The following is a 143,193-nucleotide window of genomic DNA, read 5'->3' as shown; positions in this document are numbered from 1 at the left end:
AGTGTGGTATATGACATGGCATGGGCGGCCTTTCGAGCCCTTCTGTGCGTTGATGACGCAATTTTTAATCACTTTGAGTTTTGAAAAATCATGACGGCATTTGCAACAGTCCTTCACCAAGATGTTGCAGGGAATAGCGACAAATGGACGTTCAAGAGTTTGTGTGAGACTTTTATTTCAGGTCAGCAGGCATGACAGGTCAAATTCACAAAATCATTTTGTGCTGCAAACTACTTAAGCAAACGTATATTTATGGCAGTACATATCTTTCAAAATTTGTGCCTTTTTCAACCCAAAGATCTCACTCAGTCATACTTAATTTTCTGTTCAGGAAAGCTTGAGTGGCAGCTTGTTATTCAGCTGTCTCAAAACGTATCACGCATAGAAAAGCGCATAATACCACCTGCACGCATGTGCGCAATGGATGAGAACAATTAAAGTCTAATTTTTTTTTCGATATTTGGTCCGAACCTTTTAAACGGACTGACCGCTGTGATCAGAGCCCAGGCTGAGCAGCGCTTGCTGCGTTGAGTTCAGGCCCCCATCGCAGGAACGTGAAACTCTGAATGAACGCCAGAATTTGGCGGCGAAAGTATAGTGTACTACAATGCTCGACCGGTCCGTCCTGCTGTCTGACGTCACCTGACCTTTAGCGCGGCAGCTGCCACCGGCCGCAATCCGTCTCAGTCAATGGCGAAAAGCGAGCGCAGAGATCGACTTGAACCCACCGTGCCACTGGTGAGTGGATCAGAGCGAAGGCCAGCACCAACTGAGCTATCGGTACGGATATCAACTGGCGACCCGTAAACTCGCGCGGTGGTTACACAATAGGAGAATGCAATGTCTCCCCCCCCCCCCCCCCCACACACACACGCAGGGCGGCACCGGGCATTCCGTCGCGTACGCTTGAGTTTTCCTCAGTGCGCCGGGCGTTCCAGTAGCGTTCAGCATTTAGCAGTACTGAAGTGAACAACACTGAAAACGTTAGCCTTGAGCTATAAAGCCAGCAGCTTTGCTTGGTATGAATCTGTGCGAAGGCGCAGTTTATTCAGCAATCTGTTTTGCACACAGATGGTGTCCTCTGACCGGAAATGACAACTTTGAAAACAAACAGTACGCCGTTGGCGCCTGGCCGACCTCGATCCTAAAGTCTGATCCCCCCCCTCTTCTCTCTCTCTCTCTCTCTCTCCTCTCTTCTCTCTCTCTCTCTCCTCTCTCTCTCTCTCCTCTCTCTCTCTTCTCTCTCTCTCTCTCTCTCTCTCTTTCTCTCTCTCTCTCTCTCTTCCTCTCTCTCTCTCTCTCTCTCTCTCTCTCTCTCTCTCTCTCTCTCTCTCTCTCTCTCTCTCTCTCTCTCTCTCTCTCTCTCTCTCTCTCTCTCTCTCTCTCTCTCTCTCTCTCTCTCCTCTCTCTCTCTCTCTCTCTCTCTCTCTCTCTCTCTCTCTCTCTCTCTCTCTCTCTCTCTTCTCTCTCTCTCTCTCTCTCTCTCTCTCTCTCTCTCTCTCTCTCTCTCTCTCTCTCTCTCTCTCCTCTCTCTCTCTCTCTCTCTCTCTCTCTCTCTCTCTCTCTCTCTCTCTCTCTCTCTCTCTCTCTCTCTCTCTCTCTCTCTCTCTCTCTCTCTCTCTCTCTCTCTCTCTCTCTCTCTCTCTCTCTCTCTCTCCTCTCTCTCTCTCTCTCTCTCTCTCTCTCTCTCTCTCTCTCTCTCTCTCTCTCTCTCTCTCTCTCTCTCCTCTCTCTCTCTCTCTCTCTCTCTCTCTCTCTCTCTCCTCTCTCTCTCTCTCTCTCTCTCTCTCTCTCTTCTCTCTCTCTCTCTCTCTCTCTCTCTCTCTCTCTCTCTCTCTCTCTCATCTCTCTCTCTCTCTCTCTTCTCTCTCTATTCTCTCTTTCTTCTTCTTCTTCTCGCTCTCTATCTCTCTCTCTCTTCCCCTTTTGCAAAAAGTATGTTATCATTAAAAGCGGAGAGGAGAGGAGAGGGAGAACGTCGCCTCGTCTTCTACACTTGCCACATATCACCAACTTTGCAATGGTTGTATGAACACCGCGTCCGCGAAGGGAGTGAGAGCGCCGCCAAGTCAGGCCAGAAGGACTGTGCACGGCCAGGGCGTGGCGGCATGATGTAAAACTGAAAACTGCCGACATGGCTGGACCTCTCTCTCTCCTTGCAGTTTGCCCGTTCAATATTGTTGTTACAATTAATGCGTTCCTGGCGAGCCTTCCGACCAAACAGATGGGATCAAGCCAATGACGTTCTGTCCCGCACGGCCTCGGCACATCGTAGACTGCACTGGCCGCTCGGGGTCCGGCGGCGCAGCTTCGCAAACAAATTTGGGGGGGGGGGTGCATTGAACGAGGCGAAATGGCCAAACTGCCGCAGAATTACACCAAAAACGGGTTTTCTCCAAATTTGGCTCGCTTGCTTCTCAAGGTTGGGAATGGGACCCCCTGGAAAGTTATGGAATAGGAAACTATACCTTTGCAGAATTCGAGCGCATAACTGAGTCACGCCTGTCACTCAGCATCAGAGCGATCTTATTTCACGCACTGCACGCGTGTGTGACGGTCGCTCCGCGGCAGCGCGTGACCGTCCTTCCCGTACGCGGCGAGAAGGTCGCTGACAGGCGGGGTTCTGCGTTCTGACTCGGTTGCGTCCGGCGTGGCCGGGGCGTCGACGCCGCGGCGCTGGCGGCGCGTGTGCGACAGACGGCGACCGTTCTCAGGGGCGCTGCGGCGAGTGAGACGCGCGCAGTTGCTACTCGCTCGGCGATCGGTCGTCGCGATAACGCCTGTCCGTGCTGCAACGTCCGTGTAGCCCGCTGTTGCACGTGTTGCACGCATTGCAGCGCCGTGCGCGGCCCGGCAGGCGACGCTGCCTGCCATTGGTCGCTTGACGCCGAGTCGTGGTGTCGACGTGCTGCGATGCTGGCAGTGACAAATGACCCCGGCGCCATCGCCAGCACGGGCGGCCGCGAGAGCACGGCAGCGCCATCTATTGGACGATTTGTCGTCACCGAAGGGTCCGCGCAAGAGCGACTTCTTGCCCTGTTGACATGGGCAACTGGGGAAATTCGATTCTAGATCGGAACGGATAATGCAATGGCGAGCCTCTCGCCGTGGTGCGTTTACATGGGTGAGGCCGGCTTTACGTCGGATTAACAGTCGGTAGCTCGAACCTGCGTACTTCGAATCGAGGAGCGGATTATGAACGAAAACTGCGTTGTTGAGACGAGCTGTGCTGCCGGTAGTTTGCGTTTAAATGATGAATGTGAGAAGCCGTGGTGGGCGTAAGACGGCTTTGAGCGCGAGGATGAAGATGGACTCTGTTGAAACAAGGGCCTGTGCGGAACTCATAGGCTTATAAGCCGCCGGAAAAAGCACAAGCCACAGCACTTAAAGCACGAAAATCGCCTGGTCAGCATTGCCAAATGTGCACTATAATTTTGGTCTTATATGCATATTTTAATATTGGACATGACATACGCCAACATCGAGAATGGCAAGACGCGAGGTCACAGGGATTTGCACAAGAAAGGAAAAACTGATTTTCGAATATTCCAGCGCATATTTCAGTTAAAAACAGCGTCTTTCATCACAGGTATGCGATCAGAATAGCCAGCAGTGAACTAAATAAAACCATAAGCCACTCCATGACAATGGCAGGGATGACGTCCAACTAACATGCATTAGACCATTTGTGCATGGCAAAGGCTCCAGACAGTGCAAGCAATGCTACTGCCTCCAATCTGCAATGTAGATAATGGATTGCTGTTTTAACTGGTGTTTTTTGGATTGCATTTAACATACACCTAGAGCCTGTAACACGAGAATACTTGTCATGTAGGGGCGTGGAGGAACTGAGCAGTCTTCTATATTGGCCAATTACACTAAAAACTAACTGTCCTGATCGGATGGACCACCCAGCACCATGTCACCTAATCCGCCCATCCCCAGGACGTATCACCCATCCCCACGCTATTGCATTAATGAACAGCTTGCAACAACGAGCTAAGCCACTAAAATAACTCCTGAATGACACACAGCCAGTGGCAAAAACTGTGGTTGGAAATTGTTACTGGCTCTTAGTGAAAGTATGAAGTGCCTGGAGTGCAACAAGTTTTGCTATAAGGGTGGCTGTAACCCGTCCAATGCAGCAACAGTAGCTGAGCGCAGAATCCCCATTCAGAATTGCCATGGAGTGGCCAGTAATAATGCAGATATTTGCTTTCTTGACATACCAGGGACGAAATACTGCTTTGATGTCATTGCAGCCAGCAGCATTGGGTTGGTAAAGATTGATGGCTAACTGACGCAAACAGCCGTATTTGCATAGCTCAAAGGCCACGATATGTAAACCAGCCAGAAAACTGCGTCATGACGAAGGCAATTTTAGCTCAAGATTCATAACAAATTATGTATTATGACAAAAGCTAAGTAACCTACATCACGGCGTGCAAAGACATGCCTTGAAAAAAGGCACCGAGGTAGCACATCTGCTCACAAAAACAGGTAATGTTATGCACCACAGATATGTTGTCCATGCTGATCATGCTTTTGCGTTATGTATTACATAATTCGCATACTGTACTCTTCACTTACTCACCCACTTCACCCGCTCCTTACCTTCTCTTCTGTATGTAATAAATAAACCTTGATTTAGCAGAGTACTGATTACAGCTATTCTAATCTACTATTCACATTTGCTTACCTGATGTTTACAAATCCTCACTACATAATTCTGGTCTGATCATAAAAACATTTCACATTTCGAGCTGACTGCGGTAACATATTTACTGACACTCGTCATATAATTCAGAAACCATTGAACTACCTGCCTCACCCACATCGTACTGACAAGCAGCCAACAACCTGATTACATCAATGGCAAATGTTTGAGCCCCTGCTTCCCTGCTGCCTGATCATAATTGGTCTACCACTGTCCTGCATTATGGCGCAACTTCACATGTTTTTAGGGGTCAATTTCATCCAGTATTGAGCACATCCCTCCATCAAACAGCTTGTCAACCAAAGGTTAAAGGCACTGGAAGAATGTCCGCAAAAAACCCTAGGGCCTTATTTACCATTGGGGCGTTTACTGCATTAGATAAATTTATCATTATTCAAATATTTCAAACGCAATCCCAAAACCAACGATGCAAGCACAAGTCAAAGCTAAAAAAACAATGTGAGCACATTTCAAAGCTAAAATAAACAATTTTTTTGGAATTATAAAGCCTGCCCCAAACGTAAATTTATCTAACCTCGAGGCAGAAAGATAACACCGAACAGAGCTGATGGCTACTTCCTGAGTAGGTCAGCCGCATAGCAAGCGTAAATTACATGAGCATTTCTGTGTCGTTTGCCATCCAAGGCCCTCACTAGTTCAGGTGTTTGTATCAGCATAGTATTAATTTTGCCTTCTTCCCAGTGTTTTCTTTTTGTTTTCCATCTTGGACTTCAATTGTCTTGAGCAATGAGCCAAAACTCTTGAAAAGGACAGCACTAAACAGAACTGAAATAGCCATGAACAGAAATGCTTGCTCCAGGCAATTTCAGTTGTATGAGCCATTTTCGGTGAGCGTGCTTTTGTCATCTTTGAGCACCGATAATTTGACGGAAATCACTTCCTGGACGGGTACTCCTCCCCCCGAAAAGGATTTCAGCCGGCGCATGATTTGAATTGTCGAACGGCGCGTGAGTGTATGCATGGGCCGGAAAGTTCGGATCGAGGACGGGTTCCGGCTTAGTTTGAATTACAGGGGCCCATGTAAGCGGCGTATCTGACGTCAGCGTGCCGTACTCAGTCATCGGCTTTTGACTCTAAACTACGCTGGCGGACATTTTGGCATGACTCAGAAGTACAAATTTGTGTTGTATGCATTAACCTGGATTCATTTATCTCTGTTGGAGTGATCTAGTTTCCTATTTTCTCGCAGGCGACCTGGCACCCACGATGCTGAAATGACTGAACGAACTACCCACCAGTCAGTCAGTCAGATGGTCAGTCAGACAGGAAGTCATGAGCTTGTTTTCAGTTGTTTAGTTATTAGTCTACACACTTTCATCGTCTTTTCCCAACTTTGCACGCTTTTTTAACGGCCAAACTAATCATCTCAGCAAACTGCCTGCTACATCCTAACCAGTCACAGATACTGAATTTAGCCAATCAGCCACATTCTTGACATCCTTCCTGGAACCGGCCCCAATGTGAAGGATGGCAATTTAAAATAGCAATGAAGGAATCCGATTAATGGCCGGTAGCAGCCTAACTTTTTCATTATTTTGCCTGATTCGAAAATATGATATCTTACACGAAAGCATGCATGCTATCTTACGTACATGGTGCATCGATCAATGCTGATCAAAATCGTACTTTGCAATGCCTTTTAGTATATCTCCAGGCAACCCATTCGTTCTCACACATCTAGCAACTAATTCCAAATGCATCTTGGCGCTTCAATTTCCAGGATCTCATGTTAACATCCAGACACCGTAACAATATCCAAGTAATTGACCCTTTACAAGTTTTCTGGGTCAGCACCCATTTATCGATATCGTGACCAATGGTCTTTATCCCATAACCGCTCATAGTCCATCGGAGTCCCACGACAAGTCAAGGGGTACACTATCGCATCGACTTGTGTCCCCTTGTGTTTGTGGATCCTAAGTACTTATTCAGGCCTCTGGGCCTCTTAGCAAGTTTCGAAGGACTTAGTCGCTCATGTGACTCCTTTTGGGTACCTCAGGAGCCTTTGATAACTTTGCGGAACTGCATAACATCTGCATAACTGCATAACATCATGTTTTTTGTCTCCAGATCCGTGACCGACACAGTATCCGACCATTGGCCCGGGCCTTCTCCTACGAAATCTATCGACTTGCAGATAGTAACGATGTTATAGGCCACCTGACAACCATGGGGGCTCTATTTGAACAGCCCATGGCCATTCCGAGCCTCCAGCTCTATCAGGAGCCGTTTTGTGCCTCTGATCTCTTTAAAGCCTCAAGTTTAGGCCATTTATTTTTGTTCTCGGTCACTGGGTTTTGTGGAAGATTCCGTGACCTTTCGAATACTTTTGAAAGCCGTCACAAGCCTGTATGTGTGATGGCACTGGTGACTTATGCGGAAGGATTCCTGGCGCGAGTTGTCTTTTTGGCGCGCGCGTTTTTGCCAAGAGAGGAAAGCAGGGCTCCCTAACTAATCCCGCACAAATACCGGCTTGTAACCTTAAATAAGTCCTAAATATATCCTAAATAAGTCCAGCGGCCACCTTAGGGAGGGGAAGCACGGGAAAAACACGCATATGCAATTTTTCTTCGATAGGCTAAGCAATACAGAAAATATGGTCAACAAGGACCGTCCTTCAACATTGCAATTTATTGCATATATGTGGGGGAAAGCTCGTGAGAAAAAGCTTGGTTGTGTTGAGTGCCGGGTCGTTACCTTGTCCGGCATTATTTGTACATACCACGGCACTATGAAGAGTCCAGTGGCAAATCAGCTTCGGCCAGATGTTCGTACCCAATGGCAATTTAATCACGAAGTCCAGAACAAGATCGCCCAAGCCAGGATCATTGTGGCCTAGCAGTGTTTGGACGGTGTGGGGGAAACGGTGTGTTAACAAGCAACTCGTGACATTGCGATGTTTCCGACTAACAGCAACACATCCAACCAATACGTGTTCTACCGTAAACCAGACATTACAAGTCTCGCAGACCGGTGGTGCAGAGCGAACGAATTGGTGACTGTGGGTGAGACGAGTATGACCACATCTCGAACGAGCGCAAAGTGTGATGTTGGCAACAAGATGGCGCTCTGACGCGGAGCTGCAAGACGTTCTTCAATGTTTAGTTCCAGGTCCAGGACTTGTAATAGATGTGCCGGCGATAGATCAAATGATCATGCAACTGCTCCATAAGAAATACCGTTTCAATGTTCAATGCCACTAGAACAAACAGCTCTCCAGATTGTCAGGCAACGTCCATACCTCTGTTTTGGGCCCTCGTGATGGTCAAGGGCCTCCTAGATTATGGCACCTAGCTCGCCAACGTTCTCAAGGTGGCCCAAGTGGTCAGCGTCACCGTTATTGGAAACACTCCCGTGACTACTGTCACAGATTTTCCAGACTTTCAGAGCCCCACAGACCTCCAGTGGTCAGGAAGCGGCCAGTGACTTCGGACTGTGGTCTCTGTAGCGCGTGAGGACTTCCAAGGCGTCCAGAGAGCTCCGAGATGAACAGAGTGCTCCGGGACGGCGGTCCTTGACGGCGGTCCGGGACGGCGGTCCATGCGGTGCTAAGAGGTCTCCATTTGAGCGACTAGTGGTCCCAAGATCTTCAGAGGACGCTGGTGTGTTAAATGCTCGTAGAATGGTCCCGAGACGCCCAACTTCCACGAGAGGGCCACGAGACGGCTTGGGACTGCATGGGGTGTAAAAGCCGAGTGGTTAGCGCCTTCAGCTCCCACATGTGGGGCTCGGGTTCGAACTCCGGTCGCGCGATGACCTCTGAGAGCTAATAAGGTCTCTGCTGCTCGGGCTTCTCTGCAAGTTGTAAAGCTTTGTTGCCTCAGGATTTTGACGTGCGTCGAGTCTGGGCTTCTCAAGAGTAGTAAACTGCTGCGTTGGAGTCAATCACATTTCAACGTGTCAGTGGTTGTTGAAGGTTAAAAGGAGTGTTCCACATTTCTGTGGCGTTTGGCGCTTCATAGGCGTTTTTTTAACTGAAATAGCAGCCTTGAAGATCATTGGAGCAGTTCACAGTCCCGGCCTTCTTAGAACCTAAACCGCCCTAGCTTCTGAGCTATACGCCCGCGAAGATGGGGGGACTTGTTTGGGGAGAGTATTTCAAGATCACCTTGGCATTCATAACATCATTATAGTGCCGTTCAAACTCTGTCATTCCATAGGCCATGCGGTGATCAAGGCAAATATGGATATAACTGCCGAGTCGTTCATGCCTCGCAAATGAACACAATTCGTTCGTGAGCATGATTTCCAGATATCACGGTCGTCAATTGGCTCCCAATCAATGTTGTGCAAGGTACGAGGATGTGATTAAACAATGACATTTTGAGGAGTATATTTATCAAACAGAGAAAATGTGTTGTGCAAGGCAGTCTTTTCTACTTAAATGCATACTAATAGTTAACTGAGCATGTTTGATCATATCTGATGCCTGCTTTAACATCTTCAAATGAGAAACGTTTTCTTTAACACAACGTAATGGTACAGATTACAGAGGCAGCTTAACGCAGCTGGCACGACCGAAGTATAACATGTCAAGGCTGTTTGGAATCCCCCCCCCCCCCATTAACTGGAAAGATAGCTAAATGGATGAAACACCCGTTTGGAAATACAGTCTTTTACCCCACGAGAGCTACGAGACGAAATTAACTTAGAATTGCCTAGCTCAAATACAATAAATAAGGGGTTTGAGATTCTATCGTGCTCATGATATCCACACCAACATTTTAGTATCATTTGGCTCCAGGTTAGAAGTTTGGCAGTAACTGGAACACATTCCAGCACTCACTGTACAAACGGTGCAATAAATATTCGGTAAATCGTACCTGCCTTATTTCCAAAGCACATGCTAATGTGTCATCACTTTTAGATCGTATAGGTCCCTTTTGCTGCTGCCACATGCATTTTGAGCAGCATCACCGACTTCTAGAAAACCATATTCATGCTTTGCTTTACGATGGTTATAAATGTTGTTATAACTGCACGGGTTTGATAGTTTGACACATGTATTTGCACACAACAACCGAAGAGACGTGATAGTGCATGCCGGCAGGGAAGAGTATTTCATGCTTTTGAAAAATATGGTACACAATTTTAATTAAAGGCATAAAATATATATTTCAATGTATTTAAGCAACACCAAAGAATCTTACCCGACCGCAGGTCGTGAAGATCACGTTGTCAGCCACAGTTTGGCTCTGAACTACTTTGTAACTGTTATTGTTCAAGACGTGAAATGCTCATTATCGCAGAGCTATCGTTTGAATTTTTCTGCAGTGCGCTCTTACAAATAATGAAGAAAGACGTCATGAATAAGTCATTGCTCTTACATGCCGCTGTGAATTTAATCAGTTAATTCCATTTATGTCGATTTGCATATTCTAGCTTCATTATAAAAGCTAAAACGCAATCGCCAGCCTTCCAGCACATTTTTTTCCTTGGCGTAAGTTGCCTCAGGGCTAAAATTAAGATAACGGACGCTATATGCGCCAGAACGGTCTGCTGCGGCTGGCTGGCTCACCGTGCCGCCCCCCCCCCCCCCCCCTCCCTCCTCCTCCCCACTTCACAGCGGGCGAACCCTCTCTCGCCCGCCGGCCGCCGGAGCGTTCATAATCCGACGGCAATAATCACAGCGGGCGAACATCAGTCAACAGCGGCGCGGACAGATGCCGCTCCCGGCCGCGCCTCTGCGCCGCAACTGAAGCAGAAACATATGAACCGCGTCGCATTCGCTCACAGGCCATCGGCCGCCTCTAATTTGGCCAGCGTGCGGCATTCGACACGCCGTGGACACGAGGGGAGCTCGTGAGAGTGGTCTCAGCAGTGCCTCCCCGCCCGATGGAGAGTGATGAATAGCTGCATGTTGGGGAGAGTAAGAATGGAGCGGAAGGGCTTTTAGAGTGCACCGTATACTAGCATGCGGCTGCGCAACGCATATGGCGTGGCATTACTGCCCTCTTATGGTGGGAGATATTCGCGACACATGAAGCTCCGGGCACGGTTCGCGAATTTTGTAAAAGGGGTGGGTGATCCACCCCAGCCCTAAAAGAGTTAGGTTGGAAAATGGTAGACTTTTTAAAATCTCCGATCTAGCTTTATTTGTATTGCGAGCTCCACCGCTTCCTTTGTCATGCAGAGACACTCCACAAAACGGTCTATGAGAATTATTTTGGACACGATTATCCCTAGTACTTTGTAAGGTTACATTTGATGCTCTGCATCAAGAAATCCGACACCGCCAAATGTCATCAAACGTGTGTGGTTCTTCGTAACATTTTTGAGGTAGAAAAACCGCATATGGTTGCTAAAAAGCATCACTCTATTCATTTCGCCCTCACCATTTGGCTGGGGCTTGAAAGTCTTGATTCGGATGTTTGGGGAGGAAAATGCCTGGTACCGCCTCAGCATGATATTGAGCCTATGACGTGAGTCTCTCATTTATGATTATCAGCAGTAGCTGTTTTCCAATAGCTGGCTCATAAGAATACATGAGTATTGCATACAACACCCTTCAGACCTGCATTTAACTTCTGCACTCCGTACTATTGTGTTACACTTTCGCACTCGGGCTAAATCATTGCACCCCGTACTCAGCATTATAGTATTGCATCCATGTACATCACGTATGCTGCATGACATGCTATGTGTGCAAATGCATAGCTGTTGCATTACGTAGTGCATGGTATTCATACATCTGTGAGGGTGACCGGCATGCCATACTTTGTTGATATAATGGTGTCACAAAATTTTCGTCCAAGACTACCCATCTTTGATAAGAGGGCATAATTTCTAAACGTGCAAATTATATTTCTAACAGTGTGCTTTCACCATTCTTCTAGATATACTTGAGCATTATCAGCTGGGTTCTTTTCCCAAGGTTGGGCCTAAATAGAAATGACACTGTTGATTGACCTAAGACTGAAAATAAATAAGAATACCATTCTTAAGTAGTCCGCAATGCATTGTTTTAATATTACTGTGTCATATGCACATCCTGGGCGGATGGTGGTTACATCTATCCTGGATTACAAGCTGGATGGTAATCCAGAGTCCACTTCAAATCCAGAGGGCTGTGCAAATGAGCTGCATAACTGAAAGCTTAAATAGATTGGACATGACGGCCTTTTGAACCTAGGTCAAAGCGTGCGTGCATGATATAGAAACAGTGTTGCATGAAATACTGATATTTAGACTTTGAAGTCAACTAAAAGCTTATTACATCAATGCAATAGTGTTGTACTAGTATGGTCATCAGCGCACTACTATACATTGCTAGTGCATCAGTGTGTCAGATATAAGGCCTGGTACCGCAAGGGGCAGAAGTAGACCCAATTTTCTATTATTCAGCCCTTCTATACACCTCCCAAACCCTGCAGGAGTTTGGGTGAAAACGGGAGATTCGGTATGACTGCGTGTATATGTGGACAACTGTAGTAATTTTGTATCTGTCCTATCTCTCCCCCTCCCCCAACAAACTGGTTTTGCAGAAATGAGACTCCAGACAGCAGGTGTCATCATTACGTACATTGTACTAGCCTGACGCGGGAGGACGAGGGGAACATGGCGACAAGGATTGCAAAACATAGTTTATTAAACCTTCCTTTCCAAAACTCAGCCGGATCCATGAATCTGCATCTGTCTCCACTACAGCTGGGACGTGCCTTCCTTTATAAGCACATAATAAGTAGCAGAGTGCATTCAAGCGGAATATTAGGTAAACATTGAATAAGCCAGCAACTTTGTTCCTAGTTCAGGTATCCACTTGCCTTTTGTTTTTTATCGCGATGCAGCCGATTGAATGCCAAAGTTTGTTCAACTTCACCTGGAATCGAAGAAGCCTAAAATATAGCAGAGCTGTTGATTTACAGGCATTCAAAGCACCAATACATGTCGTCATAAGTCATCTAAACGGGGGGGGGGGGAGCGGTGATGAGTGACGCAGGCTCTGTCCTCCCCCCCCCCCTCCCCGCCTCATTGGCTCAGGATTATTTATATTTTAGCACGATAGATGGCTCCTAACGTGAAACTAAAAAACAGCGTACACTTTCGGTTGGACATTGCAGTGAGACCATCGCTATAGAGCTGGCATATCCAAACAAGTCGGCACACAGACATAAATGACGCTGCACAGAACAAGCCAGCTGGAGTCAGTTCCCTGTCAACACGGCACACAGGGGTACATACAGCCCTTGGATTCCGCTGGAACGACGCAAGACTTCGAACAAAAGTCGTCCAGCGGGCGTTCGCCATGGACACGCCGTCTTAACCGCTTTACGATGGGTAACACGGGAGGCAGGGTGTCATAACGCTGAAACACGTGGAGGCAGGCCGGCGTTGCAGGGGGAGGTGGAGGGGCAGACGTCGGGCGGGGTCTGGTGTCGGGAGGGAGGCAGGGCGTCATAACGCTGAAACACGCGGAGGCAGGCCGGCGTTGCAGGGGGAGGTGGAGGGGCAGACGGCGGGTGGGGTCTGGTGTCGGGAGGGAGGCAGAGCGTCATAACGCTGAAACACACGAAGGCAGGCCGGCGTTGCAGGGGGAGGTGGAGGGCAAACGTCGGACGGAGTCCAGTGTCACGAGGCAGGCAGCATCAGGACAGCCAGTGTCGTCAAGCACGGGAGCGGGTCGGACCACCACAGTGGCCGATGCCCGGGAGTAAGAGGTCAGGACAGAAGCACACAGTTGGCTTGGTGCAAGACGCGACGGCGTATCAGGTACACACAACGTCGGCCGGCAGGGAGACGCCCGTTTCAGCTCCACGGTAGGCGGGGGCAGCTCGCCCGATGCGTCCGCACGGAAGTCTCAACTCCACGGCCCGGCGCGCTGCTCGACGAAGCAAAGCCACCGAGTAGAGCCAACGGTGTTAGCAGCAGCGGTCATCACGTGTTCTTCGCGTGGAGGAGGCAAGCATGGCACATGTAAGCCAGTCCCACCGACTCCGACCGAAGGAAGGCTTGGTCAGCGAGGGCCGTGTTGGTTGGCGCCGCCACATGGTGAGCGTCATGATCACCAGAGCTCTCGGGGCTTGGACGTCCCGGGCTTCAAACACGGCGGCGGCAAAGCGGCGGGCACATACGCTGGTTGCGCCTCTCCAACACCACACATGCGACAGCAACGTAGTGTCACTAGGCTGGGGCTCGGCTCGGAGTCCTGTCGTCTGAAACATGTGGAGGAGTAAATATTAGGCTCAATTTCAAAACTGGTTGGAAACTGGCAAATGTCATAGCAAAAGATGGCTGTCATATTGTCGTAGCAAGAGCGCCAAGGAGGATTACACCACTTTGGCCAAATTCTTGCGCAAAATTATTGTGCTGAATTCAGCCAAATGAACATCCAGCACACTACAAGCACAACATGACTATTTGAAACTGAACTGTGCGCAACATATGACTCAATGCTATTTTTATAGCATTTTACTCCAGATGCGCACTAAAACAATATTGTATAACAGCCATCCTTTGTAAAAAATATGCTACATATTAAAAGAACAACAGGATTATAGTGCAACTAACCAATGTCATGTGAACAAACCACCAATGGATAGTTAGAATATTAGTCACTTAACTCAAAGAAAATATATTTAAATGATGGGCCAATGGTAGATCTGGGGACAGCCTGCCTTCAGTCTGAAAGCTTTCATCGAAGAGCCATATTACAAAATATCAAGGATTGGTGCCACATTAAATCCGTGAGGTAGCCTGTTCTTACCCATAGGCTTTGGTTTAGATGCTCGCCGTCATGGGTTAGAACGGGTCGGATCTGGACTAAGATGTAGATCTGATTTGGAAGCTGCGCAAATAACATTTTGATAACAAATCTGGCAATATGTACTCAGACCGTGGTTTTTTAACTGGCAGATGGGATGGGCACACGCATCCACATCTTTTGAAAAGTGACGCTTTTGGTGCTCCCCGGCTCCCCACACTCCAGCTGAAATAAAATGCTCCAGGACCTGCAACTAGGTAAAATGCAAACTTTTTCACGCAAAACTTCATACTTAAGTAGGTTTGTGCTGGAGGAAAAAATTACGCACTTTGCCCAATCAGACGTCCAGAATACGAAATATGCTTGAGTACAAAAAAAATGCTAGCTTTTGCGACACTTCGCAAAAGCGTACAGACCATTGAAAGCACCGACTCATTCAAGGGCATAGCTTGCACGAAATGAATGGAGGTGGCTGAACAATGAGAACTGACTAAACCTAACACTGAAAATTATGCCAACGGAGCTCCTCCGCAGATTTGGCCCGATCTGTCCCCAAAGTCTGGGAGCGGAAGGTACAGTTCGGCGGAAGTAGGGGGCTGCAACCCCCTCAGCTGAATAGTAAACTACACCCCTTGACCTCATGGACTCCTGTTCCACATGCGACCCACCTGAATCCACCCAATGACTTCACCTGACTTCAGCTAACTCCATCTTTCGTCAGGTGGCCTTGCAGTGAATCACAAAAATAGCATTCCACTCAACTGGCAGATCGCAGTCAAGTGCAAGACGGTAAAGCATTGCCGAAAGTGACCTACATCTCCGAGGCAACTGTAAAAATGTCATCGTCAGAACTCAGAACTCAGACCAGTCACTACACATGTATTTCTTTCTGTTTGTTGCACCTGCGCAGCTTTCTTGCAGGCGAAGCGCAGGTAAGAACGGTGTTTTCGTGATGCGTGCATCATATGAATAGGCAAACAGTTAGCTTGCTGTTTACTTATCGAAAGTAACATTGATGTCCTCAAATATTCAGCGCAAGCTTTCTTTCAACCAATCTTGATGTCTCACAATATGCCTGAACCTGTGTTCCTAAGATCGCTCCGTCGACATATTAGATTTAGAGAGTACGGAAATCAATTCCAGCCCTCAGCTTCGTCGAAACCGTAGTCCCGTGGTAAGCGGGAAAAGGGCAAACTATGAAACATTGCTTATATCTACCAGGTTCGCTGTAAGGAACATGAAGTCCAGATGGTTCGAAACGAATGCACAGGATAGAGATCAGGAGCTGCGTGAGCATTTTGAGCTTAAAGTTTTCCGAATGTAAGTCAGTGGAAATCGTTGCAACCCACTTCCCCCGCCTGTTTTTTTTTTTTGTTAATGCTCAGACTTTCGGAAAGCCTACGGTCAAACAAGCAAACAAGCTCGCGGTGAGGCGCTCTTGCGGCGTGGTGAGGCGCTCTTGCAGCGTGGTGAGGCGCTCTTGCGGCGTGGTGAGGCGCTCTTGCAACGTGGTGAGGCGCTCTTGCAGCGTGGTGAGGCGCTCTTGCTGCGTGGTGAGGTGCTCCTGCGGCGTGGTGAGGCGCTCTTGCAACGTGGTGAGGCGCTCTTGCAACGTGGTGAGGAGCTCTTGCAACGTAGGACATGCGACGTGATAACAGGCGTGAATGCAATAACTGCTTAGTTGATGCCAAAGCGTCAGTGAATGGAACCGACCAATGGTTACTGAGCGATCCTACCTATAGGTTCCCTTTTCGTGAGTGTAGCATAATGTAGCAATGTTAAGCGTTCGCGCACATTTCTGCTTTCAAGATTGCTTGAAAATGAGGATTTTTCAGCGCAAGCTTATAAAAGTGGTAAGCAATGGTGACACCATTCCCCAAAGCTTAACATTGCGACCTGACCATGCATTTGTATGAAGACTGCTTTCACAAATCAGTTTGGTCAAATGTAAATCGCCTTACTACCTCTGCTTGGCGCAGCCATGGCCAGCCACTACAGAACCATGTCATGGGATCCTTCACCAGGAAAGGTGGGTGATAACAAAATGGAACAGGTGCAATGTTGAAGGTAACTCAGCCCTTAGAGGGAATGCTCCACTGTTTGAAGATATTAAAGCTAGCACAAGTTATGGTAAAACAAGCTCACTTATAACTCTTTGTATGCTTTAAGCGGAAAAGCCTACTCTAGGCAGCAGCATTTATCTATTTAGTAAATGTGCCCCTCAATACGTCATGGTTTGAATCATCGTACGTTGTGCAACATCAAATGATGAGCCAAATGATGGTCGTCACATCTGGAAATCGTGCTCACGAACACCAGATATGAACAACTCGATAATTACATTTTAATTGGCCGCATGGCCGATGGAATGGCAGGATTTAAAAAACGTTGTTGTGACGTCATGAGTACCTGGATTTTCCTGTCTGCACATCTGCAGAAAAGTATGCACATCTTTACTGGTGTGTAGCTCAGAAACTACTGGGGGTTCAAGCCTAAGGCTTTTAAGAAGCGTAGGGCTGTGAACTCTGCGTGTGCGAATTGTGTAAACTGTGAACTGTGTAAACTATTTCAGCTCAAAACCCCGTACCAATGTTCCAATTCAAGGGAAGGGATTCAACATTCCAATTCAAGGGAGCACTATTCTCTTTATAGAACACTCTGTTTTAAGCGAGTGTTCTCCCCTTGAACAGAAAGTATGCCTGTATAACAGGGTGTGCGTAAAGGGAGGGTGAAGCACCCTCTCTCCCCTCACACTCCCCTCTAGCTTCTGGGCTACCGTCCGTGAATGCGTGCAGAGTATTTCGGCGAGACTATTTCAGGGTCACCCAGTCATCCATGACGCCATGCTAGTGTCAGTTAAATCCCTGTCATTCCATTCACCACACGGCGATCAATGCCAAGAAAAAATGCAATTGTTGAATCGTTCATATCTGGCGTTTCTGAGCACGATTTTAAGCTAAACCGACCGTCAGTTGGTCCTCAACCGATGTTGTGACATGTACGATGACAAAATCAGACCATGCCGCATTGAAGAGCATTTTACTTAACAGGGAAATTGTATCGTCGAAAACAATATTTTTTGCTTAAAAGTACACCAATAGCTATGAGTGAGATGATTTCATCACATGTAATGCTTGCTTCAACATCTCAAAATGTGGAGCATTCCCCTTACGCAACGGGCAATTTCGTCTCACTCGCGGACGATGGATTTTTAACGAGCTTTCGAGGTTGCGCATCACTTTGTCGTGGAAGGTTTCGTCACAAGGCTCTAAAACGTTTTGGGAGTTGAGCTTCACTCCATCGAATACATTTACTGATTCCTCAATGTGATTTAAACTGATGGCGCGCTGCTGGGCTTCACCGCACATCAGCAACTGAAGAACATAAAACACCAGCCGTGGACAAATCGTCAAGATGTCATGGAGATGGTAGCAATCTGATCGACATGGGTTTTACACCTGATCAAGCAGGCATCTGCGAGTTTGACCAGCCAAGATCCGTCTCTTCGATATCGTGACGTCACGCGGTGGACGACAGTAACATGACAGGTGAAAAGGCCTGCCATTGTGTCTGGGGACTTAGGCAAGCAGAGACACGCAATGGAAGATGATTGCTGGATTGCCCTTTGGCTGATTTGGGGCTTGGCCACGCTTGGCCCTTACAGGAGTCACGAAACCGATGTATCGGAAATCATTTACGTTAAATGCAGTATTGGACAAAGTATCTCGAGAAAGACAGGTATCTTTTGAGCGGACTTCGTCATTCTGTTCTTGGATAAACGCATGTGGGGCTGCCATGACCCCATCTCTCTCGGCTTAATGGAGACGGGCTCCCGAGGGAGCGGCGGTAGACGCTCGGTGAAGAGCGGCGGCTGGATATTGCTGAGCTCGTTTATTGTTTTGTGGACAGGACGTTGATCTACACCATGTACCGCCTACACCACTGGGCAAGCAAGTGTGCAAGGAACAAGTTAAACAGCCCGCATGCAGACGGCTTCAGAATGTTGCGACGCATTTTTGTAAAGGACTGTGCTACACTTGCTAATGCGACCCGAATTGTGATTACCATCAGTGACTGCAGATATATAAGCGTGAGTGGCTGAGCCAGGACGGGCTGCAGCTGCACCAATGAAGGTTATATCAGCCGAACAATATGCGTTGAACCAAGGTGGAATGATTCTCTTGAAAAATTACGGGAGCCAAAGTCGGAATCGAGCTAACTGCATCAGTTCGAATAACCTATAAGCCATGTTAAGAAGCATGTGAAAAAGCTGAAACCTTTTTCTCTAAAATGTGCTTTATCGACACGGAGCAGATAAAAAGCTGTGATATTTGCTAGCTGGTTATCAACTTGAATGCCCAAAGCACACCTTTTATATTCTTTTGCAGAGTCTTATCTCCTAAGCTGTTTTCACTGGGATTATTTCGTTGCAAATGCTGCGTGAGATTAAGTCCCTGCCCTTGAGTCAGAATCGAAATCTATTCAAAGTTGGTCATGCTTCTCTGAGTCAGCGTCGGAACTTATCCAATGCACTGTTAGCTAGAGTCGGAAATTCCGCTGAAGCAGTGCCAAGAGCTGGTCTTTTGAGCATGGGATACTGACTCGACCTTGCAATAACTATTTCATCACGCGGTGTCATAGTTCTATTAAAATTCCCAACTCTAAAGGTCAAGTTGAATCGGTCACAGAAGTGATTCGCTTGGTGCCAATTGTCCAAAAGGCTGCTGCTCTCCAGCTCCTTCGTCCCGGGCCATCATAGCGGTAATAAGCTCCTGACCGCCGACACATTTTGCGGGCCAGAAGATCGCGGATACGGTCGACCCTCCCATGTGAGCACACGCGTGTCGTCGGTCAGCCGCGCCCCGCCGGCGCTGAGTCAGCTGATGACAAACTGTCTGCGTCAGCTGAACATGAACCACCGCGACGAACGCTGTGACCGATGGTCATACATGCACTGTTCCGGACCTGCTGAGTGTGAGGCCGCTTAGTCCTTGCCGACTGCGGCTTATCAAGCCATGCAATCAGCAGAAAATGAGCGGGTGTAAAACATATTAGAAGGGAGTGAGTATGACTGTGCAAGCTGCAAGTCTCCAGGTTTCAGTGGGAGCGAAAAGTGAGTGTCACTAGAAGTACTGCCATTTTTTAGCCCGCGGGCCCAAAAGCGGGGACTTCTGGCTACATTGCGGGAATTGGCGTTAATTCTGCATATTAAATTCTTCTTTCTGCGTTTTCTTAACAGCAAACTTACTTAACACTGCTCCGAACTATCTAGCAATTGTTGGTAACAAAGGGTGATGGAAAAAGCCGTTTGTTTGAAAAAATGATGAGATATACAGGTTAATTTCATTACTGAATTTTCCAGCTATGTATTGCATGCCATTTTATGAACAGAAAATCCATAACAGGCTGCAACTTCAAGAACCGACTAGCATAGCTTAATAAGCGTCTATCCTACAGTGAACACACCGGCTTGACTTTTCATTTTTAGCGGATTAAAGTTCAACACAAAAGCAAGGACCAATCAGAAATAACCCCACGTTAGTTAGCCTATGCCATACATGCAGTTTCCTATTTATTTGATGGGATCCAGCTTCAGGAACAGGCTCCAGCTCCAGCAAGAAACAACAGCAAAACAAGTTAACCCATATTTCCCTGCTCAGCCCACCTAAAGCATATTTGGCAGGACTACACTACTGCATTTTTTCATGTCATTTGCCAAACAAATCTCAGGTCACACGGAACACATGTCACATGCAAACACACAACGGTCTGAGCCGCATTCATGAGTGCAACCACAAATGGCATGTGCAAACAGCAAACACCACCCGAATGCCTGGGTTGGATTGAAAACGTGGCCCTGCATTGCAGTTCCAAAACATGCGAATCGATAATCGAAAACTAGTCTAGTTACCCGCAGCTCAGGCCTCAACGCCCGCTCTGTAACTTTATATAGCAATGTTTTCTTCTACATGCATGCAGCCATGCGGTATTTATCCATGAGGAAAACCACAGGAAAGCACTGATTTCCAAACTATTCCTGCAATTCCAGCAAAGTTTTAAAATAACCGCATCTAAGGACGAGTCGGCTGTTCAAGCGGCTCGGGTGTACAAGATGCCCTTCACGTGGTGTACGGAGGAACTCGTATTTGCTATTCACGTGTGATGAGGTCACCAGCTGTCCGGGTGAAACTTGATGACATTTATGGCGCGTTCATTTGTCACCAAATACTACGCTTGCTTTCTGTTAGGTGCCACGTGGCATGACGATGCCGAGGTTGGTCAGGATTCCGTGTACGCCCGACTGAATGCATTCGGATTATAAATCCAGCATGAAAAGAACAAATTTGTAGTCCACGTGCAGTTTACGCACCTCTAAGCCTGGTTATTGGACGCAGGCAAGCGTAATCAGCCATCATTCAGGTACCCGCTGCTGTCTGTGGAACTGGCAATGCTGTTATTGCCGTGCCTATTGGCGATGGGTAATGCTGTCCCTTGGTATTCCTTCCATGACAGATATTTATGTGTGAGCCTGTCCATTTTTAGTATTTCATTGCTTCCTTGTGAAATTAACCACTTGACCACATTTATAGATTTAGTTGCAAATTAAAAATCGTTCCTCGTGGTTTGGCGGAGATCGATTTTGTCAATATGCACTTTTCGTGACATTAAAATACGCTGCGGAAAATTTTAACTCCTTACCTAGTTCCACCAACATGCTTCAAAACAACAAAAGCCCTGATAAAATAGGCAGAATTAATCATGTCTCGTGCTCTATATTCACACGCCGCACAAGCCAGTGGCTGCGGCTGCTCAGCGAGTAACTGCTCGCTGTCCCAACGGCTCTTGCCGGCCTGATCCGACCTAACGACGGCCTTTCGCGTACCGTTGTTACACTACAAAGAGACGCCGACGCCCAGCAGAGTGGTGGGGTGTGAACTTGCATCCTGCTGTATACTTTGTTTTGGAAGGCACGGCTTACCGTTATGGCGTCTTCAAGATATTGGAACTTGAGTCCTGGTTTGGTCGCGCTAAAATTTTTGAAAAGTGGTTCTTTAAGTCGGAGGTCTCGGAGAACCCTGTTCTGGTCGCGCAACCTTGCTCTGGTCGCGTCACAATTTTTGAAAAACGATTTTAGACTTCGGAGGCCGCAGAGAATCTCATAAAACCCGCTCTCCGCGGTATGAGGAAAAGGTACTCCACTCGCAATCCAGCGGTCATGGACACGAGTCCCAGAGCGGACACATTGTTTAGCCTGAGCGGTAAGGAAAGGTCAGCTAAACTCTCAGTCTGGTCCGTGTCCCCGTACCATAGCATTATATGTCACTGAAACCCCTCTACGCTCCTGGCTAGCAAAAGCCCGGGGGCCAAATTATCCGCTAAGCAGGAAAGGCCTTTGTTGGATGGTGGGTTCAGCGCGAGGCTGGTTCAGCGCACATGCAACACGGGGTATGCTGCCGATCTAAATCCACATTATTCGATCAGTCAAAATAAACGATAAAATAGTAAAGCTTGCTAGAAACGCTGTCAGACATCGATCGATCTGTCTTAGAATGCACTACTGATAATCGATAAGCAGGCGGTTACTGGTCAGCTTTCCCCATTTGATACGCTTATTCATGATGGTGGACACGATGGATTGCTGTAATCTGAAGGTATTGACATTGAGATCACCGTAACGACATTTCAGAACTGCCTCAGCCGTGCATATCTTCTCCCGTGCACCGCCTAGACCAGAGGTGGAATTCTGGTAAAAACAAAAAATTGGTGCGGATGCCGATTATATTTTTGCACTCATTCATTTGAGACATAGTCATAAACACACTGCCAAAGCTTCGAAAAATCTGGAAGGCAGCTGCATCCAACATTAATAAATCAGGTCCATTCAAAAAAGTTTCTTAACTTATTTTCCCTGGGACGAATGGAAATTTCTCATTCTACAAACGGCGTACCACGCGCATGTTTTTTTTCGTAAACCTAGCTTCTTTACAGGCAGGACGCTGGCCTACCAAAATCTTGTTTTAGGCGAAAAGTTCAGAAAGTTGGGGCATATTTTCAAACTAAGTTGAGGGGCTATGCGGGAAAAATCCCTAAGCCTACCGGCAAAATTTGCTAAAGGCGAATTCTCCTCGAAGTTAGCCCACTTTTCTGAAATCTGGGAGGCTGGTGTCCCCCCCCCCCCCTTGACTGAATAAGAGGTTTCACTGCTGTCGTTTGACACTTTTAGTAAGGCATCCATTTGCCGGGAGTCACTTATCTCGTTACCCTGCCAAAAGCTGAAAAATTTGGCTCCGTTTACTTCACCCCGTGTGAGCCGAAGTGTTTTTTTATGGACTCAGTTGGTGCTGGGATCATCTCTCAGTAATTTTGGGCTCCTTGGGACATTTTTCTCGTGCACCCCTATTGATTATGTATAACAAATCAGATATTGCTGATGTGCCGGGCGTACCAAGAGCATACCAAGTAATGAACACCATGTGAATGGGGTAGTCGGCGTGCCCAAAAGACCAAATCACCATCACGAATATACCACATAAGACGTCTGAAGGCGAATGAGTGCATGACAGTGGTACTTTGCTCTGGATGTGCGAGTCTCTACAACAATGAGGCCAGGTACGAGGCACGACAGGGGCAACATTGCAGTTATCCGGGATATGTTGGGGGCTAAAAAGCAGTTTCAGGGACTAACGGTTTTACGTCCGTTCCAACGAGAATAAGGCAGGGCTAGTATTTTGACGATTTAATCCTTTTGCGGCATAGCTCAGACTGAAGCCTGTACCAACATGCCTGAGGGATCCCATCCTACTCCAAGCTGATATCCACCAGTTAGAGTACTTCCACCCCACAGTTTTCCGTCAGCCCCTGCCGCCGCCGCCCGGCACACACCGGCGGCCGCCAGCTGAGCGCGGCTCCAGTGACGTCACGCGCGAGTCGGCCGGCCGCGCGCGCTGCCACTGACCGGGCGCCAGCGCGCGCGGCCGGCGCCAGTCGGCGTCTCGCCGGCGCGCCGATCGATCGCGGCGGCAGTAGGCGGAGCTTGTGCCGGTCACGTGATACCAGGGGCGGAGCCAATGCGCGGGGAAATGGCGGCGGCGCAGAGCGGCGCCGGCCGGCCGGCGAGCACCTGGTACCGCGTGCGGGCGCGAGGCGGCACGGGGCCATGGGGGACCGCTCGCAGGGTGAGTCCCGGGCGCGGGTCAGCCGGTGACCCGACTCCGCCCCTTCCGGGTCAGCCGGCGCGGCCGCGCGCCGCGCCGGCCCCCGACGCATGCACCGGCCGTCTGTAATGGAAACCTTTTAGTCGCTATCGTCTTTATCATGTTTCCGATACGCGGCAAGTTTTCCTGAATTGTGGTTTCTAATGACGTGTGTCAGCGGAGGGGCGCGGGCGGGCGGGTTTAGTGGTGCAGCGTGACGCCTGTGGCGGTGCTCCTCAGCCGCGGACCGGCCGTGCAGTCATGGCCGACAGTTGTCACCGCCGGCTTGCGGTCGGCTGCTTGCTGCAAGCTCCGGCCGGTCGGCAGTGGGGGCGCCGCGGCGTGCATGGCAGGGCGGATGGCCGCCGCTGTCCCGTGCAGAGTGGCGGGCTGTGCATGTGAGGCGTGCTGCCGAGGGGGTGCGCCGGCTGTGGCGGCGGCGGCTCCTGGTCCTGCTGGGACCCGCTCGAGTGCTCCTGGTCCGGCCGCGGTCCGCTCGAGTGCTCCTGGTCCGGCCGCAGTCCGCTCGAGTGCTCCTGGTCCGGCTGCGGTTCGCTCGGGTGCTCCTGGTCTGGTTACGGTGCGCTCGGGTTCTCCTGGTCCGGCCGCGGTCCGCTCGGGTGCTCGTGGTCCAGCCATGGTGTGCTCGGGTTCTCCTGGTCCGGCCACGGTCCGCAGGGGTCCTCCTGGTCCTGACCACGGTGCGCTTCGAGCGCTCCTGGTCCGACCACAGTGCCCTCGGGTGCTTCCGGTCCGGCCACGGTCCACAGGGGTGCTCCTGGTCCGGCCATAGTCCGTCAGGAAGCTCCCGGTTCAGCTGCGGTCCACAGGGGTGCTCCTGGTCCGGCCGTGGTCCGTCAGGGAGCTCCCGGTTCAGCTGCGGTCCGCAGGGGTGCTCCTGGTCCGGCCATGGTCCGTCAGGGAGCTCCCGGTTCAGCTGCGGTCCGCAGGGGTGCTCCTGGTCCGGCCGTGGTCCGTCAGGGAGCTCCCGGTTCAGCTGCGGTCCGCACAGGCCCGGTCCCCGGTCTGCCGGCGCTGCTTCGGCTTCAGGTGCAAATCCGGACCCGCGGCCGCCACCAGGGCTCATTAGTGGCTGCTTAGAGTCAGCCAAACCGCGAGATGGGCCGATTTCCACCGCGGGTCGGCCTTCAGGTGGTGTTTGTGGGGTGTACTCGACTGCCGTTCCGTGTAAACCCAGGCTTCCCGCCACCTCAGTTTGTAGGCGTGTGTGTCTCTTCTCCACGTGCACAAACAGCGCCCTGCACAGCGACGCTGTCCTCCACTTGTTACAACATAGGCTGTTACGACATCTGCCGCAGTGGAGACTGGCATGAGCGGAGAGTGTAGCGTGACAGGTGCAACAACATCCGCGTCATTTATTGAATTTAGTTAAAGCTTGACATTTCACCATGAAAGTTTCACGTTTGAGCCGCCTTTTTGCGCATTGTTTTCCTTTGCGGATCGCACTTTTTTGTTTGTATGTGTGGGTTTGCGTTCAGGGCATCTGCTAAGCATAGTTTGTGACGCGTATCCTGAGCCTACCAACCAGGTGTTCCGTTCAGATGTACGGTTAATTTTGCTTCCACTTAGTCAGGCTTGAGGAGAGTTTTGATTGTTGCGTATGTTGCGGCACGGCCGCCTTTGGCCTGAGTTGACCCTTGTTGGTCAGTTACCAGCTGGCCTTTCCACGTCAGTTGAGCAAAAACGCGCCCACTCCGAGACTGGTACCTAGTGCCGTTGGAATACAAGCCCAACATCTTTTCCCTAAACACTTTGACTAAATAATCGCAAGGTATATATCGCGTGTACGCGTATGTGTACAATGGGGGGGGGGGGGCGCTTGCTGACGTAGCCATAAAAGAAGTACTGATCATTCGATCGTTCTCCTATTTCTCCATTGAGAGCCTACCCAGACGAGAAGAAACCCTCCATCGCTGGTTTCAAGGCCATTTTAAAGGTGACGAGCAGTTGTAGCCTTAGTTGCTACGCGACTGGCTTGCACTGCATGGTGCAGCGCCACGCCAACGAAGATTCTGTAACACCACTACCAAGCTATTTAGCTTACTGTGTGACCCATGCCTAAGCTCAGAAAAGGCAACAGGTTTAGCACAACCTCACATCTTACTTATTGTTCTCTCTTGAAATCAGGAGGCTTCTTGCTGATAAATTTGATTAAATGCTCCTTGGTCACAACAAACAAGAGCAAAATGCGCTATATTTTGTTGCCAGTGTAAATCTGTTTTGCAGAAATCACGGCCATGCTGCTGGCCAAAAGAATGGACATGCTGTAGTGAGACACGAATCCTATGAGACGCGAAGGTGAACATCCTCAATCCATGCACTGTTTTGTGTACCTTTGGTACATACGTTTAATGTCCATCGATTAACTAGTGTTGGCATACATTTGTCGAGTGCTTGTCTTGATAATCAATAGCAATGGGCAACTGGAAAACCTTGCCCCCCCCCCCCCCCCCTGCAAAGGATCAACATTACTTGTGATTAGTAAGCTGTTAGTATGACAAAGGGTGTGAAACAGAAGTAGGCATTTGTGAGATACTTTACTAGCTTAGATGCTTGTGAGATTGTCCTAAGTAGCTCCTTTAAGCCCTCGGACTTTGTTGCGACCTTAGGAAATCCGCGTTATTTCGGCACGTTTGGGAGGGACTTGCTTCACCACCCCCAGGCAACTACAGTACCTCTCAGCCGCACGGTACCCTCTGGAGCCCGCAGTGCATCCTTGACGAAGGATATGACAACTATAGCGCACTATATTGGTGGGAACGATAGAGTAAGATGCTTGTGTTGGCAGCATTTTGGCTGGGTCATTGAAGGTGATCATGCGCAATATACGGCTGCAATATTCAGCAAAATATTCAATCTCTGCTTTCATATCGGAATCGGCCCAAAAGCGCTCTGTGAAATACGTGCGAGCAAACGGAAGCGCGCAATGAAGTGGCCGGATATGGGGGCGGGGGGGGGGGGGTAAGCTTTTCCCAGGGGCGGTTGTTCAAGTTCGACACACGCGGTATTGGATATTCCGTATATCCGTCCTGCGCCCCAGCGTGCAATAACCAGCCCATTGTACAACAGCACTTGTGTCGAACGCAGGCAAACTTTTACATTACACCGACGCGATCTGAAAAGTTGTGCGAAGTCTTCCCGATATGAAACTATGCCACCAGCTACGGTGAATGCGACAGCAGCGGGACATCTCAGTGTCGGCGCTTGTTTTAAATTGTCGGGAGTAGTGGTGAACTGTTGAGTCCACAGCCTGTGTCAGGTTAAAGTTTCACGCTGCGGATATTTTGTGGGAGTCATGGTCTACAGCGAGGTCTGTAACAATGGTGGGACATGCTTATGTCTGGTGAGAGTTACTGGCAGGAGCTCATCTTATTCAGACCACTGAGAGTTTGAGACCCTTCCAGGCGCTTTAGAGTGATGAATGCCACTGACGTTGGTAACCCCCATTTGCTTATGTGCCACCTCCATGTATGGTTATGAGCACTTCTTGTAAGGAAGTACTTCACACGGCATGTGCTACTGCAGTGATGTATATTGCCGAATGTTAGTTGAAGGTGTAGCGCACGAAGGGCTGTAGTTCAAATCACGCCCAATTACTCTCGTTTGAAAAAGGCATGTTCAGTTTTCTTTGATAATTTGACATGCATATCGGAGCACAGCCGGTGGTTAAAAAATGAGCGACAGATGCGTTGACAGCTGCTATGTGCAACTGCAAATTTCTTGCTGTCAGGACATAAGGACATGACAACGGTAATTGCACTTCACGAAATCCATTGTATGAGTCTGTTTCAAGTTGAATGCTCCCGTTTTTTACTGAGGGCTTATCGCACAGTAACCTCCCGGGCTTCAGGTACAGAAAGGGACAAGTCACTGAACCCAACTTCCAACAGGCCGAGTGCAGTATAGTTGAACTTTTACAAGCATGCGTAAAACCAACGATCGCTGCTGGAAGAAGTGCTTAAAAATGGCGCCACCAATGTCACAAACCATCCAGATATGAACAGTAAGACAAAAACATATGCCCCACGCATTTCAATAATTATATTTCAAGTGGATTGAAAAGGCCAAATAATGCAAGGAAGTATGAGCCTCAGGCTTCCAACAACCCGTTGATGTCAGGATGTGAAATAAGTAGGCATTGTAAGTTGGCATGCTCCAAACTTTTTTCAAGCGTAACAAGCTATTGGTAGCCTGGTATTAGGAGCTCCCTTTTTTATTCGTCCTGTTTCAGCCATCTACAATAGCATCAGCGCTTTGTGAATAAAAGCCCTTCTACTTCTAGCAATGTCAACCATCCATCATTCCACCTACCCTCCCAGACTACAACTGCATAGCGCCTTTACTGTAGTTCCAGATATGCTTGGCCTTGGAGCATCGAAAGGAACACTGCACGCGTGCGCAAATGCCCACCGATAAATGTCCCTGAATTGAACAAAACCTCCCGCAAAACACCACCATGTACTAAAATCCCCAGCTCCGGAACCGTGCATCCTCATCACAAGTGGTCCTACATGCCGTCTCAGTGGGCTCTCTGCGGGCTGGTCGTGATGTCCAGGGGTGCCGGCCCTCTCACCATGCACACCGTGATGGTGATGCGCGATTTTTGAGAATGTTCTGTCGTTCGTTGCGCGTGACAAAATCGAATATAGGGCCCGCACCCTGCCCTCCACGCGGTCTATGTTGGCTGCTGCGCCGGTAGACCATCCATCGCCGGTAGACGCTGTGGACCATCTGCCGCGTGGCGGTGATTCAGGTGCGGTCGGAATACTGTCCAGGGAGTGACGGTGATTCAGGTGCGGTCGGAATACTGTCCAGGGAGTGACAGTGATTCAGGTGCGGTCGGAACACTGTCCAGGGAGTGACGGCGATTCAGGTGCGGTCAGAACAGTGACCAGGGAGTGACGGTGATTCAGGTGCGGTCGGAATACTGTCCAGGGACTGGCGGTGATGCAGATGCGGTCTGAACACCGTCTGAGGAGTGACGGTGATTCAGGTGCGGTCGGAACACTGTCCAGGGAGTGACGGTGATTCAGGTGCGGTCGGAATACTGTCCAGGGAGTGACGGTGATTCAGGTGCGGTCGGAATACTGTCCAGGGAGTGGCGGTGATTCAGGTGCGGTCGAAACACTGCCCAGGGAGTGACAGTGACTCAGGTGCGGTCGGAACACTGTCCGGGGTGCTTTTCAGCCCCTTAAAATCGCGACGGGTCTGCTGACCTGACCGATCTATCTCGAAAGCCGCTAAAAGACAAGAGCTTTGCCGGAACAGGGTCGCTGTCGCTCTAAGAGACGGTGCCAAGACACTGCGGGCGGACTGGGCTTTTCTGCCAGTTTGCGAAGTCCGAACGCGCCGATTCTGATCTGCCTCATCGGTCCTCGGACTTTTATACCTCTGGTCGACAGTAAGAGGTGATGTGACATTACGGTGTGCGCAGTCTAATGTACCTAAGCTATTCAGTGAATTTGCGGAGAGCATAATGCATATAGATAAGACAGCACTGATAGCCTTATTCTTCTTCCTCATAGAATAACCAGGAGAATCAAAAGACAGATGCATTGATATTTCGACTTCATACCTTTATCAAAAGAATATCAGAAGTGATATCCCCGCCGATGTTCTTTTCGATAAAGGCATGTAGCCGAAATATCAATGCATGTATCTCTCCATTCTCCTGGTTATTCTGCTAGGAATGGGGTTATTAGTACTGTCTTGTGTACAGCCTATATACAATGACAAAAAGCATGAGACATAAATTGCTATAATATGTATATAGCCAGAGGCAAAAAGGGGAAATGGGAATAATCGGCACGCTGTCTCAGGCTGCAAATGATGGGATGAAAATGTTTGGTGTTGTTTGTGTTTTTTGTTTGTGAAGTTGCAAATGTTTGCACGGTTTTGAAGTTGTCATGTATCAGTGTTCTATTACTTATACATCTGTTCCTCAGTGCGTTTGCCATTTTCGTCAAAGTGACGTGAATGGTAGGTCAGTAGTTCGATGGCTAAATGACCAATGCAGGATGGCTTCCTGCCCCTGTGTGCAATGCGCCATTCTCAGACCAATCCTAGCTCCTGGTAAGCGCGGGGCTCCATTGCCGAGTCCACTTTGTCGGCATTAAAGTTTCATAAACATTTAACATCCCGTGTGGTTGCCCTCGTTTGCTTAAAACGAAACATACCAATGTGCGGGAACATAACCCTAACATGGGGCACCCCCAGAGGTCACTGCCTGATCCGGCGCCGAACACGTGTCTGGGACAAGCTTCCCGAAAGCGGCCGGATACAACCAGAAATACATCATGATTACACGCTCTGTTCCGAACCTGAACCAGACAAGCTGTCGATGAAACACCATGCTGTGGGTGGGGCTACCGTTCACGGGTGTCTGCCGAGCTCTCGGCCGCCTGTGACTCTCCCAGATAGCAGGCGTGCCCCCTCCCCCGCCCACCTGAGTCGGGCGCCGGCGGAGACACTTGTTGACCCCGGGCGCGCTTCGCCGGCTCAAGTTCACCATTGATTTTTAGCAGCCGTTTGCACCTGCACCGCAGCTGGGCGCGACAGGCGCTGCCGAGCCCAACACCGCCAGCTGAAATATGGCCGGCACGCCTGCGTGCTGATGAGCCCGGGCAATTAACGGAGCCGCGGCCCCGCTGAGGACAGACGGTGCGCCACCGTGTCATTAGGATCAGCGCCGTCAAAAACAGCCGTTTCGCGGGTATACACACGTAAGCACACACGAGGCGCGTGTCTTGTCCGGCAGCCACCTTCGTCGGCTTTGGTGGGGTGTGCGGGGCGTGGAAGTGATTAAATTGTTTTGAAGAGGCTCGGATGATGCCCCCACTTATTGTGGACAGCCCAGGAAATCGCACCTGGTATGTGCCGAGTTAACGGGAGGACGCAACTGTCCGCGGGCTTCGTCGTTCACGGTTTCGATTTGGCTTAATAGTTACATGACTTTGTTTGCGTTTAGCTTGCGGTGAGCCGTTAGTCGGCGAGATATTACGAAGTGCCTAGCTGTTTTTGGGGTCGTAAACGGCCGGTGGTTTAATTGTTATCCCACGCCGTTTTCACTCGAAATTAATTACTCACTTCCCTTGGCGTGCGCGCCTTATCATACTGATGCATCTCCCTGGCCGGCAGCCATGAAAGAGGCTAGTTTCCTGTGACGGGCGTCATGCCTCTGTGTTTGATGTCGTGAATAGGCGCGGAGGGCTGGTCGGCCGGCGCCGGCTGACATACCGTTTCCGGCGGTCGCTTCTACCGGGCGAAGCGCGCGGCCGGCGGCGGCCCCGGGCGGCTACGCTCGGACGCCGAGCTGCCGCCGGGGCCGCGTCACGGCCCGCCGGGCCCCTGTCAGCGGCTGCAGGCAGCCCGACTGCTGGAGCTGCACGGCTCGGTGGGAGCGGAGCAGCCGAGCTGCTCCCGGTCCCGCCCGCGGCGGCGGCTGGGCGCGGCGGCCGGGCGATGCTCCCTGCGGATCGTGCCGCTGTCGGGCCACGGCTCGGTGGGAGCGGGGGAGCCGAGCTGCTCCCGCTCCCGCCCACGGCGGCGGCTGGGCGCGGCGGCCGGGCGAGGCTCCCTGCGGATCGTGCCGCTGTCGGGCCACGGCTCGGTGGGAGCGGGGGAGCCGAGCTGCTCCCGCTCCCGCCCACGGCGGCGGCTGGAGAAGGCGCCGGGCGCTCCCATCTGTCCTGGCAGTGGAGCGGGGGCATCCCTCCCCCCACAAGCATGCAAATAGCCCGACTGAACTGAGCTCTGCACTGTCATGGATGGCGTGGTCGCTGGCTCCAATATCCATACGGTAAGCCAGTTGTCCAGATAGGGGTTCTGATTTCAGCGTATGTTTCGCAAAAAATACACGAAGGCAGCTGAGACGGGCATGAAAGTGCCCAAATGCCGCGCTGTCTTATCTCAAACCCTCCGAACAGGATCGTAAACAAACACTTGAATAATTTATTGCAAGCCACAACACAGCTTCAGCTGTTCAGGACTGCATTCCAGGAGTTGCACCGCCTGATGTCTGGCACATGACTAGCTGGCAGCGACAGCACCGCCAGCAGAACAGGGCGATCTCGAAGGGCGACCTGTCATTTCGAGTGAGCCGTGGTCGAACACAGGTCTCCATTCCGAAGGCTCTCGCAGGCCCGCCGGTGGCACCGACCAGTCGGCCCGAGCGGACATATCGCGATGTACGCCGCACCCGCCGCAAAACAATCGGCTCTGGTCGAAAAACTGTTTTAAATATACACAAATCGGGCGCTGATAGCGCCATCCCGGCGGCCTGGGAACGGCGCCCGCTGCTGGTGCCCGTCCCAGCAGCGCTCGACGCTGACAGTCTGTTTGGATTCGCCGCGCGTCCGGCCGTGAAGAAGTGGCGGCTATGGTGCGGATCGGCCGGACTCCGGACCTGACGCCGGCCGCGCAAAAACTGACGCCCCGCCGCTAAACGCAGAACAGCTGTAGCAGACGAGATACCCGACATGTGCCAGGTGGAATCAGACAAGATAAGATTCTATCTCCTGTCCGCCCCTGCCCGGGGCCCTCTCACGCGGCCGCCGTCCCCCTCCGACGACGCCGCTTCCTTTCAGCGGATTAGCGTGGCTGCGATATCGAAACAAGGAGCGGAGGGAGCGCTGAGCCACGAGGCAGCTGGCGGCGGTGGCGCGCCGCCCAACTGGGTGGGCAAACATCTCGCAAGTGTGCAAAAACAGCCGGGGGCTGGAGAAATCGAGACGAATCACGTTAGTTATGTTAGGATTGTCACCATTTTTGTAACATCTATTGCACATCTTCAGCGGAGGTATGCGTTTTGTCAACTGTGGCAAGCATGCGGTGGAAATGTGTTACTATGCACACGCAAGAGGACCAGAAAAGGCCAAAAGCTTATCATGCAAAGCGCACATAAGGTCATGGAATGAAGACACATAAGCACAACCTACGAGATCCATTTGATTTCTGAACTGAAGATCTTTCCCGATGTTTAGAATCCCTATGATGCTCTTTCAGCGACACATTCACATTGACATCATGTTAAACGTGCGCCTAGAGATATGCGTTTCCATTTTACGCAGTTTCTTGCGACCTTTGGCCATACGTCGAGCATTTGATGATACGCGGTGGCAGAATTTAATTCCCTTTTCTAGAATTCCCTTTCCACGATTTCCGCGTCGTGGGCTGCTATTTCTCTAGGGTTTCAAGCAGTTTCTGTTGTATAGTTAGCTACGCCGGCTTGCGGGCAGCCAGACGGATCAATAGAAAGACGTTACCACCGCCACCTCAATGACCTCACCCCAACCTCATTATTCGTCCCATCCCCTGTCGACCAACGAAACTCTACACCTGACTCACACGGTTGTACGTGAAGCGTGTCTTGCAAGGTTGTAGGGCTGTTAGACAATCCAGTGCGAGTGGTCACAACAGTCAAACTCCTTACAAAGTTGGCCAACGCAAACGCGAGCTTGCGCCCACGCGGTATCGCTGTCCCGCCCCCAGCCCCGTCCGGAGTCCCTGCGCCGTCCCCAGTCCCATCCGGAGCCTCTGCGCCGTCCCCAGTCCCATCCGGAGCCCCTGCACCGTCCCCAGTCCCATCCGGAGGACTAACTGACCCAGACCCGCTTGCGTCTCCCCAGGCAAGAAGACGTCGCAGTGCGCGGGCTGCGGCGGCGCCATCCACGACCAGTACATCCTGCGCGTGTCACCCGACCTCGAGTGGCACGCCGCCTGCCTGCGCTGCGCAGAGTGCAACCAGTTCCTCGATGAGACGTGCACGTGCTTCGTGCGTGATAGCAAGACGTACTGCAAGAGCGACTACGTCAGGTGAGCGCACCTCGACTGTGCGAGGCGATGTGAGGGAGGGGGGGGGGGGGGAGGACCGGCGCTGTTCTACGGACCCTAGGCTGCGGAGGGCCAGAAAGGAAAACGGCTGGCCGGTGTCGTTAGTGGTAGCCGCTGCTGTGCCAGACCAAGCATTTGATAACGCCAGAGATATCCCACAAGTAGTGCCACCCCAGTATGATCTACGGCTCTCTTCTGCCATCACGCTCACGCCGGTCAAAACTTCCGGTGTTCACTCCTTCAGTTTCATATCTAGCCTCTGAATACTATTTCCGATTCGTTCAATATTAGTGTGCGTGACGCGACTTTTTCTTGGAATTCTGTCATACGAAGCTGATGTGTAACAGCGAGGGCAACGACCATTAATATTCTGCTCCATTGGATGTCTCGACCAATGACCATTTTTCAATACCGGTATGCATCCATGACAACTCAATGAGGGCACCGTGAAATTCATGGCTTAATTTCAGCCATTCGTAACAGCAAAACATCTCTGCCTTAGCACCTATTTCGAGTGATGTGTGACAACCGGTAAATGCTGAGTAAGGCTCAAATCGGAGCGAATGTAAATTTTGAATTTGCGCACAAAGGAACGGACTTACGACGGTTTTCTGTCATGAGAGTATACCGCACTTACTTCACATAAAGCGTACTCAGTTTTTTATAGGAACCAGATGTGTGTAGTTAATATCAAAGCAAAGCAAACCTACACCTGCACTGACATTGGCCTTACACATAACCTACTTTGCTCGGGAATGTAGGGCTATGAAATATTGATGTCTAATCCTCCGTCCAGACAATAAGGCCTTATCACTTGAAGACGGTCCCTGCACTCATTCTTATCTCTCTGGACCTGGCTGCTATAATTTAAGACAGTGCTTTGCCGGTGTTTGAGCTTTCCGTTCCATGCTCCGGGGCGTTTCGTTGAACTGCTGATTTCTGTCGGGCCGGCAGCGATAGAGCGCTATCAGAGGGACCAATCCGTCCAAACAAGCGGCCCGGCTGACCACGGCCGCTACAAAAAGCCAGCTCGCGGCACAATCACCGCCACAATTATGTCCGGCATTAATGTTTGATGGCCCCCGCTGAAGCAGCGTTTCGACTGGGACCGGCAGGTGGAACCCCCCTCCCCTCTCCCCCACCCTCCTGTGCCCTTCGACACCCATGCCGACGGACGCACGCGACCGCATTGTACCACGCCACCTCAGTGCGGGCGCAAAAAGGCGTGTTTGACGGCTGTCCGTCAGTTGTGTCCGGCTGCGAGTCACTTCCGGTCACACGCGAAAGGACCGTGGTGAGCACTGACCAGTGCCGTCACCCCAGTCCAACGATCCGTGTGGTCGCCGCTAGTCCACGGCCATGCCCAGTCTTCTGAACCATGCGGCCACCCCCCAGTCCACGGCTACCCCAGTCCGCCGAACCATACGGTCACCCCCCAGTCCACCGAGCCATGTGGCCACCCCAGTCCACGGCAACCCCCAGTCCACCGAACCATGCGGTCACCTCCAGTCCACTGAACCATGCGGTCACTCTAGTCCACGGCCACCCCCAGTCCACCGATCCGTGCGGTCCCTGGTGCTGGATCTTCCCTGACAACTGAGCAATAGAGTGACGGAAAGCAACGAGCTTCCTCGCGCCGAGTAGCACCGAAAGTCCGGCTTGGCTGGCTGCCGGCCTGCCCTCTGGCTGTCCGGTCGGAGTAGCACCGAGAGTCTGACTTGGTTGGCTGCCGGCCTGCCGTCTGGCTGCTGGGTCGGAGTAGATCCGGCACCAAGTTGGGGGATACCCATTTTCTGTAAAGGTGCCAGTCGGCTCATTTTTGGAGTGTAGATGGGTCGTATATCCTTTTTGCTCCCTGTGTTAAACATTTACCCAACCCGATCTTGCTCTTCCTTGGGCGGCGATATTTGTATTTGATATAAACATTGGTAAGAGTCGGTTTGCGATACATGTCCGTCCATGACGATAGTGTTATTCTGTCCGGTGACAGGGTCGTCGAGAAAGGGAAGTCATCCTTCATTTTCAATTTTGAGGGTGACATTGACTGAAGGCCCGAGATGGAGTCAACGTCATCAAATAAGTCGTTGAAGGCGTCGCGCCCATGCTCCCAGGTGGCAGAGGTGTCGGCCCCGTATCAAGGCGTGACGCCCATGCTCCTAGGTGGCAGAGATGTCGGCCCCGCATCAAGGCGTGACGCCCATACTCCTAGGTGGCAGAGATGTCGGCCCCATATCAAGGCGTGACACCCATGCTCCCAGGTGGCAGGGATGTCGGCCCCATATCAAGGCGTGACGCCCATGCTCCCAGGTGGCAGAGACGTCGGCCCCGTACCTTTTCCATACATCCGGTCCCAATGGAACCGTCCACTGCGCCAGATCTTCCAAAACCGCTATGCACACGTTCACGAAAACCATAGACAGGGAAAGACCAGCTGTGTTACGTTCCGTCTGCACGTAAAACTTGACTTCCCGCAGGAAGCAAGTGTGATGCATTCTTGATGTACAGCTTGATGAGGCACTCGATTGAGACAATGGTCAGAAATGTTCATTCTGGCAGCGTGTGGTCATTTATGGGTTTGTCACAGATCACAAATATTGTCTCTTCGACAGGAACCTTAGTAAACAAGCACGTGACGTCAACAAATGTCAGTAATACGATAAAGCCGTAAGTCCTCGTTGCAGATAGCCAGAGGCGGATTTTTTTCTTCAAATCTCTGACGCGGCATGGTATAATTGTGCAACAATTATTTATACATGATGCATGTTGCGTCCTTCGATTTTACGCTCAGAAGCAATGGACGTGGAGAGGGAAGGTGAGTGGGCAAGCACTTCCAAATATGCTATAAGTTCCAATCATACAGCCATTGTTGCTGTTGGCTAACATACCGCAGATCACGCAGACAGCGCTACTGCCCAACCAGGGCGCCGCGGACCATCACGAACAGCGCTACTGCCCAATCAGGGCGCCGCGGACCATCACAGACAGCGCTACTGCCCAATCAGGGCGCCGCGGACCATCACGGACAGCGCTACTGCCCAACCAGGGCGCCGCGGACCATCACGAACAGCGCTACTGCCCAACCAGGGCGCCGCGGACCATCACGGGCAGCGTGACTGCCCAACCAGGACGCCGCGGACCATCACGGACAGCGCTACTGCCCAATCAGAGCACCGCGGACCATCACGGACAGCGTGACTACCCAACCGGGGCACCGCGGACCATCACAAGCAGCACTACCGCCCGACCAGGGCACCGCGGACCATCACAGGCAGAGTTGGCGTCCAGCTACGGAGGCGCCAATGTTCATCGACAGCATTACGGTGCCGGGTTCCTCGATAGCCCCCACTTCACGCCGCCAAGAGCACCAGGCATTGCCGCCGAGGACCGTAGGACCCGCGGACCAGGCCGGCTTGGAGCCTAAACGTACGATACTTAGGGGCTAATGTCACATTTTGTAAAATCCAAAAGAGAGTGCTACCGCTCGCTCCTCTCTTCACTCGCCACCATCGGTACTGCCAGACGGTGTAATGGTTCATTCGGCGCCTTGCAGTGGTACCGCGGCACAGCTGATGTTCACACCACGCCCCTTCCTCCTCTCCCTTTCACTGTTCGCCCGGGTTCAGGTTTGGGCGGTGGTTCTCAAGAGCTGAATAACGTAAGGCGAGTCCACCCAGTCCGGCCAGACACTCACACGTAGGTTTCGTGATGCTGGGGACATGTCAGCGAGAGCGACAAGTCTGGCGCCGCGTACAATCACACGTGTCACACGCCCACGCCTGGGGATCGGACCTCCATGCAGATGTGTAAGCTTTTAGCCAGTGGGTACTATCATCTGTGTGGGAGGGATTTTTAGATGGCGTATTTGGTTTGTTGCGGCGGGAGTGATATCTGCATGCTGCATACTCTCATGGTAAAGATGCAGCATTGTTGCAGGCGGGTCTTGCTCAGGGAAGGTGCCAAATCTGACTTGCATGAAAAAGATCAATACCACGAAAAGTCATGGGACCCAACGGTACACTTGTTCTCTGACAATCAAACGACTCTTTGATGTAAGCTCAACAACGGCGTTTTATGCATCTTGCGCCATCATGTTCACGGGCAATGTTTTACCCTTAAGAGTGCCAGAAAAGAGCGAAACAGCATAGGCTGGACGCAGGCATGCTATTTGTTTTCGTCAAAACGTGCTAGAAAAGTTTCGTCAAAAGGTGCGTCATGATTTCCAACCGGAACACGCGGTGTCGTTGCGTCATGCTGCGCTCAGCATCAGTCAACCAATGACCGACCAACGGCGGCGGCTCCTGCCAGGGCGTTGCGCGTTGGCAATGACATTTCGGTCAGGTGACACGCCTTTTGTCCCTGCAGTCTGACACTGTGCATTCCGGTAGAAAACCGCAGTCGGGCTCAAGTAGTGGTACGTTTTATGCATTAGCGAGTTGATGGCCGCAATTATCTCTTTGTGGACTATAATGCGAGCCTGCTTTCTTATCTCTTTGCCTAGGTTCTGGCATGATAAGATTAGAACTATCGTGTTGCCGACAAAGCTGTGTTCGACTCCCACTCTGAGTTAGCTCAGGAATCAGCCAGAATTGTATTGATTCAGAGTGGACTGTACATATATATATATATATATATATATATATATATATATATATATATATATATATATATGCATGCTATATGGCTGACACAATAAAGTGACCAGCATGCGATTGAGGCTGGGAATTGCATAGGCAAAGTGCTCACCACTCACCGCCTTATAAAATGAACTTTCTGCAGTATGCATCTCTTACATGTCAATAATCGTTCTTATTGTGGCTAACAATGCGTTGAATGTCTCCGGTCATTTAGCGTCGAAATGACCCACACCGTTTTCCGCGAGAGCAATGAAACCAGCCCATTGTAATTACTGCTCAACTTATAAGCTGAATAAGGTGGAGAGATGCAAAAAACAAGGAGTAAAACAAGCAAGCAGCGCCAACTTCCCTCGAGTCGACTTGGAAATAATTGACAGCAATTCTCGCGGTTCAGAGCCAGTGCACATACCATCTGTTTTTAGACAGCCGGAGCCAGCTATAGAGTTCACTTCAATCTGCCAAAGTTCGCTGGGTGAGGGTAGTAATTAGCTCTTTAAATGAGGTCAAAGTCGGTCAACTATGCCCAACTGGATTCAAACAGAAGTCTGGTCGTCGATGCGGAAGGCTTACTTGAAAAGTTCATTTGGAAGGTTTAACTCGAGAGGGCTTCTTTAATACTTTTTGTTGTCTCAAAACGTTGAGAACGTCGAAAACTCTCTTACGAACACTGTTGCGGACGCAGACAGAGAAACAAACACTCATGAAACTTCCTTCTCCGCGGCGCGGAAAAGGGTCAGTTTTCCCAGGTATGCGAGGGCAACGCACCTGACCGAGCTGAAAGGTCTGGGAGGGAGATGAGCAGCCGAGCCCTGGCCATCTTACTTGTAAACCTCGTGCAGAGGCGGCACGATTCCTTTAAACACGTTATTGGCCAGTGGTCTGGTCAATAACATTTTGGGTAGAGCGCATAGGCGTCAGAGCGGAAGACAGGCTTGTGTCAGGAACTTTTTTCATCTCATGAGACGTTTTTGGATATAAGCGGGGCATTTGTACACGTCCGGGGACCCCGTCAATCCGAGGAAGTCTGGAGTCTGGAATCAGAACTTATGTTTCATCTCAGCGCTTCGGAGTCCCTGATAATTCCCACAAGGTTCAAGCAACATTCCTTCAATGGAAGAGACCTTTGCGAAAATTGCAGTCCTGTCAGGAGAACAAGGACTCTCTTCGCGGCTCCAGTGCTGGTCACATCGGTCGTCCCGTGGGCTCATTATGCTCCAGGTCTCATCACCATCCGCTCCGCCGGGAAAGCACGGGCCCCCTACATCAAGGACTCCTGTTTCACGCAGGAGGCGAGGAGTTCAGTTATAACATTTCCCGCAGGAGGGGAGTGAAACCTATCTGACCTTCCCTGGATGCTTCTCTGACGCTCATAAAAATTGTGTGGTGTCCTGCAGCTCTGTCGTCAGCCCTGGACCCCACGCGAGGTGCACGACGAGATGCCAGTTAGCCGTCAGTTCATTCGGTAGAACTACCTTCTGGACTTATAAATATGTATGCTGGGTTGTAATGAAGAAGACGATAACGAGCCAGGGCCATTTGCCATTCACATGAGCGTGGCGACAGTTTGCAATCGCAACAAATGTTAATGCTTGCGTGCAACACTGTAATCAATCCAGCCTTTTCGCTGCATAAATTGCTACCCTACGGATGCTCCCTGCGTTTCATTCACGTGCGTTGCTTCAAGCAGTCGGGTAGGGTCCCGACTTGATATCGCATCTTTAGCTTGCAGATTTCCCGGAACAGGCCGGTGCTGATTAGGGACTACGCTCTTGTATCTAGTTGTCTTAAATTAAAGATGTCGCGATAATTTTCTCATTTGACTGTGGCGAATATAATTAGTGCAGTACTGCCGGACGATAATGACTCCGACGACAGCAATTCGGCAGACAATGAGAAATCAATATGACCAACTTTGACTTTGCGGTCGTAGGGCGCCGCATACGGCTAAAAGCAAAGTTTGAGCCTGTAATTCTAGAGGGATGTTCCTTTGGAGCGTGCGTGGCTCAGTCAAAACAAGAACGAGCGAAATCACAGGCGCCAAAACAGGAGGCCGATGTTGTGCTTACTTGATGACAGTTTCAGTCGTCAACACGTTTTTACACCAGCTGTTTTCTAGCCGTAGCACTTGCGAACAGCCAACACACCGTATAGACACATCCAGGCCAACGATTCTCCGTCTCTGGGCCTGCGTACTATATTTCACGGGGCCTACTTTCTTTTCGAGGGCGGAGCACTTAGGAGCCGGTGTCTTACGCGCAGTGTTTACGGTCACACGGTGCCGGGGGCACATCGTAAAAGCCTTCCACTCCAGGCTAATGCCAGTATGCAGTCCGGTTTTAGACAGCACTGGCTGCAGCTGAGTGCAGCGCTGAACAACGACTTTGTTGCATGAGCGCGTCGCTATTGCATATAGCCCTTTCCTGAAAATAAAGAAATCTTAAAAAATAGACCTGGTGCATTTTTTCACCCTGCAAGAGATTCTGAGTTGCGCTGGCTTTCGTATTCGGAGATCACAGTTTAATGGACGAGCGTTCTGTAAATTGCCACCGTTTCACAACTTTTACCTTAAATAAAATTGATAAAATCAGTTTTGTGAACTGCGACATTTAGCCCAAAATACACGTTTTTTGCTAACCCTAACGGCAGGACAGTCGCCCCACTAGGAGCCACTAATCAGAACAATGCATATTACCGCCTTTGGCATAATGACCTCCTCAATTGGATCCCTTACCGGATGTGAGCAGTGATCACCGTAAGATTGACTGGCCGGCCTCAGTCATTGGTACAAGAGGCGAACGTGCGGTCAGAATGGCTCCAGACGCACAGGGACAGCAATGCAAACCAATATTAGATGACGCTGGTTGCACTGCTAGCATCGTGAAATATCAGTTGAAAATTGCAATAATCTGATACAATAGAATAAGTTAGTTCAGAATTATGTTTGTATGCTTTATGGACTAGTTTATTACAATACGATCTTAAGGCTTTTCGGCTGCAGACATTTGAACAGAATTCTTGAAGTTCCCGGTGCACATCATGACGCGGTCTTCACGAAGTGCCACGACTTCAGTTGTCATCAGACTTGTACTTGACGCTGGGAGAAATCGGAGTCGATTCCGAAACTAAACAAATTTTCCTTGAGTCAACGTAAAATTTATTTCCTTGCCAATGATGTGACCCCCAGTTGAATTTGGGTCGACTTTGTTGGGCTGCAGTCAGGGATAAGTTGGCTTTGATTGGTGCGTGCTGAGCGACGTGCATTCTTGTTCCAGGGGAATATTCAAGAGGAGAGGGGGGGTGGGGGAGGGGGGGGAGACACCGAGGACACGTGAAATTTGCGTCCTCGGTATGAAATTATGACAGAGTATGGTTACTGTATGAAATCAGGAGAAATTTCATACCATCCTTATGAAATTCCACATATATATTTTACCTTATATGACTTATCTATTTGAGCAAAATAGATGATGAAAAACTGTACACACTTAAGAAATAGTTGGAGCAAAAGCATGCAAAATCGTTATAAGTCTCATAACAAAAAAGCACGCCTGGGGCGCAATGAAACGTGCTTTAAGCAACAAAAAGACTCGCGTTGTCCTCCATTGCTAAAACCTACACACACCCCTGTTCTGATATCTGGTATCTGGTATTTGGGTGGTTTGGCAGTCACATAATCGTCCAGAGGTCAAGAGGCCGCTTTAGAATAGATCCCTAGTCCTCCATGTGAAAGTCTGGGCATCCTCCCAACCACGTTTTTCATCGCCCCTGTCCTTGAAGCGCAGCACTTGTTGCCATCTCTGTCCAGTGACGAGCCTCCTTTCCCGCAGGCTGTTCGGGACCAAGTGCGAAAAGTGCGGCGACGGCTTCCGGAAAACGGACTTTGTGATGCGCGCCAAGGACAAAATATACCACATAGACTGTTTTCGTTGCGCTCTGTGCGACCGCCAGCTCGTTCCCGGCGACGAGTTCGCGCTAACGGACGAGGGACTCTTCTGCAAGGACGACCACCAGTCGGAGAAACTGTGCGAGAACAACAACAATAACACCAAGTTGTCTGCGCTGGAGCCCAAACAGGAGGCGACCACGCCGAAGTCGTCAGGTAGGCGCCACTGCCCGGCACAATGTCACGTGCAAATTGCCGCTTTTTGTGTGCGGGCCGCCGTAAAAACGGCGGGAATGTTGCGCGGCATGCGGGCCGCCCGTAGAAGGCGAGTTCAAGGGATGTCCGCGGGCTGGTGCGTGGGGCGCGCGGCGCCTGGCTTGACGGCTGTTCCGCAGTGTTCGTGTCCAGGGCGGGGCTCGACGCATTCGCCATCGATCTGTTCGGCGCTGCAGCAGCGGTGCCACCTGACACCGGCAGGCCGGACAATAACGCCGTTCTGCCCTGGTGCCTCTCCAAGCCGACCTCTCAGTTTTAAAACAGATTACGCCTCATTCTGTATGGGGACGGAGATCAGTGGGCAGGGGCCGACACCAGGCGTCGGAAGGGGGGAGGGGGGCGTATTTCATTAGGGGCGCGCCTTTCAATAACGCGCGCCGCGCCTCCAGATTAGCCGGGTGTAGGATGCGCGTGCTCTGCCGGGGTGTCCACAGAGAGGCCGGGCCCCGCTCGCGGATAGTATCTGCGGGGGGAGCTGGGCCAACATATTGAGATAACAACGATAAGCACGGAGGTGTATTGGATTATTGTCGGTAACCGGCTGGGGCGGCGCGGCCCCCGGGGAGCGTGGCCGCCCTATCGCCGCCCATCGCCCCCAGACAAGTGCACGCCGGCCGGCGGGCGTGATAGAGCATGCTGTGATAGTCTCCGGCTGATGGCCGCCACGCGCGCCGCCGCCACACCGCCGCGCTTATAAACACAGCACTCGAACGCGCCAATTGCGCGGGCGTCGCGCGCTATTATCCGGCGCGGGAGCCCCGCCGAGACCCGAGGGCGACGCTGGAGCCCTGCCAAGGGCCCGCGGCGACACGAGAGCCCCGTCGAAGTCCCGCCAGGCCCGGGCGGCGCCGCGCGTCGCGTGCGCGGACTGGCGCGCCGTTTAGCGGTGTCGTGAGGCCGCCTATTTAGGCCGACTCACGGCCAGGTAATTGGGAGGCGCTGTTGACCGCCGGCCGAGAGTGGGGCCGGCGGCGTCGCCAGATGGTGCGCTGCCGCTAGTTCAACGTCCGGCGATTGGCGGAGATTTGGGCGTGCTCTGGCGCGGCGGCGGCGTCATCTGGCGCGGGGCGGGCCGGCGCTGCGCCGACCTGTCATTAGGCAGTCCAGCCGGCCACTCACCGGCCGGCGCCGGCTCGTCTCGGGCGCGCCAAAAATGTATTTGTCTCGGCAGCCATCGGCCAATCAGCGACGGCGTAGCAGGCCCCGGCCGGGACTGCGTCCACAAGACACACATTGGTCGGGGCCTCTGTCCACGCAGGGGGCCTTGGGCTGGCCTTCGTCCACGCGGCCCGCCCCGGCCAGGCCTCTATACACGCAGTGAGCCTCGGCAGGGTCGTTTTCTACGCAGTGGGTCCTGGTCGGGGCCTCCATCCAAGTAGCGGGCCCCAGTAGGGCCTCCGTCCATGGACGCCCGCCGCTGGCCGGTGCGGCGGCAGCCGAGCATGGTTTTTGCTGGTTACATTAGGTGATTTTTTGCCGACTGGGACTGCTGATTCGGTGCCGGTTGGGGCTTGGGTGGGAGGCACTCAAGTCGTCGCTCGTCAGGGCTGATGGAGCAGAGATAACCCGTGGCACGTGATTATACATTGATCCAGACAGCGAGACTCGTGTCTGTCTCGGGGCTGGTGTGGTGGGTGGGGCCGGATTGGTCAGCCAGGCTGTCAGGATTGCTCCCGTGGAGACGGGTCTTAACACCAAGTGGGCGTGCGGCTCGACGGACCGTGTCTCAGTCCGGTGCTCCAAACTCATGCATCATTTGAACGCAACTCTGGCCTGCGCTTCAAATAGTTACGTGAGATCAAAATGAGCCCAAATACATGAAACCGACAAGCGCTACAGATATAAAAAAGCTGATCGAGCGCATCCAGGTGGTCTAATCACCAACACAAAAGTTGTCTCTTACACGATGTCTATGTAACGACATGTAATGTCTGTCTATGCACGACAAGCTCATGAAGAGCTGCTGGCTATGTGAAGCACCACCTGAGACACGTCGGAATTGCTGTGATAGGTAAAACCCAGCCGCCTTGGTCATCCGGTGCATTCATAGCGCATAACAAGCATTACGCTATGAGAAGTTCTGAGAGTCAGCTGATCTTCCCACCGCCAAGTTTAGACTTGCTGAAAGTCACTTCTTTTTTCCCGGATTAGTCAGGATATAGGGGGCATCGGCCATGCAACTGTCATTAATTCTTGCTCATCATGAATGTCAACATTCGCCGGCGTTGAGCATAAGGGCAATGGTGGTGTGGAATATTTCACAATGCTTGCGGAGTCGCGCAACGAAAACTGTAAACCAACGCTCTCCACGCAGCGCCGGTAGGTGTCGTGTTCAAGTCCAGAAACATGCGGCGAGCACACTCCCCGAATGCATGGAAAGCTCTTCGGCGGGGAGTGAAGCTGACACACTGTTACCCAGGGGAGCAAAGCTGACACACTGTCGCCCAGAGCCGGCGCCGATCCGGAGCAGAAGAGCGGTGCGCCCAGTCGGCGGGCCACCCGCCCCGCGGCAGGCCCCGCAGCCGCCGGCAGCGACGGCGCGGCCGGCCACCGCTGACCCAGGGCCGACGCTGGCGCCGCCGGCACCGCGCCGCTCCGAAGTCCGCGCGCCGCACCTCCGCCACGCACCTGGCGGAATCCGACCTATGCCTTCCTCACACAGGCAGGTGCCGGCCGGCGATTGCGGTGTTTGGCCGGCGGCGCGTCCCAAAGGCTGCGCCGTCCGGCCGGCCGCTATCTCCGCCGAGCACACAGCGGCGGCGCTTCGTGCACGGATGAGCCGGCCGGCTATCGGCATCAAGCAGGGCCGCCCGCGATCTGTGCAAACACCGCGCCTCTATCATCCGTGCCTCCTGGTCGGCGCGCGGTCAAAGGGCGGCCCTGGCGGAAGAGGTGTGGGCGGGAGCAGGGCGGGGGGGGGTCGACCTCCGGTCAGTCGGAGATGACCGGGAACGTCCCGGGGCCGGGCTGGAGGGCGGGGTGCGGGGCTCAGTGATCTGTCAATGGGTGTCGGGTCGCGAACAGGCCATCGCCGTTTCGGTCGTCGTCCGGCACCTGTCGCACTGAGGGAGCGGTTGGTTCCGCTGCTGCGGCGCCGACCTGCGACCGTTTGCAGGGTTGTGTAATGATATGAGTGTTAATGCTAGCTTGCAAAGCTCATCAGCCTGAGTTTTCGCCGATTTCGCCACAGCGCTAGCTTTTTTTCAATTGCTTGTACCAATATGCCTTTGTTTTGGATCTCGGTCTAGTTTCGGAGAGATCGTGGTCTATTTTCGGGAAGATCTCGGTACATTCTCGTGGAAATGTTGGTGCATTCTTGGAGGAGGTCCTGATCCATTCCGGGGAAGGTCTTGGCACATCCTCGGGGAGACTTTGGCCTGTTCCTGGAGGAGATCTCGGTTCATTCTCGTGGGAGATCGTTGTTCTGCACTGGCTCCCACGTGTCATGGTTTCCGGCGCACGAGACTGAAGCCTGGTCCGGAGCGCCCCGTCCCCCCCCCCCCCCACCTGCCCGCTCACGCGTTGCGATGCGATTGCCTGGTACTTGGGTAGGTGGCAGCCCCAAGACAGTCTCCCTAAACCCCGGCACAGAATCCTTAAATCCTTATGCATGCTTTATTTGTCATCCTGAGCTGAATTGGGATGAAGTGCAATGAATCGCCTCTGACAACTATGGGACGAATTGATAGGATCAGTCTAGGATAATGAAGGCTTACCAATACTTTTGCTTTGTTTTGTCAGATTGAATGATAATCTGAAGCTGTTAAAAAAGCTAAAGGTGGGCGGATTTTATTTTAAAGCGCTGGATCGGTTTGGGATAGATTATGAGTTACACCATAAAACACACACCTGTAGATCGACTAATAAAGTCAAATGACATGCACCAAACGCAAACATTTTAAATCTGGAAGAGCGTACCCACGCTCTGCATCACATCCCGGCACCTACCGCATAACAAAAACATAAGGTCAACGGACGCCGACACGGCTGACTATACCCTTATAAGCTGACTATATCCTTATAAGCTGACTATATCCTTATAAGCTGACTATATCCTTATAAGCTGACTATATCCTTATAAGCTGACTATATCCTTGAAAGTTCCCAAATTTAGGCTATCGTAGTGGTGATGTTATGGCAAATCTGCATGGCTAGATCATTGGTATAGGCGTCTATTTAAAGACGTAATAACGCATGCGGTAAAAATGACGCGTTAGATCGCGTTTATGTGATTGTTGATGTTTGACCACAAACTATGGTCTCACCTTTCTATTATCGGAGCAATAGTTAGTTTCATTCCTCCTTCTGGACAAGAGGGCTTTTAACCTGCAAGCAATACCAGGAAATAATACCGAATTTTGACGGTACCACCTGGCGTACTATAGAATTCCCTTCCCCTCCTCCCCTCTCCCCGGTCATCGAACTTAGGTGGACAATATTGAATAAACCCCTAAAACCACTAGGGATCCCTTTAAAAATTTGTTCCCTCTCACGAAACTCCTCACTGTGCGCCCCCCCCCCCCCCCCTCTCAATGCGGGTGTGGTCTCCCCTTCACGCGCGGCTCTCCCGCGCCGAGCTGGTGACGTCACATTTCTGCAGCAGCTGACACCGCGCGCCGCCAGCCGGCCGCGATAACTGACCTAGCGCAGTCAGCGGCGCCGGGCTTTTAGGCTGATTTGGCGCCGCGCCGGCCGCGTCCTGGCGCGCCCGGCCCGGGGCCATGTGTCGGTGGCGGTGTGCCGTTGAGACGCGTCACGCCGGGCCCGCGTGTGGGCAGCGGTACATTAGGGAGAGAGGCGCCTGGGCGGCGCGGAACGGATCCAGAACGTGCCGTCCACAATGAATGACTTCCGGACGCGTGGTCTGTCGCCTCGGGGGTCGCCGTGGCGTGGAGAGGGTGTGCTGGTGGTCCCGTTGAACAGCCGCGCCCCTGACCAGGGTTTTCTGTTCGCGTTCCTCGCTTCCGCAGAGCACGCCGGACATTTGCACGTACGTATCTCATCCAAAAACGGTTGTTTTCGACAGACTCGATCCCCCTAACGATACATTCCCTTTCTATCACTTAAACGCATCCCCACCAACGCCACTGCGTCTCGCCGCGCCCCTCCGCGCGCTCCGCACGGCTGGTCGCGCGGCCGCGGCGTTACCCGCCGTGCAACACGGCGCGCCCCGCTGCCGGCGGAGCGGGGGAGCGCCCCCCCCCCCCGAACTCGCGTGCCCGCCGGTAGTTGGGGCCGCCGCCGGCCGCTGTCTGTGGACGGTGTCTCCCAGCGGCGGCTCGGGGCGTGGCAGCTATTGGTTATTGCCGCCGCCCCGTGGCGCCGTGCCACGAGCCGGCCCGTGCGTGCCACGGGCGGCGCGGCGCACGTGCCGGCCGGCCGCGCCCGGCGCCACGACCGCGCCCCGGAACAGCTCCAATCTGTGCCGCGCACGGCGTTCACACGGCCTGCAGGGGTGCACGGCCGACGCCCGTTGAGCGCCGGGCTAATAGCCGTATTGGCGCTGGTGTCCACCACGTAATACTGAATCTGCGACAAGCGAATTCCAGACGAGTCTTACCGGACGTAGGTGCGTTAAGATTCGATAACTGCTGGTGGGGCAGAACTGATGTTTAATCCATTTCATAACATATCGCTCGAACTTTTCAATGGTAGTTAACTTTTTCTGTGGGAGGGATGTCAGAAGCCACTGCCTCTGCTCGAGTGGTCGGGTCTGCACCCTTAAGATCTACAGACACGCCCGACTGGACGATCACAAGTCCTGTTTTCCTTCTGTTGTCCCATCCGCGATGTTCACCCACGCGCGTGACTTGATCACCGCCGCCGCCGCCGGGCAGGCGCGAGAGGGCCGCCCGAGGCCACTGTTGTCCCTCTGGCGACCCGCCGCTGTCCCTCTGCTGGTCTCGCCGGGACCGCCCGAGACCACTGTTGTCCCTCTGGCGACCCGCCGCTGTCCCTCTGCTGGTCTCGCCGGGACCGCCCGAGACCACTGTTGTCCCTCTGGCGACCCGCCGTTGTCCCTCTGCTGGCCTCACGGGACCGCCCGAGGCCACTGTTGTCCCTCTGCTGGTCTCACGGGACCGCCCGAGGCCACTGTTGTCCCTCTGGCGACCCACCGCTGTCCCTCTGCTGGTCTCGCCGGGACCACCCGAGGCCACTGTTGTCCCTCTGGCGACCCACCGCTGTCCCTCTGCTGGCCTCACGGGACCACTATCAGCGAATGGGAGATTATGTCCCCTCGCGTGACGCAGCTCTGTTGCTCTCGTTACCCACCTGAGGAGCTTCCCTGGTAGGAAACACCCTCCCCCTCCCCCGCTATCGCTAGTATCATGGGAGAGTGACATGTCCTACCGACCGCTCCTACAGCTCAACGAAGTGATCTTGGAGACATTTGCGCATGCATTTCAGTCCATCGCGTGCTGTACTGACAGCGGCGCACTGACATGCGGATGCGGTTGACCGCAGCCCCCCCCCCCCCCCACCCCACCCGATAGTGGTTACGCGCGGATCCCTCCCATCGTCTACCGACGTCGCCGCCGCCGCACCCGTCACCTTTGACAGCACCCATCCGACCTGTTTGATATTTCCGCGGTGTAGACATGCGGCGACCGTATGTAAATCGGCCTGTTATATTTCATTTATTGGACACTAATAGGGCGGGCCGGGCCGGACCGGCGGCAGCGCGGCGCCAGCCCCGCGCCTGCGATGAATCGGGATTAGCCACACTAAACGCCAATCGGTCGGCGCATCGGCCGGGGCTCGGCCAGCCCGGCCGCCGCCGCGTGCATACCAATCGGCCCGGCACGCCGCCGCCGCCGCCGCCGCCGCCGCGTCACCGAAACGGCATCCCCAGGCGGCAGCGCCGTCTCGCGGGGGGGGGGCTGTCAAAACCGGGGGGGGGGGAGGGAGCACCGGATGGATTGTTGGGTGGACGGCAGGTCGGGTGGTTTTCGGCTGTCTACCAGCTGATGTGGTCGTCAGCAACGCGCAACCGTGCGCTTTGTCATTATGCTTGGGATCGAAGCTCTCGTGGGACAGCGAAGTGAACGTCGGTGTCCTTTCTTGCTTTGCACGGACATCGTCTTGTTTCCACCTATCTAAAATCACATCCATTTAAATATCATCAAATAATCATTCCCACGAGAGCAGGCCAGAACCCTGAAACCCATACCCCTGCGCAGAAAACGGGGACGTGGGAGTGTTAGCGGCCAGTTTACCATTCCGTGCCACAGCCGGGACAGCTCACCTGGCAGGTCGCGCATAGGCACGCGCCGCCCGTACTGCACAGAGCGGAGGGCCGCCCTGGGGCGAGTGCGGCACCTTCGCCGCCGGACGGCACAGCGGCCTGCGCTGGGACGAGGGGGGACCCTGGGGCGGGCACCAGGCGCTCCCAGAAGCCTGCGCTCGAACGAGGGAGGACTCCGGGGAGGGCGCCGGACGCCCCCGAAGGCCCAGCTCGGTATAATGGAGCACTGCGAGAGCGGCTGGACCCGGCCAGCCCGCCGTCCCGGAAGCGGCCCTCTGCCGATGTCAGCCCCCCTCCCCCCCCCCCACCTCGCGGCCGGCGGGGGGACGCCGGACGTCAGATGCGGCCGCGCGTTGCCTGGCGGTCCCGCTGTCAGCGGGCGCCGCCGGGTGTTTGTTTTGGGCGATGTGCCGGGGAGAGCGGGCCACCTGTGAACGCCCCGGGACGCACCCGCCAGCTCATCTGGGTAATGGCCTGATCAGCGATCAGCTGGCCAGAGGCCCAATTAGCCCGGCCGTGTGACGTCACCACGGCCGCGTGACGGGCGCGTGGCTAATTAGATGCCCGAATAATTTATCATAATGAGATACAAAATGAGTCTCGCGGGAGAGGGGCGGCTAGGGCCGCGTTCAGGCAGGCAGTTTGGGGAGCAGCACCCAGCAGTCGACGGGCCCCGCTGCAGGCTAGGGGCGGCAGCGGACAGGCAGGCCCCCTGACGTTACCGTGCGGCACGAGGGAGGGCTGAAGGCGGCTCGCCCCCGGCCGGACCTCGCTGGCGGCGCCCCTGCGACAGGTGGCGACGGCTCTTCATGCGGCGAGGCCCTGGTCAGGCTAATAAAGCCGGCCGAATTACTGATCAGTTTTATGCATGGCCGGCGTTACGGGCGGCCCATGCGCCGCCCGCCAGCCGCGACTTTAAATAATATCGCGTGTCAAAACTTCTGGCCGCCTATATTTCAGTGAGCGCGGCGAGATCGATGGGTGCGTGGCTGGCGCCGGATTAGGCTGCAGCGGTCAGCTGTCGGCCGGCCGGCGGCGCGCGCCGAGACGCGAGCGTGACGCACGAGCTGTCCTCCCCGGACGGCGCGACGTCGGCCGGTGAAATCAGCCCCAGGGGAGCGGCGCCGCCGCCCGCCGCACGACAATTAACCGCCGGCTCCAGCATGTCGCCGCTTGACGGGAAATGCCGCCGCGCGACCGTGGGACCGCGCGCGCCGACCCGGGCTCCGGCCCGCCGCTGGAATCATGTTTAAGCAATGTGGCGCCGGTACGTCCAGTGCGTGACTGGATGTGGCTGCGCCGCTGGTCGCCGGGCGGCGCGGACGCGCTGTCACCGGTGAAGGCGACGTCTGCGGTCGCCGGCGCGATGCGGAGTTGGGCGCTCGTGCGCGCCGGGAGCGGGCACACCCCATCTCCGGCCGGATGTCGGCCCGCGAGCCGCCACGGCGCGTCTTGGTGGCGTGCGCGTCCGGGTCGGCGGGCTGCGTTTTCGCGACCTGTCCTTGGTCTACATGCATAAGGCGGTCGGCTGGCAATACATGGCGCCACGTTTATGGAGATGATACGGCAGCTGCCGTCCTGGCCGGGTCGGCGCCTCAACGCCCAAGTCGTGTATGGTCGGATGTAATCATTTAGACCAGGGCCCATTCGATCCTCGGTAGTTGGCATAGTGTGCAAATGGGACATCGTCACGAACTGCAGGTTGCAGTGCACGGCTGGCACTGGGGAATCCATGTTTGATGGGCTTGCTAGCAAAATATCTGGGACTTCTAGCTGGCTACCACACAAGTGCACTGGAGGATTGGTTTTCTACAAATGGAGTCTCCCTCAAAACATTCACGTAGCATACAAGTGGAATTAAAAAAGGTTATAGTTAATACCAAATACCAAATTTTGGTTAAGTTTAACAGCCTACTTGGATTTTTGGGGATGCCATGTTTATGTCCAGATGCGTTTTTTAGCTTCACCGGCTGTTAAAATCGTTCCAAGGCTGCTCCTCAGCTTCCAGGGCATGATTGTGGAGGACGGGTGTACTTCGAAACAGAACTTCTGACAACTAACATGACATGCAGCGCAGCCACCATATCTTTCCCTAAGTATCCGTAGCCTTTTTAAGCTAGGGCATGAAGTCTTACTTGAACCCTCCGCGTACCCACGTACTGCTCACACCGCCGCGGGCCTTCCCCTGAGGCCTCAGTGTACCAGTGTCTCCTCACAGCGCCGCGGGCCTTCCCCTGAGGCCGCAGTGTACCAGTGTCTCCTCACACCGCCGCGGGCCTTCCCCTGAGGCCGCAGTGTACCAGTGTCTCCTCACAGCGCCGCGGGCCTTCCCCTGAGGCCGCAGTGTACCAGTGTCTCCTCACAGCGCCGCGGGCCTTCCCCTGAGGCCTCAGTGTACCAGTGTCTCCTCACAGCGCCGCGGGCCTTCCCCTGAGGCCGCAGTGTACCAGCGTCTCCTCACACCGCCGCGGGCCTTCCCCTGAGGCCGCAGTGTACCAGTGTCTCCTCACAGCGCCGCGGGCCTTCCCCTGAGGCCGCAGTGTACCAGTGTCTCCTCACACCGCCGCGGGCCTTCCCCTGAGGCCTCAGTGTACCAGTGTCTCCTCACAGCGCCGCGGGCCTTCCCCTGAGGCCGCAGTGTACCAGTGTCTCCTCACAGCGCCGCGGGCCTTCCCCTGAGGCCTCAGTGTACCAGTGTCTCCTCACAGCGCCGCGGGCCTTCCCCTGAGGCCTCAGTGTACCAGTGTCTCCTCACAGCGCCGCGGGCCTTCCCCTGAGGCCGCAGTGTACCAGTGTCTCCTCACACCGCCGCGGGCCTTCCCCTGAGGCCTCAGTGTACCAGTGTCTCCTCACAGCGCCGCGGGTCTTCCCCTGAGGCCGCAGTGTACCAGTGTCTCCTCACAGCGCCGCGGGCCTTCCCCTGAGGCCGCAGTGTACCAGTGTCTCCTCACACCGCTGCGCGTCTCCCCTCCCCCGCCATGCGGTGCGCTGGCAGAGGGGCCTCGGTAACGCCGCTTCCCAGTGACGTCATGCTTGTGGGCCGCTGATGACGTCACTGGGATGTTTTGTTCTGAGGCTGTCCATCAGCGGGAACTGACCCGCCAGCTGAGGAGAGATCCGTGGATGGAAAACTGGAGTCGGCTGCCGCACGCATTGACGTGTAACTTAGGGGCCCTTTGATGAGCAGCTTGGTAGGGGCCGTTGGTGCAGAAACAGGCAGATGTGTAAGGGGCCCTGTGATGTGGTTGTCCGTCAGGGATATGTTGCAACGTTTAAGCTTTCGTTATCAATTTTTCACTGGCATAGAGAGCCGCCGTGAAGACATAATCTCTTCCAACGTACGTCATCGGGCAAAGGCTAGAGGATCTCCCCTTTTGTTCTTCGCTCATGCTGCACTTTCGACAACAGCCGTGGTTCGTGTGCAAACAGAGCAATATCAGTGTGCTATGCTCATTACAAAACTACGCTGACCTCCGGATTTGTTGGCGGTTTCAATTGCATTTCCCACGGCTGATCGTCCAACGCCCATTAACGTAGCAAGCTTTTGCCCTTGTATTTCAAGATCGGCTGATTCTTGTCGAACTCTGCTCCGGCGGGAGGATTCCCTTGTAACTAGGGGTTATCTAGCCCTCGCAAGCACGCACGGCGGTTCACTATGTGTGCGTTCGATTAAACCAGCTGTCATAGCTAAGGCAGCAGTATTAATTAGCCTTATTCCTCGGAAAAAACAGGGGAATGGAGATATAGTTATATATGTGGAGACATAGGTATATCTCCACAAGTGTAGTATGTTAAGTATATCTCCATATATATAGTACGTATAGCTCCACTTTATAATACTTCCTTTATGAGCTGTAGGCGAGAATCTTGCCCTCAGCCTATGTGCTGATAAAACGACACAAATAATATACGCTTCGTAATCTCACTTAGAATATTGCACTCATCAGCTATCAGCTATCATAGCGCCTACGGCTGTGACGTGCAATCTTTGCCGCCCGATCATTTTCATCGTTCGCCGACATTCGGACACCAACAATCCTACGTGAGGTCATGTAGTTTATGCCATAATGTTTTTTTTTGTTTTTGTCACTCTTGGTCGCTGCAAGACAGCTGTGGTGCGGTAGGTCAAATGGTTGTAAGCAGAAGCAAACGAGGACAGGTGCGGAATGTCGTGAAACAAATATATGTCAACACATTGGTTCTACCGTTAGAAACGGAAATCACAAAATGCGGTCTTTCGCAAACGGTGGGTGAGAATATGCCCTCAGCCTACGTGCTAATAAAACGACACAAATCATCTACGCTTCGTAATCTCACTTTGAATCTTGCACTAATCGAGCGCACGACTGGTCTCAACATACGTCACGCGGCGGCTTGACCGACGGCCCTCCACCGGCGCAGCGCCGGCACTGACCCCTGCCCTCACACGTGGGCCGGCACTGCCGCCCGCAGCGGCGCCTCAGATCCGCGCACATCAGAGGCGCCGCCGGCGTCGCGTCCAGTCAAATCGGCAGCATCACGTGCCAAGCGTCGGCGGCCGCCGCCGGCCGGCCGACGCCGTGTGTTCCCGACGGCCGATACGGTCAGCTGGCGCGGTCCTGACGCCCTACACGGCCCGCGCGAGCTGTCGCATGACTCAGGCCGCGTCACCGCGGCATCAGACCGGGCTACTTGATACGCACGATCGGGTTGCCGCCCGCTGGGCGTGCAGTACAGGCCCACCGCACCGCAGGATCGCGGCTCTGGTGTCATCGCTGGCCGCTGCTGGTGGCCGGGCCAGAGCAGCTCTTTCCGCTTCGGGCTGCTCTGGGCGGTCTTTGGTGCTTGACGGAATCACTCACCAGTGTCGGCGCGCGAGGACATCACTGATGCAGCTTGTTGTCCGGTGTGTGGTGTTCTGGCGTGAGTATAGGCACACCACACAATGCATTAAGAGGCCTCGTGGGTATGGGTAAACATTCAGAACGTGCCGAATTTGTTGAGAGCGATATTTATTTTCGCGTTGGAGTAGTTGTATCTGAAATATCGTTGATGAATATTAGTATCTGACGGCCTGTCTTCTCGTAAATCTGTATGCGTGTGGTCGTTCAAACCGCTGCCGGCATGTTAACAGTGGAGCATCCCTTCGTGTATGAGTTCCTCACGGTTTCCCTCTTCCACTCTGCGCAAATCAGCCGGTTTGAGCGCATGTGCGTAGATGATTGCGCATATCCTATTTACACACATGCACTGTACCGGCTCCCCTCCTGCACGCATCCCCGGACTCGTCTGTGTTTCCCGCAGTCCACACCCCTTCATTCGCCAGTCCCTCACCGCGTCCCCGTCCCCCACAGACCCGTCTCCCTGTGGGTGTCAGTCCCTCAGTCATCCCCTCACCCCTCCTCCACAGTCCAGTCTACCCTTCATATAGACATAAGCCCCCGACCACGTCTCTGACTCTCGCCAGCCCCGTCCCCCGCTTTGCATGAGTCCGTCGCCGTGTCTCCGCTCTTCCGCAACACCGGCTATCTTCATGTATCAGCCCCGGTCCTGAAGCTGTCTCGCTATGCTGCAGTATACGCTGTCCATATATCACGTCACGGAGATGGTGGCCCTGCATTTGTGACACCAGCTCGTTCGTGGTCTTTCCAGATATTGCCGACTCCCAGTCGTCACGCTTCTGTTCTTCCACAGCTCCGTCTCCCTCAGTCCCTTCTCCTTGGATGTGACTCTGTTCCCCAGAAGCTCTGTTTCCCTTTATGCATCAGTCTCTGCCTGTGTCTCAGTTTCCCCTCGACTCTGTCCCCCGAACTGCCGCTGTTTGGGGTGCCATGGGGAGGATGTTCCAACGCGTGAGACACCGTATCGTTCAGCATAACTTGCGCGCACGTGTGCGAGATTAGTACAATCACCACTGGAGATCTCATTCACCGCTCACCCATCGCTGTGGCCGCTCTCCGGCAATGCCGCCTGCCCTCTCCTCATGTAAGGTCCGTGACCGTGTTTCTGCGTCTCCGCAGTGCCGTCTCCCTCCATCCACCAGCCAAGCTCTCACGGCGTCTCTGCGTCTCCGCAGTGCCATCCCCCTCCGCTGACAGCACGGACGTGCCCAGCTCCGGCAAACGGGAACGCAAAACGGGCGACAGCAAGACGACGCGTGTGCGGACCGTGCTGAACGAGAAGCAGCTCCACACGCTGCGCACGTGCTACAACGCCAACCCGCGGCCCGACGCCCTGATGAAGGAGCAGCTGGTGGAGATGACCGGGCTGAGCCCGCGGGTCATCCGAGTCTGGTTCCAGAATAAGCGCTGCAAGGACAAGAAGCGCGAGATTTACCTCAAGCAGATGCAGGAGCAAGGCAAGGTCAGTCCACGGCGGGCGAACCGCCCCGGCGCGGCAAGCCGCAGCGATTGTCCCAGCTTGCTGGGCACTGCGTCAATCGACACGGGCTTCGTACATATTTGCACCATTCATGCAGTCAGCACTGGGGTTTGTGAGCGGATTGGTCTCAGGATGCGTTAGTCTCCTGATTAGGCTCAGGTGCATTGGGCGTTGCCGCACTCAGGTTGGGCCGTTTGACAGGGAGCCGTAGGTACGGTCGTAAAGTCGAAGCTAGGTGAGATCTGCAGGTAAGATCGTAATTTGTAGGTGAGTGCTTTTAGCGCCACAAGAATTTGACGGCGTGGCGCTTTTATGTTGACATCCTGCGCGTATCAACGTCAAATAATTAACAGGTTATTTAACAACGCGTTCTGTTCGGCCTCCTAACTACAGCTCTGACTTCAACTGCATTGAGAACACGCGCCAATTGAACGCCACATTTTGACAGAACCAGGCATCAAATTACTACTATCAGAAACCACTGGAAACTTCCAGGTGAAAGTTATCCCTGACAGTGCATCTAGCGATCCACTTGGCGAACCCAACGAAACGCAACGGTTTGGGTTCTTGCTCACGGCAAAATGAAACATTGGGATGGTTTTTGAGTCTCCATAACTGAACGAAATGGCAAACTTTAGTTTTGCCTTGCCCAGGTTTTGTGTAGATCGGCCTGGTCGCAAGCGTACGCTTGCGACTTGAAACTTCGTCGCTTTTTGTCCTTTTTTTACCCCTCCCCCTTCTTTCGGCATATGCACAAGTCATCTTTATTTCTTGATGTTACTAATCTCCCGAATCCCCGACCTCTCTACCCTCTTTCCTTTTCTTTCTCCCTCTCGTACTGCCACTCTTTCTCTCTGGTTATCTCCCTCTTGCTGACCTTCCTACCAGATCCAGGTACTACAACCAGCAGTAGCAGTAAAGCCATAACCGAGCACACCCTTTCGCGCGGTGCTCGCATACGATGCAAGCCAAGTCCAGTAGCGGGCCCATTAACTCGTAAAGAGCCGCAGCTAGATTGCATCGATTGTGTAGGGGTCAGGCGTCAGGGCCGGTATCACGGACACAAGTTGAACGATGACCCCCTTTGTGCCGTCGCTTAATCGACGGCTAATTAAAATATGAATTGTTCATATTAAATCTCAATGTCCGACTGTACCCGGGCATTGTTTCTGCGTCGCGACGGGCGAGGGATCCTGTCACACGACGCCGGACATAATACGACGAGGGTGGCCCGTGCACTGCGACGGTGTCCTGGACGTGACATGCAATACGGGACAAATTAGCCACACACGCGCAGCGGGTTATCGCCGTTTTCATTACCGCAGCTGCATTTGTCGGCCGTGCAAGGGCCGCCGCTGCGGGGTGGCAGGCGGGACCGCGCGGCGTTAGTGAAGGGTCCGCGCTGTTATCCGCGATCGACGCCGCTATCTGGACTTAACAATGGTGTACCGGGTCTTCGCCGGACGCGTGAAGCGTTAGCACGCGGCGCGTTTCCGAGCGGTGCGTGGAAACGCGTGGCATAGTGTGGCGCCGCGTCGGCCACCGTCCCATCTGAGCACGGGTGTTTCCAGCCAGGCGGCCGCTAACACCCCACACGCACTCACGCCGGAGCACGCGCTCGAACGCGGCGCCTCGCGCGCGTCGCGCCCTGCCTGTCGGCGCGATGATTTGTTGCCGTTCGGTCTCCGGTGCGCAGGTGCAAACGACAGATGCTCCCAATTCGCGCGCCCGTGCGGCGAGGAGCAGAACGCGGCCGCCGCCACTCCCCCGAGGCCGACGGTCGTGACGTCACCCGAGACGGCCGCGTGACGTCACGGGGCCGTCGGCGCCGATCCTGGCGCGTCGCCGGGCGCGCGCCGCGCTCCGCGCCGTAACTCAGGACAGGGGGACAGCGGCCGACCGCGCGCCTTTGAGGAGGCGACCGCGCCACCTCGTAAAGCGCTCATGCTGCCGCTCATGGAGGGAGGTGCGCAGCGGCGATGGTAGCCGTTAGCCGCTGGCGCCGGCCGTTACGGCGTCGGGCGGTGTGTGTTGCTGCGCGGCCGCCTTTGTGGCTGGCGCCGGTATAAAGATATACGTCGCGATTAGCGCTTGATAGCTGGCCGGTCCGGTGGCGCCGTTTTTGTGGCGGGAGGCGGCTGTCGGCGCGCGGGAGGCGCTCGTCGCTGTCCGGTGGCGCGCGGAGGCGCTCGTCGCTGTCCGGCGGCGCGCGGAGGCGCTCGTCGCTGTCTGGCGCCGCGCGGGAGGCGCTCATCGCCTTCGGCGGCGCGCGGTGGCCGTCACGGCGAATTGGTACATTCGTCACGGGCACCGTCACGCCCCGTCCGCCTGCATGTGTCACAGCGGCGCTAGGAGCCGCTGCGACTCTTTGTCGCCAGGTGGCAGCAGCTGTACGCGGGGTTTGGTGTGAAACGGACACGGGAACGTAGTTGTACCGTAGTCGAGACAATAAGCAGACGTGATTCCCAACTTGATGACAATGCTTTATTATTTTTTTCCCATTGACTAAACCATTGCGAAGCTTTGACCGTTCGGCTTCAATCGGTTTACTTCTCCCACCTCAGAGATGACAAGCACGCGCCTGTTGTGTGTGGGTGTGTGTACGCGGGCGCGGCAGCAGACACCGGCTCTAGTACTCCAACACCACCGCTCCTGACTCAGTGCCGGCCGCCAGGACCACGATATTTACGTGTAAAACAGCTAACCGCCCATTCGTTACGCACACACCGTGTGCTTAACGCATAGGCGGTTGGCTGTTTCCATGCATCGGGAAAAAACGGCCGACTGCCGAATTCTTAATGAAAATTGGGTCACGTTCCCGCTCCCCTCCCCCTCCTCCGTCCAGACGGCTATGTAGAACACAGCCAGCACGGCAGCCCACCTGATCCGCGATACGCAGCAACAGTTATCGGCCGGTTGGGGCGGCGGCGGTGCCAGCTTGGGTGGCGGTGCCGGCTGGGGCGGCGGTGCCAGCTTAGGCGGCGGTGCCGGCTTGGGTGGCGGTGCCGGCTGGGGCGGCGGTGCCAGCTTAGGCGGCGGTGCCGGCTTGGGTGGCGGTGCCGTCTGGGGCGGCGGTGCCGGCTGGGGCGGCGGTGCCGGCTGGGGCGGCGGTGCCGTCTGGGCGGCGGTGCCGTCCTGGGGCGGCGGTGCCGGCTGGGGCGGGCGGTGCCGTCTGGGGCGGCGGTGCCGGCTGGGGCGGCGGTGCGCTGGGGGCGGCGGTGCCGGCTGGGCGGCGGTGCCGTCTGGGGGCGGCGGTGCCGTCTGGGGCGGCGGTGCCGGCTGGGCGGGCGGTGCCGTCTGGGGCGGCGTGCGGCTGGGGGGCGGCGGTGCCAGCTTAGGCGGCGGTGCGTCTGGATGGCGGCGGTGCCGGCTTGGGCGGCGGTGCCCGGCTTGGTGGCGGGTGCCGGCTGGGGCGGCGGGTGCCAGCTTAGGCGGCGGTGCCGGCTGGGGCGGCGGTGCCGGCTGGGGCGGCGGTGCCGGCTTGGGCGGCGGTGCCGGCTTGGGCGGCGGTGCCAGCTTGGGCGGCGGTGCCGTCTGGGGCGGCGGTGCCGGCTGGGGCGGCGGTGCCGGCTTGGGTGGCGGTGCCGGCTGGGGCGGCGGTGCCGGCTGGGGCGGCGGGCTGCAGTTGTTGAGCGACCAGTGCTCAAATGCTTGGTGCTCAATGTTCATTTATTTACTCAGTCCAGTGTCCAGTGCTCAGCGGCTGGCTGCCCAGCGTTCGACTGTTGCCCGTCCAGTGTTGAGCTGTTGGTCGTCCAGTGTTCTAAGCTGTTGACGTGGCCCTGAGCGACACGCGCTAACTAGCGACGCTGTCGCCGCGCTTAGCGCCGCGGGCGTCTCCGCCGCAGGTTTATTTTTGCGGCGCCGCATTAATTGATGTCTCTCTCCGCGGCGGCACCATTGTTTACGCTACAATGTCCGACTGTTTGTTGACGCAGAGGTGTTATGACACCCTCGGGCACCTCTGGCGCTCCTCGCTCGCCCACAACCCCTGCCCCGCCCCGTTCTCGCACCAGCGGGAGCCGCCCTCCCGCCCCAGCGGCACCTGATGGGGGGCGAGGGGGGGGGGGGGCGGCCGACTCCGTCTCATGCCGTCTGAGCTCACCGCCGGCGGACGCCGCTCCCCGCCGCGACCGCGACCGCGACTGTCGGTCAGACCTCCGACCGTCTCCTGTCGGTCCAGATGAGCCGACCGTCTCCTGTCGGCCAGACCTCCGACCGTCTCCTGTCGGCCAGACCTCCGACCGTCTCCTGTCGGCCCAGGCCTCCGGCTGTCTCCTGTCGGCCCAGACCTCCGACCGTCTCCTGTCGGCCCAGACCTCCGACCGTCTCCTGTCGGCCCAGAAGAGCCGAGGTGGCCGACAGAGACCGCCTCCAACACAGACTGCCAAATGCAGCTGGTGCGTCGGTCATCTACATTTACAGTGTATTTCTAGGTCTGGCTCATGTATTAGACATCAGATTATGACAAAGAACTGGTACGCGTTGTGATGATTCCGGCTTTTATACTGCTGCGTGCTTGCGTCTGATTATCAGCTTCAATCGAATCACAGGCTTAGTGATACGATGCAGGGAAAAATTAAATGGGTGTTTGCAGAGGGGAGCTGGCTATTGATCAAACAGAATGGTTTGTGGAACACTTCCCACCGGCATCCGTGTGTAACCGACATCAGCTGCTGCCCTCCAGAAGAGGCGGCTGACTGAGTGCTGGCTGAGCCTTTAATCCAAGTTACGGTCAGCCACCTCTCCGCATGGGATGCAAACTGACCGGCGGTGACCTCTCGCATGCCTTCCAGCTGGTGCTGCCCGATCTGCAGCCGCAGTCGGCTGCTAAATCCGGCGGGTGGAGAGCGGCGCGTGCGTCGATTTAATAGGATCGCGTGTCCCGACCGACATAGGTGCACGGGTGCATGGGCAGGCACGCACACGCGGCGAGCCTCCACTATTGTCTTACGAGACACGCAAGTGTCTGCTCTGGATGACGTCACCGTCTGCTAACTTGGTGTTCTGAAGAGACAATGCTCTCTGACATGTTCACTTCTTTCAATATTTGCTCACGTCTGCTTGAGTCACGACTTTTTCTGAAATGTCAGCCCGCATCCCGACGCGACCCGACCAGATGGGGATCCAGCCCGCATCCCGACGCGACCCGACCAGATGGGGATCCAACTCGCATCCCGACACGACCCGACCAGCTGGGGATCCAGCCCGCATCCCGACGCGACCCGACCAGATAGGGATCCAGCCCGCAAAAGCCCACAGTGTTACAATGTTAGCTCCGCATGAGCTCGCTGATATTAAGTCCAGTTGAATCTGCATGTTGCCTTTTTCTTAATCTAATATGTGTGCATGAAATATACATGACAAATGTTATAGCAGCGTTATCTAATGCACACCATTATTTGTCTAGTACCAGTGGTGCTGCTTAGAGAATTGATAGACACCTGCACTATGAACCTTGCACAGTACCAAAGTACAGCTTAAACACTGTGATGCCAGCTTTCAATTACAAATCAGAAGGATGGTGTGGGATCTGAAGTGGTTCCCTACCAAAATGCACCAGCGATTTCACCCTTGTAGCTCATCTCAGCAAACAAGAAGCAAGGTCTGCTAAGACTGTCTGCATCAGCTATCGCCTTTACATCGAAAAAAGAGTAAATAAAAGCCAGATATTTCAAATCGTGGGAAGTCTCTTCATCCCATTACACTGTACACGAGCACCCATAATATAATCTGTTTGCCTCACAGCATTGAAATGCGTGACAATAGCCGCGATGTCATTCCCGGATTGAAGAAAAAAGGCAGGCTCTAAAGCGATGCTTGCTGTCCGCAAGTGGATACATCACAAAATCGCACGGAATAAATATCGGACGGCAGCTTGAAACCGACACACATTTTCCTCTTGCTACTATCCATTTTCTATGCCAGGACGACGTTCACAGTGCCATTTTTGATCCGAAGTACGAGGATAACAATAACATTTTATCCAATATATCACTCAAGTGACATCATTCAGACTTGGCCATGCCACAAAACAGTTGTGAGAACAAAATCAAATGTTCATAACTGTATTGTGTGTGACACTCTGCTTTTGAAGGCTTTTAAAACTCATGAGCTATTAAGAAGGTCATTCTTTTGCTGTTTGTATTGTTAACCCTTGCCAACCGACCAGGTCTGGCCCAAACTCGGCCAAAAGCCAGCGGGCTGTTACCGGGTCCGATGTGCCGTCTCTAGTCTCTCTAGTCTTACGTCTTGAGTCTGGAGCCCGTATCCAGATCGGCACAATGCACGTGTGATATGCACCTCCCACCCTTTTCACAATGGGGGCTCGTCTGGACCGTGCCTCGATGCTTTGGGCCATTGCGCCGGCTCTGCCGCGTCTATCAGGTCTAGACCTGACCAGAGTGCATACCTTGTGCTATACAGCCTCAGCCTGACCGGCAGGTCACAACGGACCCCTTAACCCGGACGCAGCGGTCGGGGTGGGCTCGCCTTTCCCGGGCTTGTGGAGGACTCCTGTCCCGAATCTGTGGGTACCCCTGTCCCGGGTCTGCAGGGACCCCTGTCCCGGGTCTGCAGGGACCCCTGTCCGGGGTCTGCGGAGACGTCCGACCGAGGTTCACGTCGGGCCGACGGGCCGGCCAGGCCTCCGATCGATGCCGGTCTCGCGGCTCCGATGTCTCGGCTGTCACAGAGTTCCGCCTCGGCGTCCACCCTTCACTTCCGTCCTTCCTTCCTTCCTTCCTTCCGGCCCACTCTCGCCCGGCGCGCGCGGTCGGCTCCCTCCCCCGCCGCGGTGGCGGAGGGGAGGGGACGTCAAGGACGCGCGACAGTCGGAGGCGCGTGCCCCAGGCTATCTCAAGAGTCTTCGCGATGTCTATCAATAATCAGGAGGCGTTTTTGCCCTCGCTCTTAAAGAAATATGGACACTTCGCTCTGTGAAGGATCCAATCGCGGCACTTGTTCGTTTTTGCTGGCTTCGTATCTTTTGCGCCGGTGGCGTCACAGGAACAGATCACTTTGTTAGGAGTGTGGCAGCGCACTGCAGAAGCCATTTCCAACACGCGAGCAGGGCGATTATGTGTTGCAAAATATGGGCTGGACACATCAGGGAGAGACCAAATTAGATTTTCGATTGGCGGGCTCGCATGCCCCGGGGCGATAGACGGCGTCGGTGGGGTCGGCTGGGACCGGTCATTGACAATAACCGGGACACGTGCGCCGCCACGTTTTGCTATTCGTTGTCTGTGAACTAAGCGCTCACGCTGGTTGCCCTAGAATGACTGGTAGCACCATTTATTGCATGCATTTTTAACGTCCGGCCGTGCAAGGGCTATTTAGCGCTCCGTTCCCTTTCTGAATCAACAAGATCGCGAGTGGAAAACGAGCCATTTAGCTCTGAATGTACAGGTGCATTTGGTTTTGTTTGACAATTGCCGTAGGAATGACCCGAACATGATCCAAGGTTTTGTGTTCGCAATGTGCTGTCAAATGAGCTTACTCAAATACGCTACCGTGGTATAGAGCGTTTGCAACAAAATTCCCAAGCAAAGATAGTTGGGTTTCGCTAGCTTCCAAACTTCGTTTTACCCTGAAGAATATAATAACGTCCCAATGACTCCAGAAATGAGCATTCCGGTGTGCTCCACTTCCTACAGAGGCGCGAACCCAAGTGCTTGTAATTACAAATACGCCTGCTGGTAGACTTGGCAGTTCCACACGCATGATGTTGCATTTGGCGAAAACAGCAAAGAATAGAGTCCTTTAATACTTCGCCTTCCCTAATGAAGGCAAGCTGGACGTCAGTCCAGCTCGCCTGTGGCCACATGGCCACGTCCAGCAGTAGTTTTACTGCTGTCGTGCTATCTTTGCACCATAACATGCGGAATGTTTTGCAAGGTTGATTTTTAGATCGGAAGTCTTGTTGGATTTAGCTTGTTGCGAAGATCCGACCCCAACATATCCTTAGAGTAGTCCCAGTTCAGCAGACGACTGTTTACCAAGGGATGTTAACGTATCACGCAGTTCCGTAGTGCGGCCGCCTCTGCTCTAGCCTGAATGGCTTAGCCGCTTGGCAAATGACCGTCAATGAGCCGCAAGAGTGGAGTTTTTGAAGCCAACACACATGCGGACCTCACATTGGTCAGGGCGCCGGACGCTCCACCAGCTGAGCTTCAGGGGTGGCTGAAATCAAACCTGCCTTGCATCCGATCCACCCTGCTCTCAATCCCTTCGCACGGTATGCACTCCCTTCTAAGTTTTTCGGCGTCGGACTTATGTAGAAATAGTCTAAAAGATAGATATATGTATAAAAGCTATGAATATATATATATATATATATATATATATATATATATGTATGTGTGTATACAGATACACTTAAGAATGCCTGCGTATTTACTTAGACCGTCGCTAACAAAGAATAATCCCACGCTTGGACGGATATCTGGTTTTATGCTGCTCAACATGCTCACGACAGTAATGATTACTTTTCTGATGTTGATGCAGTTATGCATGCACAACAGATGCATAGCCCATTTGCATTCTCTATTACGCTTCAGAATATTAAGGTGAAGTAGGTCAATTTATGTTGGCTAGCCACATGCATGAATGCAGCTAGCGTTGTGGGGACACCGCCAACAACCACGCTGGCCACGGAAATTATTTTGTTTCTGTTGTGACTTGGCAATGCGTGAACTTTCGTTGAGTGGTATCTGGTTGTACTTCTACTACCATACCACAGACAGTGAGGGCCTACCCTCGTAAGCCTACATTCGCAGGCCTCCCTCTTCAGATGTCTCCACTGCAGCACAGGCCGCGGAGGCCCGCCCCGCAGACATGCCCGGGGATGTGTAGTTCAGGCCGAGGAGGCCCACCCGGCAGACACCCGAGGATGTCTCCACTGTAGCTCAGGCCGCGGAGCTCCGCCCCACAGACATGCGGAGATGTCTCCACTGTAGCTCAGGCCGCGGAGGCCCACCCCGCCTTCCTCTTCTGGTTGGTTGCCACTTGCTGTTTTCTTGGGTGCGTCCTCCATAACTTCGGCTCCTTGCCTGTTATACCAGTCCAAACTCCTCGCACTTCCTCTCTGCAGCCTCTTTATAACACCGAAAAGAAGGCTCCTAAAAGAAGGTTCCAAAGCCGTCACCCCTCAATGACCTAGTTCGTCTTAAGGATTATTGATCGGCTCACCGCAGTGTTCCTGCAGCCTCTGCAGCCGACGGTCCGACCTCCTCTTCAGCTGCTCCGTGTCGGTGTTGTGCGGCGGAGAGTCATCACATAGGCTGGGCTGCTCCTCCACAGTGAATACCGCTGGGAAGGCCTCTTCTTTCAGGCCGTCGTTGTGACACTGCTCTGCCAGTGTGGTTGCCAGCTCCGACAGCATGGTCTTCAGCAGGAGCAGGCTTTTTCGTGCTTCAGCGCGGAGTCGACGGCGAACTGCAGCACAGCCTCGCCATTACTGCTCTTCACCCCCGGCGAAAACGTCCTTGAAAACAGGGATCACAACGAGGAATGGCTTTTCCATGGCGATAAATATGCTGTCTACGCTATTCTTTTGCAGGCCTTCCCACAGTGCCTAATGTCGCTCTGCTCAGTCTTCTGGTGGAGCCTTTTTAGGCACGGATGATTGCCACTGAGGCGACACGCTCCCGTTAAAGCTGTTGTTGAATTTAGAAGGAGATTTAGTTGCACTCCTGTCCTTCCCGTAAAGAAAAGATAATGTTCAGAAAAAAACAGTTAAGAACAACCTTTAATCTGCTCATCCGTAATCACTTCGCTTCTACCAAGCTGCATTCAAAACAATCCGGCTGATGTGCCGACACTATTGGAAATAACCGCCGGCGGCGTCCCTGAAGACCGAGGCAGCGACACATGGATCTCGTCGCACTGTGCCAGCGTGCCCATCAGGCCGTCGATGCGGCATCCGTCACTGGCCGGGCCTGTGGAACGGGTTCGATTCCCAGCCAGCCGGCCGCAGTCCCACCACCGGCGCCGATCACGGTGGGCGCACCCGCGCGCGCTGAAGCCTATACCGGGGAGTGATCAATACGGCTGTAAGTTTTACAACATCGACACTAAAAACGCCGCACCGAGTTTTATGGCGCTCATTATAAGACAACTTTGCTCAATAATAAATTCATTTTACTTTCTGGCTAATTAGGTGGGCGCGGGCGGCGGCGGCGCGGCCGGCCGGCCGCTGCCGTGCCGGGGCCACATAACGGGCGGCACGGCCGCCTCGTGACCACGACCGCGCCGGCTGCCCGGCAGGCCGGCCCGCCGGCCGCCGTGCATTAGGCAAATTATCTCGGTGTCGAGCATCGATTGCAGCTCGACACCGGCCGGCGGCGGCGCAGCGGCCGGGAGCGACGCTGGGACACGGGACCGCGCGACACGGAACGTCGCGGCAGTGAGACAGCGGGACAGGGTGCGGGGAGGCGGGACGGCAGGACGGCTGGACGGCGGGACAGTGGGACAGTGGGGCATGACGCGGGGAAGCGGACAGCAGAACGGCTGGACGGTGGGACAGCGGCTCATGCCACGGCCAGAGACGGCTGGGACACCGGTCAGTGGTGATGGGACTAGACGGCGACTGGGATGCGGGACGGCTGGGACACCGGGCGGTGGTGATGGGACTGGACGGGGACTGGGATGCGGGACGGCTGGGACACCGGGCGGTGGTGACGGGACTGGACGGGGACTCGGACGCGGGACGGCCGGGACACCGGGCAGGGGTGACGGGACTGGACGGGGACTGGGATGCGGGACGGCTGAGACGCGGATCGATGGCGGGACAGCTCGGGGGGAGGGGGAGCGATTAACAATCGGAACACCAAACAGGAACGGAATGGCTCGGGCTTAGGACTGGAAATGGGTGCGGCGAGCGCGCGAAATGACTGGACGGTTTGCGAGTGATGCGTCAACAGCATGCCAATTCAAGTATTCACTAGTCCACATGTTGGTGAAGTGATGCGTGATAGCTGTTCACGAATTCACGTAATTGTACCCGCTGTGCCGAAGCTAGCGGTAATCGCTCTTCCTGTTAATGACAGGCATTAAGCCAAGTTTTGCCCTTATGTTTTTTTAACTGGTTAACTTACCATAGCTTCTTGGAAGCTAGTCGGTAATTACTCTTTATGCTCTCCATTAGGGAATGCGCCAGGTGGGTATGACCATGCTTCAGCCAGACTTTTCCCCCTTTGGGACGTCCATTTCTCCGAACTGTTGAGAATTTGGGTAGAATTTTCTGCAACTTAATCCCCTTAACCCCCTTGGCTTAGTGTGTGTATGTGGGTGGGGGGGGGGGGGGGAGCACGCCCCCTGACCCCCTTGGCTGTGTCCTTGGGTATCCTCGCCTACATCTCTAGGGCCACTTATATAGACATTTTCCCTCGGCACTTTTTCAAGTGGTGTACTTTGCGTGAAATGGACTGAAAGAAATCGCATAAAATGGAAGTGAAATGGCTTGGACTAATGTCGTGTGAACTTTTCTGCTTTTACGAAATCTTGCTTGGAATTTGTGCAGAAGTGGTGTGGACTTATAGAGATACTAAATGAGATGAGCACGCATCAACAATGGAATCCCTGTGTCATACACATAACTGGTGAAAACATGGCAAGTTCTGGCCAGCTGTTGCTGACCCACTGCAGGCAAGATACCGCCTCTTGGAACTCATGCGCCACAAGATATTAGTGAAAAGAAACACTGAAATCCTGTTGAGATGAGCACTCAGGCGTGCAGGCTGTGGCTTTTAAATCTTCGCAGAATTGCAATGTAAAAAGTAGCGATAAGCTCTGCGTCCGAAGCCCGGGCCGTGAAACCGACATCTGTAGGCGGTCGTCAGGCGAAGACAGCAAATCTCAAAGCTGACATCTGTAGGCGATCGTTAGGCGAAGACAGCAAATCTCGAAACTGACACCTGTAGGCGATCGTCAGGCGAAGACAGCAAATCTCGAAACTCAAGCCTGCAGGCGATCGCCAGGCGAAGACAGCAAATCTCGAAACTGACATCTGTAGGCGGTCGTCAGGCGAAGACAGCAAATCTCGAAGCTGACATCTGCAGGCGATCGTCAGGCGAAGACAGCGAATCTCGAAACTGAAACCTGCAGGCGATCGCCAGGCGAAGACAGCAAATCTCGAAACTAACATCTGCAGGCGATCGCCAGGCGAAGACAGCAAATCTCGAAACTGACATCTGCAGGCGATCGCCAGGCGAAGACAGCGAATCTCGAAACCGACACCTGCAGGCGATCGTCAGGTGAAAACAGCAAATTTCGCCAGGGCGAACACAGCCCTTCTTTTCGCTATCGTTTGTTTGCACGGTTTGTGCGCTGTGACAAATACCCCGGACCCTACACCGACAGCGTCGGGAAATTCATTCCAATCGATTGATCACTATCACATTTCATGGCCGCTGTCTACTCATCAAACTCGGCTTGCAAGCGCGAAGTTTGCATGAATATTTGATCTCTTCATTACTTACCACCCACCGGCGCCCCCGGCATTAAATCGTCAGCATACGGACTGGAAACTACAGTTTACATGTCGGCGGTCTATAGTTAACTGGCTTCCGGGATGGCTAACTGTACGCGAGACTGGAGCCACGCTTCCGCGTGCAGGCTGTAGCCAATCAAGCGGCCCGACCAGGGCTTACTGACGTCGAAATAGCTTGAACTTGCTGTGCTTATGAAGGGTGGGCTTACGAGTAATCCCCGAATGGCTGCGAACTTCTCGTGGGTATTGGGAGTTGTGAGTGAATAATAGAAGCAAAATACCGATGTCCCCCTCCGGTTTTCAAAGTAATTGTCTCATACATAGCGGGGAATGTCCCAGGTACAATTTGACACTCTCAAATATAGCATAAATAAATGGGTACACCTGTCTACAGCATAAGTCAGCTTCTTATTATATATTCATATATATATGCATATATATATATATATATATATATATATATATATGCCATACCTTCTAGCATGTGTGTGGCGTGTGTGGATCTTAACTGATGTCACCAGATTCTCTGCAGGCCTACGCCACTTAATATCTGCATTCCTAAGCCTGTGTCTGCCATCTTTGCCGTCCAGTTTCTGTTCCTGCGCCACAATCACCAGCATATCTTGTATTTTACTTCCGATCCTTACCGCTATTGCCTCGTGTGTTTCCGAATCAGCGTCGCGCTTGCCACCGGCATTAGCGTTTCCACGGCTGCGCCAATGTTGGAATTATATTTGTATTTTATTTCGGAGCTTGTGACGCTATAGCTGACGTATCTCGTAGACTGCGCCGCTTTTGCCACCGTGTTTGGGCGCATGCGCCACTATTGCCGCCGGGCTTCGGTGCTTGCGCTGCTGTTGCCTTCATGTTTCTGAGCCTGTGCTGCTATTGCCGCGGTGCCTAGGCGCCTGCGCTGGTGCCGGGCGCCGTTAATCACAGCCTGGCCATTAGGGACGGCTGTGGCGACGCGGGGCTGCCGCGCCCGCCGCGCGGCGCCGAACACATCGGGATTAATATAAATCACGCGTGTGTGGGCGGCCGCGGCGGGGGAGACGCGCTGGCCGTCATGACTCAGGCCGGCCGGGGTCGGGCCCGGCCGGCCCCACGCACTATTCGGCGGACCCTGACGGGGGCCGGGGACAGCTCGCTCCGCCGGTGGCGGTGCGCGCCGGAGCCCGCGGCGCCACCGCCACGCGTCGCCGTACGCCCCGGCGCCCCGGTCGGGCTCTCGCGGCAGGGTCGAGCTGGTGAGGCGGGGCGGCTTTCAGGCGGCGCGGCGGCGTGTTGCGCTGCGGGTGACAGACGGCGGACGAGCAAGACCCACCGGATGAGGTCCACCCTGGTGACGGACAGACACATCACATTTATTGGCGTCGGAGCAAATCCAGTTTGCCTGATTGATTGCGCGATAGCCGTCGTAATTGTTGGCTAACGCTGGCTCTATACGGGCGTTTTCGCGCAGCGCAACGGCTCTGCGCTGAAAGCCGCTGCATGATTTATAGTTTTACGCCTACACCCATTTCGGCGTTTTATGGTGTCCAACATTTGTCACTCGGCATCGAACGCTGACAGGGTCTCACGTTGCTCGGCACGACGGACCTGACGCTGTTGTTGGCTGGCTCCACGCTGCACGTTCTGGTTGCCTTTTTGCGGAAAAAGAGGCAAGATAACGGGAATTTTGACTTCGTCCAGGATGACATTCGACGTACGATAACGTGCTTAAAGAGTGAGCAGGTCCAGCTCCCATTGTACAATACAGTAGCTGCATGGGCCACCCAGCATTGGGGGAATGTGAGGGAAAACTGGGCCTGGTGCTGCCGTCATTGCATTCATGCCTTATAGCTGTGTGCTCACCTGTGGCAGTAGACGCATGGTATGATCTGCATCGCCTTATGAATATATCGCTGGTGATCACTGCACAGAAAAGAACAAAAGATCTGTTGGCAGGCTCTTCTGCAGGCCCGACATTGCCGCTGTGGATAGTCGAATGTATCAAATGCAATTTTCTTTAAAGATTAGCGGGTGTGAGTAACGACAGAAACTACCTTCGAATAAACTGATAGCTACGGCTGCTAAGTAGAGAAATCGGACTATGTCACAGAAATCGAGCCTGTTTTACTACTCGGTATGACCATATTATTACGTCTTTTTCTGTACCTGCGGTATACTACTGAAAAAAATTACGATACAATAACAATTTTTGAACCAATCCTTAAACGTTTATCAGATTTCAGTGGCTAGAATTTATCCGCTATTCCTTGCAAAGACCGCTATTGAATTTCAACGATCGCGCTCTTTGTTGAAATTGCCGCATTTTCAGGTATGATTTACACTTGCTTTTTCAAGAAGGCGGCGTTCGTGTTGTGACGTTTCTTAGAACACCATTAATGCGTCTAATTCGCTTCAGGATTAGACGTGTACTTTTGAGGGCCTTTGAAGTGTCCTGAAGTGGAGTTGTTACTTAGTTGTACATGGGTCTGGGGACATTTTTCAATTGACAAACCGGCTTTTGTGATGCTCTCTATGAGCAGGCAGTCGCGGTTGATCATATTGCACTAATGTTAACCATATACACCAATTACTGCAGAAGATTACGACTACAATAATGCGATTCTGCATCTATCCTCCAGATCATCATGTTTTATGCATTGGTTTGTCCTGTAACTGGCTGATGTAACCCATCAAGGATGCCTTGACCGTGAAATATTCGTCTTTAGCACAAATCAGCCGATTGTTTCCATAGCGGTTGCCTAGTCATCGATGCACTCGATCACAAGCTAACTCTACTCCGCGCATCAAGATGTTTAGATCGCGTGTACCAAACGCGCGTTCCTCATCTGCCATCTTTGAAATACTCCACGCTTGCACATACCATGATCCATACGGCAGCCAGCTGGGAGACCCCCGCGTTTCGTCTGTGTCTGGGTCGGCAGAGGTCGCATTGGCTCGCTACGACTGTACCGGTGCGTAGGAGACACCTCACCCCGCCCCCCCCCCTCCCCCACGGCGTTCCTTTGCTCTGAATGGACGGTGCGTACGATGTCACCGGCGTGGTGTGACCGGCAGTCAGTGCGCTTGGAATGGCTCATCACGGGAGTGGAGAGCCGGGGCCATTTCCAACCCGCACGGTCTCCACGACTCTGCGTCTATCTGCCGAGCGCCAGCATCGGCCAAGCAGAAGTTCTTGCACCATCTTTGCAAGAAGTTATAGCATGGCGAGCAGACCAAAACCAGGTCGTTAGACCGAGTTTTGGGACCCAAGAACATGGCGCGTTGGCTTAGCGTCCTGGACTGGCCTTCAAACCGTGCTGAAGGAGCGAGGAAGAGGGGGGGGGGGGGCCAGATCGCCTCCGTCTGCCGCAGCTCGGCACCATCCAGCGGTCGGCGAGCGGCCGTGAGAACCGTCGCCGCCGCTGAGCCCGGTCGGGGCGATGGTGGCACGGAGAGCGGCGCCGCTGAACCGGGCTCCGTCCATAGACACGGACTGCCGTGGCATGCTCTCCAGCCCGCGGCCTGGCGTTACGGCACGGCCGGGGTCGGAAGCGGGAGGGGCGGGGAGCGGCCCGGCGACAGGTCACGACCCCGGGCGGCCACCCGCCGCCCGGCTGGCCGGCCGCGGCGGCGCCGGTCTGGCGGCCGCCAGGGGGCAGCACTCGACTGCAGCCGGGCCGACAGCCGCCGCCGGAGAAAAACTGGTCGGCCGCTGCGTTCGGCGCCGGCCGCAGCGGCCCACCATTGGTCAGAGACGGCCGGCGAGGTGGAGCCAGCCACGGCACGTCCTCACTGGCGCAAGGTCATCGCCGGCCCGACAGCATCAGGCGACCCGGGCTCATTTGCATTCGGACCGATAAGGTGCGTGCCGCCGAGAGGCGACGCGTGACCGCTACCCGGCCCTGGCCGCCTGTTTGTCGGGTCGCCCACGGGGCGCCGGGTCGCCGCGGCCGCCGCCGGCTTCAGCTCACGGTGTGGGGCATACAGAAGGACGGCGGCACACTTATTTTGAGGCGAAGCTACGCTAGCGGGGCGGGTCGTGTCCACGGCAGGGAACAGCTGGGTTGAACTGGGTTAGGTTAGCTGCGACAGTGGCAGATGCGACCCTCAGCCCGACTTGCGTCCGAGGGGCTCTCTTTTACACCACGGATTTGGAATAGCACCTCCAGTCCCTGACCTGTTTCTCCCTGACCTGCTTGTCCCTAACCTCCAGTCCCTGACCTGTTTGACATGTTTCTGTTGCTGGGTGCCACAATAATCTCGCCTCAACAGGGGAAAACGGAATTTTACTGAGTCTGATAACACTGTACACGGGACAGGAATCAGGTGGGATGAATTAGCTCATCCACGGGCAACGGTGTCAAATGGCGCCTTATTCCGCGAAACACGTCTCCCAAACCAACATAACTCGTCATAGCTCAGGCGTTACCCTCCCCAGCCTCCGGCGTTCCCTACCCGCAGTCCCCTTCCGACCGTTCCCTTCCAAGTTTCCTCCCCACCGTTCCTTCCCTACTACTCCCTCCCCCAATATTCCTTCTATACCGTCCCCTCACATTGTTTCCTCCCAATCGCTCTCTCCCAAGTTTCTCCTTTGCACCGCTTGTTCCACAGCGTTGCCTTCTCCACGGTTTCCTCCCTGCCGCTTCTTTTTCTGCAGTAGCCCACCGTGTCCCTCCCGCCAGGCCGCCCCTCCCCCTCTCGTCAGGTCCGTGGCTTGCAGACCCGCCCGTCCCCGGCAACCGACCGGCTACCGGCTCTCTCGCCTTTCTGCAGTAGTCCACCGTGTCCCTCCCGCAATGCCGCCCCTCCCCCTCTCGTCAGGTCTGTGGCTTGCAGACCCGCCCGTCCCCGGTAACCGACCGGCTACCGGCTCTCTCGCCTTACAAGCCGGGCAACTGGAGCCGGCTGCTAGCGCGCCGTCGGCGCCGCCGCCACCGCCCATGGCCGCCGCTGTCGTGCAACAGGTGCCCGGCTCTGCAAGATTGCAGGTCACGTGACCGGCGGGCCGCCAGCTGACCAGTGGAGCCATCTGTCGGCGGAGGTGGCGGCGGCGCGTGAGGCGGAGAGACTAGGGGCCTTTAGGGCATGATTTCCTTTCCCCAATACGCCCGCTGTTCCTGCGATCGGAACCATGGTCAAACGTTAAGCATGGCTAATCAAGTGCAGGTCCCGTCACCCACTCCTTAACATTTTTCAAAAATTGAGCGCGAAGATTTTAAGAAAGATCAATAGGGTGCTCACATTATGTTTAATTTGTTTGTGTTAGTGATCGGAAAAGTTAAGTGAATTAAGATGATAACGACTTAAAAGGCACAACTAGATGCATCGAGCTGAATTTCGTTAAGCACTTGCCTGACATTCGTTGGGCTTCCTCCCTCATGTCGGTACCCATGGCCAGAAGGCAGACTTTCCATACAGAGCTGGGACGCAAATTATAGTATTAAGTCCACCCCACCTACGTAACGCCATGGGCTTTATTTTTAATTTCTGAGATGTTGGGAATGCAGCGGCCTTCCCTAATTAACGGAGAAGATACTCCCATGCGCGTTTCCGTACTTTCCAGCATCAGTTTGCGCACAGGCCGGCTCGCACTCCATTGTGTATGGTTACCCAGGCGGCTTGCCCGCCTGGGTAACCATACACAATGGTATGCAGTACATACATACTGGGTAACTTGCCCGCCGGCGGCCAGCCCGCGTGCGGCTTTAGGAAGGGATTCGGCAGCGAAAGGGAGAGGTAGACAGCGACGGATAGCGGCCAAAGGGAGAAGTAGGCAGCGACGGACAGCGGCCAAAGGGAGAAGTAGACAGCGACGGACAGCGGCCAAAGGGAGAAGTAGGCAGCGACGGACAGCGGCCAAAGGGAGAAGTAGGCAGCGACGGACAGCGGCCAAAGGGAGAAGTAGACAGCGACGGACAGCGGCCAAAGGGAGAAGTAGACAGCGACGGACAGCGGCCAAAGGGAGAAGTAGACAGTGACGGACAGCGGCCAAAGGGAGAAGTAGACAGTGACGGACAGCGGCCAAAGGTTTGGGAAGCTGGCATGCAGATGTAACAGACTATAAGACAGGCTACATGGAGAGGCGACAGAATAGGAGGACGGAGATAGAGAAGAGAGGACAGAGGGCAGGGACCGTGGAAGAGGAGAAAACAGAGGTGTTGGTGAACACAGGTATTGGTGGGGTGGAGGGCACTTACGTGGAAGCGGAGAAGGGGACAAGACGCGTCCAAGAGGACTTGGGAAGTGTTACATCACTTCTGAGTGGTCGTGGCAGTGTGGTGTGACGCGCGGAGTTTGAAGTGGTCCAGGGAAACACTGCAAGCTGCGGCAGAAATGACCAAAATACCTAAGCAGCAAGAAGATAGCATCCAGGTCCTAAGCGTGACCCACGTAATAAGACAAATCGTAAAAAAACACTCTTCAGAGAAGACGCGTCAAACAACAAAGAACAAGACGATGCGTCGCGGACCTCTACAACACGGTGGGAGATGTGTCGGCGAGCAGGAAAGAAGAACCTACGGCAAACGAAAAGCAATCGAGTCCTTGGAAGGCATGCACATACATAAAGACATACACAATAGTCGCCTCAGAGTTCAGAACAAATGCACCAATTGCCAGCCAGTCGTTTAGCTGAAGAACGACTGAGATAGAAGAGGCGTAAAGCAATGCAGGAGAGAGAGCACAAAACAATACAGGAGAGGGCGCAAAACAATGCAAGAGACCGTGCAGACGTTGGTGGAATGGATTCAAGGACTCAGTTGTTTTGGGTTGCTTGCTTAAGCACGGGAAGTATGTACGAGCCAGCATCGGGACCCAAAGATCTTTTCGGCTTACTTCATAGAACCACTCGAGCCATAGTGCACGGGGAGATGAGATCGCACCACGCTGCCTTTGCGTGAGTGGACATACCGCGTGTCAGGGGATGCCAATCTCCACTGACGCTGACGTCTGGCTGTAGACAGCTGCAGTGGTAAATGATAACTGGTACTGCCCACGGCAATCTGAATCACAGCTTCATCAAATATCAATCTTTCCCTGAGAAAAGTCAGCAAGCGTGCTGTTAGGGTCTCTCAACCAATGCAAATCAGTGCATCAGCCAAACCGTGACTGTCGGGTTATATTTAGTAAACCCGGTATTCACTTTAGCAAAACGTATCATTCCCGCAGTCCCACTTTGGCTCGGCGGTCGGCGCATCGGACTGACTGTTGCCGAGTTGGGACGCGTCGAGCTGTCGTCCACATTGTGGGTCTTATGACACGAAATGCGGGCTTTATGACGCTCTGCCTGTGCTGCTGTAGTTAGCGAACCCTTATTGATGGGAGACATATTTGGACCTAGTTTTGGGAACTAATGACGTAAGTGGAACATCACAGGAACACATGAGCTGCCAATGATCCGTCAATGTTCTAAACAGTCGGCTGCCTGTCTCCTCCACTGAGGCGTATCATGACACCAGCCTTTATCTCCGTGTCTCTTTATCATGCCCGTTTCTGTCGAACTCACAAGCGCCAGGTGAAGACTGAACGCCGAGGCATTAACCCCGGCCCAGATCCCTCCCAGCCATCTCCGGGATTACGAAGCAAAAGGTTAGCAAACTCTTCGATAAACATTTTGTCTTCGTTTCCAGTCGAGCGATCGTCTCTTTGCCCCAGTGGTGCTGATCCCCGGCGTTGGTCGACTTGAAAGCTCCCGACGCGCCGCTGACCCGGGCCGTGATATTTTTCCGCCGAAAATCCGTCCCTGGTCGGCGTCGCTCCAGATGCGTATCTCATGCCAGGACCGAATCTGACAGCTTCTGGACCGGATTAGAGGAGCACTGGGAGATCGCGGCGCTGCCGATAACATTGACGGCGCCGTGTTCGCCAGGCGCCGGCCCGTTTCGAAGGTCGGAGCCGGGCACCGCACCGCGCCCGCGGCGCCCCTGACGGCCACTTAGCAGAGTGCGCGCGGGCCCGCACCTATGGCGTGGCCAGCGCCCAGCTCGTGGTGCGATCATGCTGTGGGTCATAGTCACAGTTGTAAGTACCTACAGGCTGGCAATATGCGATGACACCCAAACATTTTCTTCAACGGAGCGCCTGTGCTGTGGTATGGTGGAGGTAGCTCCTGTGCTGGGTCTGAATCGTGTTAATGTTTTGGTTATGCCGAGTTACATGGACCGCTTTCACTTATGATGATTTGAGTGGCTGCAACGCACAGAGGAGAGAACGGAGAGAAGTGACAATATCATTTTAAAAATGTCAGCGTTTATTTTAGTCAGCGTATAAGAGGGCTCCACCAGTTTGTGGGAGGAAAATAGTGTTGCATTTTATCTGGCCTCTTGGGTGCTTCCGCGTGTGATGTTATCGACGGCCTGTTTTGCGTAATAAGTGTTACACCTCGATATTGTCATCCGCCCATTTGCTTAATCACATGTATCTGCAGACCGTAAACTACACGCGAAATCCCACCCATAGTCTGTCTCTGGCCACCATGCCTGCCTCCGGATATCTTAACCGGATTCCAGCTTCACCGTATTTCGCTGGTCGTTGAAATTCACCGCGATCAAACCCCTCAGCTTTGAGATTTCCGCGTAACAGTGTTTTAGATGTTCTCAGGGTGCAGTGCTAGAACACAGCCTGCCGGTGCTGCGCGCACCACGCTGGGAACACACCCGCTGACTCCCCCGCGCCCCGACCATCTATTGATCAGCCACCCTTCCGGAGCTCAATCAGGACACAGAGGGCCACCTCGTACATCCATTACAGTTGCGTTCACGCGCGATCGGCCCGCCCGCGGCCGCCCGGCCGCCTCGCCTCGTGTGTTCCCCCGACCCGGCGGCTGACGGGACCCGCCCGAACCCCCCCCCCCCCCTTCCAGCGCCCAGACCGGCACGGCCGCGCAAACGCACCACCCAAGTCAAACAGTTTGGTCTCGTATTGCCCCGGGCCGGCGGGGGAGTGGCAGCCTCCGCCGGCGCCCTCCTATCGGAAGCAATGACAGGGCAACTTTAACCATAATATTTAGCCGGTCTCACCTTCCGCTTCCATTACCAAGATTAAACCATTGATCGGCGCGTCGCTGGCGGCAGACAGAGCGTCGGGGGCGGGCAGAGGGCTGGAGCGCCGGCGACGACCGCAGTAATCCGCGCCAAAGCCGACTCCGGGAGCGCGGGAGATGGCGGGGGAGGCTCTGCGAGAGCGCCGGCCGACAGTATGGAGACAGATGGAGACGGGCGGTGTGGGATCCGGGAGCCGGCGCTGGAGATCCGGCCGCCGCCCGGATCTGTGTGATGTGATGATCTGCATGAAGTGATTATCTGCGTGATGTGATGCAGGATGCAGGCACACCGCTGCGCTACTGCTGCACTGCATACCATCGCTGCCGCCTTGTTTTTGCACGGGGTGTAATATGAATCGGAAACCAGATCACGTGGGCTCATTTTTTAACGTCATATTAAATCATCGTTCCTATGGAATGTTCATTTGGAACAGCGTCATTCACATGTTGAAATAAGTCAGTCGTCGGCAGGAGAAATAAGAAACACTCCTAACTGGATCACTTTATCGATGTCTTCTGGAATCAGTGCCAAGGGCATTTTGCAGCCGCTCTGACGACCCCTTGTTTCATTTCACCTTTTCTATTGCAAGCGAAAGTCCTCCTGTGCCCCTAATCGCCAAATACGCGATTTCTCACCACGCACTGACGCTCACATGCTTATCGACCTGCATCCCACAGACATGTGCACTAGAGCACGATGAAAACCGAATAGACCATTGACTCGTCTGCTCGGCGCCTCGTCCTCCGCCGGCGACGCGCCGAAAGACGTCGACATGACTCGCAATGTCAACACTCCGTTACAGGGGTGTAATGCGTAGTGTTACAGGGGTGTACTACGTAGTGTTACGGGGGTTTACTGTGTAGTGTTACAGGGGTGTACTGCGTAGTGTTACAGGGGTGTACTGCGTAGTGTTACAGGGGTGTGCTGTGTACTGATGATGGGATACACCCCATTCCTATGGGAGCCCATGTTGAAAACAACAAATGGCAGAGACATTACGCCATTAGTTTCGAGACTCTCGCAGTGCGGAACATGTTACGAATTTCGGGAGGAAGCTGCGCAATTTCGCACATATGCAATACCAACAAATCTGGTGCAGCCCTTCAAATCGGGTCGTTGGCACATGCAGCGAATAATAATGTTTGTCGTGCTAATCTGTGCTGACGGCCTGCACTGCCGCACCTTTTTCTGCGACCTTTCTTCTAGTTCCGATATGCTCCAAATCTGTGGTGAGATCAGAAATTCGTGGGAGCACTTTATGGCCGTCAACCTTCACTAGGTTATCTAAAGTTGGGGAATCCTGTTAAGATTTGAAGCAAGCAGAATGACATTTCAACCTGAGAATGCCGGAACCTCAACGGATGCTCAGTTTATTTCAAAACTTTTTTGATTTGCTTAGGTGCAACTACGAATGTCGACCACCGCGTACTGCTTTATCTCCTTTTATCGCAGATCATTGTCACCCTTGTCTGTCTCCTACCCTCATCTGCGCCTCCGCTCACAGTTACCTGCCCTCATCTGCGCCTCCGCTCACAGTTACCTGCCCTCACCTACGCATCCGCTCGCAGTTAACTGCCCTCACCTGCGCCTCCGCTCACAGCTACCTGCCCTCACCTGCGCCTCCGCTCACAGTTAACTGCCCTCACCTACGCCTCCGCTCACAGTTAACTGCCCTCACCTGCGCCTCCGCTCACAGTTAACTGCCCCCACCTGCGCCTCCGCTCACAGTTAACTGCCCTCACCTGCGCCTCCGCTCACAGTTACTTGCCCCCACCTGCGCCTCCGCTCACAGTTATCTGCCCTCACCAACGCCTCCGCTCACAGATACCTGCCCTCACCTGCGCCTCCGCTCACAGTTACCTGCCCCCACCTGCGCCTCCGCTTACAGTTACCTGCTGACCCGCCACCCATGCTTGCCTGCCGTGCACACCCGATCCCCTGTCATCACCCGTCACCCAAACTGGCGGCGTTTGACCACGCCCGTACCTGCCCCGGCGCACGGCGACTCACGGCGCGCCCAGCTCCGGTCCGGGCCGCCAGATGGCATCAGTGGACCGCATGATGGCCCACCGTCGTCGGCCGGGCGTCGCCGCTCGGTGATAACACCACCCACTGATACACATCTCCACCGGGCCTGTTTATTGTTTACCTGTGTACCGGCCTGGCCGCCGCGGTCGTATAAGCCGTCCGGCCGGCTGGCTGGCGCCAGGCAGGTCCGGGTCGGGTCACGGTGGCGCCAGGCCGGTTTGGATCGGGTCACGTTGGCACCAGGTGGGTCCAGGTCAGATTACGGGGACGCCAGGCGGGTCCGGGTCGGGTCACGTCAGCGTCAGGCGAGTCCGGTTCCAGTGACGGCGGCGCCAGGTGGACCCGAGTCGGGTCACGGTGGTGCCAGGTGGGTCCAGGTCGGATCACGGCGGCACCAGGCGTGTCTAGGTCGGGTCACATGGAGTTGTGTCTGTAGACCGAGGCTGGCGCTTGCTCTGCTAAAGCGGCCTGCCCCTGGACGTTGGTCAGACGAGACGAGGCGGGCCTAAGAAGTGCACGGTGCCGGACCAAGACAGCTGGGTCCTAATCTATTCGGGTCGCTGCCAGAACAAGGCCGGATCGCGCCAGGGCTGCGCGGGTGCGCTGGATCTCGATCCGGATGAATACTAGCCTGGATTGGCCGGACTCCAGCGCCAGACCAGGTCAGCCGTGGCCCCACCCCGCACCAGGTCAAGTCAGCCAGGGTCCCACTGGACCCGGCACCAGCCCCGGCGCCAGACCAGGTCAGCACGGTCTCGAGACGGCGCCGCTCGGCCGGTCAGAGCAGCGGCAAAAAGCGGCGATACGGCGCCGATAGCCGCGCAGAAAAACCGGCCGCCGCCGCCCGGCGCCAGCATGAATGGCGTGGCGGGATGACGGATGGCGAACGACGCGGCGGCCGCGCCGACCGTCGCCGCGCGCGACATGTTGCGCCGCCGTTTTTCGGTTTCCGGCGTCCACCGGGCGGCGTCTCTGCGGCGCGCCGGCCGCGTCACTTCCTGGCACGCGGTGACGGACCGTTTTTATATCGCGTCGCGATCCGCCGCCGTCATAACATCCTTGCCGGCGGCGACGCCCCCGCGTCGGCGCCGGCGGCGCTGAGGCACGACCGCCGGCAGGCAGATCACTTCTCAGCCGTCGGTCGGCGGGCCGTCCCAGCCGGCATAACACTTTTAAGCGGCGATTTATTGCCGGCCGAACCCCGATCGCTCGCCGCCGCCGCCGGCCCGCGTCGGCACCGACGGCGGCCGCGTGGGCAGCGAGCGAGGCGGCTGCGGCGCGCGGCGGCCGTGGCGACGCTTCCGCGCGTCGGAGGCGGCGCGGGAAGCGGCCCAGTTTTATGACGGCAATTAGCAGGCACTTTGAGGCGGCTCGTCGTCTGACGTCGATCGGAATGTGCGATATGCGGGCGCGCGCACTGCGCGCTCGTGCGCTCCATTACGGCACGACGGCGATCAGGCGCCGGACGTGTAAACAGGCGCCGGCCTGGTGCCCCTGATGGCCGTGGCAGCGGGAGAAGATGTCAGCCCCAGGCTGGCGTCATGGCCGTGGCAGCGGGAGAAGATGTCAGCCACAGGCTGACGCCATGGCCCGACGGACGACCGCGCACAAACGGTCGGGCATCATGGTTGCAGGTAAAAATTATGTTTCGGTTAGCGGAGATCAATTTAGGCTCTCTGTTGGTAAACAGAACATGCAGGATGATTCGTTATGAGTCAATGTATGGATCAAAAATCATGCCTATGCCACAAGCCTTTATGTTCCAAATATCACTTGTTATCTTTATCGACGTCTATGCTACTGATTTTCCTCTGATCAGGTTGTACTCGTAAACATGCACAGCCTGAGAAGCCTCTGTATATGATATTGCTGTTCATGCTTGGTGTTCTTTGATCGTAGTTGATACGAATGCCGGAACACTTCACCCACGTCGCACCTTTCACTCTTTTCTACCTTGAGTATCGCCTTGCATGCCATTTCTCATCGCAAGGTGAGGCCCCCCTCCGCCCGTGACTTTGTTCATCCGCTCATGTTTCCCACTCCCCCCCCTCTCTCTCTCTCTTTCTCTCTCTCTCTCTCTCTCTCTCTCTCTCTCTCTCTCTCTCTCCTCTCTCTCTCTCTCTCTCTCTCTCTCTCTCTCTCTCTCTCTCTCTCTCTCTCTCCTCTCTCTCTCTCTCTCTCTCTCTCTCTCTCTCTTCTCTCTCTCTCTCTCTCTCTCTCTCTTCTCTCTCCTCTCTCTCTCTCTCTCTCACTCTATCACCCGTTCTCTCCTCCTTTCCCTCTCCTTTCTCCCTCTCTCCCCCTCTCCCTCTCTTTCTCTCTCTCTCTCTCCCTCTTTCTACCTCTCTTTCTCTTTCCCTTTCTCTCTTTGCCCGCTGAAATGGCGGGGTTCGGCCGTCAGGCATCTGCTCGCCAGCTCCGAATGACTCGTCGGATCTCGGCGGGGAATGTCGATGCTCGAAGTGGCCGGAACTCCGGCTCCGCGCTTCGGATGCTTGGGGTTTACGAGCGGATTTCGACGGCCCCAGCTCATAGCAATATCCGTAGCTCAATGTGACGGCTGCCGAGTCATTTTCTTGCGGTATTCCTGGATCACGCCGTTCTCGCAATGCCGGATTGGCTGTATCCGGGCTGTATGTTGTCTTCCAATCATCGATAGTTTCATTACAAGCCGTTTAGACACAACTCTGCGGCTATCTACCACCAAAGGCAAGCAATGGGCTGCACTCATGTCCCTAATAAGCTTTAAAGATTACCGAACGTTGTTCATTATCCGGATTTGCATGCCTTTTTATCATAAATGGGGATATCATACGATATCGTAAACGACGTGCAAGTCACAAAAATTCTTAACTGAAAAAACAAATCCCTCGAACCGGAAGCCATGAGCGGAGGCCTGAGAGCATTTATGATCTCACATTCACTATCAAGTCCGCATAGAGCAGGTGAAACCGTCCCGTCCTCAGGAGCGTTTCCTCTGTGACACCGCGGCAATGTTCAGTGTAGTGAGTTAATTCATCAAGAGATCAAATGCTGTGCATGGCACGTGCCCTCCTTAGGAAGAGCACTGACGTGGCTGCTAACGGGAGCGGAAACGGGAATGGCAACGGAAACGGCAACGTGTTCCGTTGCCATTTCGGAAGTACCGTTCCGTGTTCCGTCGCCAAACGGGAAGACAAAGTCTTTCAGTGGTAACGCCATATGGCAGGACTCAGTTCTCTCCATGTGGTGATATGCGGGTTCTATCCCATGCTGTGGGTGGGTCACATAACAGATGTTTAAAGCTGAGCGCGCTTGCAGATGAGGAAGCGCAATAGCGGACGCGGCCCGAGATCACTGCGCACCACATCCACTCTGCGCCATGAAACCAGACCGAGGGGCTCGCAAAGACAGGACTCGATTGCTCTCCAAGCCACTAAGGCGCTCATGCCCGGACTCCATGTCCTGATCCACATTACTGCGAACACATCTCGCGAGCAGCCAAAGCAGCCGAGGCAACGAGCTGAGTCCGGAGCGAGCGGCGCGCGCCAGACGCCGCGTCGCCGTCCTGCACCGCCCGGCGGCTCGGACGGGACCTGATCGGCCGAGGATGTTGTGACTGGGGGCATTATCTGGCGGCCGGGATCGGCCAGGATCTGCCGGGATCGGCGGAGATCGGCGGGGATCGGGCCGCCCCGGGCGGACACGGCGCCGTAAGACGGCCGAGAGCTGCGCCCGTCATGCCGCGAGATAAACATCAGCCGTCGTATTAGCTGAATTGTTCGGTAAAATGTTTTCTCGGCCCGCGCCGATGCGGCTGATAGCGTGGCAATAACACAGGCGCGCGCGGCCTACGGACAACCGGCATCATTTAGATACCGATTGAGATTTCACTGGCCGTCGGAGAATATTTCTGATCTAAAAGCTCTATCAAAGACAGAATGCCTGGCATTCTGGCCGGCGCCATTTTGGAGTGGCGCTGCCGCGGCGGCGTGGCGCCGGGCCGCGCGCCGCCGGAGCCATCTCCGGTACATTCCCGGATCCTGGGAACACTTCCCGCCGCAGGAGGCGCCGGCTGAGCGCGGGACCGTCCCACCGGCTCCCACCGTTTGCAGCTATATGGCGACCGCAGGCCGGCGCCGACTGGAGAGTGTTCCTGGCCAGGCCCGGCCGGGGCTGTCATCCTCGGGAGGTCCAGGCCCGGCCGGGGCTGTCATCCTCGGGAGGTCCAGGCCCGGCCGGGGCTGTCATCCTCGGAGGTCCAGGCCCCACCGGGGCTGTCATCCCCGGGAGGTCCAGGCCCCGCCGGGGCTGTCATCTTCGGGAGGTCCAGCCCCGGCCGGGGCTGTCATCCTCGGGAGGTCCAGCCCCGGCCGGGGCTGTCATCCTCGGGAGGTCCAGGCCCCGCCGGGGCTGTCATCCTCGGGAGGTCCAGGCTCGGCCGGGGCTGTCATCCTCGGGAGGTCCAGGCCCGGCCGGGGCTGTCATCCTCGGGAGGTCCAGGCCCGGCCGGGGCTGTCATCCTCGGGAGGTCCAGGCTCGGCCGGGGCTGTCATCCTCGGGAGGTCCAGGCCCGGCCGGGGCTGTCATCCTCGGGAGGTCCAGGCCCGGCCGGGGCTGTCATCCTCGGGAGGTCCAGGCCCGGCCGGGGCTGTCATCCTCGGGAGGTCCAGGCCCGGCCGGAGCTGTCATCCTCGGGAGGTCCAGGCCCCGCCGGGGCTGTCATCCTCGGGAGGTCCAGGCCCGGCCGGGGCTGTCATCTTCGGGAGGTCCAGGCCCGGCCGGGGCTGTCATCCTCGGGAGGTCCAGGCCCGGCCGGGGCTGTTATCCTCGGGAGGTCCAGGCCCCGCCGGGGCTGTCATCCTCGGGAGGTCCAGGCCCCGCCGGGGCTGTCATCCTCGGGAGGTCCAGGCCCCGCCGGGGCTGTCATCCTCGGGAGGTCCAGGCCCCGCCGGGGCTGTCATCCTCGGGAGGTCCAGGCCCGGCCGGAGCTGTCATCCTCGGGAGGTCCAGGCCCCGCCGGGGCTGTCATCCTCGGGAGGTCCAGGCCCGGCCGGGGCTGTCATCCTCGGGAGGTCCAGGCCCGGCCGGGGCTGTCATCCTCGGGAGGTCCAGGCCCGGCCGGGGCTGTCATCCTCGGGAGGTCCAGGCCCGGCCGGGGCTGTCATCCTCGGGAGGTCCAGGCCCCGCCGGGGCTGTCATCCTCGGGAGGTCCAGGCCCGGCCGGGGCTGTCATCCTCGGGAGGTCCAGGCCCGGCCGGGGCTGTCATCCTCGGGAGGTCCAGGCTCGGACACGCCTGTGGTCCTCGAGAGGCCCAGGCTCGGACCCGGCTGTGGTCCCCGGGAGGTCCAGGCTCGGACCCGGCTGTGGTCATCGGGAGGTCCAGGTTCGGACCCGGCTGTGGTCCTCGGGAGGTCCAGGCTCCGGTCACCGAGGTCCGGGCGGAGACCGCCGTCCTCTGGCGTGCGGTCGCCTCTTCGGCGGCTCTGGTCGGCCGCCGGGCTTGAACGGCAACCCCGGACGCGCCCCGGGGTGGCCGCGCGCGAGAGCAGCGCGCCGGCGGCAGTGGGTGGCGCGGCACGAGACGGATGGCGGCGATAGCGGCTCGGCCCGACCGCCGCCTTATGGGGCGTGTTTGTGATGGCGTACCCCACAGCTCGGGCCGCAGGTAATGAGTCGTCGCACGCTATCCATCGCGGCGAGATGCAGCCGGCGCGATTGCGCCGTAAATCCATCCGCACGTACAGCGAAACGTACTCTCTGGCGCGACCGGGCCCGGGATGGCCCCGCCCCGGCGGCCGCCCGTCGCTGCCCCGTCCAGCGGTGTCACTCTCGGACAGCCGGCCACCGCTCCGTCGCCCCGCTTCGGACCGGCTGCTGCTTGGTATTCAGAGGTCATTATTTTGCCATCACCCGGGCGGCAGACAAGTGGTGTTCTCCGCTGTGAGACGGGCCGGCTTCGCGCTGTCACTGGTGGGTAATAATGCTCTTCATCTGCGTCGGCCCAAGGTGGCACACGACCCAGATCGCCGTGAGAAGCCGTCCCAAAGGTGATGTGGAAGATGGATGAGAGAGATGGTCCGGCACCATTATTCTGGGGTCTGGGTGGCTTTGAAAGGCTCTGAGTGGCAGTATCCAGAAGTTACGTGAGTTTCCGTGCGAGCTAATTTAAGGCAAACTGTGAGCAGTCTGAACAGAAGAAGCTTTTGGTCGTTCGTGAGCGCAATGCACAGAGTTATTTAACGTCAGCAAACTCTTCTACTCGCATTCATTTTGGCTCGCTTTGTTATCTGTAACTGACGTACTTATATGTTCGTGAAGGCCTTTTGTGTGATATCGCACGTTCCACTTAACGCATGTTTCCGCAATAATGTTTTGTTGTGAATGATAAACGTCGAACATGTTTTTCGACTGCCTGGTGGTCAATAAAACACCAACTATAATTCATATGTGGTAAATCTTGAACGGATTTAGGCACCATTTTTTGTGGAATCACTGCAATAATGCTTTAAGCAGCCAAACGGTTTAATCGGTTTCATGCGTACCATGTCATCGGCCGCCAGCAGTCCCCACACCTCTGCGGACTCGGCATAGGGCTGGCGAGGGAGCACACTTCTCTGCTCATGTCCTGCAGAAAAAAGACATGTCTGCTGCATCAGATCCCCATTCTCCACTATGTGCCTTCTCCCAGATGATCCCTGCGTACTCTGTTCTTCGGTCGGCAGTCCTACTTCTGTTGTAAAGAGGATCCTCTTCGCTCTTTAACACTGTGCAGGCGGCCGTCTGCAGTGCAGCTGCTTCGCAGCTGAGGAGCAAACAGATGGTAACGAGCGTCCATGCGACCGACCGTACTGTAGGACTGGTGGCTGAGCACGACGGGCCACTAACCAGTCTGAGGCACCGCGCTACCTTACACGAATGAGTGCTGACATCTTTGCTTCCCTGCCTCGCTTCTGACTCTGATTTGCATTGCGAAGAGAAGTTCGCGCCTGTTCTCCTCAGCCCGCCACTTTCAGCGCCGCTGCTACGGCTCCCGCCTCTGACCGCGGCTCCCTCCTCCGTCACACCCAGCGCCGCTGCTACGGTTCCCGCCTCTGACCACGGCTTCCTCCTCCGTCACACCCAGCGCCGCTGCTACGGTTCCCGCCTCTGACCGCGGCTCCCTCCTCCGTCACACCCAGCGCCGCTGCTACGGCTCCCGCCTCTGACCACGGCTCCCTCCTCCGTCACACCCAGCGCTGCTGCTACGGTTCCCGCCTCTGACCACGGCTCCCTCCTCCGTCACACCCAGCGCCGCTGCTACGGTTCCCGCCTCTGACCACGGCTTCCTCCTCCGTCACACCCAGCGCCGCTGCTACGGTTCCCGCCTCTGACCGAGGCTCCCTCCTCCGTCACACCCAGCGCTGCTGCTACGGTTCCCGCCTCTGACCACGGCTCCCTCCTCGGTCCACAGGGCGGCGGCCGGTTCGGAGCCATCGGCCAGCTGCAGGCGATTCCGCTGGTGGCCAGCTCCCCCGTCCGCCACGGCAGCCCACTACCAGGCCAGCTGGTGGACGTGCAAGCCTACCAGCCGCCCTGGAAGGCACTCACCGAGTTCGCGCTCAACACCGACTTGGACCGGCTCGACCCCAACAACCCCGCCTTCCAGCAGCTGGCTAGCCAGGTCAGTCGAGTTCATGCGGTTCCCAAGTGTCCCGCCTGACAGTGTTTAAAGCCCAGGTCAGTAGCGATACGAGCAATAGATAAGCTACTTTACCTGGTACCGAGAGCTGGAGACAGTCTCTTAACGCCGGGCAGAGGCGTTATAGATCCGCCCATGTTTTGATGTCAACCAAGGCATGGCACCATTTAGTCTTAATTTTTGAGCTGCACACACTAGATGTGCCGCGTACGGACAAATTAAACGAGTCCCCTCGCGAGGCACGATACCATCCGTACTCTGGCGGCTGTGCTGCAATGCTGTCAGCAGCCCAAGTCCTGCTCCGCTCCCGCCCCGTCCCGTCACGTCAGCGAGTCCCGTAACCGGCCGCGGCGCCTCATCCACGGATGACGTCAGCCACTGCGGGGCACGACGGCGGCCCCTTTCATCCGTGGGAGACAAACTGTCAGCGGGCCTTAACGCCCCTCGCCCCTTAACGCCCCTCACGCCGTCCGAGCGGCGGCGCGGCCGCGTCCGTTTCGGCCAGATCGCATCGAGGGCGCCGCCGGTGACGGGCCCGACGCAAAAACGGCATCGACCTCGGACCTCGGCTGCGGCAGTACGCGCGGACTTGTGCTGTTCCGGCGGCCCTGATCGGGTCCTCCTGAAACCGTGTGAAACCTGGGTCTCTGCGCAGCCCAGACAAGTCGCGGTCCCTATGGGCTCGAGGCCAGTGCGGGCCTCACACCCTCAGCGAAAGCCACTGCTTTCGCGGGGATTGTGCGTAGAGCGAGTTAAGTCCCGGATCTCACGCAGCGACGAGGATTCATCGCAACTCAGATGCCAATCGATCCAGCTCTTCCTTCACGGCGGCAGGACCTTCAAAGAGTCATCAATGCGTTGAACATTTCTTTTAAGAGCCAGCAGTTTCTTATGGAACATCATCTGAAGGGTGCGTTTGGCTGCCCTCCACTGCATTTTGTCTCATGTCTTGTATGAGGGCTTGCTCACCACACTCCTGTCACTGTCTTTTTGTTTGATGCTTAACATTTGCCTGGACCTTTTAAATAATTTCCAATTTCTGTAAATATATATATACATATATACGTATATTATATATATGTTGAAATATTTTGGTAGAATCCTTTCTTTTATGCATGGTTGATTAAAAATAACTGTTGACATAGCATCGACGAGCTTTTGTCACATCGTTCTAGTTTCTGGGCCTTTTACTGGGCGTCATCGCTTAGATTAAAGATGGTTCGCACAAAATTACTCATATATTCATCGCTCCTTACATTCTAACTTTTCGAGATCCTATCTCATCGTCGGAGAAGACTGAATAGCACAAAAAATAAGTTTTGAGTTTTAAAGGATAAAATATTGTGCGCTAATGTTGGAAAACATCTTTTGGCACGGCGAACATAAATGAGGCATAACTAAATGAAGCAAGCCAGAATCCTATTTTCACTCTGATACATATAAGAAACACTCATAATGGGAACACTACAAAGACACAATGGAAACACTATTGTTGCAATCACATCAATAGTGCTCACCGCCCACCACTTAATAGTTCAAGAGTTGTGCAAGAATTTGTCTGTCTGTTCAGAGCCGGAGAGAGTTTGTTAATGAATATGCTTCCCCAAACTTGAAGGCGTCTTCTGTCATTGCACGTCCGTAAAATGTCAGTGTTGTCTGTCAGTTGTTGTGTCAATGTCATGTCGTGTTCATGTCGCATGTGGTCCAGATGTGCCCCGTCACGTAAGTGCATCGTCAGGCGTCGTGAGAGTGTCGTGGTCACACCAATGTAGGGCATGGAACAAAGTTTGAAGCCTTCGATGTTGCATTTAAATTGATGCACTACGTTGGTGCGTTTTAGTTTGTCGGGTGTGTCTGGGCTGTTTCTCATAAGAAAGCTAGATATTCTCTTATTACGATAATAAACGTCGATGTCTTTTCTGTGGTCGTTTTTGCCTTTAACATGCCGAGAGGTAATTTCCCGTAAAACTTTTTGTATTTTATGCTCTCCGTACCAAAAGATGTTTTCCAACAGTAGTGCACAAGTTTTTATCCTTCAAAACCCAAAAATTATTTTTTGTGTCATTCAGTCTTCTCCGACGATGAGATCGGATCTCGAAACGTTAGAATATAAGGAGCGATGAATATATGAGTAATTTTGTGCGAACCATCGTTAATTTAAGCGATCATGCCCAGTCAAAGGCCCGGAAACTAGAACGATGAGTCAAAAGCTCGTCAATGCTGAGTCAGCAGTTATTTTTAACATATATATATATATATATATATATATATATATATATATCCCTCTCTTTTTCTCCCTTTCTCACCCTCTCTCTCTCTCTCTCTCTCTCTCTCTCTCTCTCTCTCTCTCTCTCTCTCTCTCTCTCTCTCTCTCTCTCTCTCTCTCTCTCTCTCTCTCTCTCTCTCTCTCTCTCTCTCTCTCTCTCTCTCTCTCTCATTCTCTCCCTGCATGCACATCTTGAGCACCATACTCACTAGGAAACATCGGATTTTTGCTGAGCGTACAATCATGCCAAAAGTATGGTCGATACCAGATAGACATACTCTCATTCTGTCTTCTTTCTAGAAGACGTGGCAGCCTGCTCTGTTCCGCAAAAATTACTGTATGAAGAGGTCCAATCGTTCACTATGCCTGCTGGTGTACGGGTCCAACCGACCCCAGTCCCTCGACGCCCGGTCCAATGTAGTTCACTGGTCCAGCGGCGCCGGCACCACCTCGTCCGGCGAGCTCGCGGCCGACCAGCCAGCGGTCCTCTGCCCAGCCTCGGCCGCGCCTAATGCATCCTTTTACCGGGCCCGTAATTAACGTAATGGACTCTCCTTTAGCGGGCAAATATTATGGCATTCTTGTCGGCGGCGATGAAGAAATCTGCGGCGCGCCGATACGGATCGAGGGCGGCGCGGCTGAAAGGCGCCGGCCGGACCCCCTGGCGCGCCGACAGGCCCCCGCTCCGGAATTTGTCAAACAGAATTACGGCCGTGTCACGGGCGCGGCACCCAGCGCTCGCTGAATGGCGATGCGTATCGGCGCGCCCGACCGCCTGGAGTAGGCGACGACGGCGGCGGCGGCGGCGCATTGGGAAGCTGCCGGCCGCACTGCCGTCTCATTGTGGGCCGGCGCCGTGGAGCGCCGGCCGGCGCCGGCGGTGGCGGTCGGGGTCACGCGGAGGGCAAGCTGCAGGAGAGGACCGGCCGGTGGCGGGGCACCGGCGGCCGGCGGCGGACGCGGCGCCCGGACGGGGTGCGCCCCAGTCCGCGCCGCCGCTGCTCCGTATCGTGGCGCCCGGACGGGGTGCGCCCGCGTCCGCGCCGCCGGTGCTTCGTATCGTAAATCGGCTGGCGAGTGCTGGGTCGGTCCTGACCGGTATCGACGCGGTGCATCAGACGCGGCGGTGCCTTTGATCCGCTGACTAATCACGACAGAGGTGCAGCGTCACAGGAGTGTGACGTCACGGGCGTCGCCGGTACCGTCCGTCGGCTGCTGGGGCGGGAAGAGACTACTGCGTTCGATGGAAGGGGAGACTGCTGACGCTTGGGGAGAGGCTGTTGATGGAGCGCTCGATGCTGCTGATGGAGCGGTGATGAAGGTCGCTGGCGGAGCGCGGAGAAAGATCGAACGCAAAATTCACAGCGAGCACCGTTGTCTAAAGTCAAAAAGTGTGAGCGAAATGTTAATGGGCTTAACAATGTCAACGACGGCGTGCAATCGCATGCGTGCAGCGCGATGTTACAAGTCCGGCATTGCGCGACACTTTGTCGCTGCCAGTTTGGCTGCCGGAGCCATAACGGAAGGCGGCTGAACGGTAGATAACGTCTGCGCTGGGGAGTTCCGCCGTCTTGGCTAGCCGCGTCTGGTCCAGCCCAGGCTTGCCCATCAATGTTTTCTCAAGACTTCCAGAAACTTAGACAAACCAAGCCTCGCCTGCCTCAGTCTGTGACACAGTCTAGTGGCTGACACATCAGGCCGGCGACTTTGACAGACACACTAGGCCGGCGACAGCAGCACCTAGACCTGAAGGGTCGGATGACTTATCACTCGGTATCGGCGCCCTAGCATCGGCGCCGATACCCTGTCCGAGGTCCAGGTGGCTCGGCGTCGCGGAACATGGGCACCTCGGCTCAGTGCTCCACCAAGACTGGGAGCATGCTGCATGACCTTTCCTACCCCTGACGTTAGTGGTCGTCCAGTCTGCCGAATAGGAAAAGTTAGCCGGCAGAAATGCCGATTTCGGCAAGAGGAAAGTCATAAGCAGCATCTTGAAGGCGCAAGGGAATGTTCCGTGTGCTGACATCCAATTAGAGGAAGCGTGTCGCTTTTGCGTAGTATTTTGAGCTTAGATACCAGACCGTAGTGCAAGACAAAAATTCACAACCACAACAGCATTGAGGTATAAAAGCCCTGGTTTCTAAGCTATACAGGGTGCAGGGTAGAGTACAGGGTACAGGGTACAGGGTACAGGTTACAGGGTACAGGCAGAGGGTACAGGGTGTATATACCTGTACAGGTTATATATCACAGGTGATATCACAATGACGACACGCGGGGGCAGGGAAGACTCTTACTGGTCGGTGGGCGCTTTGTGGTGTTCGACGACCTTGACCGGTCGTGCCAATAGCACCGTTTTGTGGCCAACGCGCGGAAGGTGCCGATCGTTTCCATTCCTGCAAACTACGTCATATACCACTGTTCCGAACAAATTGCTCAAAGCAACCTCAAAACAGCTATATATATATATATATATATATATATATATATATATATATATATATATATATATATATATATATATGTGTGTGTGTGTGTGTGTGTGTGTGTGTGTGTGTGTGTGTGTGTGTGTGTGTGTGTGTGTGTGTGTGTGTGTGTGTGTGCGTGTGTGTGTGTGTGTGTATATAAATTCCTTGAAGAGCTGCGCCAAAAAGTTATAGGAGGACCACACTGCCATGCAGCCATTGGGCAGGAGATTCAAACGGCAAATCCTGAAAGAACGTGATTGTTTGGAGCCTATGGCGGACCTGGGAGTGGTCAGAGTGAAAGCGATATGTCATGTGTAGCATGATGCAGTAGGATCAGAGCATATCTCTGCCAAGCTTGTGGTATTTTCATTGCTTCTTGACAGGAGCAAGAAGAAGCGCCATTGTCTGAGCAGGCTGTCATCATGTGTTGTCCTTTAAAGATCATGTTCAGTGATGAAATGTGATTTCCTTTCAAATGAATTCCTTGCTGTTAAGGAGAATCACGAAAGGACAAAACTCAGTTAGAAAGCTGTCATCTCTGACTACGTGGTTTTTTCAGTTCTCGGCTGAGTCGGGCAAAAATGGCGGAGTGGACAACCTGCACTTAACATCATGACCTCATACATTTTTGAGTCACAAGGTTGTGAATGTCAATATCTCTTTGTGTATCACAATTATGCTATATCATTTCAGTACTCCATACTGCGAGGAAACATCTCCCTTAGCATGATGCACTTCATAAGTAATGGATTTTACCCTAGTAGGGCGCACTGGCCTGTGATCCGCAACGTTGTTTGTGTTGGCAACCTCGCGCGATGGGCTCGGTCTTTCAGGGGCGTATATTCCGCGAAACCTTTCCATGTCCAATAAAGCCTGTTGTTGAGTTTTGAGTCGCTGATCACAATGTCGTGTCGTAAAAGCGTCCTTGCTTAGGCTTTTATGGCGTGGCAGAAGCATAAGGCTTCACTATCGGGTTCTGAAAGTTAGTTTGCCTGGTCGGCGGTGCTGTGCTCGGTGTAACGAACAACGATCAAACCTTAAGGCACTGTAGCAGCTATGTGGTCTTCGCATACCAAGTAAGGTTTTCGGCTTGTTTTTTTTTATTTTCTGGGCAAGAAAAAACCTGATTGGCGTGTTAGAATCTTGTGACTCAAAATGTTCTTTTCAGTACCAAAGAAAGGCAGAACAAAGGAAAATGGAAACTTTTTACTTTTGCTTCGGTTCGGTCGTCTGGAGGAAAGGACTATAACATGGCCCTTAACAATAACATTACAGACCAAAATAAAACCGAAACGTCAGCATCACTGACACACAGTGCACTGATATGCCATACTTATGGACCCCATACTAATCCCAACACCTTGTCCACATACTACAGCCCGAAGGGGAACGTCGAGGAAACATAACAATATCGCGCGAATCAGGCTGGGGTGCGCACCACTTTGCATGTGCGACTAAGCAAGACATTTGGTGGGCTCAACTTCACTAAGTTAAGGCCGGTCAGTATTTACAACATCTTGAATGACGTAACATTTCTGTCACCTTACATGCATGTCTTTCAACGTTGGAAAATTAACCAAAATCCTCGGCGGCCTTTTGTAGAGCTATTGCGATTGATCTAAATGCACTGATTCGTAAGTCCTACAGGACTTCAAGATTTTTATGGATAATAAACCCTCTTTGAGACTATGCATCTTGAATATATTACATCACACACTGTTGGCTGCAGTCTCGAAAAGTAACTATGATCGTATGGGGATCGTTTGTTTGAGGCTGTAGTCCACAGTGTAGCGTTTAATATTATGAAAGGACTTATAAGTCAGTCCAAACCATTTCTTGCAGGGATGTTTACCCGCAAACGCATTCCATCTTATGTAACGGACAACGCACAGCGCTGGAGCACTGTTGATTGTTCACTGTAAGGCATTCCCAACAGCATGTCAATTGTTACATTAACCTCCATTGTGATCACCTGCGCAGTGCCTTTCACGACAGCTCTCTTTGATTAGGATCGTATGGGATTTGGGACGCCATGAAGATAAATTTTGAAGCTCTGACGACTCTGGCTCTAACGAATCCTTGGGTCAATATTTCGCCTTGGAGATTGTTACCATCGACGTACAGCTTTTCTCACATTACACGGGTTAATTCAACTTTTAATGCTGATTTTTGGGTGGTGAATTTTTTATTTTGGGGGTGAATTCTGCTTCTCAAGTGCTGGAGGCCGCATTACTTGACCAGCAATGCATCAACGAACGTTCAATTTTACACTTCCTTGCAATGGGCCAAGGCCAACAACTTGATATCAATAAGGCCCTGACTTTGAAGGCGGTAATGTTAAGAACTCGCGTGAGGTTGGTATTGGCGCTATATTTTTTTGTGCTGGAAATTTGACCTCGTATTGAAGTTACAGAAGTTCTATTTCCATGCACTGTAATAACTCACTTGGTGCTTGTAATGATACGCAACATGTTATTTTCTGCTCGAAATTGGGCCGCATTTTGGGGGCTCAAGCTTACTTCTTGCTTACTGTGTTCTGTACCATAAATTTGGATAGCGTGCTGGGGTAAAGTTGTGCCACAGTGAAGGCGACTTTTATGGTGGCGTCTGTAACCACGTACAATAACTATGTTTAGAAACGGTGCTGAACCCAACTGCACTCGAAAAAATAACTCACGCGACTAGCTAAGAACAAGACTCAGATGACCCGGATCACACATGCTTTTCAGGGTGGTTGACGTAAGTTTTCTCACAAATGTGTGCTACATTTACCCCGGCATATTTTGATCTTCTCTCTCAAAATAGGAGACTGTTATTGAATGAATGACACTGTCACTTCACAGCCCGTAGAGGTTCCACAGGGCTTGATACAAGGCTGAAAAGCGTGCAAGCACAGCAGCTGTTACTATATCACCCATATGGATAGCATGGGCTCTGGCATATGGCGCTCGTCTATAGAATGTAACGACGAGCTAGGGGCAAAGTTACCGAAACGAAAAGACTTCACTTGGATCTCATTGTGGATTTAAAATTCACTGAACATACATAGGCATGGTCGCCGCCATATAGTGTCACTGCCTCAAATCGGGTTTGAAGGACAAGTATTAACACGTGTGGTATATCGGCGACCCGCTGTCGTCGGCCCCATGGCGTCGCGGTACTTCATGCCGCAGTTGCAGCTCACGCTGAACGCAACGCAGTATTTCAGTAGTGGGCGTCGCCCAGTGACTTGTATGCTTACATTCACAGCACCAGTGGCACTCAGCGGGCGCCTCAACGCGGCTTAAGCGGTGTAATGTGCAAGATCCAGCGCGGCATTCCCAGACCCCCTAGTGACAACATAACGTGACGGTCTTTGTCCGTCACAAACCGGACTTCAGTTCCTGCAAATTGAGCACGATTCAGTTTCGTCGTGCCTGAATTACTTGCCCGGTTATGTTTATAATGAGGGCTATGCTCAGCGCTAGGCAAATGACACGCCCGCTGATGACGCCATAAGAAGACATTTACGTCCGGGCATCATGAGCTGTCATTGCAGCTCGATGCTCCTTCTAAACAACTTTCGGACTGCATCATGCTCTAGTGGTTGATGCATGACACCTGTGGGAGAAGAAGAGCGTAAGAGCGATCGTTGACAAGCCTGAGGAATTCCAAGGGAAAACTGGCACAGAGTAATGAACCTAGGCGATAAAGGGACTTGCTGGTGTTCTTATTTCATCAATCATCGCACAAGCAACATGTCTTTTAGGCGACATTTTTCCATTTTCACTCTCACAGCATTTGAGTTGGTGCGTCATACAACGTGGAACCTAATCGGAGACGATCGTGACTTGCGTTATTGTATTTCCAGCCGCTTCTTGAATGACAGCATCGAAATCAATGTCACAAGCCGCCACGCACTATTATTTACTCGGAGATAGACCGATGCCATTCATTGTAACAGCAAAGTATTCCCTTTTTGTCTATGCATTAGGGCTGAACTCTCCGTTTTGGCCTCGTAATTCGAATATTCAGATGAGCCAATGTCAATATTCTAGTGGAATATTCCGGGCTTTTCGGACTCCGCCAGGTTCATACCCAGGCAAGTCATTTGCATGGTTGCGCGGAAGTATTAACATCAGTAGTTGTTCTGGTATGGACTGATGTCATTTGTCAGTCATCGTATGTACAAGGTGCATCACTTTGCACACAGGTGACAATGTGATCAACAGCTGAAGTGCGGGGGGGGGGGGGGCACAGTGTCTTGTGTTTTCGTTGTTTGCTGGACAGCGAAATTAGTGTAAAATGAAATACTGCCATTGAGAGCAAACTTGCCTTTGATTTGAAGTATACTTATTACCACAAGCCGTTAGCAAAAAGAAACATCAATGACAATAAAATACACTATATAGTATATCACATACAGTGATTCCCTGGACAGAGTGTTTAAGAGACAGGCGTATGACCTGTTCTTCGAGCTCATTTCCTAAATAGTTACAAATGCAGCATATCTCAAATTATGATTTTTCAGTTAACACGCCAAACAACATTTTTCATTCCAGCAACGAGCATAAATTAGTTCTTGTCAATCATATTCTTAATGAGCTGTTAAATACCTAAAACTAGTAAAGGCGATAGCTTATCAGGTCAAAAACATAGAGCCAGAGAAGGTATACACCCAGATCTCGTGCAGACATTTATTACCAGTACAGACGTCGTTGTTAGAAGGAAGACGCCATTTAAGGCCAGTTATTCTATAGAACACCACGCGCGGGAGTGGCCGCGCCAGCAGCGCTGCATGTCATGGTAATTGGAGGCACTTGTCCCTTCTCCTGTCCCTGGCGGGGCGATTCCCTCCCATGGAATCACCCCGCCCGAGCACAGACACTTCTTACGGTCACGTTTACAGCCGACACTCTGACTGACAGAAAGATAATCACATTGACAAGATCTGCGGCCCGTTGCAGCCTTTGCCTGGTGACAAAGAGACCACTTCGCTTAAACGTACATTTTCCTGTTACAAGGTGGGTTTAGGTGAATGCTCTATTCCATGATGCTAGTCAAAACTGTAGAACTGTAGCAGGGCACGCGTATAATTTCGGTGCCCGGCAGGACCGTTTTATCTTCAAATGCATGGCTGTAACTAACGGCTATTTGCAGATACAGCAGCACCACCAACATTCAGAAATTTGACATTAGATCTAGAATGTTGCATAGAAAAATGGACCTTCGCAGCCCTCGTTGAAAAGTTTTGCCCATTCTTCCGTCAGCTCTGAAATTCTAGTAACTCAACGACCCATATGTATATATATATATAGATATATATATATATATATATATATATATATATATATATACTTTTGAATCCTTCTGGTTGTCGTTATTGTGTGACGTTGTGAATCAAGCGGCCCAGATACCTGTGATTTTAATCGTTCTGGTTGTCGTTATTGTATGTGTCGTCGTTAACTAAGCAGCTCAGACATCTGTACATTTGAATCCTTCTGGTTGCGACCGGAGCACACGCAAGTTCGCGTCTGTGTGTTGGGAGCGGCTCTCGCAGAACCAGTATTTTGTGTTTCAGTTTTACCAGTTGCACAGCTGTTACAACTGCGTGCTCACTGCCAACAGACCACCGGGCGCGCCTGAATACATGGAGTTGGAAGCTGAACTGATCCATTGCGCTCCTTCAGTGTGCTACAAATCCCACCTTCCCATCTCTATATCGTCGTGGGGTCGCTCACGGCGCGTTCTAAATCTGCGCATCCTTTCACCCGTTCTGATCACCTCAGAATAAAGAGACAAACGTAAGAGGTGAAATGCATGAAAAAGTTGCAACCCAGGCCCCCCAGTCCCAGATCACGAGCCCTATTTTACACGACTCTGCGCCATATCACACAACTAGTACGCTGGGAGGTGGGGCGGGACTAGGAGACGGGTAGGCCCCAGGCAGTTGTTTGCGACGGGGCTCCGCGGTGTTCCCCGATGCGCTGAAATTTGTGCGCTAGGTACAAGGTTCTCGTCAAAAGGATGAGATGAAAGACATCAGTAAGGCCAAGCTAGACCGCAGCAGTGATCGGCATCAGTGCGCTATCACGCGCGGATCTTAGATATCGGAAGAGCATTGCGGCCTGGTCACAGCCCGTCAGTAATGCCACCCTCATCGAACCAGTACTCACACCTGCATGACATTGCTGGTAGCACGCTCCAATCATCTTTATCTGGCTGCAGCAATGGACAGAGCTTCCACTCGGGTTCGGCTGGGTTGAAGCCCGTAGCTGTACTGCCCATGCCATCTGTTGAGTAAATTGTAATATTCATGCCATGCGGCACACTATAAAATCGGGCGCGAGACTCTAATGACATCTAGCGGAAAAGATTGAACCAACGCGTCTCCATCGGCAGGCGTCTTTCCCACTTTGATTCCATGGTCTTTGTTCATGCTAAATCAATTTCTATAAAGCATGACAGCTGATACGAGATTATTGCCCATACTAATGTGCAAATAATCCCATGTTTTGATAACTTTTATCTTACCTGTCGCTTGTGGCGCGCTATTTCGCCGTAGGTTGTGCTCAGGACGGAGTGATGCCACAAAATTTGCGTAGCCAGTTGTGTTTTGTTATCAGAAGTGGTTTGTTTGATGAATTATGCAGTCAGAATATACACCCTTTGCTTGGATAATCTAGTGTTGTTATTTATGCCTATCTGTGTATTGCCGGTTAGTGGGTACCAGAAAACACCAAAATTGTCCAGAGTAATCTGAGAGGAACGCATTCACAGCTGACAAGGATAGACCACGGCATTCTTGTGACGTTCTGTAACAAAATTGCGACATTGAAAGAGACATCATGATGGTTGGTTGCAATACGCATTGTGGTTTTTTAACTGTGGCATGAAATATGTGCATTGATTGTACATTTCCCACGTACAACTAGGTTATTTTCTTTCTTGTTAAGAACATAAACCCCCAGCTTTGAAATTACGACACCGGTGGCTTTCTGTCTGCACATGTGGGCTTTTATGAAATGTGATTGCAAAATCAGGTAAACATTTTCCGTGAAGGTTTCCCGTCGCATGCGATCTTATCGGTAACCAAGACAGACCACCAGCTTCCTGATTGACGTTGTCTATCATTCTTGCTTTGATAGCGTGTTTTGCTTTTCTCGGAGACGGACGACCTCCGGTCTCTCACAGACAGTAATCCATTTCCAAAGCGATGTCAATGGCGTCCTGCTGCCGACTCCCACACCGAGCCCGTCAAAACCGTCCGAGAGTTCCATCTCATCCCTGGCACGGTTTGCGCGCTGGCGGCGCTGCCCAAGGCAGCCCCGAACCGCGATCAGCTTCCGCCCAGCGACCGGAAGTGGTCCGCTTCCGGTGCCGCGGGCGTCCCGGTCATTGCCGCGACTGGGGCCGCTCGTCCAGCGAATCCTTCCGGCGGCAGGGGTGCCCCTGAGGAGAGCCGGACCGGCCGACAGGGGAGATGATGCATGGCCACTGAACAGTGGACAGGGGACCGGTGGCCGGCCAGAAATATACGGCTCAGAGGTCGTTCATCTTGTACTGTGGCGGCGCGCTCCGTGAACTGGGGAAGAGCGCCGCCGGCCAGTCGACCCGAGATCTCGCTGTACTGGAACGGGTATAGCACTTGTCAGATGCATTTCAGGCGTCTGAGGCGAGGGAGCAGTTTTGTATACCAGGATCGGTAAGCGACCCACCACTGATACACAATTTATCTAACACCGTTTGTTCGGAGAAACTGTTCAAAACGGGCTAGACTTTTTGCGGGAACGAAGAGACAATTTGGCCACGCACTGCGTCCACGCACGAGTGAAGGGTAACGCTAACAAATGTAAAGAGCAGTTTTGAAACAGGTCAGAGACGGACAGAAATGGTCGCATGCATCTAGGCAATTAGGCAGTCACGTTTTTATCGGCGTAATGTGTGAACAAACTTGCATAAAGCCCTCTTAGACGGGGACCTTGTCATGTGAAATAACTATCATTTGTACGCCCTGGCATGTCCCAGATAATATCCGGCAACCAGGTTATCCCGCATCCTTCCAAACAAAATCATACGGGTTCTGTGTTCTTCGCATTGCCGCCATCACACTTTTACTGTAAGGCGCCTCTGTCCGTCAGTTCGCTTTGCATCTGTTTCGCTGGCCACTTCTGTGGTTTAATCCGGGCAAAAACGCACAGATTTACACACGGTACACACACGCATGAGACCACGGGCATCGTGCATCGAAAAATGACAGTCTGTTGTCATTGTGACCGATGAGTATGAGGCACGTGTGAAAATATCAGTTGTGTGCCTGGTGCAATACCGTGGGCCGCGACCCGAGTGGCACGGCTCGACTCTAGTGATCTCTTCCGGGGGTCCGGACCGCTTCAAACCACTGGCTGCTACGGCCTGGCTGCCGGCTCGTCGGCCGCCGCCGTCGCCGCCGCCGCCACATCCCACCAGGGCCGCTGCCCGCTCGCCAAGTAATGGATTCCGGCAATTTAGTATACGTACTTGACGTTTTTATTAGCGCCGCCATTTGTCGGGTGACTTGGTACCCCTTGACGCTGGATTTGAGCGGCGCTCCGGTTGTACGGGCCGCCGCCATGTTTGGTGCGCTCGCGGGCAAGTGGTGTAAATTGAGGCGTAGCTTTCGGCGTTTTTGTCTCCGTTTTAAGGAGATGAGAAGGAAGAGCCTCGCGATGAAGCGGCAGAACAAGGAGGACAAAGGACACTTAAGATGCCTTTCATCATTGTGACCGGTGTGTGTTTAATGCAGCGGAGCTTCGCACAAAAAGGAATTGTAGTAGTTGGACTGGTAAAAGTAAGAGACGCATGTGTCGCAATAGGGGCATTAAACCAATTTTGGGCTGCTGTGTACTACTCCTGTATCTCTCGTGTATGCGCCATAACAAGACCTAGAAATTGCTCCCAGTTGGCGTAAGCAAATTACATACTGCGCGTAATCTTTAAGCTTTTATAATGGAGTGAAGGACTTTCTTCTCCTTTGCATTTCAATGCAAAGGAGCTAGAAAGTGACTTGGTTTGATTTGACCAGAATGTTTGGACGCCATGTCTTGGTCGTGGTACTGCTGTAAGCTAATATGACATGATATTAGGTTGTCTGGATGTAGGGATATCTTCGCATGAAATTATAAAAGAAGGAATTAAAAAGTAGCGTCTTTTAGGGGCACTACGGAAAGAGACAAATAAGAGCATGGAAGCCCAACTGTCGCATGTTCACAGCTTCTCCAAAGCCCTCTGCCCTGTTGACCATCTGTAATGCTCAGTGTCCCTCTGCCACTTGAAATTTCTTATGGGAATTCTGCGATCGTGCTGAGGTTCGCACAATCTCAAATATCTGTGATGACGCGTCCAACAATAGGCCAATTGTAATAAACGAGAAACGTCATCCATTTCTAGAAAACACTTGACCCGAGAATATAGCTCCCTTAGTTCATTATCTTTGTGTTGCGCAGTTTCTCGGCATTCCTTTTCGTTTAGTTGCTATGCATTTTTCCACCCTATGCCATCAGTATGACCAAACACTTGTTACCAAGAAAAGAAGCACAATCTGCACACATTTGTGATCCAAGAGGGTCAAGGGTCTTCCATGCTGGTTATTAAATCCCGTTTTTGCGTTTTGCAGCGGGAAGCTAATTCACGCCATCCGTCGTTACGCGTTCGAGGCTGCTTACAAATACTAACGCCCAATACTCCATGCTGCTAGACCTGTGTCGTGCGTCCGAGTTAGAGGACGTGATGTCCAGCCGTGGCATGTGTGGGTCAGGGGACACGGACATACCACTCAGGGGCGGGGGAAGGGGGGGGGCGATCCGTGCGTGGCCATGGCCATGCACGGACAAGGGCGGGAGTCAGGGAGCACGCGCGGCCCGCTGGGAGGGCAGGGCGGGGGACAGCGGCGCGGGGCGGCGTCCATCCGGCCGGAAAACTAGCGAATCACGACGTCCAGCGGCCAAGATTGATGCGCCATAAAGCGCGGCCGTGTTTCCTGGCCTTAATGCGACGACTCGGCGCGCCCATTACGCCTGGACGCAGGTCGCCGCCGGCGCGCCGCCCGACGAGAAATTGAATGACCAAATTGGAGTTGACAGAGCGTGCTGTGCGGGGGGCGGCAGCCGGCCCCGGGTCAGGCAGGCCTCCGCCGGCAATTAGCTCGGCCGCTGCGCCGGGGAGAGGCGGCCGGCGCCGCTCGGCGCCCCCGTCGCCGGGCCCGGTGACAAGTGGGGTCGTTAGGGCGGCGAGAGCGCATCGGCGCCGACGGAAGCGGGGCGCCGCCGGCCGCCGGTCATTTCCCGGCGTCGGTGGACAGCGGCCGCAGACGCCACAATAGGGACACGCGCCGCGCCGGCCGCTGCCCGCGGCGGCCAGGATTGCCGGCCGGCGCCCGCTCCGCGGCGCACTGCTGGGGTCAGCACGCCCGGCGCCGGCCGCCGGCCGCGCCCGTGCAAGGTGGAAACGCGGCCGCGTCGAACGATGGAGTCCATTTGGGGGGAGCCGTGGGCTCGCGGCTCGTCCTGTTTTGTTCCGGTCGCTAATGGTACCTTTGTTCGGGCCGGCTGGAGGCCTTTCAGTCGCGGCGATGGGGCAAACTGTGTTGCGATGGGTTGAATTCTTCCATCCTTTCACCGGTGAAAAAGAATACCTCATGTTGCGAAGGCTCTCCGTGTTCAAATAGTAAACTGCGGAATTAGAAACTAAAGGATTGACGAAACCCGCCACGCGTTCCCAGACCCCGAACGGCGCGTCCCACTGTAATGCGACCTTTTGAACCCTACTGTCACTGGCGCAAGACATCTTCGAGAGGCACGGCCTCAATGGCGCAGGCAGCCCCAACAAAACACCCTTAAAACAGGTGGCGGCGGCGCGATGCTGCGTATTTGTTGGGGCGTTGGAGCATCGGCAGCGGCATAGTGTCACAATAATTAGTCGATATCAGATGGTAATCGGGCGTCCGGTGCGGCGGCCCGACTAAGCCGCTCCCGGCCTAAACTGATTAGCCGCCGACAGGGTCCGGACGAGCGTAAAGCGCCGTCGCAGCCGTTCTGTGCAGCGGCGCATACGGTCGTGCGCCACATTAGCCTCGGCCGGCTGTGGGCGCGGAGCGCCGGCCGAGCGGCGGCACATCGCAGTGGCAGGCTGTCAGCGTGTGCGTCTGCGGTCTGGTCTGGTCTGGTCTGGTCTGGTCCGCGGCGCAGGCAGGCTCGGGCCGCCCCTGAGGATGATGTGGTGGCGCGGGAGACAGAGCCACGCCGGCGGAGCTGATGTGCGGAATGTAACAAGTGGATGTGGGTTTTGGTAATGGGACGGGGCCGCAATGGTGGACAGTAGGTAACTTTACCACTTGCAAAGGGTGCGCGCCGTTGGTGGAGACTGGATGTCGGTGGTAAAACGCAGTACTTCTGAGCGTCACGATTCTTTTCAAATGCGCCATAGGATGTATGCTAAATCTCATAACCTCGTCAAGCATCAATTTACGAGCTAAACTACGTTAAATCCATATTGATTAACATTTGCTCGTGGGCATGGGCACGACCTTCGCATGGCCGATTGCCCGGTTCACTCGCGCCGGATGAAAGCTTTCAGGAGCCGTGTTCCCGCAGCTGATCTATGCTGTCAACACCATGTCCCGCCGGGAAGTCACCTTAGGGCTGAGCGCTCGCCCCTTCTGGCGGCGGTTGATCGGTGCTAACCGTTGGTCGTTCCGTTGCAGATGCACGGGTTCTGTCTGGACGGCGCCGGCCCGCCGCCCGGCCACCCGGCCTTTTCGGAGGCCGAGGTGCGGTACGCCACGCCCGACGACCTGATGGTCGACTGTCCCGAGCAGCAGAGCGACCTCTCCAGCCACAGCGACTGACCCTGCGGTCAGCGGTGACGGGCGCCCGGCCGGCCGCGGCGCCGCCCCCGCCCCAGGCCCCGGCCCCGGCCCCGGCCCCGGCCAGCTCGGCCAGCTCGGCCAGTTGTGATACGTTGTGTTAGGTTCAGTTGCCGACGGCGGGTGAGCGTTTGGTTCTGTCGGCGGTCGCGGACCGCCAGACATGCGGCACGGTTTGGGCTGAGGCATTCCGGCGTTGATTGCGGGCGCAATTTTTTGTGATTCAGAGGAACCCATGAGGAGGCGGTCGTTCCCTTTCGTTCGGCTTCAGACGGTTTCGGGAGATAACGCAAACCAACGGCTTTGAGACCCTGGCCACCTTTTGTTCGGAGAATCTTCTACCACTTCAAGTACAAGAGAGAGTCAGTGATAAGGGTGTGTTGGCTCAGCACCAAAGTTCCTGGCGAGTTGACGGTAGCGCCGCTTTCACGCCCCCGGCCGGGCCCGACCAGGGGGCTGGGAGAGGCCCGGGCCCCCGCCTCCGACAGTTTCATACGACAGCTCCGTCACGTCCGCGTACTGTCACAGTGCCGCACGTTGTTAAGTTTGCGCGGCGCGCGTGGCTGGACTCCGACGCCAGTGACCTCCAGCGCCAGCGACCTCCGACCGGTCAACGGACGACGTGTGCGATTTTGGGCTCGAGTGGTGCTCACCGCTAGCCGGGTCACATCGTCGCGCTCGCGCGCGCCGCCTCGCACCAGCTCATCAGCGTGATCTGTCTGGGTCGGTCGACAGCCGCCGCCCGATCCTCGCCAGCATGCTCACGGCGGAGTGCTTCTCGGCCAATCTCACACACACACATCATCGTGGAATTACCTAGGCATTGATATTGCGCGGGGCGGCGTTCCGGCCAGCTTAGCTTCCGTGCCCGGCATTATCGGTTCATGTTTGGTGTGCGTTCGTGTGTGTGCGTCTTGCTGCGAGACGAGCGCGTCTGTTCACCCGGATCAACAAAGCGACGGCCGTCCATTTTGCAGCGTGAGTTCGCCGATCCGGCGACCCGTTCGCTCCGTCGGGTCACGTACGTGTGTGGGGGGAGGGGGAGGGGATAGCCTGACCGGGACAGCTCGAGCCCGGCCGGTGATAGGCCGAGCCGTGCGCGGGAGGCGTGAGCTCTCTCTGGGCTGTACTCTGGAGTGTTTCACGTCCGTGCGGGCGAGGCTCTGGTTGTGTGGCGAGCCTGGGTGGTCTGTGTGACCGGTCGCTGGGCCCCCCAGCGACCTGATGTGACATCTGACCCCACTCTGGGCACATTGCCCGCCGGGAGATAATACACAACATGTACGCTTTCACCCGCTCTCTGATGGAACAGCCAAGGCTGTAGGCAGATTTACGAAACGCTCTTGAAGGAAATGCTCTCTTGCTTTACGCATCACGCCATGACTCCGCGCTTCAGAGATTAGGCGTTCTGCGGTCTGACGAGGCCTGCCACCAGTAGCGGTAAGCAGCGTGTGAGTGCACACAGTGTCCTGAATGAGTTAATGAACTTCACTGCTAAGCGAGGCTACATACAGCCGCTTTAGTAACATGCGTGCACTCTGCTAGGTAAACCCACCTGTATTTCATTGCCCGCCTATCACCCCGAACGCGATAGTGCAACGATGGCCAGCGGATCGGCTTCAGATAAAGCTGAAGCGCTTGGGCGTACGATCTCATATTACATGCAGTAGCAAACATAAGCTGCGACCAACTCTACGGAAACTTTAAACTCTACATTTAACAACAATCCATCGAATAAAATCAGCCAGAACCGGACGCGTACTGAGTTTGGGCCGAGAGCGACAGTACAGCCCACAAATCTCCGCCATAGTCCACGCTTGCCATGGCACGAGGTCACCCCACCCCCATCCCATCAGCGAGCCGCTGCCCGCAACACCGTCATCGTATTTGCGTTACGGCACGCTCCTGACCTAGCAGCGGCGCCGCAGAGCCTGTCGCGCCGTCGCGCCGGACGCAGGCGCCGCCCTCCCCGCCGGCGCACCCTTTCCCGGCAACCTTTCCACGCTAAAAGCCTCGGAAATTCGATTAGGCCGACTTCCCATGCATTAGGCGGCCGCCGTCGGCTCGCCCCTGCTCCAGGAGCCGATGATGTCACAGCGTCGGCGGCGACGAACCGGCGGTAGCGGCGGTCGACGTGCTCCCTGTGCACCCGGGACGTTCCGGTGCCGGCTGACGCTCTCTCGACGCACCCGGGACGGTCCGGCGCCGGCTGACGCGCTCCCTGTGCACCCGGTGCGTTCCGGCGCCGGCTGACTCGCTCTTGACGCACCCAGGACGGTCCGGCGCCGACTGATGCGCTCCCTGTGCACCCGGGACGGTCCGGCGCCGGCTGACGCGCTCCCTGTGCACCCGGGACGTTCCGGCGCCGGCTGACGCGCTCCCTGTGCACCCGGGACGTTCCGGTGTCGGCTGACGCTCTCTTGACGCACCCGGACGGTCCGGCGCCGGCTGACGCGCTCTCGACGCACCCGGGACGTTCCGGCGCCGGCTGACGCGCTCCCGTGCACCCGGGACGGTCCGGCGCCGGCTGACGCGCTCCCTGTGCACCCGGGACGGTCCAGCGCTGGCTGATGCGCTGTCGACGCACCCGGGACGTTCCGGCGCCGGCTGACGCGCTCTCGACGCACCCGAGACGGTCCGGCGCCGGCTGACGCGCTCTCGACGCACCCGGGACGTTCCGGCGCCGCTGACGCTCTCTCGACGCACCCGGGACGTTCCGGCGCCGGTTGACGCGCTCCTCGACACACCCGGGACGGTCCGGCGCCGGCTGACGCGCTCCCTGTGCACCCGGGACGTTCCGGTGCCGGCTGACGCTCTCTCGACGCACCCGGGACGGTCCGGCGCCGGCTGACGCGCTCTCTACGCACCCGGGACGTTCCGGCGCCGGCTGACTCGCTCTTGACGCACCCAGGACGGTCCGGCGCCGACTGACGCGCTCCCTGTGCACCCGAGACGGTCCGGCGCCGGCTGACGCGCTCCCTGTGCACCCGGAACGGTCCGGCGCTGGCTGACGCTCTCTCGACGCACCCGCGAGGGTCCGGCGCCGGCTGACGCGCTCTCGACACACCCGGGACGGTTCGGCGCCGGCTGACGAGCTCTCGACCCACCCGGGACGGTCCAGCACCGGTTGACGCGCTCTCGACGCACCCGAGACGGTCCGGCGCCGGCTGACGCGCTCTCGACGCACCCGGGACGGTCCGGCGCCGGCTGACGCGCTCTCTACGCACCCGGGACGGTCCGGCGCCGGCTGACGCGCTCTCGACGCACCCGGGACGGCCCGGCGCCGGCTGACGCGCTCTCGACGCACCCGCGACGGTCCGGCGCCGGCTGACGCGCTCTCGACGCACCCGGGACGTTCCGGCGCCGGCTGACGCGCTCTCGACGCACCCGGGACGCCTTAACTTAGGTTATTTTGTTCAACCAAATCCGCCCGTAGTTCATGGAGTTCCAGCCCTTTCGCTGTACATCTCAAAGTAGCGATGTCCTCTCGGCTCACGTAACGTACATCGACATTGAATTTACCTACCATGGCACTCAGTGTTACCGTGCTTTTAGTTAATGCTTGTTTTTTATAAAAGGCTCTACTTCTGTCTTTACGTTTTGCTTTGGAAATTCAAAAGTCATGGGGATGCCAGTATTCGTAACAGTCAATAAGCCGTATCTGCGGAACGTCTTTAAGGGGCGGAGGGGGAGACAAACCTGGTTTAATGTTGTTTCTTTCCAAGCGACAACAATGGCTAATGCTAATGTTTTACATACGTGTGATAGAGCAACGGCTGCTGCTTCCGCCCTCAATCGGTCACCCTGAAAACAGGTGGATTAAGCGGTACTTTGTGATATTTCATAAAGTTTCTATCAATATTCGTGCCCGTACTGTTCCTAATATGTTTATCCAACACATGCCATTGTTCATGCCTATGCACTTACCAAAGCAGCGAGGGCTTCTACTCAGAGCGGTCTTGCGACGGCCGGCACGGCCGTTCTGTCTTGTGCGCATCACCATTTTTTTTTTATATGAGCAGATAAAGTTCCAAACTCTGTTCAAATACCCGCTTAATGTGAGCCCGGGCTCACTCCTGGCAATCTGTTCGCAAAGCCGAGATAACGCGTACCGCACAGTGCCGCGCAGGAATATTCATCGCGGCGAGAAGAAGTTAGTCAATCTCTGACACATACCGATCATTGCGCAGTACCCAGAGGTCGTGAAAACCCGGCAAATTCCAACTAGCTCATTCAGCCAGCAATTCCTTGTAAATTTTCGAAGTGGTCCCTGGGTGGGTCGAGTCCACTTCCTCAATGGAAAATAAGTATGATCGAGTTCTTTGGAATCTGTGTACAAAACAGAACTCCATAGCTGGACCAAAAACCCTATTGGTGATGCGCGTCGTTACAAAGTCCGCCAAAAATATGTGCCGGTCAGTGTCAGCGACCCCGATGCTTCTTTCGGAGACTTCGATTGAAATATTAAACAACCATATCGAGAAAGCTTCAAATTATTCACAGACTGCGGGACTGGATATAGGCCAACAGAAAATCAACGAAAATAAAAAACGTCATACAACGGTCCTATTTGCCTTAAAGAGCTATCAGAGTGAGTGAGTTAGCGGGACCAACATAAGATAGAATATTTCCGATCCGTTAAATATCGTTCGGGTCTCAACCACATTTTATTTAAAACATCCAGGCACAAACAGTTATTGTAAAACTTTGATGTCAATTTGATTTGTAAGCACAGAACAGGCAGCGGCCTACGAATTATTATTCTAGCCAACGTTGTCAGCAAACTCCCGCGAATTTGCAAACGCACACGTCACCCTTCATCGGGCCTCTCCGTAAATAAATAGTGCAACTCATTTCCTGGGCGGAAGCCCAAAGGGTAGTGGTGGCGCGCGCCCGCGCCCTCCACGTGCTGCCAACTTGGCACGCCGCCCGCTGCCAGATCGGTAAATCATATCCGGCCGAGGTGGCGACACGGCGGACGGCACTCGGCCACAATAAACTCGATGGCCGGGAGCACCGGGCCAAACATGCAACAGCCATCGAAGGCCGGGTTAGTGGTCGTAACCCAGAGGCGACAGAGGGAAGACACTTAATTACGGGCTATTATGAGCACGCTGCGTGCGGCTGGTCCCCCGAGGGCTTATCGCCCCTTCCCCCCCCCCCATCACCTGCCTACCCCCGCCGGAAGCAGACAAGTGTAGTGGGTGTGGGGCGGGGGCGGGTAGGGGGTAGAGGACTCAGGCGGCAGGCAGCTCGTACCGCTTCGGAGACGTTTGAGATGTTTTGTCTCGTTGCCATCACCACGCTGAGAAAGACTGTGGAACAACATCGCCGTCGTCCGTCATTTATATGTTCAGAAAGGTAAGGAATACCTTCCTCTGCAGTGACCAGCATCAGCACGAAGCACAACTGTGCGATTTTTCTACCGTTGTTATGCTGGCCACCACACCATGACCCGACCTGAGCTGCGGTGCTGAAGTGTTAAGACCGTTGCTATGGCTGCACTCGAAAACCGATACCCCTGCTCATGACGGTCATCAGTCGGAAGTGGATGGCGCTCACGCAACGCCGGCCCGGCCCAAATGGCAGCCTCACATCAAGTCCAGCCAATAAAGCAGGCCGTTCCTGACGACAGCACTCGTGGGGCGCCTCGCACCGCCGGACATATTTGTTTCGCTGCCAGCATGACGCTCGGGTTTTCATTCCTCAGCCGGCGGTGGCCGCCAGGGTGTCGCGCCCAGGTCTCATGCGGGTCGGGTGAAAACCTGTCCGGCTGTGGTACCTGTGCATAATGTACGCCGCGTGTAAGATTGATGTGTGGCGAACGACGCCTTGGGACGGACACAGGGTGTGAAGCGGCCTGACAGCAGCCCCGTGGCGTCTGTTCACCCGCACCTCGCCACCCCGAGCGCGGCAGCTAACCCGCACCAGGCTGATGTCACCGCCTGATAGGTGGCCGTGCTGGCACGGACCGGCAGCGTCCTGTGCCGGCCACGACACGGCCGCGGACGTGTCGTGTGCCGTCCACGGCCACGGCCACGGACATGCCGCGTGCTGTCCACGGCCACGGCCGCGGACGTGTCGTGTGCTGTCCACGGCCCACGGCCACGGACATGCCGTGTGCTGTCCACGGCCACGGCCGCGAACGTGTCGTGTGCCGTCCACGGCCACGGCCGCGGACGTGTCGTGTGCCGTCCACGGCCACGGCCACGGACATGCCGCGTGCTGTCCACGGCCACGGCCGCGGACATGTCGTGTACCGTCCACAGCCACGGCCGCGGACGTGTCGTGCACACACGGGGCAACCGGACGTGCTCACGCGCTGCGGCGACCGACGGACAGCGCAGCGCTCAGTGTTTTGTTCGTGGACGTCGCCGGTTTGGTCGCCCCGCACGGTTGGGCGATGGCGCCCACGCGCTACACCGCCGGCCGGGCTCCTGGTCGAACACCGGCCGTAAATTATGCAACGCGACTGCGTGCATGCACTTGTTCAGTGGGTGGTGACGAGGACTGTGGGCGGTTGCGGAACGCGGCGTATTGACGAACAACGCAGATCCTGTCCGCGCGGGGTCGTCAGCCATGTCAGTCATGCTGCGAGTAAGGCTCGCCGCTGTTGACGATAACAACGGAGCACAGTCCTTCGGCGTACATGCATAATGTGTACTGGAATCCACTGCGAAAGCGGAAGCTGAAGACAGCTGTGTCTTCTTCTACCAAAGGTACGGAAGCCATCAGTTTTCCCCAGAAACCTCGACCGGTGCCCTTTGCCCTCAACCTCAACCTTTGGTCTAAAATTTAGGACTGCCACTTTTTAGGAACGCAAACTACATGTCAATAGTCTGCGGTCTTTCTTGCACTCCTGCTGGCAATGCAGTTTCTCTACTCATTCATCAGCCTTGTGGCAAATATTCGAGCATGGCCGATTATCTCGTTCTCCGAAAAAGAAGATGCTTAATCACTGACAAGTGAGAACCAAACTGCAATGTGTGTCATGACTTCAAACTCTTCGTTTCCAGCGAGACCACAGCACAACGGAGGGTTTCTTCAGCGTGAGTAAATGAGCATTGTGTACGACCTGGTCGGGCTGTCTCGCCTCCTAGAAGCGAATCTTTGCAACCACTTGTCACAGGTTCACATAGTTTGAGAAACAAAGAGCGTAATTCTCCGGACACTTTGTTGTAAGAATTGTTACGTATTGGCGGATACACTATTTGATCGGGCGGTATCGCTCTTTGATCCGCAACGTTGCAACATCACCACGATTTCACTTCTACCAGTCCGTCAACAAAGAACAGAAATTCGGATCGTAGAAAGCGGCAACTGAAGTACACATGTCAAAAACGAACAAGGCCTTGCACGGCGCAGACAGGCACACCAGCCCACTACCAGATCTCGAAGCTGTCCAACACGTAGGTATACGTCATCGTCTGGAGAGGCGTATGTCACCATCTTTGAAAGCTGTCTCAGATACGAGGCCCTGCACCGTCAACAGGGGAAGAATGAACAAAACAGATAACGCAGGCGTGTAGTTGTGGTCATCATGACCGAAATCAACCCCCAAAAATTGCGCGTTTCGTAATACCTTGGTCACAATTTCAAAAACTAAACATCATTGCAAATTCACCGATGTCGGTTACATTGCCATGCCCGACCGGAAAGGTAGCCAACTTAATTTCAAGGTCATAGTTTGCGAATTAGGGCGAATGCTACATCAATTAACTCCCGCCTGTCAAATTTTATTAAATGTATTTTCAACGCAGTCAACAAACCCTCAAATATCGGCTGTCGAAGACATCTGACTTCACCAGATTAGTTCTGGAGATCATCTACGTGTTAACAAGTGGCCACTCTCACATCCGTTATTGTCTCGCTGGTCTCATCCTGCACAGGACGTCTTACAGGTGCTTCTACCGAGATAGCACTGATTCCAAATCTCCCTGAGTGTTCTACTACAGTTAACTGGAAGTTTAGTTAGCATTGTGAGTCAGTCAGCATCGCATCGCACTGACTGCAGCATTGCGTGGTGCGTCAAACCCCCGCACTCTTGTATGATAAAACAAAACTAGGCGCAGCGTTGTCTGACGTACTGGATCGGCCCATTTTTGGTGGCGCGCTCAGCGCACACGCAGCGACACCATATCGCGAAGCTGAATCATAGCGGCATCGCTGAACCCAGTGGCATCCGTGTAAGGCACTCACAAAATTGATTTGCCGATGACAAATATCACCAGTGACATCATGAGGACCGAGTCCGGCACCGGCACTATGAGGAGGAATTCAGAAGTCAGGACACCAAACTTACATACACGTGGGTCCGCGGCATACGCTGGTGTTTTATCGGCGTCTTGCTTGAGCTCTCTGTCGCCTCACTCCTTTCCCTGTCTGGTAGAAAACAGCTTACGTCTGCACTGTCACATTTAACAGCCTGAAGCAAATGAACTCGTGCATGCAAGCCTAAATGTGCACGGCTTCGATGTAAGGCTAATGGAAGTCTTCTGTCTCCTGTACTAAACAGCTGCTGAGTGGTCCTGCAAGGTGGCAGGGTATCTCAGCGGTAGCTGTGCCCTGTCTGTGGCTAGGGACAGTCCTGACGGCTTCTGTCTGCACTGTCGCCATGCTTTGCATTTCCATCTTGGGAACGAGATACGCGCGGTCGCGGGTAGCAAATATTCAAGGTGTGCCAAGCTCTCCTTTTAATTTCATTAACTATCATGCGGACGTTTGAAGTGGAAAACATTGTGAGCAGAGCGCTAACATGAGCTCGGCTGACTGTTCTGTGCCTGGGAGACGTATCGGTAGTCGGTAGCTTGTTCGCCACTTCAGTGATCGGTCAGCTGTCGAATGACATGAGCCTGCCACGTGTAACAAGCCAGGCGACGGCCGGAGTGTTCAGTGTAACAAGCCAGGCGACGGCCGGAGTGTTCAGTGTAACAACCCAGGCGACGGCTGGAGTGTTTAGTGTAACAAGCCAGGCGACGGCCGGAGTGTTCAGTGTAACAACCCAGGCGACGGCTGGAGTGTTTAGTGTAACAAGCCAGGCGACGGCTGGAGTGTTCAGTGTAACAAGCCAGGCGACGGCTGGAGTGTTCAGTGTAACAAGCCAGACGACGGCTGGAGTGTTCAGTGTAACAAGCCAGGCGACGGCCGGAGTGTTCAGTGTAACAAGCCAGGCGACGGTCTGAGTGTTCAGTGCAACAAGCCGGGCGACGGCCGGAGTGTTCGGCGCAACAAGCCAGGCGGCGGCCGGGGTGTTCAGTGCAACAAGCCAGGCGACGGCCGGGGTGTTCGGTGTAACAAGTCAGGCGACGGCTGGAGTGTTTAGTGTAACAAGCCAGGCGACGGCCGGAGTGTTCAGTGTAACAAGCCAGGCGGCGGCTGGAATATTCAGTGTAACAAGCCAGGCAACGGCCGGAGTGTTCAGTGTAACAAGCCAGGCGACGGCCGGAGTGTTCAACGGGCCGTTGAACACTCCAGTCTGCCGCTTGGTTTATTTCTCCCACGGACGGCCTGGACTGGGCTGGACTGCAGTCCAGCCCAGGCCGTCCGTGGGAGACGCTGCGTCATCACCTATCGCCACTAATGGCCCGAGTCAAAGCGAAACACGAAAACTGGCGGTGCTGTGATGTGAACACACGAGCAGCTCGATTCAGACACGGGTCGCTTTGCATCTAACGTACACGTGTCATGGCATTTCCATGCAGTGGCGGGAGCCGAGACACCCGTGGGACATAGCTGGCGACAGTGTCCATGACATGATAAAGGCGCACCAACCCGCAGAGACGGGCATCTCTATACGCGGCCTTGACTTCTTCGTGACTGGTGTCATCCAGCACACGCTATCTCAGTGTGTTGTTAGCTGAGTGATGACTGGTGGTGCTCTGAATACACGGCCGACAGCTGGTGACCGGAGCCGCCCAAAGTGACCCGCACATCATCTCAGCACAATGACGTCACTCGCTGCAAGTGGTGACAGGAGTCGCCCGACGCGTGCCAACACAACAAACGTTCCAATGCATTGGGACGTTTTAATTCATGGCAGTAAGTTGGTGGCCGATGTTGTGCAGTGCACGTCTCTTCTCACTATATTGTCGATAGTTTGGAGACTCAGTCGTCAAAGCATTCCATCACAAGACACAGTCGCCGGCTGGGAAACAGAGAACGCACCATTGCACGGCACGTAAATGACCGCTCTTGGCCAGAGTAGTCCAGTGCACATCGCCAATATCCATCGTCCGGACGCGCGGTAACAACATGGCCAACGCTGCCTGACTTTGTTTACGTTTTCGACGTCTGGTGCCGCTGTGCCCCAGGCGAACAGCGCCGGCGCACCGGATCGGGTTGTGACTGGAATAGAGCGAGGCATGGCTCCAGTTAGTCGTTAGTCTGGCGTCACATGGCTTAGGAGTCGAGGAGCTGCGCATCGCTGAGTCAATGAAAATGATTTGTAGTTGGAGAAAGACAACGGAGATCTTCTTAGTGCTCGACATCAAGACACCGGCGCACGGCCCTATGCAACCGAAATCGATACGGGGCCTGGCTCTCCCATGTGTCGAAGCCACTGGGAGTTGACTTCGAGATGGAAATAGCGGGATCGGGGGATCGGGATGGTATAGCGGATGTGGTGCGTCTGGCTTTGGCTTTGGTAAAACGGCTGAGTGCAGCGAAGAAAAAGTTGAATTTAGACATTCTGTGCACGTGCTGCTACATCAATTGCATAACAGGGTATAAATAAATGCCACATTTTTTCGGCTGTTCAGGTGCTTTCAAAAAACAAGATGCCGTACAGTGACAGCGTAAATGATATGGAGAGACAACAAGAGAAGAACCTGGCAGATATTGAGAAGAGCTCGTTGTAACAATGGGTGAGGGAGTGCTGACTGCTGCGGACCCCGACGGACGCCGCGAGGGACCGGAGTGAGCCTGTACTGCTCCTGTTGTGAGAGACCAGAGTGGGCCTGTACTGCTGCTGTTGTGGGGGACCCGAGTGGACCTGTGCTGCTGCTGTTGTGAGGGACCATAGTGGGCCTGTACTGCTGTTGTGAGGGGTCAGGGCAGGCCTGTGTTGCTGCTGCTGATATGAGGGACCAGGGCAGGCCTGTGCTGCTGCTGTTGTGAGGGACCCGAGTGGGCCTGTGCTGCTGCTGCTGTGAGGGAGCAGAGTGGGCCTGTCCTGCTGTTTTGTGAGGGACCGGAGTGGGCCTGTGCTGCTGCTGTTGTAAGGGACCAGGGCAGGCCCTACTGCTGCTGTCGTAAGAGACCAGGACAGGCCTGTGCTGCTGCTGCTGTGACCAGAGTGGGCCTGCTGCTGCTGTTGTGAGGGACCCGAGTGGGCCTGTGCTGCTGCTGTTGTGAGGGACCCGAGTGGGCCTGTACTGCTGTTGTTGTGAGGGATCAGGGCAGGCCTGTGTTGCTGCTGCTGATATGAGGGACCAGGGCAGGCCTGTGCTGCTGCTGTTGTAAGGGACCAGGACAAGCCTGTGCTGCTGCTGCTGTGAGGGGCCAGAGTGGGCTTGTGCTGCTGCTGTTTCGAGGGAGCAGAGTGGGCCTGTGCTACTACTGTTGTAAGGGATCAGGGCAGGCCTGTGCTGCTGCTGCTGATATGAGGGACCAGGGCAGGCCTGTATTGCTGCTGTTGTAAGGGATCAGGGCAGGCCTGTGCTACTACTGTTGTGAGGGATCAGGGCAGGCCTGTGTTGCTGCTGCTGATATGAGGGACCAGGGCAGGCCTGTATTGCTGCTGTTGTAAGGGATCAGGGCAGGCCTGTGCTACTGCTGTTGTGAGGGATCAGGGCAGGCCTGTGTTGCTGCTGCTGATATGAGGGACCAGGGCAGGCCTGTGCTGCTGCTGTTGTGCGGGACCCGAGTGGGCCTGTGCTGTTGCTGTTGTGAGGGACCAGTTCAGGCCTGTGTTGCTGCTGATGTGATGGACCCGGGTGGGCCTGTACTGCTGTTGTTGTGAGGGACCAGGGCAGGCCTGTGTTGCTGCTGATGTGAGGGACCAGGGCAGGCCTGCGTTGCTGCTGATGTGAGGGACCAGGGTCGAGTCGCACCGCTGACTAGAGTCGGTTGCCGGAGTGCTGCCCGCCCGGCTGGAGAGGGCCACCTCATCACCTAATGGAGCCGGCGGCCGGAGCCGCGCCGACAAGGCGGCCGCACGGAAAAGCGGATAGCGGGGGATAACAGCCGGACAGTCAGACAAACAGCAGCCGGACAGCAGTCAAAGCGTCCGATACGGAGAAGCTGGACAACAGCCGGACAGTCGGACAGGTGGAAGCCGATTGGCGCGTGTCAGCCGGACAGACAGCAGCAGAATACAGCTAGCGGTCAGAAAGGCAGACTAGCAAGCAGCAGCAGACTAGCAAGAGGTCAGAAAGGTAGTGACAATACAACAGATGGTCAGTAGGGCGATAAAACTGGACGTCACCACAACAGCCAGAAGGAGAACGGACAGATCAATGCATGACAACCAGACAAACGGCAGAAGAACATCAGAATAGAAAGAGACAGCGGCTAAGCATAACCTGTGCGGCAACAAAGCGGCAACAGGACAGACAAACGGACAGCAGCCTTTCTGCAGCCGGGCGGCAGCAAAGCGGTAAAAGGACAGACAAACGGACAGCAGCCACGCCGCGGCCGGACAGCAACAGATCGGTATCAGGACAGACAAATAGACAGCAGCCTTTCTGCAGCAGGACAGCAGCAGAGCGGTAACAGGACAGACAAACGGACAGCAACCTCTCCTCAGCCGGGCAGCGTCAGCAAAATGGGAAACAGCAAGTGCGGGGCAACCATACGAAGCCGAATCCCGTGCTAACAGTAATATGCCGAGCATCACCAAGTCAAGCTGTGTCCCGCTCTTGCACCGCTCAAGTGGCAAAGTTCGAAATAGATGACGTCGATGCCCCTCTACTGCCAACCTTCGGGACATCCTGAATGCTGTACCTATCCGCTCACTTGAAGGTTGGAAACATCAAGTACAAATGAACTGCATAAACTACCTCTTCCATGACACCATTTATTTCACTTAACCTGACCCAGTGGCCTGTCTTCAGGGAGTCTTTAAAGTATCAACATGCCTTAGACCATAAAAATTAGTCTGACATGTTGCTTTTTATTGACACAGTATTCGCAAGCCTCTGCAATACATATCCATTTGCCATAAGTACCTGTGCTAAGTCAACTGAAACACGGACGTGCGGTGTTCAATCATGCATAGCATGAAAAGCTGATATTCATCCTGGGAGTTCACTCGCCGGTAGTCACGTGGCAAAAAGTTTCAGTTGGCATCCATCGATCTGAGCGTTTCCGTTGTTTTTGGTGCTTAAAGGGAATGCTTCATATTTGAAGTATCAGTTATGTTACTATTCTACATATAGCAGATGTGTTCGTAGGTACAAATATATAATGCCGTAATGGTGAAACAACTGAGCAGCCGCCGCACGTGGTGCCCGAAATTCAAAGTTCGCCGCTGGAGCGCTGCCGTTCACATGGCTGCTGGAGCGCTGCCATTCACATGGCTGCTGGGGCGCTGCCATTCACATGGCTGCTGGAGCGCTGCCATTCACATGGCTGCTGGAGCGCTGCCATTCACATGGCTGTTACCAGCAGAGTCGGAGTCGGCCGTGAGTAGTGCTCGAGCAAACACGTGCTGGTGACGTGCCTCAGACGGGCGAGCTGTGCGCGTCGTCGCCCCACGACCGGCCGACTCGATACCCACGGAGACTCGGGCAGCGGCTTCTCTGGGGGACGGGGAGCGGCTGGGAGCGGAGCGAATCAGCCCACTGACCAGCTGACGCAAGGGATGACGCTGAAAGCATCGTTTTGCTTTCAGAAACCGCACGTGAATATGCCTGCTCGCACTCATGAGGAGCCATTCGCGCCTTCGCACAAAAGCAAAGGCCCGCAGGATAGGCATTGCCGTTGTTTTCTTGGCGTTTTATTAACAGGACGTTTCATAATATTTGATGACATGACGAATCATGTCTTTATTCTATAGCTTACAGCACCCCGAATAATCTGATTGGCAGCTGAGCTAATTCTTGCGAGAACAATGCACCACTAGTACCTGGCATTGACAAACATCAAACTCCTCAGCCGTATAGGTCTCGTACCGGTTATCGACAGCCACAATTCATTGCCGATCAGCACCATCAGCTAGCCCAATGATTCCCGTCGCACGAGAACAACACTGAAACCGTCGAAATCGACGCAGTTCACACTGAGTTTCATTGTCACGTCGAACGTCGTAGCGCGTTTGCAATAACTCACAGCGATCCCTCCTCCCGCAAACTTATAAACTTCTCCCGGCCTCTACGCCGGTTCGCGCGCCTTTAATTGCCTGGAAATGGGCTCGGCGAAGCGCATGAACCATGAAACAAAAACAATAAAGCCGTCGAGTGTCCGTGCGTGATTGGGCGCCGGCGCTGGAGTGGCGGCGGCCGACTCGAAGCGTGCCGGCCGGCCAGGCCGAATTGGTTTGCTCAGCGTCGCCGGCGGCGCTATTTGAAGACGGCTGTGCGCGTCGATCAAACCTGGCTCGCGACGGAGAGAAGGCCTTCTCTCAGCCAGCGGTCAGCACCGCTGGTCAGGACACCGCCAGCACCAGCGGTCAGCACAGCTGGTGGTCACGGCACCTCTCAGTGACCGTCCTAAGGCAGGTTGGATCGCTGGTGTCTCCGCAAAAACTGAGGCAGGGGACGCGTAACATACGCGCATGCATTGTAAAGAAAAGCACAACTCGCCAGCCGTAGTTTAACGCAGCTCACTTGTTATCCATTCTATATATCCCAATAGCATATATTCCAGGTTCCATGCACCATTCGATAAGCCTATGTCAGCGGCCTGCCCGCGTGGCGTTGGCTGGTGTGACGACCACAAGGCGACTATCCTGCATCTCCTACCCCTGGCTCGACTGCGACTGCGGGCCACAGACCCGCGGCTTCATCTCCTACCCCTGGCTCGGCTGCGACTGCGGGCCACAGACGCGCGGTTTTATCTTCTACCCCTGGCTCGGCTGCCACTGCGGGTCACAGACACGCGGCTTCATCTCCTACCCCTGGCTCGGCTGCGACTGCGGACCACACACCCGCGGCTTTATCTCCTACCCCTGGCTCTGCTGCGACCGCGGGCCACAGACCCGCGGCTCCCCACCCCGGCACTCCATTCCACCAACAGACACGCAATCTCGCTATCCAAACGATGCCCCCCATTTCACCGGGCAACTCCGGCGGCAAGGGCTCTCTTCAAACTCTGAATACACTTCCTACGCCGCCGGCAACGCTCGGCTGCCTCCTCAACGGCCCTTTATGCCGGCGAGCTGGCCGTGGAGCTCGGATATCGGCGGCGCGCGCGCAGGAAACTGAGACCCTCTCCCCTCGCGGCGGCGGCGGCGGCGGCCCGCGGACCCCTCGCCGCGCGGCCCCAGCCAGCGCCGCGCGGCCGCCGAACACGGGAAGCGTTTTTAGCCGGGCCGTGCGCCGCCGCCGCAGGAAGAATGCCCGCCGGGCAAGAATAGGCGGTGCGGCCCGACGGGAAATGAGAATTGATATGGATTGGTGATAAAATACTTCCGGATGGAATGATATTCTGGAAAATCGGTCGCGCTGCCCGGCGGGCGCTTCCGCGGGAAGACAGGCGAGGCCGGGAAAGTGGCGGGAGATGTGTGCGCCAGCATGATGTTGCAAATTGCTACAGATCGAGCTGGAGGGAGCGCCATTAGGGGCAGTCGATCGGAGCATGCCGCGACTAAATGAAGTACATGCAGTAGTGCTCTGGTGAAAAACCTAGCGGACAGTCTTTTATGTGGGATTGCAGACTGCTTAGGAGAAAGATAAAAATATAAAAACGATAGGAAGAGCTCGAGATGACTTGAAATAGCCAACACGAATCGCAATCACACAATCCGGCGAGGCATTTCCTGATCAGAGAGCACGAAGCCGTCCCACACAAACGCGGTGCGCAGCGAGCATCGCCGCGCGTGTGACCTGGAGAAGCAGACACATGTCAAAATCTCCACTGCAGATGACTGGCTGGCACCGTCGTCCCCGACCGAGCCCGTCCGAGTCACGTCGACCTGACCTACTCCGCATGAGTCACTGGGTGCACCTGACCGACTCACCATCAGGCCACGCTGGACCCTGGGCGGTGCGGTCCGAGTTGTCAACGTCAGCCTGACCGACTCGGATAGCCCGACCTGACCGGCTCGGATAGCCCGACCTGACCGGCTCGGATAGCCCGACCTGACCGGCTCGGATAACTCGACCTGACCGGCTCGGATAGCCTGACCTGACCGGCTCGGATAGCCTGACCTGACCGGCTCGGATAGGCCGACCTGACCGGCTCGGATAGGCCGACTTGACCGGCTCGGATGGCCCGACCTGACCGGCTCGGATAGCCCGACCTGACCGGCTCGGATAGCCTGACCTGACCGGCTCGGATAGGCCGACCTGACCGGCTCGGATAGGCCGACCTGATCGGCTCGGATAGCCTGACCTGACCGGCTCGGATAGGCCGACCTGACCGGCTCGGATAGCCTGACCTGACCGGCTCGGATAGCCCGACCTGACCGGCTCGGATAGGCCGGCCTGACCGGCTCGGATAGCCCGACCTGACCGGCTCAGATAGCTCGACCTGACAGGCTCGGATAGCCCGACCTGACCGGCTCGGATAGCCCGACCTGACCGGCCCGGCTGGCTCGACCTGACCGGCTCGGCTAGCTCGACCTGACCGGCTCGGATAGCTCGATCTGACCGGCTCGGATAGCCCGACCTGACCGGCCCGGCTGGCTCGACCTGACCGGCTCGGCCAGCTCGACCTGACCGGCTCGGATAGCTCGACCCGACCGGCTCGGACAGTCCGACCTGACCGGCTCGGACAGTCCGACCTGACCGGCTCGGCCAGCTCGACCTGACCGGCTCGGATAGCTCGACCTGACCGGCTCGGACAGTCCGACCTGACCGGCTCGGACAGTCCGACCTGACCGGCTCGGATAGCTCGACCTGACCGGCTCGGCTGCTGTGTCATGCGGCTGCTGCGTCAGACCGCATGCCGCATGCGTGTGTTCCGACGGTACGGACGGGCGCCGGGTCGTCGCCTCAGCCTTGGTCGTGGCAAGTGGTGGCAGCGGCGAGATCTCAGGAGAACAACGCAGGTTCTCCGTGAGGTCCTAACTCTGTATTGTGTCAAATTTTGGCCAAACGAACGGCCGACGACAGAGCCGTCAAGTTATGTGGCGTCTGACCAGAATACATTGGTGGCGAAATACTTTATTTTTACATTTTGTGATTAATGAGGCCACCAAGTTTTGAAGTGGTGAAGATGAAGAGAGAAAGACTAGTTCTCAATGGGTTCAAAAAGATGAAAGTGTGTTGATTCGAGTGAAAAAGTGGCCGCTCATTCTGAATACAATTCTGATGAGCGCTGCAGCCAATTTCCATACCCCTGAAGCTTCTGTGCTAAATGGTCCGGAACATTTCAGAACGATTCAGCACACTTTAAGATAGACGCTTATCAGACTTTGGTAGGGAACATGCATGTGCAGGCAGCATTATTGCAAGAACACAATTCAATTTGTCAACTACACCTCATACCCTCACGCAATGCTGGACCATTCGCGCACAGTAATTAAGCTGTTCAGCACTCCCAATACAGACATTACGTGCCTTCCGCGCCTGTTTTTGGCCAAGGGCTAATATCATGATGAGCGCGCGCAGCGGCGGGTGGGGTGCAACGCCAACACCCTGGAAACCTACTCTTATTGAGTCACGGCTACCAAAATTACCGCGGCCAAAACAGCGCGGTCTTGCCCGACACCTGGGACAGCCATGACGCGTAAACAGGTTAGCTCCGATAATACACCGAGGTAACGACGGAATAATTCAATCTTGGCCGACGGCCCCCTCCCCGGGGGGTAGTTCGGGGGAGGGGCGGACGGAGCGCCCCGCCTCTGGCCAATTTCATAATGAAGCCAGCGATTTGCGTGGTCCCCGGAGATAGGGCCGACGGCCGGCTCCGACGGGACTTTTAAACAAACCAGCACGCCGAAATGATACGCAAAAAATACCGAATAAAGCTGTTAGCCTGTTATGGTCATGATGGAGGCAGGTCCCTGGGGAGGTGGGGAGGCCACAGGCGTCGCCACCATATGCCACATCCCGGCGCGCCCCCGGGCGGATAAAAACGGCCGCATCACCAGCTTACGCTATCTGCACCTGCTGTGAGCCCAGCTAATCCTCCATGCCTCCCGAACCGGCACATGCGTGAATAACGCCAACATAGGTCTAGGTTGTTCCAGCATTTCGAAGGGACGCAAAACAAAACAATTGCTCTGCACAACAGAGTTATAAACCGGCTACCAGGAGCGTATACCATGGGCACTATCACGAGTCTTGATCTTCGAAATGCCAAGCACATCACTGTAATTACTGTGACCCCCGAGCCGTCAGACTACCGGAGCCGTCAGACTACCGGAGCTGTTAGACTGCTCGAGGCGTCAGACTGCCGGAGCCACGCGTCCCCGAGACGTCAGACTGCCGGAGCCACGCGTCCCCGAGACGTCAGACCGCCGGAGCCACGCGTTCCCGAGACGTCAGACTGCCGGAGCCACGCGTCCCCGAGACGTCAGACTGCCGGAGTCACACGTCCCCGAGATGTCAGACTGCCAGAGCCGTGCGTCCCCGAGCCGTCAGGCTGCCGGAGCCGTGCGTCCCCGAGCCGTCAGACTACCGGAGCCGTTAGATTGCTCGAGGCGTCCGACTGCCGGAGCCACGCGTCCCCGAGACGTCAGACCGCCAGAGACATGCATCCCCAAACCATCAGACTTCCGGAGCAGTGAGTCCCACGAGTCATCAGAGTGCCATGACCGTGCGTCCCCAAGCCGTCAGACTGCCGGAACCGTGCGTCCCCGAGCCGTCAGGCTGCCGGAGCCGTGTGTCCCCGAGCCGTCAGGCTGCCGGAGCCGAGCGTCCCCCGAGCCGTCAGACTGCCGGAGCCGAGCGTCCCCGAGCCGTCAGACTGCCGGAGCCGTGCGTCCCCGAGCCGTCAGACTGCCGGGGCCGAGCGTCCCCGAGCCGTCAGACTGCCGGAGCCGTGCGTCCCCGAGCCGTCAGACTGCCGGAGCCGGGCGTCCCCCGTCGAGCCGGACGCAGCAGGCCGTGGGATGACGGCCGGCTGCAGCGTGACAGGTGTTACCCCGGCGGAGGGCTGGCGGCGTGAACGCTGCTCACTCACCGCCCGGGGGCGGGCCGGCCGACTCGGTCGCGCCGAACCCCGTCGACGCCACTAAAGCGGCGCCGGTGAAAAGCGAATGATTTGGTGCCGAGTTTTGAAGTGTCCCGCCCCGTATTTAGCGCGAGGGTCGGAGCCGGGGGAACGGCTCAGCGGCAGCGACACGGCAGGGCCTCGGCACTGATTCGATAATACAGCTAAAAGCTTTCTTTGATTTGATTTCAGCAGGGAAAATAAAAGCAGCAGGGGCGTTGGGGCGGCCAGCTCTCGAGGGGAGGGGAGGGGGGGGGGGAGCGCGGGGAGACGGACACTGGCTAATGTTTGCCGGTTCAAATACGAGCTTACGCATCCCCATATAAATTCATGATTCGCGTATGAAATGATCGCTCCATTTTGAACACAGGATAAAGCTGAATCGGACAGCGTAATCAATCACATTGAACAAAGACGAATCAGCGCGGCCCACGACAAAGCGATAATTGACAGACCCAGGGTACAAATAATATCTACCAAAAGCGATATAAGGCCTTGCTTGCGGGCTCGCGTGGTCGCGTGCCGTGCAACATTAGCTATTTGAAAACCGATTTGATGACGATTCTGCATCGTCTGAGTACCACATTCCAGGCATTGTTTTTTTTTCTGATGCGAGTCATTATGAATCCCATTTCTGTAGCGCTAAAATGAGTAGCCCAGCTGATGATAAATTTTTCACTGACAAAACGCCGTGTGATGACAGCATTTGACGAAGGTTTGCATTCCGCTAACTAAAAATAGTTCGCGGAAAAATCATATTCCGAACTAAAAAATAGTTAGGAATCGTTCATTTAAACCATGCATTAGATATAATTTGGTCTCCCGAAAACTAACTTTTTAGGGTGACGAGGTAGAAGGGCACGCACATCTATATATTTTGGGGAGGGCTTGAACATAACCTCAGGGATCAGATCGCATCACCCAGCTTCTTACTTAGTTTTTTTGCAGCTCTCTTTTTAGCCCAAATCTTTAACCAATTAACAAAAAATGCATTTTTAACTTAAAATGCGATGTACTCTATAGAAACCACTAGCGAGATACGATATACTGCATACAAACCAAACGCGACGTGCGATATACTGTCATCACTACCCGTGTCATGATATACTCCCACCCAGTATTTCCATCCCTTCTGGCTAGCCGCCAGCTGCTGCGGCGGGGCATTCGTGCGCAATCCCCCCCCCCCCCCCCCCCCCCCCCCCCTACCACGCAGCGTCTGATCGGCGTTACTGCGCGCGCCAGCTCTCCGTCGACGCCGGATCTAAAGAGCCGACAGTCATTGTCCGACCACTTGGTCTGGGCCCTTTTGGCGACCCCCTCGCTGCCGAACCCCCGGTGTTCTGCAGCCCCGGGCGACCGCAGTCGTCATCTGTGTTGATTTTGCGGATTTCCTCTCGATTTGATCTGAAGCCTTCTTCCCTATTCATGCGATGCCGCGGCTGTGTCGCTCCCAGGCCGATTCTCGTTGACTCTGGCTTTGGTGCGCTCATGGCGCGGCCCGAGCCGAAGCCCGACCACGGAACGGTGAACGAGGACGCGGCGACAGCTTGGTTATTGCTGTGATAGAGAATTATTCTGGATCATTGCCGTAACAATAGACAAATAAAATGCGGGCTTAAAGCTGTTTGTGCTGGGCCTTTTCGGGAGATTAGTTCGACCGAGTCCGTCGCTGATTCGGATAATCAAACCATGACTTCGCGCCATGATTGATTACAAGAGGGCGCTGCTTCGTCAGATTTGCATCCGCCTCGTCGCCTTTTGGTGGAAAACGGGGTGCCACAGACCGACAGAAGTTCTGCCAAAACGTCAAATACGGCCACTGGCGTGGGATTCTCCATCGTTCATGCATCTTGGCGTTCCCAAGCCCAGCCAGAGGACACCGTGTTCGCTCACTCAACAGACCAGAGGACATTTGTCAGTGATACAGATGCCTTTCTCGCAATGGTTCAGCTCCCTCCGTGTTGAGGCGGAAATGTCGAAGAGGAAAGCGTCTTATAACAGCGCACACTTATGTATTAGAAAACGGCGCAAGTTAGAACGCCGCCACGTTCTTGAAATCATCTACGTGAGATTGACATTGGCTCACCACGTTCAACGACACAAACAAGTCTGCTTATGACATACAACACCGAGGGAGCCGCTGTGGTAATCCTCTAAGTCACAAGGAAGCGAATCATATTTCTAAGACCATCGGCATTACCAAGGTCTCGAGTCTTTGCAATGGTAATGTCAACAATGTCGAAGAGGAAAGCGTCTTATAACAGCGCACACTTATGTATTGGAAAACGGCGCAAGTTAGAACGCCGCCACGTTCTTGAAATCATCTACGTGAGATTGACATTGGCTCACCACGTTCAACGACACAAACAAGTCTGCTTATGACATACAACACCGAGGGAGTCGCTGTGGTAATCCTCTAAGTCACAAGGAAGCGAATCATATTTCTAAGACCATCGGCATTAGCAAAGTCTCGAGTCTTTGCAATGATAAGGAAGTGCACGGAAGTGGAAACAGTGAGATGTTTCCCAACAGCACACGCTTTCAAACGACAGCAGTGCAGCCAGTGTTGATCCGACGCAAAGGCCTTTCTCCAGCTTGTTTATTGCCGACAGGTTAGTGCGATATGAAGCACGAAATCTTGGTTATGGATGCACCACGCCAAATCCAGGACGTTTGCGTCACAGGACCCGAGCTCACCGTGCGGTGCATTGCAACCGTCAGGCGGCCATCTTGACATCGCGTCCATCTTCCCTTCGAACGGCCAAGATTCATAAGCGAATTCATTACAAAAGGTCAGACGTCATCTGAATAATGCATTAGATCTGAGCCTATCGAATCACGAGCGTCTGAAGATGACGAATCTGGGAGCCGAAATGCAGGGGCCATCCCATTGTGCAGCCATCAGTGGAGATCCTTCGTGGCTATTGATAGTCAAGTGGACGGCCGACCACTCCGAGCTGAGGGCCGCCATTTTCGGCCCGGTGAGGCCCGGCGGACCGCAGAGTCGGCCGGCTCGGGCTCGGGCCCGACGGGTCTGACCCTCGGACCCCTCTCGGGCCGCCGCGGTGCGGGAGGGAAGAGGGACCTTCGCCGTGCCGTTAGCGGCCCGGCGTGGGCGCAATATTTCACGTCGGGAAATGGGCGGGGGTTCGAGGGGAGAGCGTCACAGACCCGGGGAGCGGCGCCGGTGGGAAGGCCCCGGCCCCGGCAGCCTCGCCGGCAGTCAGCGCGCCGCGCCCGGCAGGCCGGACGTAACACGCGTCCACCGGACAGCGGTGGGCCGCCGCGCGGCCCCGTGCCCCGCCGTCATCACCGTGACGCCCGCCAGCCGGCTGCTGCTGCTCTCGTGACGTCACAGGCCGACAAAGGGCGGCGCGCGGCGCGACGCGTCAATCCGGCGCCGATGATTTGCATGAATCGCCCCCGGTTGAAGATTGAAATTCATTGCGGCAGAAGCGGAGCGGAATTGAAGGAAATCAGGCGTGACGCTGGTCTGCTCACTCCCATCTGGCCGGGCGAGGCGGGGGCGCGACGGCGGCGATGCCCCCCGTCGATGGCCGGATTAATATGTTGCTGTTTTGACTCAGCGGCAGGACAGCGTGGGGCTTTCACAGCCGGCTTGGCGGAGTGAAGTTAAAGCTTGAACGAAACGGACGCGCACCAAATGACCCAAACGGTCATTCGGCGCGCTAAAAATAAAACGAACTAAGCAGCGGACAGACGATCACACACAATTCCGCTTACGAAACCAAGAAACACTGGCTTTCCTCCGCGCTTCCGTACTTCAGAGCTTGCGGTGTGCATCAAGGTCGATTGTGCGCCACACGCGCCGAAGACGCATGCCAATTTCTTGGTTAAACCTTCCATCAGTAGGCAACAGCATGCATTGTAGACGCAACCACATTACCTGCACAGTGTACAGTACCGTTTACCTGCGTGTTCCGCCAATATTTGCGAGCTGCCCTGGGTTAGCGGGTGGTCCTGGATAGACGCATTTTTTCCTAGCAAATTGTCCTTCCATAAAAGCATTCGTGTGACCATGATTATACTAAATGCACATGCTCACAGCGAAAAATACATTCTTTATTTCATCAAATTCCATCCACGTTGCACTGTTTCACGCAGAACAATACACATACCACGCGGACCATTTCAAATTGAACGAACAATAATGGGCTCGAATACGGTAGACCTGCTGCAACTAGCACACGTCACGCCATGCAGTCAGCTTATCCCAACGCGAAAGAGGTGGAGCCTAGGCATAACGTACTAAACTATTCAGTCTTAATTCGAAACAAAAGTGTGAGATTAAAACATAGAAACTGGCGTTATTTCAACGACGAGCTAAATATAAATCTAGAGACACCATTCATTACGGCACTACGACGCCTGAGCAGCGACAAGGGCCTGTCATGTTTGTACGAACGCAGTTTGCCAAGTAGCCTCCGAACTGTCCAAGTTTCATAGCCGACACCATACAACTCTACACTGGGTCTGTTGTCCGTACCCTTACGGCGCTCACCCTGATCGACTTCCGGGACCACCTGACGGGAGTTACGCATTAAACAACATCCAACAGTAACTAAACTCCTCCGCAATATCCAAACACACACCGTTGTAGTGTATACCCAGGCTAAAGTCGTCAATAAATCTTCACATCTGACCCAGAGCACACCGCGTGAATCCTCAGCAGCGGAGCACGTGCTAGTGTATCCGGTGAGCACAGCTGCTCGAGGAGCACCACAGTCCCGCCCCACAGCTGGCCCAAGTCGTGGACCGGCCCCGTCTATCATTTGCCCGGCTTAGGCAGCGTTCCCATGTACTTGGCGACGATCCCCAGCATGACCTCGTCAGCTCCCCCGCCGATGGAGAGGAGGCGGAGGTCACGGTACATCCGGCTGATCACCACCTGCCGGCCAGGTCATCTCGGGTCAGCACAGTGGGCGATCACATCGATACCGCATGCAAAGCAGGACTCCGCACGACTTTAAGCATGCGATGGGGCTGGAGGCAACGTACGCACCGCTCATTACTTAAGCCAATCTTTACGTCCGAGTCTGCACGCTGGGGTCCGTGGCTAGCGCTGACTAACGTCCTTTCTGAAAGGTGGTGGGAAGCTGGGGCCGTGAACCGCCACATCACCGTCCCAGCATCGGCGCCACCCGTCAGCAAAGGACCCGCTGGGCGCTGGGGCAACGTCGCCCCCTCCCCCTGCGCCCGTGCCGTGGATCACTGGGATCGTAACCGCATTGATACGGCCGTCGACAGTCATACAATCTCACAACAGACTTATTGATAAACTGGCCTCGCCGAGGTCGCGGTGATCAGGCTTTCGCACCACCCTCGGCTCAAGTTCCAAGAACTAAGTTCACACTGGCCAGACCAGCCTACGGTTATCAGCTGGCGACAGACCAGAGTGGCTGCCTCACAAGGGGCTGCCGCGACGAGGCACCGCGGCACGGATGAGACCAACAGCGGCCGGTCTCGGTGGAAGATTGGGGGCGGGATCATCCGGCGAACTTGCTGAAGCTCCTCAAATGGTGGGCTTAGGATCTGGCCTTGAAATGTGCGTCGATCCCAAATACGGGTCCCGGGATCTGGGATCTGGATAGTTATTTCAGCTTCGCATGGTGTTCTGGACCTACACTTGGAGCCTAGGCACGCGCCTTAGCTCATCACGTGCTCTAAGCCCAAATTAAAAGACGAGTCTGTTTACCTCCTTCATGAGTTTTCCTCGAGTCTGTTCACGCGTCTGTTTACCTCCTTCATGAGTTTTCCTCACTGTTTGACTCTCCCTCCTCTCCCCATTGTGGAATCCAAACCGGCCAGAGATCGCCAGCACGTTACAAACGACAACACCGATTTGCACGAAAATTTCGCACGAACGCTACAGCACCAGCGCTAAACACCCGCGTCTTTGTTGGCGCCCACCGCTGTGAGGCCAGTAGACACCAGCAGGTCAATAACACACTGCCTGACGTGGAACATTCAGAGCGCGGGGCGTAGACAATCTGAAACGATACACAACAGCTGAACGCCATCGGCGCCACCGCCCTGGAGAAATGGCCGCCGCTTTTCGAAGCGCTCCAAAACATTGTTACATTCGCGAGCGGCACTAGCCCAAGGGGGACTGCCGATGACAAAACCCGGCTCGCGCCAGCTTCATACGCGCGCCACGGGCGAGCGATCGGCGTTCCTGGGCCAACAAAGCGCGATTGCCCACTGCAGACAACCGGGCGCTCCGAGCCATTTGACATCGACTGGCACGGGCCGCATGACCAGAGCGTCCGTCCATTGTGTTCCGTCGAACCGGCGCGGCACCAGATCGATTCAAGCGACCGACGGCTCGAGTCCAGCGGACCGTAGGCCGGACCCGGCAGACCGCCGGAGTCCGGCAGACCGCCAGCGGAGTCCCGCAGACCGCCGGCCGGGTCCGGCAGACCGCAGGCGGGGCCCAACAGACCGCCAGGGCCCAGCAAACCGCCAGCGGAGTCCCGCAGACCACCGGTCGGGGCCGCTAGACCACAGCGGCCGGCAGCCCCGGGGTCCCGCAGACTGCCGCCGGTCCGGCAGACCGCCGGCCGACCCGGCAAGACCGCCGGCTGGATCCGACAGACCGCCGGCCGGGACCCGGCAGACCGCCGGCCGGGTCCGGCAGACCGCCGGCCGGGTCCGGCAGACCACAGGTTAGAGAGTTGCACCCACTCACCGGCCGGCGTTTAGGCGATGCGAGGCAGGTCACAGATCCGATAATCGCAAAGGTGAGGCGAAAACTCCGTTCTGTCCAAGCGCAGCTTGCTACGCTGGGCGTGTTCTGTCCAAGCGCAGCTCGCTACGCCGGGCGTGTTCTGTCCCAGCACAGCTCGCTACGCCAGACGTGCTCAGTCCAAGCGCAGCTCGCTACGCCGGGTGTGTTCTGTCCAAGCACAGCTCGCTACGCCGGGCATGTTCTGTCCAAGCACAGCTCGCTACGCCGGGCGTGTCCACCAGGGACGGTGACGCGTGTCAGTGCGACTACGGGCTAAATGCGGAGGCCAGTGTGCTTCCCTGCACGCACCAGGTTTGGGCACTACACTGTGACGGATTCCTCTGAGACTTCGTCAGCCACGGTCGTGTGCCAACTCTGCTGTTACGCACAGCACAACGGTGGTCCGGACTGGCTTCGCCACGCACCGAAGCATGCAACGTTCAATCGATACACGGTGCCTTGTATTACATACTTTATTTACCTGTCACATGATACAATTCCGTCATTAGCTGTCTGATCGCTCAAGCTTATGGCGGCAAACACGGAATTCACGGCATCTTTTACAAACAACCTACAAACTTCGCGTGCATAGTGAGTGTTCCAGTAAATTGAGCCACGCCAGCGCAATGAAACAGTAAGTTGGGTTGGCACTAATTGTCCAATTTCAACAAGACTCTCGACATCGGCGAGACAAAAGGGACAACATCGCTGTCGAGAACCAGGGGTCACCTAAATAAACGAATGGTGCCACGAGAAAACTACCCTTGTCACACAAACCACATTTTTAACCACTGTAAATCGAACGAAGACGAAGAAACCACACAAAAATGAACTAAACCGTGCCACATTTCTAAAAGCCAACGTTTCTATTTCGAACACGACCTATATCAAAATATATTATCTTGCTCACATCAGAATCAACAACTCCATCCATCACAAATTCGACTCGAAGAATGCAAATTTGATTGCGCAAGACAATCCATCCACAATGGCAGCCATTACGACTTATTGTTAACCTAGCTCAGTGCCCAACAAACGCTTAACTGTGTGGTCGTTGATACGGTACAACCAGTCCCCCGCAACTTTTTGTCCAAGCCTCCTCTCACGCAATGCGCAGATGCACACCGTGTCACGTTTCTCCGCCGTAACATTCCCCGAATATGATTTCTCTCCACGCCCGTCAGTCAAAGGCGAGCTCACAGACGTCCCACAAAGCTCCCGGGCGGCTCGCACATGGCTATTTTCCCGGCTTGGGCAGCGTTCCCATGTACTTGGCAATGATGCTGAGCATGACCTCGTCGGCGCCCGCTCCGATGGAGAGGAGGCGGAGGTCCCGGTAAAAGCGGCTGACAAGCACCTGGGGAACAGCAGGGGCACAGGGTCAGCTCAGTTCACGCCAGCACACCGGCCCCGGGCCCGCCGAGGTCGCAGGAACAGCGCGTCGGCCAGGGTCACGCCGCTGGGTCCGGCCAGCGGTGACCAGCTGGTCCAGGACGGCTGCTGTACCAAAGCGACGTCACGGGAAGAGCTGGGGCATGCCCAGCTCGCATCAAGCCGTATCTACGACGGCTGATAAGTCCCTCTCCTCAGCCTATACGATACTATCCTGAGGAAGCCCAGACACCGCCGGTATATCTACCTGGTCTGTTCCCACCACGGCACGACGGGCACTTTCTTCCCCGTTAAAAAACCTCAATATCCCGTGAAGTGCTGGTTAAACGACGCTGTGGTGCCCAACAAAAAATATGTGGACAGTACCATTATATTAAGGGTGCAATTCTGTTGACGGTACAATTCTATTGACGGTATTCAGTAGCGTTAATATAATTGTTATTTGGCACTACAAAATCGTTTAACAAGCACCTCCTGGCATGTTCCAGATCATCAACTAAACACCATAACAACTTTGAACTTACAACGTCCAAAAACTAGGAGCTGAAGGCCATTCTTTCTTATATCTCGTATGTTTTCTGGAAAGTAATTGCTTACGTTTAACCATACCGGCGCACGATATCAAATTTCAAAGGCCTGCCCCAAATCCCTAATCATACCCACCTCAACATATGAAAGCACCTGTCAAAAGGTTCGTGACAACATAATGCCTCCGACGCCAGCAGTCATTAAAACACAGTACGGTCGGCAATGTGTTGAATTTCTTACCTGTGGTCTCCAGCAAAAACACCAACTGCTCTCGAAGTCTTTGCAAAATGTCAGATGGACCGTGAAAGTGCGAACTATGAGAGCTCCCTCCCATCTCAACCAGAGACTTCCATTTCTAACTGTCCCGGCGCTAGCTTGAGAACAGTTACAGATACCTTTGTCCGCCGGTTTCCACGAGCGAACTTACACCGCTCGATGTACACTAGGCGCGCGCGACAAACCACCGTCCTCTGACGGACGAGGCTACCCGGCAGACCACACCACACAGCAGGCTGCCTCAAACCAGCCCGTGTGGCGCCTCAGCCAGCACACCACGCCCATGCACCAGCCGCCGACGGCCGGTTCTGCCGCGACTGACCTCGTTGGTGAAGCCCATGCCACCCCAGAACTGGAGACACTTGTCGGACACCTCGCGCACCAGGCGGCCGGACTTCAGCTTGCCCATCGACACCAGCTCCGTCACGTCCTCGCCCTGCACGAACGACTCTGCCGGACGCGGGCGGACGCGCTGTCAGTCGTCGACACCACAGAGCTACACGGCGAGTGGGACGAGGCGACGGCAACACCGTCAGCATGAAGGTGCCCTCGCGCTCACGTTTAAAGCTTGAAAACGTACATCTCCAACAACTCATGGAGGCAGTCTTTGGTGAACGTTACAGCGTGGTGAGATATGAGTTCAGACTCAGAGTTTAAACTCATGGGTGTCGGGTACTTTGAAATCCAGTCATGCTGTCCGTATTCACTGCACCCTACATGCGATACAAGCAAGCAGTATTGTACTACAACCCTGATAGATGGCGTTGACCACTGCCGTTCACGAGCGCAGAACGGCGACGTTTCCCACCGTCCGGACCCGCAGAGACGCGAGCGCTGTTGCTCCACCCACCAACGGATCGGTAGAGCAGCGACCGCAGCAGCTCCACCTCGGTTTGCAGCTCGGCCAGTGTGAAGTGCACCACCTGGTTGTCGAGGATCGACTTGCCAAACGCTTTGCGCTGGCGCGTGTACTCAATAGTCTGTTGAATGCAGAGCTCCATCGGCACCAGGCTGAGCGCGATGCCGGCCATCCGCTCCTCCTGGAACTGGAGCGGCGCGCGCGGCCCGTCAGCGCAGCAAGACGGGGGTGGGGTCACAAGCTTCGCTCTCCGTGCTTACGAGCCCTTTGCTTCGTGCTCACGGGACTTGAGCTCTGTGCTCACGGGCCAGTTTGAATCGGTGTTCCGGCTCCGCGCACGGCAGGGGAGACCCAGACAATAGTTTGAAGCAGCGACCCTGGTTTGACGTTAAGGGGTACCAAATACTCGTAAGCCCTCTAAGGCAGAGTTGGAGCCTATCCAGCGAAGAAACACTCGGCCCAGGACCGGGCTGGCGCCACCTCTCCGTGTGCGGCAGCAGCCGGCGGCTGACCTGCTCCATCTGGTAGGTGAAACCCTTGCCCTCTTCGCCGATGATGTTGTCGGCCGGCACGCGCACGTCCTCGAAGAAGATCTGCGCCGTGTCCGAGCTGCGCATGCCCATCTTGTCGATCCGCTTGGCGATCGTCACGCCTGTCGACGGGACGGCGACGGTCACGAACGCCGCAGGCTCACGATCTGGTGCCGGGAACAGCGCCAAGCTGGTAGACAGCCACAACGACAAAGGCACACGCTGTCACTTTATCTAAACGCTGGCGAAAGTTCACACCGCGACAACTAGGGGCATTGGCGACCACGAATCGGCGCCAACGTACAGCTCACGATCCGCACACTGGCCAACCATCGAAGTGCAGGCCAACAGATGCCGCCGTCTACCGCGCGCCTGCCGAAAGCAGTGCAGGATGGTTCCCACATCCCGCCTGCCCATCTGGCGTTCATGTCGTGTGCTCCCCTCGCCCTCCCCTCGTCCCGCGAGTGGTTAAGACACGATCCCTCGTGCCGCGGGGGGGTGGGGCACAGGATGAGGTTGGCTATCTCGCAGAGCGCCGGCGCCGCGACCGCCGCGCCTACACGCCCGCCACCTACCCTTAGTATCCATGGGCACGCAGATGAGTGACTTGCTCTTGTGCGGCGCGCCCTTATTGGTGTTGGCCAGCAGGCAGATCCAGTCGGCCTGACAGCCGTTAGTGATCCACATCTTCTGGCCGTTGATGACCAAGTCATCGCCCTTCCGCTCGGCCCTCGTCTGCCCCAAGTAACGCCAGGTCAGAGCGTGTAAGGTGAGCTGTCATGGGGCCGTACCCGTGCTTCATCACACGCCTTTTCCGGCCCGTGACCGCTTCGGCCCACTGACCAAATCCTTTGTCATCAAATAATAACCACTGGTTCAATCCGATTGTGCCATTTGGTCTAAAGTCAAAAATAGTTCAAAACCTATCGGCTGAATTCTCAGGACACAATGATTGTCGTTATCCCAATAGCCGCAACTCATGAGTGCGTTACATGAGGTATCCCTGCTCCAGGCTCCGAGCATGTACAGCACAAACGCACCAAGAACAACCGAGTTTATCACTGGTTCGCCAAGGTCTCCACGTTACGCACGCAAACCATGGATAACAATCACTAGATGATCCGAGGCATGACGTTTTTTTAAAAACCATTCCATGACAACAGGCCGAGCCCCAGACCTCAGCACCGCTGCCGTTTGTTCGTCTCCCATGGCAGCAGCTGGCAGCTGGACCTCCTGCCGCCACTTGCCTGGATGGAGGCCACGTCGGAGCCGGAGCCAGGCTCACTGACGCCCAGGCAGGAGACCAGGTCACCGGCCACCGAAGGCGCCAGGAACTCACGCTTCAGGCGGTCACTGCCGCACCTGGCGGCGGCGTCAGAGGGAGGGGGCGTCAGAGGGAGGGGGCGTCAGAGGGAGGGGGAGTCAGAGGGAGGGGGCGTCAGAGGAAGGGGGCGTCAGAGGAAGGGGGCGTCAGAGGGAGGGGGCGTCAGAGGAAGGGGGGCGTCAGAGGAAGGTGGCGTCAGAGGGAGGGGGCGTCAGAGGGAGGGGCGTCAGAGGGAGGGGCGTCAGAGGGAGGGGCGTCAGAGGGAAGGAGCGTTAGAGGGATGGGCGCCAGAAGGAGGGGCGTCAGAAGGAGGGAGAGCGTCAGAGGGAGGGGCATCAGAGGGAGGGGGAGTCGGAGGGGGAGGAGCGTCAGAGGGGGAGCAGCGTCAGAGGGGAAGAAGCGTCAGAGGAATGGGGCGTCAGAAGGAGGGGGCGTTGGAAGGAGGGAGCGTCAGAGGGAGGGGGCGTCAAAGGCAGGGGGCGTCAAAGAGAGGGGGCATCAGCGAGAGGGTCGTCAGAGGAAGGAACGTCAGAGGGAGGGGGCGTCATAGGAGGGGCATTAGAGGGAGGGGCGTCATAGAGGGGCATCAGAGAGAGGGGGCGTCAGAGGAAGGGGCGTCAGAGGGAGGGGAGTCAAAGAGAGGATGCGTCAGAGGGGGGCGTTAGAGGGAGGGCAGCATCAAAAGGAGGTGGCATCAGAGCAGTGTTGGAAACCTCGATGTTTCCTGGTATAATGTATACCAGGTAGATTTTGTTCTCCAGAATCGTGACTAGGTAAAATGAAATGTTTTGTACTCCATCATGATGCAACAAAAACGGCTTTTAGAAAAACCCATTGTACCTCTTTGTGTCAGGACAAAATAAAACCAGAAAGTGCGACAGCTTGAGACCTGCTGCTTCCATCAGGAGCCATGTATTGATATCTGCAAGAGCACAAATCTTGCACTCACCAGACTAAGATGCCCAATATCAAGCAGCCTGTGTTGCTTCCTAGGTATATGGCAAATCATGTATGGAAATGTGAAAAATGAAGTGTGTGAATGTTGAATGGAATCGCCTTGGAACAATGCCGGGAAATGAAAAACGAGTACCCGAATCGCACCAGTCTGTAGACTAGCAAAGCCCTCACTTCCTATTCCCTACGCAGACCAACTCAAACCTGAACATGACTTAACCTACCATTGGCGACGAACCGCAATAATTGCTAAGGATGCGACGAACAGTCATAGAAAACCACACGCCCAATCACCTCCCACAGACGTCCGCCTACTCACGCGCCATCCTGTGTCATGGCAATGCAAATGAGAGAATTACTCGCAATTCAGCGTCGGAAACGTCTCAACTATTCAGCGGCTTGCGCCCGCCTCCCAGCTCAGGTTGGAGGTTGAACATAGCAAAACTCTCCAATTGGTTATAATGATTTGCCTCCTCGTGACTGATTTGTCCAGGGCATGAATATTCTGCTCGCGCTCATGCCTTGAACGGATTTGTCAACATTTGGAGGAAAGCTGCATAGAGGTGGGCATCACGATTATGAAGAGGGACTTATTTGTACTCATCCAGAACCGCCATGTGGTTGGATTTTTGGCCATTTCTTGGCATCCGGAGTACAAAAATGCCACAACAGGTGTGGATTTAAACCAAGTTAAATTTGTCACTTAAGGGTGCGGAATAAAAGCTAGTAATTCAGGCTTCAAGTCGAAAAACGTCGCTATAAATGGCCAAAAACTGTTCGGAGACAGCCATTCCACTCCGGAAAAAAACACCAGGACACCAGAGTAACATGACACCATAACTTTGACCCCCCAACTTAAGGAGAAGGGTTTATTAGGGCAAAAACATCAATCAGCTGCAACATAAATCACCACATTTCGCAATAATGTCCGTTACAGCGCATCCAAATCCCTTAATACATTGCATCATCCGCCGGAGTCAGCGGAGTGACTGACTCCGATCCCTTTTCGTCGGCCTGCACGGGTCTGTCAGGCATCGTACTTGCGCTGGTTCGGTAAATCGGTTATGAGTGCTACCTGTCTCTATTGTTCGGATGGGACGTGCAGGGCCTCGTGTGTTGACCGGGAGTTGGAAGGTGGAGGGCACGAATGTTTCGCTGTTTTTAAAACCAGTTAGCTGGTGGAGCGTGAGTAGCGTGACCGTGGTGGAGCGTGAGTAGCGTGATCGTGGTGGAGCATGAGTAGGTTGTTCTGTCAGTAGGTCTGTGGCATGTTCATTTGCATTTTCTGTGTACCATTTTTCTCTGCCTGTGCGTATCCTACCCACCCTCCATTTTGGAGGGTGTATAAGTCCCATTTGTAGCCATCCGCCATTTTGGAGAGTGTTTAAGCCACATGCGTAATTAATCTCTGTTTTGGAGGGCGTATACCCAAAGCCTTCCATAAATTGCAAACCCATGTATACGCACATGTGTTTCATAGTACGGAGTATGAGACCGTGTTGTTTCAGTGTGCCATGTTTAATACTCATGTTTCCTTTCATTTAAAGTGTTTTTACATGAATTGCTGTATATAGAAAAGGGGCACTTTTGTTGAGTACCACTCATTGCACTATTATCTCTTGAAGATAACCCAAATAAAACTGTAATAACCCGCGGCAGTTGGATAATTTTGTATTCCACTATATAAAATTTGTACACTGCTGCCAGGAAAAGTTTTGGAATTTCCAACACTGCATCAGAGGGAGGGGGGTCAGAGGGAGAGAACATCAGAGGGGGGAGCGTCAAAGGAAGTGGGCGTCAGACTAGGCTGTCGGGTCGGCTGGGTTGGTCATGGTCAGACGACACCACACCGCACGGAGCTAGACGGTATACTGGAGCTTATCGACAGCAGAACATACCAACACTAAGAACAAAGTAATTAACATGGCAATGAAATGCCATGGCAGTCTTGACTCTAACAAAGCTATAACGAACAAGACGACTGATCGCATGAAAATACCAATGCTACGCCCTTTTTAGATAACTGCTGGCTCGGGAAACGTAATAACACTGACACATTCAAGGAGAGCACGTCTTAACATAACCAGAGCTTGCCGACCGAATACGAAACCCAAAAGGAAAAATGAAAAGACACCGCGAGCGCAGCGCGAAGGGGGCGGAGCGGGATGTGAGGAGGGACGAGGAGGGACGGCGGGGACGGAGCGGGATGTGAGGAGGGACGAGGAGAGGGCGGAGGCGGAACGGGATGTGAGGAGGGACGAGGAGAGAGGGCGGAGGCGAAGCGGGATGTGAGGGGGGACGAGGAGAGAGGGCGGAGGCGGAGCGGGGTGTGAGGAGGGACGAGGAGAGAGGGCGGAGGCGAAGCGGGATGTGAGGAGGGACGAGGAGAGAGGGCGGAGGCGGAGTGGGATGTGAGGAGGGACGAGGAGAGAGGGCGGAGGCGGAGCGGGGTGTGAGGAGGGACGAGGAGGGAGGGCGGAGGCGAAGCAGGATGTGAGGAGGGACGAGGAGAGAGGGCGGAGGCGGAGCGAGATATGAGGAGGGACGAGGAGAGGACGGAGGCGGAGCGGGATGTGAGAAGGGACGAGGAGAGAGGGCGGAGGCGGAGCGGGATATGCGGAGGGACGAGGAGAGAGGGCGGAGGCGGAGCGGGATGTGAGGAGGGACGAGAGAGGGCGGAGGCGGAGCGGGATATGAGGAGGGACGAGGAGAGGGCGGCCGAGCGCCTGAGGTCGCAGGCCCAATCACCTGGCCAGAGCGGGCGTCGACATGTCGGTCTGGACGGCCACGGCCATGGGCACGCTGCCGCAGTGGACCGCCCCCAGCTGCTCGTTTAGAGCCACACTGTACGAAAAGTCCAGACCGGCGCCGCCATACTCTGCCGGATAAACGGGTCGCCGCGTCACAGGGCGGGCCGACTGAGAGCGTCGCTGTGTCAGGCGCGGGGCCGGACGTAAGGATCGTTACGGTGGGCGGACTGACGCGAGGTCAACGGGTATTCGCGTGCCGAGTGGATCCGGGTCCGGAACAGAAAAGACGTATATGGGCACAGGCCAGCTCCTCGCGATGGGGCGGATCCCAGATCAGATCGCTGGTGAAGCCAGTGGGGCAGAGGAGCGACAGTGGCCGACAGGAGGAGGCAGACGCAGACGCGGTACCTAGCGAGGATGGGCGTGGAGACGGCTATCTGGATGCCAATGCCCATGGGCACGCCACCACAGGGGATGTGGCCCAGCTGCTCCAGCACAGCTGCCTCATATGTCTGGTCCAGGCCCAAACCGCCATACCCTGTGCAAAAATGTCAGAAGGGCTGACACTTGATGAGTATGCATGCCAGCTGCCAGGCATGCTCAATACTGATACTCAGTGCAATGCAGGGATGTGGTACACATCCACCTAAACATCACAAACACATGACATGTCACAACAAGAACATAAGTTGAAGAAGCTAAAAGAATTCACTGTTCAGAGGCAGATGCAGACACTTCCAAAATTGACATCAACTACAAAGGGACCACACATGGCAACCAAGGCTCCCACACAGAAAAATGCCATTGGCTGGTCTAGTGTTACAATACCTGGTATGACCCATATTGTTGCCTTGCCCCCACAGAGTATAAATTAGAATTAAAAGGAAACTTTTGCATGGGACCAACCAGCAGACCAACCAGCCAAATGACAATAGGTCAGACCAAGATATGTTAAAATGTACTGAGACAGTTTTCTCAAATACATTTTTAAGCACCAGAGGCTGTCACATGCCAACTCAAACCAGGTCTGTTTCAAGTGGACCCTTTTAAAGAGGGCTAGCCTAACCTGTCTCAGCAATACAATTCAGCCCCATGCAGCTCAATCATTCATATCTTAGTAGCTCATGAACTGTCACCAATGCTTTGTGGAAGCCTGGTGATGTTACAGAATATACCAGCTGATTAGAGCAGAATGCCAGTAAGCTATCTCAAAACACAGATGGAAAAATAAAAAAGCACAGCAATGAGGATCAAATCATACTGGTCTACAAATCTAACCTGTTGGTTTGGTTACTCCCAGCAGCCCAGCACTGCCCAGCTTCTTGAAGACCTCTCTGGCAGGGAATTTGCCCTCTGCCTCCCACTGATCTACATGTGGGTTGATATCCTTGTCTATTATCTGAAATAAAAGCATAGATTGCAAGTAAATGGAAGTCACAGATTATAAAATCACAGAGATATCACAGATTATACTCCAGATAACTAACCATTTATGTCATATAACTGGCTCAAAAATGGTTATTTGTAAAGGAAGCATATCATATAAAATTTCAGTCAAAATTTGAGAAATCCACATATTATAAAAAGTACTCAGGATAATGCATGCTGATACACAAAATGTGGATTACATAACAACATTGTTTTGCTCCAATGTCATACACTGGTACCAATACCAGTAAAAAGAAAGTATAAAACACTTGCAATTAATACACTGATGCACCAAATATGCATGATATGACATACAAAAATGACACAACAAAACAGGCACTTCATGTTGCATTTTCCTATATGCTGACTTGTTCATGAAATGCTACAACCAGTGATGTCCCAACACATACCTTTTTCAGGGTGTTCTGTATCTCTTTGTGGTCTTCCTTATAAATTGAACATGCATTAACTTTCAACTGAGTTGGTGACAATGATATGAATCTCCTAGACTGACGAATAGCCCCGGGAACCAACACCACGCGCGTGCTCAAATATGCATGGAACATGGTGAGTGCAGGGACTCAGATCAGATCAAAGCTTCGCGATGCACGGCCGCAAATCCGTAATATCTCGCACTCCCCCCACCCACTGACTGATTCTTCGAGCGCAGACGACCTCCGCGACGAAATGCAGCACCAGTTCCCCCCACGCACAAGCGCGTTTGGGGCACTGCTAGGCCGTGCCCTCTCGGCTGATAAACAATGTTGCCAGGAAAGTGAGGACCTCTACAAAGAACAAAAATAGAGAAACTGGTGTGGAAGGGGGCATCCATGTTGAGTAGAGATCCTGCTATCTATGATATCTACCAGCGGCGTGATGTGTATCAAACAATTACGTATCGAGTGGATCTTTGAAAACCATGATGTGCATGTAATCTGCAGTTGTAAACAAAATACATACACTCGTTTTTTGTTTGCCATTCCTTACAGCTGTCTGGCGCCAAATACACTTAATACAATATCGGCCGATCTGTGACGAAGCTGGAGCACCTTATTTCGCGCTTGCATACATGTGCAATTGGCGCGGTAGCAGACCCGGGAGGTACAAAAGGGCGACGAGTTTGGGGCCGCGCAGGGGGAGTAAGTTTAAGCTTTTGGGATGCATTTAAAGCAGGCTTTCTCCTTTCAGTTGGAAGCTTTACTCTCGTCTGAGTGCGTTGCTTGGCGGTGTCGTGTCGGAATGTACGGGTGCGGCGTTCTATTTCATCAGCAGGAAATCGTTCACTGGCTGAGCTAGGCCGGGTTGTGTGCTTTGATAGTACATTGCTACTTTAAGTGGAAATATGCGTATGTGAACTAGCATTTTTGGAATGGGCATGCCTGATTTGAATTCCCACCTGAGGTGCAAACAATTGTACCAATGCTCACCATGAGCCTGGTTGTATGTAAGCCATATCCTGCACTGGTGGGTCTTCGGAAGCACAGTGGCTTTCAGACATCAAGGAGAATATTACTTTTCAACCTATCACTGTTGACACATGCTATTTCTTGATCACTAACTCTGAGGGTGACACTCAGCCACTGGCATCCTAGAGCAAAATATCAATATTTTGTGTCAGCAGCTGGCTTTACTGGTATTCAGGCCATCCAGCAGTAATGAAATCTTGGTTATTGAGTACCATGGCCTAGTCTGTTTTGATGTCATAGACACTTGACATGGCTGTAATGTCATGCCCTAGGATGAATGTAAAATGGGGCATTCTGATAATGTGTTCCTAAGGTTACAATCACATGCTCTGCCTGTTTTATCTTTTGCCTTGATTAAATCATTTCAATTTAGAGGATGAACTGCCTTCATTTGAACCCAAGTCCAGTGCTTCCAAGGCCTGAGTTTCCCTATCAATTTAAAGTCCTTAAGCTCAAAGCCTAAATTTTTTTAACAAAATGTTACCAGATTGACCAAAGTGTGCTGTGGTATTATACCAATTGACTTCATCACTTCCAGTAAGTTGTTGTTGATTATGCTTGCCTTGGTATTTTCCAGAAAAGTTCACAGCACAGTTCCTGGAACCACTTCTGCAAGTGCAGTTCATACAATGAAATGCAGCGTGCCTGAAATATCATGGCACAACAGAGACCCAGTGCTCAGTTTGGATGTGCACCTTTCATCAACAGCTTGTAATCCTTACCGGATTGCAACAGGTGGCAATGACTCCCATGTTGTGGTAAGACTCTCTGCATCCATCCTCTTTATTCAATTTATTTGTGTCTGCAATTTGCCATACCAGCTCTATTTTGTGCCACTGTCGACTAACATCCACACCATTTTTGGCAAAGCCATATAGGGGTATGTAGCGCCAATCAGTTAAGGGACTGTCTGTACCTTGTGGTTGAGCATTGACGGCCGTGTGCAGCGTCTGCCGAGTCTGACGAGGCACCTGCCGGCCGGGCGGCCGCAGATCTGGCAGGTGACGGTGACTGACGGCGATGCCGCCGTCGAGGTGCTCGCCGACCTCACGCACCACCTCAAGCCCGTCAACGTGGTCCGATTCGCCCCCACTGACGACATCCTGCTGGCCTCCGCCGATGACGGTCAGTAACAGCCGTCAGGTGACGTCATTCAAGACGACAGTCGGATGTCGGTGAGATTCCTCTGATTGTTTTCCGTGCTGGCAAGCCAACGTCCTGTTACGTGACCGAACAGTTGTTGCACTTCAACATGGTGTGATGAGAATACTTGGTCTGCTGTGCATTAGCTTGATTAGGCACAGCATGAAAGACTGAATAGTTTCTCAAAATTTGTGTAGTACTTCAAAATTTGTACATAACATTCCAATATATTTCGGAAGTAATTTTATTGACATTTATTAATGATGGCATCGCTTCGTGAGCCGTGACCTTCTGCTCTGTCCCTATGCCCTTCCATGCTGCTCCTGTGACCCTTTCTGCCCCTGTGACCTGGTCTTCCCCTGTGACCTGCCCTGTCCCTGTGACCTTCCACACTGCCCCTGTTACCTGCCACCCTGCCCCTGTAACTCTCTCTTCCCCTGTGACCTGCTCTGTCCCTGTGACCTTCCGCGCTGCCCCTGTTACCTCCCACCTGCCCCTGTGACCCTCTGTCCCTGTGACCTTTCGCCCTGCCCCTGTGACCCTCTCTGTCCCTGAGACCATCTGCCCTGCCCCTGTGACCTCGGTACTGGTCTGAGCTGACACTCCGCGTCCCGTCCGGCAGACGGGCACATCATCCTGTGGCGGCGGCAATCGCAGCCGGACATCATGATGGAGACGGACGGCGGCACCTTCCGCGAGCACTACAGCATCAGCAAGACGCTGCGCGGCCACCTGCAGGACGTGTACGACCTCTGCTGGTCTCAGGACGGCAGCTACATCATCTCCGGCGCCGTCGACAACACCGCCATCATCTGGGATGTTCAGA

The 143,193-nt window shown here is 54.5% G+C and overlaps 3 protein-coding genes across 6 annotated transcripts in view; 2 read left to right on the top strand and 1 right to left on the bottom strand.

The window, feature by feature from the left end:
• The first annotated feature begins 23,545 nt into the window (after positions 1-23,545).
• On the top strand, positions 23,546-103,737 carry LOC119100910 (insulin gene enhancer protein ISL-2B). Its single transcript, XM_037224107.1, has 6 exons — positions 23,546-23,614; positions 33,280-33,466; positions 41,946-42,217; positions 55,579-55,865; positions 86,870-87,079; positions 103,551-103,737. The coding sequence occupies exons 1-6, from the start codon at positions 23,596-23,598 to the stop codon at positions 103,692-103,694; spliced, it is 1,119 nt and encodes a 372-aa protein (XP_037080002.1). The 5' UTR covers positions 23,546-23,595; the 3' UTR covers positions 103,695-103,737.
• Positions 103,738-127,089: 23,352 nt separating this feature from the next.
• LOC119101360 (putative acyl-CoA dehydrogenase 6) lies at positions 127,090-140,497 on the bottom strand. 4 transcript variants are annotated; one of them, XM_037224688.1, is made up of 9 exons: positions 140,169-140,497; positions 139,609-139,729; positions 138,329-138,458; positions 134,550-134,664; positions 133,878-134,037; positions 133,285-133,424; positions 132,764-132,959; positions 132,236-132,363; positions 127,090-127,878 (listed from the first exon to the last, which is right to left on the bottom strand). In XM_037224688.1, the coding sequence occupies exons 1-9, from the start codon at positions 140,322-140,324 to the stop codon at positions 127,759-127,761; spliced, it is 1,266 nt and encodes a 421-aa protein (XP_037080583.1). In that variant the 5' UTR covers positions 140,325-140,497; the 3' UTR covers positions 127,090-127,758. The 4 variants fall into 4 exon arrangements, with proteins under 4 accessions (XP_037080583.1, XP_037080582.1, XP_037080580.1 ...); XM_037224687.1 differs by lacking the exons at positions 127,090-127,878; positions 138,329-138,458 and adding exons at positions 130,177-131,074; positions 138,739-138,868; XM_037224685.1 differs by lacking the exon at positions 127,090-127,878 and adding an exon at positions 130,177-131,074.
• Positions 140,498-140,868: 371 nt separating this feature from the next.
• Caf1-105 (chromatin assembly factor 1, p105 subunit) overlaps positions 140,869-143,193 on the top strand; it is a 7,128-nt gene continuing 4,803 nt past the window's right edge. The window contains exons 1-4 of the mRNA XM_037224596.1: positions 140,869-140,897; positions 141,802-141,982; positions 142,217-142,349; positions 142,990-143,193. The exon at positions 142,990-143,193 is cut by the window's right edge and continues 3 nt beyond it. Of these exons, the coding sequence (XP_037080491.1) occupies positions 141,854-141,982; positions 142,217-142,349; positions 142,990-143,193 (466 nt within the window). The 5' untranslated portion in view covers positions 140,869-140,897; positions 141,802-141,853. The remainder of the gene's footprint in view (positions 140,898-141,801; positions 141,983-142,216; positions 142,350-142,989) is intronic.

This window comes from Pollicipes pollicipes, unplaced genomic scaffold (genome assembly GCF_011947565.3).
Source record: "Pollicipes pollicipes isolate AB1234 unplaced genomic scaffold, Ppol_2.1 Scaffold_4881;HRSCAF=5763_pilon_pilon_pilon, whole genome shotgun sequence".
In the NCBI taxonomy this organism is placed as follows: Eukaryota; Metazoa; Arthropoda; class Thecostraca; order Pollicipedomorpha; family Pollicipedidae; genus Pollicipes; species Pollicipes pollicipes.
The sequence above is the reverse complement of the archived record's forward strand: the minus strand, read 5'-3'. Positions and strand labels throughout refer to the sequence as shown.

What these genes read in the sequence shown, in the direction of transcription:
- LOC119100910 (XM_037224107.1), top strand. An exon ending in GACCACGCCGAAGTCGTCAG is followed by an intron (nt 42,218 to 55,578) that starts GTAGGCGCCACT and finishes GCGTCTCCGCAG; the next exon opens with TGCCATCCCCCTCCGCTGAC. An exon ending in TCCAGCAGCTGGCTAGCCAG is followed by an intron (nt 87,080 to 103,550) that starts GTCAGTCGAGTT and finishes GTTCCGTTGCAG; the next exon opens with ATGCACGGGTTCTGTCTGGA.
- LOC119101360 (XM_037224688.1), bottom strand. Translation starts at nt 140,324, where the DNA reads ATGTTCCATGCATATTTGAGCACGCGCGTGGTGTTGGTTCCCGGGGCT. An exon ending in CGTGCCCATGGATACTAAGG is followed by an intron (nt 133,425 to 133,877) that starts GTAGGTGGCGGG and finishes TCCCGTCGACAG; the next exon opens with GCGTGACGATCGCCAAGCGG. An exon ending in GCTGCTCTACCGATCCGTTG is followed by an intron (nt 132,364 to 132,763) that starts GTGGGTGGAGCA and finishes CGCGTCCGGCAG; the next exon opens with AGTCGTTCGTGCAGGGCGAG.